Source organism: Platalea leucorodia (assembly GCF_965183815.1).
Source record: "Platalea leucorodia genome assembly, chromosome: 18".
Classification (NCBI taxonomy): domain Eukaryota; kingdom Metazoa; phylum Chordata; class Aves; order Pelecaniformes; family Threskiornithidae; genus Platalea; species Platalea leucorodia.
The window spans coordinates 6869727-7008343 of NC_138840.1; the positions used below are offsets into that span (position 1 = coordinate 6869727).

The window sequence follows — 138617 nt, forward strand, 5'->3', positions numbered from 1 at the left end:
AATTACTTTTGTTACTGCTAAAAAAATAATGAAAAAACAAAAACAAACAAAACAAAAAAAAAAGGAAATATAATTCAAGGCTGTTGATTTTCATCTCTTAAAATTTTAGTGACAAGATCAAATATCAGACCCCTGTTACAGAAGATGGATAACTGACCAGAGCTAGATAAAAACCATACAATTCTCTTCTTTAAAAATAGTTTGGGTTTCCAATGAATTTGTGACCACTGGTCATCAGAAACACACATCTATAGCTTGAGAAAACGGAGATACAGACAGTATCTGATAATGTCCTGTCCTCTAAACAAAACGTGGGAGCTTTTCTCTTCAAAAAGACGCAGTAACAGCCAAGCCTTAAAAAAAGCTCTTTCGATTTCCAACACTATGACTAAATCTCTTTGGGTGGGGTGGGAAAAAAACACACATGGTAATTTTCTACCACAGTTCTGTTGTCAAAAGTAATACTGCATCCTTTGTACAACACTGCACGCGTTGCAAAGGTGGAAAGAGAAAGAGTGCATGTATCTCTCATTTGAAATGACAAGGCCCTCCAGATTTGCCTTATAAAATAACCAAAAACCTAGGAGTAGGGAAAGAGGAGAAAGGAAAGCTGCCTTAAGGGAAAAAAAATTTCCGCGCACCACAGTATTTGCTAGATTATATCAACAGACTGCAGAGCTACTGGGCTAGGTAAGGGATTTTCTGCACATACCCCAGGACAGTCACTCTCCTGTACATACCCCAGAAATGTTCGTCCCGTAACATGATCGCTCTGAAGTTTGACCTACAGCACCTCTTCCACGTCGAAGACTGAAGAGAGCTAGAGTTGGTATTAGCCTGGACCGAGAGCTAGATTCTGGCATCGTGTGACCGTTTAACAGCAGCCAGACAGTTGTCCATTTAGATAGCTTCCCTGGCAGACACGCCAGCGGCTTCTGCCTTCCTAACATTTGATCCCAGTTTCAAAAAAATTATAAAAGCATATGTGTACGTGTATTTATAACGGAAGGTGTCTGTTTGTCTAAATATCACCACTTTCTCTCCTGTCCTCGTGAAGAGCTCTAGGATCTCCACGTGCTCTTTGGCAGCAAGGACTGCCAGCCATCAGGCTGAGAAGTCACGTGAGCCACAGTCTAGCTCTCCATGCCCAACATTGTTATGGTAGATTTTACACAACCATTTTCCTTAAAAATATCTCACAACTTTTTAAAATCCTAAACGGATAAAGGATTTATGCACCACTCAAATAGGTTAGTTCATCTTGAATTTGTTCAGAGGATTTATCGGTGCCACAGGACGTTGTTTCTTGCAGCTTACACAGCTTGCTTCCTTCCAGTTCCAGTTTGTACATCCACTGTGGTTCAAAATATGCCTGTAGGTGACATTATCTCAGCTTATTTGATACACATTTTCCAAAGGCTGGACATATTCACAGTTTGGTGCTTCTGATGTGTATTCAAAGGAAAATACCCCACTTCAGTTAGTCTGATAACTCAATATCAGAGTCCTCTGATTTGACTTTGGCAAGTTCTTCGTGTACCTCCCTCACCATAAGAATACGTGTTAACATGATGTCCAAGGTTCCTGGGTCTATTGGCAATGTGGAATACCACATGGGGCTATTGGGTACACAGGAGCGCTCAGGTTGAAGGTAAAATACATCGCTTCTCTGCTTCACGCTTTCAGAACTGTCAATGTAAAGAAAGGAAGAGCACATTATCGGAAGGCAGCATTAACAGTCCTACTCACGAAAACCTTAAGGAGAAACAGCAAAGAAAATGGAAGTTACACTGAGACGACAACACTGTAATTTAACCAGCGTGATTCAAATATTTTTGTTAGCGACTTGGCTTCCCCTCTTCAACTTAGGAAACAGTTAAGCTGTTTCCAGGTCACTTAGCATTAGTTGCTTATAAAGAAACAAAGAAAATTAGAGTGACTTCTTTACAGATGTGGATCTTCAATCATAGTATCATCCAATTAATGGTACTAGCATCCTGATATGATTGATAGATGCATTTGACATTCACTCTCTGAATGAAACTGGTTCTAGGATTGCAGAATTGCTGCGTACTTTGGCACAGGGAATGTTCAAGAGCTAGCAAAACTAAATCCTAGCTTGCCTGCTCATGGTGCAGAATGGTAAGCCCATCTGCTTGAAAGACTGACCGTCTGACTCTGAGGCAGCTTTCAGGCTCTGGTAGGAAGACACAAAGTCCTCTAGAGCAAGGATCCCTCCTGCCTGACTTCGGAATATTCACATTAAAACAGCGTGCTGGTTTTGGCTGGGCTAGAGCTAATTTTCTTTATAGTAGCTAGTATGGGGCTATGTTTTGGATTTGTGCTGGAAACAGTGTTGATAATACAGAGATGTTTTTGTTGTTGCTGAGCAGTGCTTACACAGAGTCAAGGCCTTTTCTGCCTCTCACCCCACCACTGAGGAGGCTGGGGGTGCACAAGAAGCTGGGAGGGGACACAGCCGGGACAGCTGACCCCAACTGGCCAAAGGGCTGTTCCATACCATACGACGTCATGCTCAGCATACAAAGATGGGGGAAGAAGGAAGGGCGGGACGTTCGGAGTGATGCCGTTTTGTCTTCCCAAGTAACCGTTACGCGTGATGGAGCCCTGCTTTCCTGGGGATGGCTGAACACCTGCCTGCCGACGGGAAGTAGGGAATGAATTCCTTGTTTTGCTTCGCTTGCGTGTGCAGCTTTTGCTTTACTTATTAAACTGTCTTTATCTCACCCCACGAGTTTTCTCACTGTTACTCTTCCAATTCTCTTCCCCATCCCACTGGGGGGGAGCGAGCGAGCGGCTGCGTGGGACTTAGTTGCTGGCTGGGGTTAAACCACAACAAACAGCAAAGTGAATTTTTACTGCTATGTGCACCACTGCAGGGGCTCAGCTATGATATATGATGAGGAGCATGAAAATGGTTTCCCAGCCCAAGGACAGCTAAAAGCTTCTAATGATATGCAAGTGAATACAAGGAAGGTAAGAAGAGGGAGACAAAGAATCAGGACAGCTGCTAGGCATGCCTTTGCCTAAGTAATGAGACTATCTGTAGCATGCTCAGTAGGTGCATTTTTGAGGGTGATTTATTTGAGTTTTAGCTGACACTAATGAGATGCTGTTTCATTTTGCATGTGTATTTTCTTTGAAGAGAGAAGAACATCATATTCCACCTGCTCAATCATCTAACTAAAGTTTATATAGAAGCAGGAGAGACAAAATATCTACGTCCTTGCTATATAGTCTCCTTTCTAACTCCTAAATACAAGTTAATCTCACATTTCAGCAGGCAAAAGCTATCAGCAGTTTTACCTAATTCACACCTTTCCTACCCTCTTTCACAAGGAACATGATGTCAGGGTATTAGTTATAATCTACTGAAAAGAAGGATCCTGTATGGGAATTAGGGGAGATGAGAATGCCATGGTCACTGTAGTAATGCCATGGTCAATGTAGTAATGACCCCATTTACACCCTGTGGATGTGTAAACAGGTGTTTAAAGAATACATCTCTCTCTGTAACGCTACTCTTGACTCAACACCAGTAACAAATACTACCAATCTGCTGAGTCTAACAGCAGCGCTGATGCTGGAAGTCCTATCGGCATGGTTCCATTCATGCTGAGGGACCAGGAACTGGGGAGAGGAGCCCACAGCAGAGGCACAAAAGGTCTGAGCGGGATCCTTGCCCAAATGCGTGCTCTAGTCTACATACAGATCAAAAATCAAGTCACTTACCATTTTGATAAGTAAAATTCATAAAGTCGGACTGGACATCGCAGGGGATTTTCCGTATTTTCAGCCATTTCCACTGCTGTTGGAATCTCCTCATCTTCGCTGCGTTTCCTTTTGCCTACAGATAATTTATCTGGATACACAAAAATGGCATCACAGAAGTTCAGTTAAAAACAGCGCCTTCAAGAATAAGCCCTCGTCACTTAGCCTAGCACCTCGTGATGGGACTTTGCATCACACAGAAACATACTACTTGAACTGGTTATCGTCACATGCAAGTTAACTGGTTTGATCTGCTGGATGGGCAAAAGATTGCGTATGCTACAGGCTGCCCACAGCCCATTCCTTTTCTAGGAAATCAACAAGAACTAGTGTCTAGCAGAAAAATATAGAGGATATAATTTTTCTTAATAAAGCAGAATTCATGTAACACACTGGAACTATTAACTGAAGAAGCCAATAGGATCAAAGATTTCCCTTTTCCAAATACCAAAAAATAACTGCGAACAAAAATCTGTCTGTCTTTGCCTCTGAGGTCAAGAGGACAGTCCCTACTCATGTGAAAGCCCCTAGCTTCATCTATACTGCTGTTCTCCATTTGGGCTGCCTTGTTTGTTCACCGCACAGACCTAGGATAAATCTGGGGATTGAAAGGGCACAATAAGGGTCGGTCTGGACCACAAGAATATGAAGTCCTGAGGAAAAGGACTTCAGAAAAGGCCTTTAACTCATGCCTAAATAAGGCTTAAATAAAATAAAGCTTTATGCAAGCCTAGGATGTTATAAAAGACTATTAAACAAATTTGCAGCCGAATGTGTGGCACCTCTTCTGTAAGTTTTTACTGGATGCCGTGGCTCATGCAGAATTCCTCTTTAAACCCTACTAGAGTGAAAAATTTTGAAAATGTACAGGATAACAGCATTAGTCATAGTTCTGCCTACTGCATAACATATTTTTCTCCCCAGTCCTTTTCAAAAAAAGGAGCAGACAATACAAATATGATTGATTGCCAAAATTCAGATGATCAGAAAGCACTCACTCACCTGGTTCTACCTCTTGTTTTTGAAAGGGTGGGAAAAAACGTAAATATGTCATCTTAGTATTATACTTCAGAGTTCGGGTGCGTCTCATAACATGGGCAAAGGATAGTTTCAGGTGCTCACTGACATTCTTTAGTTGGAAGTATTTGGTGTTGAAGAATAGAAGTGTGTTCAATAAAACGATAGGGGAATATGCACCCAGCTGTTTACATTCCCACAAGTGCTCCTCTTCAATTCTTGAGAACATATAACCTAGAAACAACGGGCAAAGAAACAAGAAGAGGGTTATTTATGCAATTTTAGGGCTGTCCCCCTATTCAGTTACAAATGAACAGCTTTTACAGGCTGTGTCTAATCTAGCAGATTTTCAGAATTTTCCCAAAGCAATGAAAGCATCATACATAAGCAGGGCGGGAAGGCACAAATGAGTAAATTAAGTAGGCAGATTTTGCCAGAGATGCATGTAAGTCCTCTTTCAGCTAACCGTCTTTATTAATGAACTGCATATCAGATCAAATTCAGACCTATCATAAGCAACTGTAATTCCAATAAAACCAAGAACACTGCATGCACGAACATAAGAGGGAGCATGGGGAATCAAGCTGTGGAACAGCATGATCTTCCAATACCTGACGAATGGAGAGAAGGATATAAAGGAAGATTGCAGACACCAGCAGAATCTCACTAAGTTCTAATTTCACTGTACTAAACCACAGTCAGCCAACTGCAAAAATGTATAATTCCTAAGACATGGAGCATGAGTTTAAAATGTACCACCTCTATATGCAAATAGGCCGTTACGATTATCCTAAGTCAGTTAGGAAAAGGAGATATGGGGGCTCATAAGAGATCTGTTGTGAAAAATCCGTATGCAGCAATCTATAAGTAATTGGATTATTTCTGTATTAAATAAAAAGTTTACTTCCTAAATGAAAAGGTAGTCGTGGACCCACGTATGGAGTTGCCACACTCAAGTTTCGCTGAGACCCTGAAAAAGATCTTATAACAACACCGCTGGTGTCCAGCTTTATAAACTGCATGATCATACTTGAAGACCAATTAAAAATATCTGCAGAATTTGGGAACTCTTAATTTGGAAGTGACTGAGGAGAGAACAACTTGGAATTGAGGAGTCAAGACAAGATTCCACTGATTTGCTGATGTGATCCTCAGATTTATCAGAAGTATTTCCAGTACTAATAGGGAAAAACCAGTGCAACTGTACATGGTATTTGCAGTAACTCATCTCCAATACTATATACAATTCTGGCTACCTGTATTTGAAAAAAATTAGCTAAAACTTGAGGGAAGAGAAGAACTAGCATGCTGACTACAGGAATGGGAAGCCTTTCTTTCAAAGGAGTTGAGAGATTGATCAGAGGCAAAGGTATATTTAAGCGTAATCTGTAACTGGTAGAGACAGACATAAAATCCATGATGCCAGTCTACCACAAACAATTACGTGGTGGAGAAAGAGGAGGCTAATGTGAATGCCTCAGATCACATTCTTCTTCATGGCATTGAGAAAATATTAATTTATAATATGGCTTTGTCATGCAGCTACACAAAACAAAATAATTGTCCTACCATTTGGAAGAATTGTAGGTTCCCAGATTTTCAAAAGTTTTGTAAGTTCAATCATAAACCTGGAATAGGGCTCGGTAAAAATGTTATCTATTCTACCATTCTCAAACAGGTACTACAAGAGAAAAAAAAGGAAGACATACAGTTTGTGATTACATAACATTGCAGAGAAGATACAGGACATCAGATTCTTTTCCTCATGTCCCAGTGTCTTATGGTCCAAAACACTTTGTTGAAATCTTCAGTAAGATATCAAATCAAATTTTCTGCAGGGATTGGGACCTCCCCAGTATGAAATGAGAGATCTAGGCAAGAATTATTGTTAATATTCCAAGCTCTAGAGCTGTTTTCTGAAAAATCATCATCCTCTAAGTGTTAGATATTATTGAAAAAAGTGCCTATAAAAACCAGAAGAGTTATTGAGTATTTTTCTATTGAAAAGAACTTCACATGCTAATACCTCCTGACAACAGAGACAGGCCCAGTGCTAGGCTGCTGAAATAGCTCGACTTATAGCATCAATGTAAAAATCCCTTAAATTCTTGTCAAGCAGCAATTAAAAAAAAGAGTTTTCTACAAGTCAGGAGTGTGTATCAATAAATAAGTCAAAATGGAACACACAAAAATTGCTGATACTCCTAGACCTTATCAATGGCACTTCAAATTTTAACTCTTTCTACATTTTTTTGAAGCATAGCCAGGAAAAGAAAATATTAAGATAATTCCATGCCTATTCAAATGACAGGTTTTACATTAGAAGTAGCTTTTGATTCCTTATATCCAAATGACTGTTTCAAGAAAGGAACAAATAGCCTATTCTAAAAATAAAGCCCCTAACAGAAATACACTGAACACTGAGTTTTAAACAGAAGTTAATATTATACTAGGTTTGTACTGCAACTGTTGCAAGGCAGGTAGCAAGGCAGGTAGCAAGGACTTATTACATTACTCTTAGCATTCATTAATTACAATGCTATTATTCCCATTGTATTTTTTCTGTAAATATTGCCAACACAAAAGGTATCTGTCTAGCCACTGAAGGAGCTCAGGCTTTGCTGGGTAACCTCTTCCATGTAAACTTGCATATTAGAAGAGCATTGTGCAACTATTCTATATCTGAAACATTCCATCATAAAGCAAATATTTCTGAGGAGACCCAGGTTTCTGCAAATCTTTCCTATACATGAAAAGGATAAAAAAGATACCAAACCCAAAGATTTGTGTCTAGGTAGAAACATCTAGCCCTCCGTGCCACATTCCTCCCAAGTACAGAAGAAGCCTGTTCACTCTGATTATAAAAAGGTCCAGACAAATTAGTCAAATATGGGATTAAGACAGACTAAGAATAAAGCACAGAAAAGATACACTCTTGCCTCCTCTACAAAAACCAAGCAGCTACTTGGGACTATGGATATAAAGCATAAATAACCAGAGCAAGTTTTGTATGCTCTCAGCAGTATCCTAGTTCTCTGAGTTACCTGCTGAATTCCAAGGCACAAGTATAAGATGCTGTCAGGATCATATTTTTCTCCATTTGGTCTCCGCACCTCTTGAATAAACTGGCACAAGCCAAAACTCAGCTCAGCAAAAGTGCATGAGAGAATGTCCTCCTTGAGTTTCACAGGACGAACTGTGGCAAAGAAAATTATTTGAAAAATTAACTTAATTCAACAGATTAAATCTTCACACATTCTTTACTCTTTCATGGAGGCAGAATTATTAAATCTTCTATCTATCTCATACATGAAGAAGTACCCTGTATGACTAAATTTGTGAACCACTTCCCATCTGTTGGCTAACAATTAAATGAAGATTTGGGCAATAGAAACCAAACCACCAGCACTGTACCAGCCAGTACAAACGCTGCAACTGCGTAATAAGGCGGCAGGTATTTCAAGCTAAGATATTTAAATGTTAGGCATTTTGCTGAACCCAAAGATGTGGCATGGCAATGGCTGCACGCACTCGAGGCTGGCAGCGAAGGGTTGATAAATAGGTTTCACCTCTATGGCTGGACTCAAGGGAATCCTGAGCAAGAGACAGATCTTGAGTATTTCCTAATAGTTCTGGACATGAGTTGAGTGCAGCATGTTCGTCTCCTTAAAGGGAGAAGGAATGAAGAGTTTAAAGGGCCATGGGTGGGATTTGGAAAGGGAAGCAGAGCAAGCAGGGAATCAGTTGATCAGAAGATCTGCAATGAAATTACCAGGCTCGGCTGCTCCACACCTTGCAGAAGTGACTGCTTGGGACTCAGCACGGAACCTTTCTGGGAGGGATGGGGGCAGCCACAATTTGCTGGAACTGACTGTAATATTTACTTCCTTAGCCACAAGAAGAAAACACAGTAACTTATGTGATTACTCTTCTTCTGGGAAACAAAAAACAGCTGTTCTCATGTAATGACAACAAAAATTCCAAATAAGAGAGGAAAAAGCAGATCTCATTCTAACTAGAATTTTTCCCTTTGGGATCTTTCTTATATAAGCCCTACCATGCTTAGTTCTTTACATTGCAGAAGTATTTAATATGGTTCGCTCTCTTCCCCACCATCCTCAAAAAGCTCAGCAATATTCCTAACTTAAATTCTCTGCTTGACTCTGAAAATTTGCCCACGAAACTCTTAGTGCAAGCATGTAAGACAGATTTGAGACCAGGGAAAAAGGGAGTTAGACACTGCCAAATCCCAGGACTGCTGTGCTCTTGTTTAAAAAAAAAAAAAAAAAAATCCATAATTAGAAAAATAAACAAAAGTGACATTTATATTGTCATTATTATCTATCACCCTAGCGAGACACAAGGAACAATTCATGCTTTTTAAAGTTAAGTTTCAGACAGGTTGCAGCACAGAATGGGTAGACTTTTGGAAAATGTCTTTCCAGCTGTGAAGCTTAGAAATAAGGTGTTCAGATTTTAATGTTGCAGCATACAATTTTTTTACAGCCAACAGTTATGCTGACAAACAAATACTTTGTGAATGTGTTAGCTACAGATGAAAAAGATGGGGCCAAGCTGGTGTTGTCAACTTAGAATTATAGCCTGATAATAGCTCAGTAAAGCTCTGCAGCTGCATAAAGCATCTCTTCGATAAATGAAGAATTACTACATGCAAATGAATGCAAAGTGAAGGTTAAAAGACTAACATTTCTAACGTTGAAAAGAAATCTGGTATTTTAGAGCCTGTTTTAATAGGTCACAGATCAATTAAGAATGTAATAGCTATGATTTTTAAATGCATGAAAAGACGTAAGACGGTATTCCATAAAATCTTTTCTCCACTCACGGATATTTTAAAACTCAGTAATATCTAATCCTAATTTTTATTTGAACAACATATCATGCCACGTGCTCTTCAACTAAGTATTTCTGTTTCCACAGAGAGAGAAAAATTTACCTGAAAACTTCAGGTCCCCTTGTTCCTCCTGTGCGTTTTTCCATTGGACCCAGTTTTTCCAGGCGTTTACCCCATACATATACTTTAGGGTCATCCCAGAAACAGAGCACCCTGGGTAGGAGCCCTGCATCAGATTCCGGGGCTCTACAGAAACTACAGACTTCTTCCGTCCCTACAGGCAAAACAAATAAACATCTAATAAGCTCTTCATCTACAGATGCTTAACTTGATCTCACATAAAAAGGCCATTATGCTGACATGATAACAAAATCCTACTCTCATGTCAGAATCTGAGAGGATATATATGTATTTTTAATATGTGGACAAACATTAACCACATTTTACAGAAAAGGTGCAATAAAATACAGTAATTCTCACTGTGACAAATGTGCACAGAAATATATTCCTCTGTAGCTACACAAGAAAAGATTATTCTTTCCTGTACGTTATGACACTACTTAAAAGACATCTCTTTTGGAGTTTTCTGAAACGATATACATTTAAAAAATGTTCTGCACTAAAAAGAGCATTTATTCTACCTAGTTGCAGAGGGTGCATATAGCAGAACAGGAAAAAATAGACAACGCAGTTAAACAGAATTCTCATTTTCACCCTGGAGCAGTATTTTTTTACTTCTGAGAATAAGCATGCACATAACGTTATTACTTCAAATGCAAGGAACTTGTGTTCCAGAAGTACTTTCTTACCCGTCTTTTTGGCTGTGGGAAGCCATCTCTATGTCTCCGCCTTGCTCGTGAACGGGAGTGCAAACCCAGTCCTTTACTGAGAGGGTCAAATGAGTCTGAAGTCAAATCAACACCATTAAGAGTTTAATTATATGATTTAACAGCCCAGGTAGAAATGTCACTCAGATACTATGGAATACCTTACAGTTGGAAATCACACCTGTATATTCAAATAAGGCTTTACCTTTGAGTAACTGGGCAATATATGTACCTTCTGTATAAAGTAAGTAAATTCTCAGAAGAGGAAAAAAGCTCCCCCCAAACAGTGGGTGTACTTATTCAGGCAAACTTATATTCTTCTGCACCACTCACATGGATTATACCTAGGGACACAGAAGTGATAAATTCAAAGGAGTCAAGCAAGACTACCTGCTACTCCTGTTGGGGGTTCTGTAGAATGCTGTCTTTAAAGATAGCAATAATATTTTTAAAATAGTAATTTTTAGTAACGCTGATGTATTACTGCAGCTTTAAATATCCAGTTTTACTAAATGAAAACACATACCCTTCATAAGCAGACTGCTGGTACAATGTTTACTCAGAAAATTGTGCGTACTTATATGCAACAACGCATTTTTCTTCACGTTATACAGACCTGATGGAAAATCTGCCTCCAAGTCCTGTTCCACATCACCTTTGGAGAACTGCTTCAGTTCTGGATCTGGTTCTGGCAGGGCATTTGATCGTAAGGCGTAGTGATTTAACTCATCCTCCCAGCTGTGTGGAGTGGACACCGCTTCGGATTCTAGATCTCCACTGTAAGTGCTACCTTGGTCTGTAATGAGAGTGACCAGATATACCATGTGCTATAGGGAAGGGCAGACACAAAGAGCAGTCTGCAAGAAAAGATACAGCAGGATCAAAATCCATTTGCAAAAAAAAAATCCAACTGACCTTTCTCAAATATCTTGGGGTCCAGGAAGAGCTCATGCTCAGATGTTTGAGATCCTTTAGAAAAAGAAGGAAATCAGTATCTACAAATGACTGACAGCTTACATAACTAACACAAAATACTTCGAACATCAAAAAACTATGTATTAGCTCGTAGTACTAACACACATGATGCGTCTTCTCCTCCACTAGAGTTCTCCTAACAGCTTTCTACCTTGGTCGTGCTGTTATGGGAGAAAGAGAAATGCAGCACTAACCCATGTTTGCTTTTCCAAACGTTTCCTTCCCTCCATGTTTGTTATTTGAGTCATCTGTAGACAAGTAAGATATTTTGTTCATTTCTTTTCAGCTTGTTCCACTTTTATTACATGGGATGATCACCATCCAACACATTCTAACATGCGTCACCCTCCAAGAATCCACCATAAAAAGCTTGATAGGAAAATATTCTTGTAAAACAGCTGCTCTGTCTTCTTGATTTTGACTCCTTCTGCTAATGCATGATGTACTGATCTGGAGATTACTACCTCTAGCAATCTGTTACTGTCAACAAAAGTCAAATCAGCACCTAGGATCAGGGAAAGGGAATGCAAAGACATTTAAACCACTGTCAGTGCTCAGTATCCAACATGGGTTCTATGCTAAGCATAGCTCTACTGAATATTGACTGACCTCTGTGAAATTACAAAAGCTTCAGAAAGGTGCAAGTATAACCAGCACCCGAGATGGGAACTATGGAGGAAGAGTAAATGAATCTTAAAAGAAAACATGGTTTCTAAACAAAGAACAGAATATTGTAAACAGAGACAAAATTATCTCCAAATATACAGTTCAGCTGAATTCCCAGAAGGCCTCCTCATTTTAAAAGAATAAGTCATCAAAATTGCTGAAACATGACATAAGCATTATAGTCCTGTCTAGGGTGGCACTTTACCTGCACAAACACTTTCATTGTGGAAAATACACGTTGGTAAGACAAGAGGACCATTTAACATGCCATGCATACTTGGCAAGCAGCCAATATAGGCCCTGCACCTATTTCTCTGCCTATATTCCATAATGAGAGGACCTCCATTTCACTGCATTTAGTTTCCTTTTTAAAAACATCACATACCACCATGAGAATGTGTTTTTTCTTTCTCCTCATCTTCTGCAATCATTTCTGCCATCTGAAGGAGATCAGCTTCAAATGGATTTGTGGGAATCTTTTCCTTGATATCCTGAATAGTTTCAATGATCTTATCAGCATTATCCAGGGTAGTTGGGAAGAGCATGGGAACTGGTACCTATGGAACACATGGAAAATAGGAGAGCTTGTTCAGGGGTGAAGGGAAACAGCAAATACACAGGGGAGATTCCTCTCATTTAACCTTACATATATTTTAGGACTCCTAAATTTAATTTTAAAATAACTCCAGACTGGACAACTTGGTCATTTCTGCAATAACCCTACAAATTGGTGGGTTTGTGTGATGCTGCTTAACCAAACATAATGTGATACGGAAAGAAATGGCTTCAAGGACTCCAAATAGCACTTGCATGACTAGTCACAAAGCCCAATGACACTGCTCTGTGTCCTGTTCAGAAACAAGACTGTAAGCCAGTTCTCTAGTGAACTGAAGTGTAACTTACGGGTACTGGCATCCCAAGTGGAACCGGTGTGTACTGAGTGTAGAGGTGAAGAGGTACTGGCACAAACACTGGTACAGGAACAGGTACCACAATGATTTGGGGTTGAACTTCTTCTTCTTCTGTCATATCAAAAATAGAACAAAACAAAAATTGTTTAACCATATGACCATCCAGTACACGTCAGAGCGTCCATGATAATTGTTTGGACTTCTGCTTGTAACTCAGTGTGCACAGTACCGCGTCTTGGCTCATAGTCATCTTTAGCATTTAGCATCAACTTTAGCATTGTTGTAACAAGAATTAATGCTACGGTTTGGAAATAAACAGCACTGTGACCATATACGTGAATGCTGGAAGGGAAGAGTGGAATTAAGTATTAAATACATCCAGGTAAATGGTGTGTTACTGCAATTATCTCACAAGTAATTACAAGACCATAAGAAGGTACCATTAAAAAACTAACTACAGTCTTCCCACTTAACTTCACCTTCCTCATTGAGAGGTTTACATCAACACTAGATGCCCTCCTTCTACAGTAACAGTGATGAAAAAAAACACTCCTCAAGGACAGTCTGGACTATGTAATAGCCTTTGAAGGCGGTTCTGTCTCCTCCTGCCCACAGAGGGAGCTTAGAGCAAATACGAATCTAATTAAATGGTCTTAGAAATAGGGACTTAATTTTCAGAGGTTCTTAGCATCTGTAGCTAATAATTGATGGAAAGTGAGAGTTGAAACAATCTTTGAGAAATCATGCCTTTATTAAAATGAGTCTGCTCTTGTGGCTTGTGCTGAGAGCTAAGAACTCACAAATTCTGTCCTGAGGAAAACAAGTTCCCTCCGTAGCCTTTTGCCTGTCGCTTAACCATTGCACTTCATTTTCCACAGTTAAGATGAGCGCAGAATGCTAAAGATGAGTTAAAGCAAATCTCAAGATTCATCACACATGAAGCTTTAAGGATTTCAAAGAACAGCAAATGTTTTACATCTGTAAGGCAAACTGCTACTTGGCAAATACCATATGACAAACTATTTAAGGTTTTAAAATATATTAAAAAAAATATTCTCCGTTACATAAATCATGCATTACTCTCTCAACTGCAATACAGACTTCTATAAAATGGGTAGGAGATTAGATACATACCTGTCTGGCATTCTTTGTTTTGTGTGTGAGGTTTGCACGAGGTGGCCTTAGTCTGTGTGATTGGCTTGCACAATAATGCTTTGTTTTTTAGAAGCCTAGGTGGTTGTGATGGTGGCAGCTTTAGGGCATCTGTCTGAGTACTAGCCTGTTTGGAAAAATACAAATGAGGGCAGAGTCAGTATTGGTTTGAAGGACATCATAAGATTAGTATTTGTTCTCTACTATGGGAGGTTGAACAATTTAAAACTCTCCTTGCTGATAAAAATGATCATTTAAAAACTATTGCAAAAACATCTTGCTAATGTATTTGGTGCTTTCTGGTCTTCACCTCAATTTGTTTTAATCAAGCAATTGGCTTTCTTTTTTGTTGTTAACAGCGCAGTGAACAAATCTGCAAGAATGTTTGGTTTCTGTAGTCAAATAATCTCTATAAACTTTTGACCTTGGAATCATACTGATGGCAAAGATATAAAGAGGAGTTATGTCAAGATACTTTTGATGACTAAAAGCCTGGCTGATACAGATACCCAGAAAATTTAGTAAACTGATGCGAAACCACTGAAAAGAAATACAAGTAAAAAATGAACACAAATGCTGACAGCATCAGTATCACTTCCTGATTACACAGACTATTCGTGCTTGTACTAATTTCAGGTCCTGCTAACTGCAATTTTCAGTCATGCATTCAAATAACAGGATCTATTTCATTAGGGAAAACTCATACTCTCATCCATAAATGACACTTCAGCTAAAAGCAAGGTTGTCAGTCTTCCAGAACCTAAGAGCTACATAATAAAATCTTCATATTTTAAGAGAGTTCCAAGATGTATACCACATACCTCAAAGAGCCCAAGAATAGGAACTCTAGGAGCTATTCACAGATAAGCGGTGACAACGGTTCCCCACAGCTCTGTTACCACACTGCCAGGGAGTGGGGAAGGAAAGCTAAGCTGCAAGCGCTTGGTCATGTCAGCCCCGGCAGCCCACGCTGGTCCCCTTCCTCCCATGCCAGCCCTCTCAACATCACATCCCGCTTCTGCCACAAGCCCCAAGCCACACATGAATTACTTGAGAACTACAGCCATCTCAAGAGCTACAATTTGACAAGCTTTGTCTTAAAACATCTGATCAATCTGCAGTGGACGCAAAAGGACTTCTATACCATAAAACTTCTATCCATTTTAAAAAATGCATCTGCAAGCTGGATGAATTTTAAATCCCAACCACAATCAGGAAAAGCAGTTACAAAATGACGGTGCAAAATTCTTGGATACTTTACTTGTTATTGATACAATCTGGGCGAAAGTGAGAAAAAGAGTCTCTCGTAAAACTTACATCTCCTATTATTTTTGCTGTCACAGTAGGGACTGCACCTGTGAAGAAAAAAAACATACAAGAATAGTCTGTGTACTTATCATCAAGGACCATAACCCATATTCTGCCAAGGTCAAGAAAAAGAATTCCCATTAAACGCCATTCCCTGGTGTATGTACATAAATTTAAGTCATTATTTATACCTAGTTAAAGGAAGGACAAAACTGTAACCATCTGCACTGATGTGAAGCACAATGAAGAAGCGGCTGTGGTCCTCAGTGGAAAAGATCCCCGAGCAAATATCGATGTTCGGGAATAGAGATTTAAAAATACAGGCATCATATTCAGCAGTCTTACCCTGTAAAACATTGTTGGAGTTAACCGTAGGCTGGGCAGCAGGGGTGCTTGCAAGGGACACCACATTTGCTATGACAGGGGTTGAGTCCTTTCTCAAAGAAGGAGGGCCTGATGAGGAAGCTGGTGCCATAGAAAGGTTTGCTGGACAGAGTGAACAGAAGAAAACTAAAATAAGCAGTAAGATAATTTATAAAACAGCATTTCTGAAACAACACCCACCCTCCAGATTTATCGCCAAATGAAAAAGCCTGCTGTTCGAGAAGGGAATGTAGGTGTCAAACTGCAGCGTTTCAGTTTAAATAGGAGCTGGTTCCACAAGCAAACTTAAGCTGTTTCCCAGTCACCGAAACATTTCAGAAGTTCACCATAGTATGAAAGCAGCTTTCACTTTGTAATAGTATGTGTATTACAGCAGCACTCAGGAGACAAGAGGACTGGACGCCTCACTGTGCTCGGTACCGAACATACGTGGTATAGGAGACAGTTGAGATCCTGACAGACAATGAATGAGGTGAATTTTATGAGGCTCTCACATTTAGAGGAATTCTTAGGTTCTTTCCATTTGAAAGCACCATCCATTACCACATTACCATGAATTACCACATTTCATCAAAAAATACTGTTCTGAGGCACTGCATTATCCTGGCAGCCCCCCGTTCAGCGAGATGCCCGGAGCCCAGTTTTGCAAAGGCACTGCACACTTGCCTCCGCTGAAGTTGCAGGCACGCTTCTGGAGAAGCAGGCCCACCATACGTTTTGCTATCCTTACTAACAGCCAAATGTACTGGCAAGACCAGGAACGTCACGTGGTATAGTTACGGCCTGAAAGTATAAAGTTACTTATATATTACTCTTAATCAGGGAAAACAGCTCCCACCCATGTAAGCTGCAGATGCACACAAAGTTGAAGAGCTGAATATGGCTTGGTGCCTATTATAAACTTCCAGTTAATATTCTTTATTGCTTGTTGGGTACCTTACTGTTGCAGTCACCATCACTCAGTGGGAGATTATGCCCCTCTTTAGGATCAGTGCTATTTCTGCCCTTGTTTCGCTTCCTCTTCCTGTCTTTGGGGGCCTTTCTTCCTTTCTTCCCTTTGCATTTCATTCCCTACAGAAACTCACAGTTCCTATTCCTGTGGGCTTCATTCCCACCCTCCTTCCCATTCCATCTGCTAAAATAATAAGCAAGGAAACAGCTACAGCGCACATTAATCTTGCCATTGATACTTTAAGAATCAGCACTTAATGACATAGAAATGGTAACTCTTCGTATGCCTACAGACTACACAGAACTGGCTATTTTAAGTTCATATATGGAAGTCTGTGTTTACAACCATTAAGTCTCCTAATTTCACCACTTGATTTTTTTTTTCTAAAATGAACATTAACATTCTACTGTATCTGGCTATGTCTTATCAAGTACCGGAGACAAGCTAGGTATTTAACATGTCTTCAATAGATGTCAACACATTTCACCCTAATAAAATGGGCCTTTTCTAATGAAAGTGATTGAAAAGTAAGTGCTTTTGTTTCATCTTCTTTAAAATCACAATCTAGGTTTGGTATACGAAGCAATCTCATTTCATACCTGCAGAAGTTTGAAATTGTCTGAAGTAAGAGAGAGATCTAAAACTGAGCCCATTCAATGGCAATGGGCAAACCCCCCAGTAGAGGATGTATCTCAAAAAGTTCACTGAATCGGGTTTCCAAATAAATGTTCATATCACTGTCATGCACACCAAAAGACAATACTATTCCCAGCCTGTTTTACCTGTGTTGTTCGGGGGTGGAGGGTCAGAAACACTTTGTTGATTACAGAACAACAGAATACAAAGCAGATTGCAAAAATGCTTGATCTCCCCTTGCCATTTCATGGACTCACTGAGTTTACCTTGTCTCTTACAACCATCACACTTTGCCATCTAGGAAAACAGGAGTGAGGGAGAAATTAAACACACTTGTAAACAGCAACAAAGAGTATGTGTATAAAAACCTCTTTGCACCCTGCTCAGCAAATATAGTGTAAAGAAACCTGTAAGAGTGCATCATTTTTGCAGTGTAACACAAAGCAGCAGAACATGCGGTGTCAGTCTTCCCACAACCCATATTAGGTTTTCTCTATACAGAAAACTGGTACTCAAAAGTTAAGAAGGATTTACTCATCTCTCACATATATGTAATATATCCTGTGGACACAGAAGTCAACTGTGTAGAACAGGTAGTTCACATAGCTCCTCATGCACAAAGGTTTTGCTAACACGTTTATATTCTAGAGGATGCTATGTGAGAATATTGCTTACCTGGTAAAACAAAACTGTGAATTTAGACATGCACTCCTCTGAGCAAAATTCCTCCATTTTCCCCCCAAAGTGATTCTGGACCAGTTTGGGGGAAGTCTGTAAACAGTAACTGCACATTTTACAGTGGTTTCCCCAGCGCTTAGCCAAGTCATGTTTATAGAGCAGTTTACAACCTAAAAGAAGAGAAAATAGCCAGAAAACAAAAGCATTCTTCAATATCAAAATGACATTTGCTCAGCACTTCTAGCTCTTATATTTCATTATGTCTGTAATAATTTGTTGAAACATACCATTCAAATGTAAAGGGTGAACAAAGTTCTGTGTTTCTAAACCTAAAAAATTGGTTTTCTAACCTAAAACGGTTAGGTTTCTCTTAGGATCACCAATAATTTTAAGGCAAAACACTTCAGACTTGATTTGTCTGAGACACAGTCTTTTCCTTTCTTACCTTCACTACAGAATGGCTTATCTATGCCTGAGAATCGCACTGTCTCCTTGATAATTTTCTCAATTTTGCAGTATTCACACATTGCCATTACACTGCTCCTCTTCTTATATTCATCGCAGCAGGTCTTCCCACAAAACTGGAACATTTTACCCTGCAACACAGCCAGAATGTTTTGGTTTCAATGTTTCACATCCCAGATAATACATTTTAATTGTTAATAAAAACTCAGAAGCGTATTTATGCCCTTGGAAATCAACAACGGACAGCACTGGCGAGTAAGTCTCCCCATTTAGCTTTACTACAAAGACAGCACAATTTTCTGCAGAAAGCCCTCAACAATGTGCTTTGTCCTAGAATTAAAAGGACCATCTCTGGGACCAAGAATCAGGAATGTGCTTATTTAGCCAGGCAATCAATTGGGTTTTTTGGAGTTTTTTTTTCTGTTTTTAAGATCAAAGAGCTAGTATCAGTGTTAATTTTGGTAATGGTTAAATGATACCAAAATCAGTTCCAAATTCCTCCATAGCAGGTCATAGTAAGCAGCAGAGCAGTACTGACAGACCACCGCACATAAGCTACAATTTCTTGGGTTTCTGTTGAGAAATATGAGCTTGAAAAGCCCCAACCTTTCTTACCTTGTAGTCAAGCAGTTCTGGTTTGGTTGCAAACAATCTGTTACAGTGCTGACACCTGAGTTTTACAACAGGGCGGGCAAAAGTGACTTGCTGGGACTGGGCAGCCAGCCTCTGTAGACCAGCTGCAGCTGAGCTGCTCATGGAGCTGGGGGACACAGTCGAGGTGGTGCCACCTGCCGATACCGTTGCCCCCGAGGGAATGCTTACAATGACTTGACCTTGCGACAGAGGTACCACTGAGGAGTTCATTCCTGCAGGCTTGTTGAACAAATTCTGCAGGAAAGCAAATTGAGGAACAGACTTTATTTTACAATATGACATATTTTACCCGACATCCCAGATATTTACACCATCAATTTATTATTCTGTTAATTCAGCTAAGAAGAAATCCTAGATGTCACACCTGAAAAGCTATTACACAACTGTAGCTGCAAAAATTGCGTATGCTCCCATCTGACATAGCCAAGTGATACTGAGGGTTTGCTGAAGTTTTACAGCTGTTGCACTGAACTTGAACACCTGAGGGTGAAACAGAGAAGAAAAAGTGATTTATGCAACATCAAGTTGTATTGCAGATAATTTTGCCCTGTGCATACAAAAACAGAGAATCTGAATGACAAGCCAAGGTACACACAGAAGCCCAAGATGAAGTTTCTACAGATTCAGAAGCAGACGCTGCAGCTGCGGTGCCTGTTGCTTGCCAGATCCTTTAATTAATCTCCCAGTATCCCTAGGATGTCAGTAAGCATTTTTCTATTTTACAAGAAAAATAGCTGAGAGTATGTTTGCCTAGCTCAATGCAACAGTAGGCAGAGGTAACCAAGCTAATCACCCTGGAGAACAAGGGGCAGAATAGTCACAGCGGTGGTATGGCTATGTCCACAGAAATGGATTTGTCTAGCTGAGAAACCCACCAGCTGCACTTGCGAGAGCAGAAAATAGATTAAGGTTTATTATCATGTTTAAAGTCTCTAAACCCAAAGCTGAAATGGCTGTACTGTCACTGTTAGGTTCATCTATGGTAGGAAGTCCTTATGTTCTCATCTCGGCACCTCCCTTTTAAAAAAAAAGCCACTTTTCACCCTCCCCCCCACCCCAAAAGAGCATCAGCCTTAAACTTCAAGACAAATTAAGTTCGGATATGAGCTACAGGAAATTACGCTTCTAAAGAAGTAAAAGGATAAAGTTACCTGCAGAAGTAACCATTTTCACTCTATATGCCGACAAGCAGTTAACAGAGCAAAACAGTTCAGTTTTTCCCAAGTTATTTGTGCTCTCTATCATCTCGGCTGAAGATCTCAAAGATTTACACAGTGTGCAAGGTGTAATTTTAGCTGACTTCTGTGGAAACACGGAAATCGATCATTCATTTGAAACTCAGTATTTTTATTAACCTGGAAATTAATCACTAACATATAAAACACGTGTAAAAGTGGCTGCCAGTACACTTGAAACAGCACTTATTTTACAGCTGTATTATTTATGATGCAGATATACTTATTTGAGTTCTCCAGTATGCTTGCTGTATTCACACTTTGACCACCTGAGACTTGGGCTGTCTCTCATTCAGGGTAAGCGCTACCTTTGCAGGCCAGTTTAAACAGTACCGAGGCTGTCAGGGCGAAGGCCTCCGAGTGCAAACACCACTACGTGTTGTAATAGCATGTACCAAGCACCTTGGATCAGACGACTTCAATATTTTTGCTGAGAAGCAACATTTTGCTTATGATTTTTAATACATCGGCTATGTATGCAAGCAATATTCCCATGTAACAGATGAGAAAAGAAATGGAGAGGAGGAGGTTCCTCTCTCACCCACAAAACCCCAGGAACTATCAGAATGTATTTGGCAATTGAATTGAATGCTGTTTAAAAATCAATAAAAAATAGATAAGTCTTAAAAGCTTTGAACATACTGTATTTTCAGGAAGACTAACATATAGGAGGTTTTGATGTGAGATGCAAAAGCAGCATGAAATCCCTCTCCTTTCCAGCTTATTTAATTTAATTTCCACATTTGTTTCAGAGGACAACCAATGTTGTAAGTAATTTCCTGGATGAAATACTTTTACCAGATTTTTTTTTTTTAATTCATTAGGCCTTTCTTGGCCGAAGTGGCCTGAATAATGGGGCAGCAGAGTCAAGTTACAAAATGAAGTTACACTATCTTATCAGAGGGCAATTTTCCTTAAAGTAACTGCATTAAAATAAGTCAGTCAAAAATAGTTGAGCTATTATAATAAATTAAAGTTCTCTCAACTGCTCAGCTCTTTAAGAGGCTCCACTATAATCATAAATAGAATATTAAGTTTAAAAATTAAACCCAAAATTATCAACTAATTATTGCTTTTCCTCTCCACTTAATTTAAATGCTACAATTTAATAGAGAATACTCAAACAGGGAGCATCTCAAAGGCTGAAAAAAGTCACAGTGGACTGCTGCTGAGTGGTCCCACGGTGTCTTTTCTCACACTGGAATACTCTGGTAGCCGGTTCAGCGGCAAGGGAAACAGAGCCAACGTGTTTGGGCAAAGATTAAGCAGCAAATGGCAAAAGGAGTTACCTTAGACCGAGACAGTAACTGAAATAATATACTAATAAATTCAGCGTTTCTTAAAATCAAAGACATATTTCTAGTATTCTGTCAAAATATACCTGCTTGTATGCTGTCACACATGTCGAACTGCAGAACTTTTTTGACTGTCCCTCTATTTGAAGCATGTGACATTGGCCAGAGCCACTGTAGCAGTATCCTCCGCAATTCTCACAGCAGTTCATGGTCAAGTTGTTAGCTGAGCGGAACTTGGAGAAGCAGGCATCGCTGCAGAGCTTGTGGACAACGTTCTGGTAATTCACTTCGTGTCTAATCTGGAAGAAAAGAAAGAATATATAACAAGAATATAAAGAATATGTATGTTCATCTCTGAGCTAGCACGTTGTCCTGATCTAAAGGAAAATCAAATGAAAAAGAAGTCTGTAATTACCACTGCATTCTTCTGGCACATGCTGCACTTGGTTGAAATGCTGTTAGTATGAATAGTAACAACAGGTTTCCTCTTCAGTTCATATGTAGAAAGACATGACTGGCTACAGAAATCCTTACTGGAGTTTGTATTGTCAAACTGGGCAGTGATTACATCCTTTGGATTTAGAATGTCTCTGTGGAAAAAAGAAAAACAAAGAGATAAAGAATTAATGTTGGTTTCATGTCAACTTGCTGTGCTTTCTTTTTCTGCAGACTAAACATTCTCTAGAAGAGGGTGGATTCATTTAATTTAAAGCTTTTCTTTTTGCTGATCTAAGTATCTGACTTCATGTTTCTTTGCCTATTAGGAAAATAGCTAAGAAGTACAATTCCCAAGTAGATATTTTGTGAAACATTTTGCACATGGACTTAGGAGTGGCCTATAAATACATTAAGCTGTATCATTAAATTTTTTCAAAAGGAACTGGGAAAAGATAACTGTTTTGCACAGTCTTTACTAAAAAAATATTTAGAAAGCAGGATATGTGGAATAATTCTCTTTAACAATGAAAATACCAATCATAATGGGGTAGGGAAAAAAAAGGGAAAAATGAAAGCTCACAATTTCTAATCACCACCTAGTTCAGTTCAAACGGTCTGACTAGTATTGTAACTTTCCACCTCTTATCTCCCATCTACAGTTTTGTTTACTTGTTGCTGGATTTAACAAACTGACCTTTCTCCTTATTTCTTCTCTCTTTTGAAACAGTCATTCACAGAAAAGTTTCAAAGCCCTTAAGTCAAAAACCTAGGAGGAAATATTTATATAATTTTCTTGGTTGGAAGGATGCCTCCTTCTCACTTGTCTTGTCAGAGGTAAACCATTTTTCAACAGAATAAATACAAATTACAGCCAAGACTGCTAAACTTTATTACAAGGCCTTTTCACACTGCGACAGCAAGTGAAAAGAATAATTAATTGAAGTCTCAAGTTTAAGTTCAGCTGACCTTGTAAAACCGAAAGTAATAAATTTGTTGTTGAAGAAATGATGAACAAAGCAGCATTCCTTTTGCAAAGTAACTTTCATAACTAAAAATAATACATATGAATAATTCTGCTCTATAAACAGACTGTAGCACAACCAGTCTGCAAAGTTATTTGCCTCAAGTTATGGTATAGTAATATGACATCTTAAAGAGCTAGTCACAAAGGTCTCCTTTTGCTAATTTGGAGATAATAATACAAATGAAAAAAAAAAAATCAATAATTAAAATGTTTTTAGAGCTGAAGATTCAGGCCTGTGGTTCCAACAGGACCGTGGAAAATGTACATCTTCTTTTCTAAAGAATTTTTTCCAAGTAGGCTCACAAAAGCAAACCTCGCCTTTCCACTCTAGGCCTAGGTAGAAAGTAGCTGATTTAGGTGCTGAAACCCCAACTACCTGAAAAACTCAATTCTTAACAAATTTAATTTCTCTACATCTTATGAAGGTTTAGCACCATGAAATAACAGCAGCAGTGACATATTTTGAAGAGCTAAAACCTACAGACATCTAAGCTCACAGAATGGAGCCAGACTGGAAAGTTAATTTTTTTTTTTAGAATATCAGGAAATATCCTGCCTCAAATATATTAATTTACCCATGTGTTATTTCATTTTACAGGGTTCAGTAAATCTATTTTCATCTAGAAGAAATAATACATAAAATATTTTTTGAAAATGTACTCGTTAGTGGTTTTGAGCGTGCAACAACATTTTAAAACGGCAGGAAAGCGTAGTATCTTTTGAAATACAGTTTTTAGTATTTGGCTCATTTAAATTAAAAAAAAGATAAGATGCACACTTCACAACAGAGGCTTTTAAATCTAGGCGTATGTAAAATCCAATTAACAAAGTGGTACTGAAAGCGGACAGACCAATTAACAAGTAACAGTATTGGCCACGATTTTTTGAAGAAGAGAATTCTGCATTACAGAAGCAGGCATTACAGAAACAGCATGTTGCGTAAAAAGAGAATTGAAGCCTTTCATTATCTGCTTGAATATCAGTTATTACTAGAACAAATTAAAACACTGTCCTACTTTGAGCAGCTTGAGCAGGTTTTCTTGGTAGAAGCTGGTGGGCGAGAAGCTGGAACAGTGTATCCAGTGAGGCACAGTGTGGAGCAGAAGAGCTGGGTAGAGCCTTTCCTCTGGTATGCGGTTTGCCCCTTCTGCAGGATTTTTTTACAGCCAGAACAGGAAACCCGAACAGCTGTGGTTGGAACTGAAGGAAGCATTTTATTCATGCCAGAGGATGCCACAGCAGGCTGGAAACCTGATGACAGCTGTGGAGCTAAAAAAAAAAAAAACCACAGAGAAAACATAGAGTAACTGTTATATATGTACGACACATAATTCACTTCTGTGCGGGGGGCAAGCACAAAGCTTATGACTTCATTTGGGTTGTCGGGGTCTAAGGGAGAATTAAATAGCAGATGAACTCTCCATAAATACGTGCACTGTGCTGGTTTTCTGCATAGTAGATTGTTTCAACTACTCTTAAGACTGAGAATGCACTTTTAACATCCCTTTCACATTCAATTTGCCTCAAAAATACAATTATTTCTTAATCTCTGAATTTCATTGTCTCTAAAACAAACTAGTTCTTTTTCTTCTACTTGGGTCAGACCTAGCAAATGAAATGCAGAATAACCTGTGAGACTATTTGCAAAGGTGATATATTTTACAGGTTTAAATAAAGTTAGTCTTGCCTATTCCTTACCAAGAGGACTGCCACTGACTGAAAATACAGCACTGATTTTCAGCTCCCCTTCCTGAGTTTTTGGCTGTTGGCCGTACTCCTAAAACAAAGGGAAAGGAAAAGGAGAACAAATACACACATGTAATAAAAGGTTAAATGATTTCCATGCTTTCATAATGCTGTATTGAATCTTAAGTCCAGGAAGACAAGGGTAAGTCTCCTAAGCCTGCTCCAAAGGCCAGGTTTGCAGATGTTGCTGTATGAGCACCACACACACAACCTGCGCAGAGGTTCACAGCAAACTACAACCGAGGGTGTCGCGTAGAAATGGAAAAGCACGGCCGCCCGGTGCATTCCCCTTTCCAGCTGTGCTCCGAGACACCTCAGAATTCAGCCAGACAAAGATGAAGAGAAATCTCTGCTTTCCACTCAGGCAAACTTTCCATCTAGAAGTGCTTTGCAGTCCTTGCCCCTACCGTGTGAAACAAGCTTTATCTCCACATTCATAGACGATAACAATGAAACAGAGACTAGGACCTAGATGGTGAGAAGCATTCTGTACTTAACCGCGAGTTAAGTACCTTGGAGGAGCCTTAAGGTGAAGCTTCACAGCAGATCAAAGCTGGCACCGCTAGAGCCAGACCATCACAGTCCCGACTTAGACTGGCTTCAGTGACAGGGAAATAACCTCACACTTTCTACAGGATGAGAAAATCCCTACAGACGGTCGCTTGTGGAATAGCTGACATACTATAAATTACGAGCTTACTCCACAGCAGCTATTCATACTTTGACACCATGCTTCTTGCCTGTGCTCTCCCTAGAAATCTGAACCATAAAGCAGCTTGTAACATTCTACATGTAAATCTTAATAGGCTGAAAAGCATAATCTCTTGGAACTACAGAGATGATAAGATTTAACCTACTTACAGTCATTTGAGAGTAGTGAGGGCATGATGTCATGTTATGACTGAGCTAAATTCACAGTTGCTGTCTGGCTGCAAGGCAAGCCAATTCAAAATCACTAAGCAAAACTAAGCTCTCCCTTTTCAGTGGCAGTGGACTGCTCCCTCATCGTAAGCCATCTCCTAAAATTACACACTAACATCCACATAATATATGCTAAAACTTAACAGTTCTTTTGCTCCTGTGGGAAAATTACAAGTTTCTATACTAGGACAATCGAACTATTTCTCAACAGGTTTCCCAGGAGAACGGGCAATGGTTTTCGTTCATCATGTGAACCATCAGACAGAAACACTCAAGTCTCAAGTAAGAGATGCTTTTAAGCTGTGTATGGGCATGCTATGATGACGGGTTTTAACGCAGCAAGTCTTTTTTAATATTACAATTTAAAAACTAGTGATTTGCAGAAATACAGTTTTTTAAGCATTTTAACTGCAGTTTTATCCTTAGTCAATACTAATAAGAGAAATGGAGGCAAATCCTGACATCAACTGTGCATGATCAAGTGTAGTTTCACAGCAGTGTAACAGTGTTGAAAGCCAAGAACCTTCAGCTCCAACTATCGGTTACAGCAAGAAATGCTTTCGTCTTTCAGGATGCATGAAAAAACCAAAAAACCCCACATTAATTCCAATCTAAAGCAAAACAAAATGGACCTTCATCAGTTCTCCTACTTTTCCAGTATCAGGCAGAGTTGAAAATTACAGGATTTTACTCCAGGAATTAATATTTTGAAGAACATGATATTTGATACTTAAATTCTTCAAATCTTCACTTTTACTTATTAATATGATCTCTGATAACCACAGACATCTTGCATTGCATTCCCCACAAATCCACACAGCAGATGCCATCTTGGGAGGACAAAAGAATAGACAGATTTAACTAACCTACACACGGTTTGACATTATATATGCTTAAAGAAAAATAAACCCAAACAATCTCACGGACACTGAACAATTGAAGGGCAGTGAAATCCGAATAGTTTCAAATACTTAGTTTACTTCTTTATTTTATTAAGACAAGAGTATTATGGGAAAAGAAGAAAAAATGTTGGGAAGACAGGCCCAGAGAGAAGAGGAGGTATAGCAGAAGTACACAGAATGATGCTAGAAAAACTAACGCCTGCACAAGAACACCAGCGCTCTAGTGGCGATGCAAGTGGGATGAATCACCTTGGGAAGTTTTGCACACCTTTAACTGCACGTAAATTTTGGCATGTAACCCAAAAAATAGCAGTGAGGAGACAGGAATTGCAACACAGATCATTTCCCTGGTGTCACACAGCAAACCAGTGGCAAAGAGACCGGTTCGAGCTCAGCAATCCTTGCCCCAGCACCACTCAATCCATAGGTCAGACTTTCTCCATTTTGCAAGTATTGAACTTTTTACCTGTATCGTCATAAAAAATGTCAGTCTCAAATGAGAAAGTCACTTTGACACATGCTTAAATTGACTTCACTGACACGTATGTATTTAAATATTTTGCTAAGGTAAAACCTCTAAGTGTTAATTTAAAGCAAGAACAAACAACGAACCACTGTGCTCGCAAAGATAACCTTTAAGAGGGAAGTACTAGGAATAGCACTGTTTCAACTACACATCTCTAACTGTAACAACCCACAAAATACTCAGTAAAACATGATTTACATTTTATTTCCTAGTGAGACCGAGTTGAGATAAAGTGTCTATGTTGCCACAGATTTCATAATGAAACTTTTACAGCACTTTGCTTTGTCTCTAACTGAAAAGCAAAACATTTTCAGTGACATGGTAACATGACATCAAAAAGTTGGGGGTTTGGGTTTCATGGTAGTGTAAGAGGGAAAAATCCTTCTACTAAACTATGTTCTTCAAGTTAAATTTCGGTCAACAAACCAAATAAATTGCTGAATTTACGTCCAGCTTATGCGGTCAGCTGTCAGACCAAAATGAGAAATGCAATGGGAAACTTACCTCGGAATTATCAGGTTCATCTTTAATTTTGTCTAATAGTCCCTGCTGTGGGGCCATAGCTTTATCATATTCGTCATCCAAAGGCTCCTCCTTAATTCTAATATTTGGTGCAAAGGAATTCCCCAGCTCTTGTCCAATAGATTCCTTACTAGAAAATAGGTAGCTAGACTCCTGAAACAATAATATGAAAAAGAATTCACCCTCCTGCATCTGCCATTAGGAGTTGGGCTGCTACCAAGGGGAGTTTCTGTTGCAGACCAAGAGAAATGGGTCCTGCCACTGGAAGGTGGGAGAAATGCTGGGCAGCAGCTGCTGCCTCTACCTCCCTGCAGCACCCTCTGTCATCCCACCCCCAATCCTTTTCACTCCTCTGGACAAAGCAGAAGCCACCCAGCTCTCTAAGTTGGTTGTCAGTAGGGGCATTCGGCTGTTGGGGCAGTGTCTCCTGTTGATACAGCTGTTCCCTGTCTCATCTGGAAAAAAGGCAGCAGGTCAGATGGATGCATCCAGGTCTAGATTCGGTTCACCAGTCAGTCAGACCATGCTGAACATGAAAGTGGCTATCAAAAGAATCCTCAATCCAAAGAGAGGGTCAGCAAAATTTTACAAAATTATATGCACTGTTTAAGTAGCAAAGATGTCTAAGAGTCAGAAGATCAGTTTTCTTGATACTCAAATTTACACTCAAATACAAAATACGTATTTTGAATTATTCCAGTATATCGCTGCACTTGCAAAAGTGTTTGAAAGATCTATAGCTTACCCTGAAGTTAGTTTCTGGAGTTTGTGGCGCTAACTGCGTCCGTAATGTTTCTTCTACTTGATTATGAACTGAGGAAAACATATACATTAAATATAAATGAATACAGATTCCAACGCATTTCCTTTAAAACTATCTAGAGTCTCATACGGATCCCCAACCCCATAGTCTCACAGCACCTCAGAAGCATTAAACTACTCCCTTCCTCCTCCCTGCAAATAAGACGGTAATCCTTAAAGAGAATTGACATTTTTTATTATTCTATCGGGTCATTATTTTCCCATTCCAGCAAAATGGTTGTAAAATTCTGAGGCGAATTTTTCGTTCAGAATTTTCTCCACCCCAGTGAGTTCCGAACTCTGCCACGTTTTGACATTTAAATCAGAAAATATTTTTCAGAGCAACAACCTTCATCCTTTTCTTTGCAGTTCTGGTCTTTTGCCTCTTCCCCCCTTCTCAGGAAACAGTAGCTTATGCTTTTTTAGCATGTATCTTTTTAAAAATACTGGATTTGTCTGGATACTGGATGCTGCCTATGAGCATTTACTATTGCTGTTTCAATTACTGACTACTCTACTTGAGGCTACGCAGCTTTCAGCCACAATCTTATAACTGTAGGTATTTACAATTTTCTGAAATACATCTTTTGCACAGAAATATTCTTCACTTGATTTCTACCTGAAGGTAAAAGTAAAGAGACATTTTTAACTCTTCTTTATTTTAAAAACATCCGTAATGTTTCTCTATCATTTATGGAACCTGGAAGTGCTGATTTTAAGATGCTGTTACTAAACATACAAAGTTTAAATATCAGAATTGTAAGCTGTGAATCCGAACAAGTAGCCAGGAGGCTCTCGCTAGTTGCCCTACCCTCTCTCCATACAGTCTTCTGAATAAAATTAAATCGCATGTTCCAGCCTGAACTCCTTCATTCACTGTTCTACTGTAACTTTCAGAGCCTGGGAAGTCAAAAACAGGTGTGTGGGCAGCAAGACTACTGGTGACTCTCAGGCTCCCTCAAATGAGGAATGGATTACAGGCATCTCTGGTTCTCTCCATGTTGGCTGGACAAAGTCCAAGACGCAAGGATCTGAGGAAGAAGGAGAGCAGCCTCCCAGGACAAGCAGATCTCAAGTTACTCCCTGGCTGACTTCCTGCAGACACTAACACATTTCTAGCAAACCTTTCCATCATGCTACTGTGAAATGCCTATTGTTTTAAATACATATACATCAATGAAGAATGGGTACTTTGCTCAAAAAAATCTTTCCTGGCCACCAACTTAACCTAAACTTTGTCATCTTTTCTTTTCAGGAGTTCCAAGGTCTATAAAAATCAGTGAGAAAAAACAAAAGGAAGCTTGAATTGTCACCCAGCTTGGTTTAGTAAACCACAACAACAAAGGATATGTTGAGGCCTTGAAACAAGCTGTGGAGGATGAGACCCTCCCCAATGCTGCCAGGTCCTTCTGCAAATCCTAGTCCTAATACAGAGTTTGTTGTATTTCAGGGTTCTTTATAAAATGCTTCCCTACATACAGCTATGCATATTCTTTTCAGCAAGATGATGTTTTTAATAACTAGCCCTATTTCTAATTTCTGTCTAGTTCTTTCTTCCTCTTTGCTGGGTAGCCAGGTCTACGATGTCAACAGTTACCTGCTTTGTCAAGAAAACTGCTTTTCAATCTAGAATCCATATCTTTAGGGATTTTTTCCAACCGTTTTTCACGTTCTTGGAAATGTCCTTCTCTATTCTTGTCCTTTGCTGAAAAAGTCTCTTTGCCATTATCTCTTGTTATGCTAAAATCTTTTCGAATTGATTTAAATACAGGGCCCTGCTCAAATGGTGAAGTGAGATCCTTTTGGATTGCATTCTGAATCTGAATTTCTTTTTCACTGTCCAATTCATGTTCTGTAACTCTCTTGCCCTCTTCCAGATGGTCTTCATCATGAATCGCTGAAGAAAGAGTGTCTTTTGGAGTGAAATTTTGATCATCTTCGTTGTCGCTCCCAACTACAGGTATGCCTGCAAGATCCCCAGAGTTCAGAAAATAATCATCATCATCATCATCCAGCAGTGAGTTTTCAGATCCTGTTCGATTCTGTATTCCGTAAGATATGCTATCGAGGGCAGGTGTTAAGTTGTGGTCAGTGTCCTCAGACATTTCTGCATCCAGAATTTCACCACCTAGGGAGAAAAAAAAACCATCAACAGTCAGAAAATTCACCAACTTTATATGTAACAAAGGACAAGTGTAAGTGGCCTTCACTAATCTGTCTGATGCTGCAATTCCTTGAATATTCTAAGCCTTCTTGGGCCAACATTACTGATAAAACATTGCTGACATAAGAAACAGTTCTGTCCCACTCACCACTCAGTGAAGCAGAAGCTGAACTGAGTAAAACTAACCAAAGAAAGAAATAACATTAACTTCAGTTCATCTCATTTGTAACAATTGTGGAGAAGGCAACTGTCATGGTTTAACCCGGCAGGCAGCTAAACACCACACAGCCTTTCGCTCACTCCCCCCCACAGTGGGATGGGGGAGAGAACTGGGCCGGGGGGGAGTAAGATTCATGGGTTGAGATAAAGACAGTTTAACAGGACAGAAAAGGAAGGGGAAATAATTATAATAGTAATGATAAAAGAATATACAAAATAAGTGATGCACAATGCAACTGCTCACCACCTGCCAAGTGATGCCCAGCCAGTTCCCGAGCAGCGGCCCCCCGGCCAGCTTTCCCCCAGTTTACATACTGGGCATGGCGTCATATGGTATGGAACAGCCCTTTGGCCAGCTGGGGTCAGCTGCCCTGGCTGCGCCCCCTCCCAGCTTCTTGTGCACCCCCAGCCTTCTCAGTCGGTAGAGCATGAGAAGCTGCAAAGTCCTTGACTTAGTGTAAGCACTACTTAGCAACAACTAAAACATCAGTGTGTTATCAACATTATTCTCATATGAAATCCAAAACACAGCACTATACCAGGTACTAGGAAGAAAATTAACTCTATCCCAACCAAAACCAGGACAGCAATGCAGAGAGGGAATGAGTAGCAAGGGCTAGGAGAAGGGCAAGATAGTATTTTTCAGCAGCAATGATACTTCTAAGAAGCATTTTGTGAAACTATGGCCTTATATAAATAAATAAAAATACTTACATTTTTCTGTAATATCAAATACCGCATCAGATTTATCTTCAAACTGTAAAAAGGAAAGCACTATATCATTATCTTGGTCAGCTGCTACGTACTTTGCTAAAAAGTATCTGATCAAAAACAAAATCAACAAGAAGGAACACAATTCCTCCTCCTTCCTTTCTTGCCCCAAGCAGAGTTCTACAAATTAAGACTGTTACACTGCTGAGAAGTCACATTTACCCTAACAAGTTCAGAAGTACACAGAAAAAACACACAATGAAAATTCAGAATTAGCGTTGCTTCCCAGAGAAGGTGGAGGGGAGAGGGGAGGGAAGGGAATGTCAAAATTTTCACTTCTACCTGAGATACTTATACCAGGTCAAGATCATAGATTCTGTCCTCTCTGATGCTCTATGAGCCTTCATTTCCCCTGAACATCATAAATGGAAAAAAATAGCAGCATATACAGCTTCCACTGACGTGGGCTGCACAGATCCAAAGGTTTCATCTCTCTAACAGGGAATGTCCCCTTTCCAGGAACAGTGAAATGTAATGCTTAACCTCCTAACAGTAACGAGACAATGAGCGTCAGTACGAGCGTGACCAAAGGAGCAGCAGATGATGACTCCGAGTGCTGTACAAAACATCCGTTTACATTAAACATTCTCTGACAGACGTTAAAGTTGATGGCATGTTTGAATGCTGTCTGAAGAAGTATGCGCGCTCAGCATAATTAAAGCTTCCTTTAGAATGTCCAGCTCATTAGCATCCTTCCTTTCTGCCTAAAAGATAACAGCAATCTATTTAAGTCATCTCTCCTTTCTCCATATCTCCAGCTCTACGCTTTCTTTGCTGGTAGATCCTGCTCACACTTCAATTCTTAAGCCATCTTAAGGGAAGTAACGGGATTTGATAGCAAAGGGATGATCTCTAATTTCATTTAACTCAAGTCATTTAGTTGATAAATCTGATATTCCACAGGACTGTGATGGGAACTATCAGTTTAGTAGCAGCCAGCTCCGGGAAAGGATGACAACATATTGTCCCAGCGTTCATCTGATGGCAAAACGTCCGTCAGTCTCTTTCCAGTATCACTTGCAGGTCTACAAAGACAAGTTAGCTCCTTCAGTTTATTCTGACACACATGGAATAGTGAGGACCTGTCCAGCATTGTGAGTATCAAGAAAATTTGATACTGCACCAAAACTTTCCAGCTTCTCCGAGCACATAGTTGAGGCTGGAAAAGTGAAATATAGAACCAAAAGAAAAAAAAAAAGTTACACTTTTCCACAAGGCTGATGCAAGTCTACCCGTAGTAATTATCTAGAGGAAAAAAAGAGTAAGGAAACACCTTCTAGTAAGGTTTGCAAGGCCTGAGTTCTGTTACTGCTATAATGATCCTAGGAGAGTCTCCAGAGATGCAAGTTTAATGCTGATCTAGAAGTCCACTTGCAGTCACCTAAGTTTACACTAGCATAAAATTAATCCCCATAAATACTGGATATACTTAGTGCTATCACCAGATGCTGAGGACAAGGATAGCGGTGGTGTACCGTTTTTACAGAAGAACAGAAAAAGGAACTTGTTGCCATTTGATAATAATATCAGAGTATGAAGCCTTGGGAGGCAAAACTAATAGCCTAGGTCCTTTTCTCTACGCTGACCTTCCTTGATCCTTCTCTTGCTTCCCGTCACTAATGCTTTCTTCTCCAAGAAAGTCTCAGACAGTTTGCTGGTAGGGGGAGAGAAGTTTTCAGCTGAGATGAAGCATTAGATCATCCTTTTCTTGAAGCAGGTTTGTATCAAAGTAGTTCTTTCACTCTTTTGAGATCCAGAGTACCTGTGGGAAAATATTCTAGGACCACAATCCTGGTTACCTTATACATCCAAACCCTAGGTATTCCTCCTCCTCTGGTGATAACAAATCCTTTAATAATAGGTGACAAAAACCAGAAATATTGTTCTTAGAAAAAGAATAAATTTTGAAGTCTGGACCTCTCTAACTGTTCCATTCAAAGAAATAACATGCAAATCAGCACAAGGGGCCACCTGCAAGAGACCATTAGGGACTACCATAAATATTTTGGACAAGTTGGAAAACATTTACAATCTACCTGGCAGGAACCCAAGACACTTCCCAACCACACGGTCATCCTAGGAAAAAAAAAAAACCTATTTTGTTTCTTTTCTCTTTCTCTTGTGAGGCTATCAAAATAAGAGATCATCTTGAATATTTTCTTCCGTTAAAAGCTTTTGAGGTACAGAGGAAGATCTGTGTCTGTGGTCAAAAGCTTCCATTGGTAATACTTATAAAACAAGAACTTCAGCATCTGATAATACCAGCAGTCTTACCTAAGCCACCATCTAGTTTCTGATGGTGAAGAGCATCAGAACTCCCACATGGTGTAAATCCAAAGAGGAAACTAGGGAAGTGTTTGTGTGCTTGTGTGGATATATATGTATCTACATACGCATAAATCTCTCTCTCTCTCCCCCCTCAATAAATTACTCATTCCACAACAGTCTCTAACCCGACTATGCCCCGAAATGAGGGCTCATATACCTTTTTTCTGAATTAGCGTGGGGTATTCTCTCAATTATATACACTTCTATTCCCTTCCTGAATCCTATTACAATCTTGTTTAATGCCATCTCAGGAGGAAACTCGGTATAGCAATAGTTACATAAAAATATATCACCTTAATCAGTGATGTAAGTTGGCTTTCACTGGATTATGGTCTTGTATTACACAGAAATGTAAGTAATAATGCCCAACTTACTATTTCTGTATTATTCTATGACATTTCTGCAAGGCAATTCCCTCTCTCACCAGTGCTCATACTTCCTCCTTTGATTAGTTGTCATCACTCTTAATTCTCTTTATTTCTTCTGCTCAGATTTTTTAAGATTTGGTGAGTAGTGGAACAGAAGTACTCTAGAGGCAAACATGAAACTGATTCATCAGATGGCATTTCCTATGGGTCATTTTTAACAGATCTAAAAAGAGGCACCTCAATATCCCAGATTAAGTCCTAGATAACTACGGAATGGAAAGCATCAGGAACAGAAAGTTTTCTGTTAAAATACTCTAGGCTTCAACTCCTCAACACAGTCCTCAAAACGCACTTACAGTTGTAAAACAAAACTCAAGAATATGATATTTTAAAACACCTTCATTCAATCACTTTGGCTAATATTTTTCCAGAGAATAACTTAATGATACTTAGCGCTTTTAAGTAGTGAGCATTCCCTAAGAGTTTAAAACAGAACAGTTTAAGTTTGATATTAGCAAAATCAAATGTTTTAGGATATATCTTTCTTAGTGGCTCTGTCTCATTAGCTAGCATTGTACGCAAAGCAATGCTCTGCCTACTCAGGTTGTAATAAATAAATAAATGAAACAAGAATACAGAAATGGTGACAAAACAATGAGGAATTCCTGGAAGCAATGTGCTTTGCTTTAAAATAATGACTCTTTACAAAAAGACAGTACTGCTTTTACAAAAAAAAATATTCCACTAGGCTATTTTTTGTAATTGTACATTAGACTCTAGGGGAGCAGTGTTACATCCTCAGCACTAACCCGTCTTTGCTTGGAGCGGGTGACAGAAGGACACTGTTTACACTTTAATACAATGTGCTAATTTGAAATAACCAAAAACCTGTTCAATACTTTACTGGCATTCAAAGTTGCCATAGCATCCCTAAATTAAACAATTAATAGATTATTTTTATGCAATATAAACAGAGAAGCTGCCTATGGCTACAACCTTGTTTTGTATGCAAAACAGAATTTCTTTAAAAAAATAAACAAAACAATGTAACAACTTTACATACACAGGCACATATCTTTCTAGCAAGCCTTTTGAAGTTTGATCCTAGGTTTTACTGCATCCATAAGCAAACTGTGGAAAGGAAGCAGATGTTAAGAAAACTGCAATTAAAAATAGTCAGAGACGATTCTCCGTTTCTTGTCTGTACAGCTTCCTTCTCCCTATACACACAGCATAACCCCCCACTTCAGCATTCATTAAACTGATAAGGAAGACATCATTAAAAAAAAAAAAAAAAGTAATTTAAATTGTAATTGCTATTCTTGAACCAGGTGCGGTGAGCTCAGGAAGCATCCCCTGACCTTTTACACATGACACCCCTGGAAGGGATGCCAGGCAGGCAGCCAGCCGCGCCGCACCTCTGCTACGGCAAAACTCCGCAACGCGAGCAGAATTAAGCAGCGGGTCTCTCCCGGAGCTGCTTTCCACCGAAACACAGACAGACCTAACGATTCGTACCTTCGGAGCACCTAGGGAGGGAAGAGCAGAGGGTAACAAAGAGCCAGCCTGCTGCAGATACCTGCTACAGGAAAAGAACCGCTGCGGCAGGAAGAGAACCCGGCGGGGTCAAGCGAGCCATAGAGCTCGGCGTGCGGTGCCGGGCCTGCAGAGCCCCCTAGCCGCCCCGGCTCCGCGCCGGACAACCGCCCACCCCGGCCAACGCGGGGCCAACGCGGGGCCTGGTGCCCCCGGAACCCCTGGGGTTTGCTGGTGGGGGGCCGCGCGTTGCTCTTCATAGGTGAGAATGGGTCCAGAGCCGCGTGTGGGGAGAGGGAGAGCCCCAGCTTGGCAGATTTTGTGAGGTGTGTCCTTGAGGGCAGTTAAGCCATGCTCAAGACTTCAAATGATTATTTTCAATCACTATTCCAGTCTAAGGGTAATTAAATGGATACTATGATGGCTATTTTTAAAGGCAAATCCCAAACAATCATCTATACCTGTAAAAAGACAAAGGTGCGCATTTTTCAGTTTCTTGTGGCTCCTTATCTTCCTGTTCAAGAAACACGTTTTCACCTTGCATCTCACTTACTTTACACATCTTTGATTTTTAAGTTTCAGGAAAGAAGATTTAGGCATGTGCTGCTACCATTTCATTTGTGCATTTTTAGAATTCTGAATGATTCACTAGAAATCATGGGGAGCAGTCCAGCACATAAGTGTATCGCCTCTTTCTATCCCCAGGTTTTTCCAACATTCCTGAGTTTTCTGAATATTCACAGGTCAATTCCAAACAAAGCCCCTGTCAACCTTACGGTTTCCATATCCACCAAACACGCACACACAAGCTGCATACTGTTACCAACCTATATGGGGCCAAGTAGCTGAGTCTGTCAAACACACAGAAAGTTACAGCATGCCTTACTTTTTCTGAATGATCGGCGGTTTTAATCTCTACCTACAAAAACCAAAGGGGGATCCGAGCCCTTCTCCCATCTGCCCACAAAACCATGGATTTGAGAAGGAAGCATCTCCACACAGGAAGGCTTCACCTTGCAATGGTTTTTGCAAAGACACCACAGTTTGATGTGCTGATCTGAAGCCTGCTAGACGTGTGGGCTTTCCAAATTAAGAAACACACAGACACAAAACACACATCAAGCAAACAAACCAAGACATCCACAATAAAGGTTTTCCTTTTAAAAACAAAGAACTTCTCCCCTCAAAACCTCCCCCCGGCTACACACTGAACTTTCCTATTGGTGGTTAAGACACTAAAAACAACTGTTGATGCTCTGATTTTGGTTACGCTAAATCTGTAAGTGAGCCAAAATTAGGAAAATTCCTCTTTCTCACAGCATAAGTCAGAAAAACTAAACTGAAGTTACATGGATGTAAAAATCACCAAAATCAGAGCAGGGTCCATATCATAACAACATACGTTTCTGCTGTGATACTCAGCAAGCAATTATCCCAAACCAAATATTTCAGTCAGTTACATATTTTAGCATCCCACAAGAAAGACAGCATTTTCCAGATTACAAACATATACTTTTGGCCAAAGTTTCCAAAATATAGCTATTTACACATTACGTTCTGCAAAGCATGCAATCCCCTTAACTCAGAAGCTGAGTAGCTCATTAAGAGAGAGCCATCACCATGTCTTTTAAGGGAAAGCCAGCCCATATAATACAACTAAGAAGCAATGAGGGTAACAATCTGGGGTGGAGGACCAGTATTAAAACCTTGGAAAGATCCCTGTACTCAGTGTCTCCCCCAAGAGGGAGACATGTTACCATGTTACTAATTGCTTGCTACTAATTATGTTAATTGCTTGCTACTAATTATGTTACTAACAGGAAAAAAAACCCCAACCCTCTGTAAATTAATCTTTAAAGAAAGTCAAAGATGTATAAAACCTAAGTCGTCTGCTTTTCCTTATAATTTGTCCTCAAATAAGAAGCCTGCAAGATGGCTTTGCATGCAAATCAGGAAAATTTATAAATGTAGCACCTTCTGCTTGTTGATAAACACTGCAGGGATTATCAGCCCTCCTTCACAGAACGGTTTGGATGTTAATAGACCCACACTGGTGAATCATCTCATCTGCCATTAGGTACTGCAAGTCTTTTCCCTTCTCGTAACACTTTGGTGCCAACAACAATTGGGGGTGAAAACTGGAGAGCCTGTATGTATATCCAGTCCTCTCTATTTCACTATTACTGTCCTTAAAGAGGGAAAAACAATCATGTGATCTACTTTATTCTTCGAAGTACCTTCCTAACTCAGGCTTCCTTTTTGCCTGTTCCACTTCTCTTCCACATTCCTGTACAGTTCTACGATTTTCTCCTCTCCTGTCCTTACAAAAATTGGTATTTCTCTCTTTCAGGTGGCTACAATTCCAGTCCCACTTGTAGTTGTTGCCCTGGTTGGCTTCTACTTTTTCTTTTCCTATGAAGAAGTGGTTCTTACAATAGGCAGCTTAGTTGGATGTTCCACGTTCTTTGCAGATATTATAAGTATCCGAGGCTCTTCAGAATGAAATGCCTGAACACCTGTAAAAACAGGCAGAAAAAAACACTAGTACTATGTGATCAGAGCTCTCAGCAAAGCTCCTGTGATTGCTTCATGGAGCGCTCCAGAACTGCCCTGTTACATGAACAAACAAGACTGCACAGAACACCTGCAAGGACATGAACAACTATCACAGCGAGACAGTAAAAAATACCGACCCACATCTGCTTGATTCTTCTGCCTGCAAATAAGTGATGGCGGTGAAGCTTGCCTTACAGAGGCATCCTTCCCCCAATGAAACTTTCTTTAAATGTATTTAACCAATCAATTTGGTAAGCTTCTAGATAGCAGAAATCCCGCCAAAAAAAAAACCACAAAAAAAGTGTTATTTTTTCATAGCGCACTATAACAACTTCTACCAGGCAATATTAAACATAATAAAGACCTGTTAATTAAACTGTATTTCATAAAAGCTTTCTTGAGCAACTAGCACCATTTAATAAAGATTAAATCTTTCCACTTACTTTTTAGACTCTTTTAACAAATATCAAGATTCAAAAAACTACACAAATAAGTTATTCAAAAAATTATAAAAGAAAGCAAGTACACCAAAATTTCTCCTGTAGGAATAACTCAGTACAGTTGTGCTACTTGTGTCTCAGGTTCTTCTCACCTAAATTTACACAACTAAACATTAGTTTATTAGGCTGGTGATCCAGCTTTCCTCTCTTTCCAATGGAAATGAAGAGGTTCTTCCAGCAGCAATTCATCCGGCCCTGGGACTGGGCAGGTGATCTTTCAGAGATTCCCATCTCTTACACTGATGGCAGAAAGAGTCCAGAGAACCTGGGCGGAACTAGACATATAACTATTTTGTGGGTACAGCTTATAGTATAAAGATTGCAAATGGAAAATATTTATTTCTACACTCTCCTTTACACTGCTAAGAAAGTAAAACCAAGAATCTCCTATCATGACTATTTGTCCTGTATTTCTCACCTACAATGCGACGCAGTCTGCGAAGACTGTTTCAGCACAGGCACAGCAGACTGACACACAAAGGCAACTTCACAGCGTTTGTTGGTTCAGAAGAGTCCAGGATTCCTGCACCTTCCTTGTGCTCTCCTGTGCCACCCTCCAGGGGAGTTTGTGCTTTCTGACCACCACCGTGGACAGCAAAAGTCTAAGACATAAAGATTGGGTCTTAAGTAACTGCTAAACCTGATGGCTCTCAGATCCAAGTACTTAGCTAACCCAGGACCAAGACTCAGATTTTTGATACTAGATTCTCCAAGCTCTTAGAAGACTTCAAATATGTTTCTGAATCTGGACCAGCTATCAAAAGGGAAAAGGATCAAATGTAAAATTTAAGTTTTGGTTTTGTTACCAAAAATCTGATGTAATAAACTTTGGTTACAATGATAATTGATTATCATACATTTTTTACTAAAAACTTCAAAGGTACTAGACACAACACACTTTAAAACTACCTAATGTATATGTAAGCCCTTTAATACTTCAAGCTACTTTTAAAATTAAACAGATATACCTAAAGCAGATAGCAAATATGGTAACCAAAACGAAATACATTACCATCATTCTTCAATCAGTATTTACAGAAAGGACAGAATATATCATGCAATTTTTGGATCAGTACCAGCTCGGTAAAGCAAAGTTACAGTCTTACAAACTTTTTATTTCCCTTGAAATTTCTGAGTAGCACTTCCAGAGAGTCAAAGGAAAAGAGTATGGCGATACAGGTCATCTGCTCTAGGGCATGAGGTTAGCACCAAGCTGCAGCCTGCTTGACACTTAAATCAGTCTCCCTTTTCCTGATACGGTTCAAGAGCAGCTCATGAGAGCAGATTTCAATCTCTTTCAAACTCAGCTGTCACGTGGCTTTTCCTTCAGCCTGGTATGAGTTTCTAGAAATAAAGTAACTGCTCCTGGGATCAGCAACATGCAAGGATTAGTTTATCACTGCCTCACACCGGCAGCATTCATGAAACACTCTGCTGGACCTTTCCAATAACAGAGTTCATTTTATCCGCAAGTTATTGTCCCAGATTGACTCTTGCTCACTCTCTTTTTTATGTTTCCATTGGACAACTAATTGAAAAACCCCAACCTTGCAGGTGTACTGTACCCATCTCCCTCTTTTGCCCCTGCTGAAACACAGTTTTTTTCTATTAAAGAACACAAGGCAGAACACAGGCTAAGATGATAGACACTGAGAGCCCACACAATTCTGCTAACATGCCCTTGATGAAATATTCTCTGCTGAAGAAGCCTTATTTTGAGGAATTTAGATGATCGCAGAGAATAAGTGTTACGAGCAAAAGCAGGAGTGAGGCACAAGAGCACTGCTTTTATGCCGTTATGACACTTATAAAATGGATGATGGAAATCATCTGAACAGAGTCAGTCGTTGACAGAAAACCTTGAAGAAAGTTCACTAGATAAAACTTGCTACAAGACTCGTTTAGGGAAAGGCCAATGTGAACTGCAATGTCTGGAAGGAATGATGGCATACAACAGTCATTAAATAAGAGAAAAGTTGAGATAACCTCTTCAAGAACATTGGAAGTGATTTCAGAATTAACTTCCACTATCCTAATCATGCAAGGGACCTTGAAGTGGGCATAAAGAGCTTGCTTAACTTTTCTGTATTTTATACAATGTGAAAAGTCCTAATGTAAAAGACTGAGATCCATTATGCTTATTTTTAGAAGGTGAACTCAAAGATTATGACATCAAAGCATCCTTTGAAAGGTGCACAAGCCTTTGCAGAGAAATGTTTTCATCATCTTTGTACCATTCAAGAGTAGTTCAGTAACAAAACTTTCTAAATGAGATGATCTCTTTCAATTTTTAATTAAAGCCATGCAAAATTAAAAATCTTTTGCAAACAGCTGTTTTATTGATGTAGACACCCAGGTGTTCACCTATTCACACCAAATTAACTTCCAAGAGCCCAAGTGTCAAATTTCAGTAGTTAGCACTGTACAGCCCCAATTGTCCTGTCTAGTTCAATGGGTTGACAGAGTATTGTCATAAATAAATGATCATTCTATTCAAAATATAAGCTGTTCAAGACAGTGATATTACATACAAATTAAAGTTGAAGTGCCACAGATATTTTGATAAACTAAATAAAAAACCATACAAGCAGACACCTTTCAAGTTCATCTTGATATAATTTAATAAGTATGAGAAGTTAAATATGTCGATATATTTTTCTTAGAAAATTAAACAGTTTTGATTTGGGGCAGAAATTAACCTTCTCTAAAATAACAATTTTGCCATAAGAACTTTCCAGATACTACTAAAAATCAAAATTAGACAAACTTCTATGTCAGAACTTACTTTTTTAGTTTGTTACTCATTATCGTGGATTGAGCTAAGACATGGGAACTGCTTATCAACGGATTTTGCAAAATGCCCCTTTCAGTGTATGCGTTTCTGGGATAATATTTGCAGAAGATTTTAATATTGAAAAGAGCAATTCTGAATGCACCAGCATTTGCTAAGTTCCCCTCTGAAGAAATTATTAAATCAGCCTTTATTTTTTCCATACGAAGGAACAGAATTTTTTATAAGAAACGCTCATTACTCCTTTGGCACAGGATTTGGAAGAGTCCATCAACGTGACCTCCTGCAGAATGGGAACTGGACCACTATGAGGAAGAGAAACGGGATATGCAGTTTTCCAAGATGTCATTAATTCTGGCTTTAATGGAAGATACATGAGTGTGCTGTATTTACGGCACACTAATTTCATTCTTCACAGGTTCCATCGGTCATTCAAGCAGCCAGGAAGGATTCACTTCTCCCCACGTTCCTCAAGAACATCCTGGTGTGTAAACTGGGTTTGGGATGGAGAGGGGAGATGAAGAAATTCAGCTCTCAAGACTTTGAAGATTACAGACTGATACAACGCAGTACACTGGTGCTACTATTTATTTTAAAATCTCACAGGAGTCTTTCTGGCACAGTTAAGATTAAGCTCACTGTCAGACCTGGGACCAGGAAAGTATTTGCCTTGAAGCTAGATTGGCAAGTCGTGTTTCCTCTTTCCTCACTAACTCACCTGGGGCAACTGCCACTTTCCTGGATCATCCCTAAATTTTACCAAACAAGTTCTCTGCTTCTGCAGGAACGGAGAATGCTGTCAATGCCAACAGCATGAGAGGCTTTCTGTAATGTACAGGGACACGTGGAGCAATAACTGATGGAGACTTCTGGACTTACCACCTAGTGGATGATTAGCCAACCAATAGAGAAATGATTTTTCCTGAGACCAATGAAGACGATACTAACTTGACGACACTTTTTTGTTATTCCTTAGCAGCTAAGTGGCAAGCTTAAGAAGAAAATAGGCAATCATCTTTTTTTTTTTTTTTTTTTTTGTTGGTAATAGCAGGTAACTTGACAGATAAATTGAGCAAATGAAGGCAATGAGCATGAAGAGACCACTAGATGCCAGGACAGAGACTGTACAACCTTTCTGAGCAACCTGTTCCAATGCTTGACTGTCCTCATGGTGTAAAAGTACTTCCTTACGTGCGCTAACATTTCAATTACTGGGAATGAAGTTTAATTTAAGATTTCTTGTCTTACATGCAGCCACTTCCCTTTAAACTTCTTGCAGACAGCCAAAATCTCGATTCACCAAAGACTTACACATTTATGTCATATTTGTGAGCAATTCCGCAAAATTCTTTGAGTTTGCTCGTAAATAAGTGCAAGTGTCTGAAACACATGGGTCTGAGACAATTCAGTGATGATGTTCATTTCTGTAATTGCAGAGTAGCCAAACAACATCTGTGCAACTCCTCCAATCAGACCCTGGAAGGTCAACTGTTCTGTTTAGCAACAATTAGTTTCACCGCAATCACAAGTTTCATGTTCCCTGAAATAAATTCAGCAAATTCAACTTCTCTCACATATAGGAATGGAAAACTTGAGCTAGTGTTCTTGTCCTTCTCAAGGCTGGAGAATGGGAAAACTTCTTCATCTTCGGGAAAAGGGAACTGGACAGCTCAAAGTCTTGTAGTGGACTATGGACCCTTCCACACAACTTCAAATGTGACTTAACCTCATTTCAGTCAGAAAGCTTTCAGTCAAAAGTTGCCTGCATGCAGGAAAGAGGACGTGACTCGTTGCAAAATTATTTTGAGTATGGCTTAAAAAGTTGTTCTCCCTCAGTTACCTCGCAGGCTACAAGGCGTGGGCCACGAAGAACCTTCCATTTGTTTAAAAGACGAAGTATTTCTTCAAGGAGATGAGTGTGCCCAGTGTACTCACAGACCGAGCCGTGACAATGAAGGACCAAGTCTCAGGATTAGCACGGCTAATGGCACTCACACAATGGTTACGGCCCGAGCACCTAGGAACTGGATGAAACTGCCATCTTGACTCACTATGGTTTGACATGGACAATTGAAATAAATTTGAAAAGAGCAGCAAGAACACTGTGTTTTAAACAAGGAGACAGACGGTGACAATGGATCCTAGTTAGCTGTAAGTTTATTATTTACGTGATGCCGACACGCTTATGAAAACGATGCCTGGAAACTCTCCTTAAGGAGAACTAAGAGAAAACTAAAGGAACCTTGAGGGGCAGCGTGGCTCAAAGGCCAGCGGGGACAGCACCGCTCGCCGGCCTGGAGCCAGCGGGCAGCTGCCGCACATCGGCCGGGGGCCGCCTGTCCCCGCGCTGGAGGGGGCCCCGCAGGCCGGGTCCGGCCGCCCGTCGCCGGGGGAGGCGCCGGCCCCCCGGCCCGGCCCGTCAGGGCCCTGGACAGCGGCGGGAGCCGCGGCGCCTCGCACGCCGCATCCCCGCGGCCGCCGCCGCTCGGCGATGCCCGGCCCCGGCCCCCTCCCGCCCTGACCCCGCCCCCTGACCCCTCCCCTTTGACCTCCCCTCGCCGCCCCCCACTCACCCTGGCGCGGGGGCCGGACCCCTCCTCCTTGGCCTCCGCCATGTTGCGCCCCCCCTCAGCTGTCCCAGCCCGGGGCGAGGGGCCGGGGGTCACTCCCTCTCAGCCTTCCCCCCCCCTTCGGGGGGCGCCGGGGGGAGGCTCCGCGGGGTGCCGGGGCCGGCCCCGCGCCGTGCTGCGGCAGGAGGGGGCTGGGGCGGGGGCCCGGCGGCTCCCTCAGGGCGGCGGGGGGGTCGGACCCGCCAGGCCGCGAGCCCTCTTAAAGCTGCAACGACAAGCCCAGCGCGGGGCCGCAGCGCGCATGCGCCCCGCGCCTGCGCACGGCCGCGCGTCCCCGCCTCCCGGCCCCCCCCCCTCCGGCGCAGGCGCGGTGGGGCCGCCTCAGGGCCAGGCCCGGTGGCGCCCCCAGAGCGGCGGGGGCCGGGGGGGTCAGGACGGGCACCCCCGGGCGGGCCCGGGGCGGGAGGTGCGAGGCTCGCCCCGGGATGCGTCAGGCCCTGTCGGGCTTCGACCGGCCCCATGGCGGCCGCAGGGCCCGTGACCTCGTGGCATGGCCGCCAGGCCCGGTCTGTGGTGGTGACTGGCGGCGGTGACCCGCTGCGGCGCCGTGGGCCTCGCCTCGCCTCACGCTCCGCCAGGCCGAGCCTCTCTGGCGCGTCTGGCTGCGAGGCGGTGCTCCCCTGCATCCCGCTCGCCCCCGGGACACCCCGCCTCGCGTGAGGCTGCCCAGGGGATGGATCCAGTGGTGCGGGGTAGACCAGGATTGTCGCGACTTCCCTTCAGGAACGCTCCAGAAGTTGACACATTGGACTTGCGGCCTTCCTGTTGGAGAGGGTATGTATTTGTTTATTCGACAGCGTGCTCAACACAGTACAAACCGTAATTTAACAAAGTAATTGCGTTCCAAACCCAAAGCAATGGGAGGTTTTAATGTACCTTTCAGCCCAAGTCTGTTCACTTTTAATTTTGTGCTGCCAGGAAGCCTAGAAGCGCTTCCTTCCTGTGCTGAATCTACTGCACAGTGGTTTTGAAGACAGCATGGAGTATTTGCAGGACATTCGGTTTGTTCCCTCTGTTGGACTCAGCCTGAGAACATAGACTGATCTGGTTTTTGTTGTGCCTCTGCTGAATCACTCATGAATGAACCATCATGTAATTTTTTAGTTAACGTAACATTTGTTGGTACAACTGTAAAACAGCCATGTTTTAATGTTGGAATGGATGGTTTATATTTGACCACATTTTTCCTCATCTGGTGTTGATCAAAAGTTCATATAAGGGTTGTTTCTACAGACTCTGAGGACTTAAACCCATGAAGATTTGCATATCTGTTTAACCTGAAATACCTGAGAGGTCACATTTCAGTTGCAAAAATCAGTGTAACCTTTCAAGGTTAAACCCAAAATATTTAATGCTTTGTAATGTTGCCTGTCATTTTCATGCTTTCCAATAATTAAGACACTCAAAACATTAGCAAGACGTAGGCCTATTAAGAAAAAATTTGAAACGATGCGTAAGATACAGATTGTTGCCTTTTTTATTGTGAACAATGTCAAACATTACCAGCACCCACAAGCAGTTGATAAGAACAATGTGTTCCCTTCTCCTTACTACTTAAATAATCAAACTGCTAATTAAAAGTTTGTCTTAAAGAGAACTCTCCGCTTCCTAGTTCTATCTGATTTGCACAATTAAAGGGTGGTATTAAGCAGCAGCTGCATTTCAGTGGTGAACGAAGTGATCCTTATATAAACACTGTCCTTCATCTGGCCTAAAATGCTAGATACATAATACTGGGATTCATTTAGGAAATCCTGTCAAGTCTCTCTTTAGAAATGACTGCATTCCAATGACAGTGAAATAATTAATGTAATAATTTAATAAGTAGTGAATAATGCTTTTCACTTATACAATAATCCTCATCCTCAAGTATAAAATAGTACTAGTTGATGAGTCATTATGTGAAATTTCTTAAAGAATTTGGATTTTTTTTATAACTAAAGATGTTATATGTAAACTGTGAGCTTGATGTGAAATTTAATAATTATTCAAAAAGTACTTTTATCCTTAGAAAGCTGCAGATGAAAAGGATGAATATTTTAATCTTTTTAATGGGCACAAAATATAGTAACGATAAAAGATTTTAATATGACTTAATATTTATATCGGTATTGTTTTTTAAACAGCTAGAAATTCTAATGTAGTCTAAATATAGGGCTGCCACATGTCAAGGTTCCCTCGGACACGTCCACTAGTGCCCTGAGCAGACGGCAGGCCATGTGGATGTTGTGGCACTGTGCCGCTGTGCACACACAGATTTCCCAAAAGCGTGTGTGTGACAGCACAGATCTGCTGTCCATGTGCAGATCATCGGAATACTGAAAATACATATATTTCTGAATGGGATTTTCTAGGAAGGCAGAAAATACAGAGAGAGAGGAAAAAAGAGGCAATAGCCTTCTTAGAATATAAATATTTATAAATTACCTAAACAATTAGTAACAACGTTGAGAAATCCAAGTATTCAGAAGTCAGGAGGAAGACCTGAAAAGATGAGGGTGGTTTATGAATTAAGCTCTTAAGGATAACAAACTTGCTTTTTCTTTTTGTCCTCTGGTTTCTGAGGCATTATAATGCACTGCCTTCACATTTTTAGGCTTAAGTTTAGAAGATGTATGTGTGTGTGGGGAGTTGTTTGTTTGTTTGGTTTAATTAAACCTGTATTTTTATGTAATCACAACTCCAAATGCTCAGGCGTTCAGAATAACCTCAAATACCATGAGACTTCCAGTAACGTCACAAGACTTGACAAAACTGTTATAATTTCTTGGGGCTACATTGTAAATTTCCATAGTATTTTACAAAATGAAAATTTTATATAACTTGTTCAAGCACGCTAATGGGAAAAAACACGTTTATTTCATTGCATGGTTCTCATAAGTAAATTAGGGAGTTGACGGAAATACTTGAACTTTCAACATGCAACTGAAAAGGCTTTCAAACCACTAAACAAAATATTTTGTTAGAAATAGATCCTGTCATTAAAATAGATCCTAATACAACCGTATGCTGTTGAAATCTATGCCTGATGGAGGGTTTGCTTAAGCTGATGCTATGGACAAATAGGAGGGTGACAGTAAGCATGGACCATTTAAAAGTAGTTCAGCCCTGGTGTGTTCTGTAGACATATCTCAGCCCGTTCTCTGAATAGGGCATTTGAACTAGAGCAGGATGTTTTCCAGCTTGTTCAGACCTGACTTACTTTTGACTCTAAATGAACTGTATATGTACTAATGTGGCTAAAAAAGACGCTGTGTAATATGTAGATAATGTGGTGATGACTAGTGCAGAACAGACCTAGATAAATGCCTGGATAAGGCAGGGAAAAGATAAGATTGTTCCACAGTATCATTTTTGAATTGCTTTTTAATTTACCCCTGGAGTGCCCATATTATAATCTGCTGCACAATTCTGCGTGAGACTATTCGTCTTTAAAACAGTGACATTTAAAAAAGAAACCATGAAACTCCTTTCACATGCAGGCTGCAGTTCAATGAACTGGATGAATGATCTTTCCACATACCCACGGGCATGCACAGCTGAATATAGATCACCCAGAAAACCTGCCAGCCGTACATATTGAGATCTGGGCACTCCTTCCTCTGTTCCAGCTCAGGTTCTCTTCAGAGAATTGCAGTTGCAGGTGCTTACAGTACTGCTGCGTGTTTCGGGCCAAACACAAATGGATAACAACGAATAATCTTGTTTCCTTCCCAGTGTGCTCAGTGAGCATCCAAATAGGACAGGCTTTGTAAGGAGGGCTGAGAAATATGGCTGTTGTGTATGTTGTACCTACATTTGGGGCCCAAGGAGAGACTCAGAAGGACAATGTAGGATGTACTGTATAAAAATACGGGACTTTGGAGTTAGCAAAGCGTTCTCTCTCCTGACTTCCAAGATACTGCATTAGGAAAGGTTGAACCAGTGCAGATTAGACCAGTGTAGCTATACTGGCAAGTCACTCCTGTACAAACGTGCTTTGTGCTACTAACAATGTGCTATTGCCAATGGAGTTTCCTGAGCAAAATCCAAAGATTCGTTCAAGTTGTTCTCAATCCCTCTGCAAATTCCACCTTTTGCCAGGACGGTGTTTGGCCTCCAGCGGACACTGTGACACAAGGAGAAGCATCTAGTCCGGACAACAGGCATGAGACTTGTTAAGAGCAGTGTGCCCGTTTGCTTGGCACATGACACCAAGGGTGGAACCAGCACAGCGCCGTGTGGTTGTGGAATGAGATGGCCTGAGAGCAATGAGAAAACTGAGGAAACAGAACTTGGAGAACTGAGGGAACAGGAGAGATGAAGGAAAGGAAGGCTTGGAGTTGAAATGGGGTGCCTTGGGCACTTCTTTGTCCCTGTTGTTGTGGGACACTGAGACTGGATGCGATGAGAGGCCAGTTCTACATCAAGTGTGGAGAGATGCACTACACAGTGCTAATGGGAGCGGGAGCTACAGCCTCCCTAAATCCCAGTCCTCAGCACATCTGGCCTGGGTGCACAGAGAAGACTGTGTTAAAAGCTCAGAGGAGGCTTTATTGGGGAATGAGGTTGAGTCTGGTCTAGGCGAGACAAACTGGAGCCTGGCAGCTTTATTTCCGACTCTCCCTACTGGTCCCTTGAACCTAGAGGCACCTCCCAAGTGGAGCAGTAGTGACAACTGGAGGAGCTGAGCAGCTGGCAGCCTTTTCTGTCCCAGAGATGTGCAGAAGTGCTGAAACCTCTTAGTTTTAGGTGGCCCTATACTGCAGACTCTTCCAAGGCAGGGCTATAATGACATAAGCAAAACCAGTGAATATTTCAGTGGAAAAACAATTGCTAGCGGAGTCTCCTCTCGGTGCCTGAGCAGACTGGGGGGACAGGCAGTCCCAGGGCCAGCAGCGAGGTAGGTTTGTCTCCCAGCTCTGGAGCTGCTCTGGCTTTGTCCCCGGCACCAGGCGCATGGGGTGGCCGGCAGCTGGGCGGGATTTGCATTTCCCTGGCGCTGGTGATGTCAGGGGCCTGCCTCTGTGAGGTCCCCCGGGGCTGCGAGGACAAAGGGGAGCGGGAGGCTTGGAAACAACAAAGATCAAGGAAAGAGAGAAGCCAAGTTTTAAAAACCGACGCATTCAGCGTGCTTAGTCATAGATACACAAACGCAGGAGGGCTGGCAGAGGCCTATTTTCATCCTGAAACTCCCCCTCACGTCCCAGACTTGCTGGGCTGTGTTTGCTGTTGAGATAACATCCCCTTCCCCCACCACCCACAGATTACTGAAGGAGCAGCCGTTGCAAAAGGGGAAAAAAAAAAAAAAAAAGCAGTTGCCTTGCTCTGCCTGCAGGAGAAATGTCAGGAAGTGTCTGATGGTGGGTGGGATGAAAGGAGGAAGCTGAACTCTAAAGAGAATATTCTAGCTCCACTCCTGCAAACAAATGCCCCTCTGTATTTTGCTTGATAAGAACATCCAGGAGCGGGTCTTCCTGCGTGCAGGCAGGATGAGAGCGGAGTAGTCACTTACACATCTCTGAGGGATATGATTTGTACACGCTGCATTATCCAAAGCACTCCAGGAGCTGGAGGGTGAAAAGATGTAAACAGCTAGGAAGAAATACAAGCATCATCAATAATTAATAGCATCTTTTTGTAATGAGAATGATCCAGTATTAATTATGAAGTTAATTTCTATTTGGATGGATTTGTGGGTGTATATGAAATTTGGACCGGGATTTAAGTTCAGTGCAATCATGCTTTTATTCTAATTACAATAATTATAAATCTATTCTGCATCTTCTTTTTAAGTCTAAATAACACAGGCTTTTGTTTCCAAACATGCCAGACATCAGTTTTTGCGCACCAAATATGGCAGTTCTCAGATCCCCCAATTGAACCTGGTTGTAAATACAAAAGAAATTGTTTTCATTCCTTGTCACTGTGCAACCCTGTGGAAATGCGAAACTAAGCCTGGAACACAGATAATGATAAGTACGCTGGATTTTTAAAATCACAGAGTCAACAGTGATGAAGGAGCTTAATTGCATACATCATGAAATATTTAAACAGATAGTGACCAACATGTGCAAATGTGGTATCTAGACTTTTATGCCTAATTCTGTATCATAAACAGCTGATGCTGCTCTGCGTCAGTGACTCTCAATCTTTTTTATTCTGTAGCCTTAAAAATTGTCAGTACGCCATCCACAAGTCACTCTTTCTTGGAGTACTTTTGAAGCTTATTTTTTGTACTGGGTGATCTATTGTGAAAAAGTCTATGGCAGAGGCACAAAACTCGAGGGACAAGAGAACTGGGTTTCTTATTTAACTATAGACCATCAGCTAGATACGTCCTCGAGACACTGATGCAACTAGTCCATGGCAGATTGCAGGTGGAGGTTAGCATAGAGAGCAAGCAGGAAACTCATCTTTGTTGCAGTAGCTATTCTTACACGGTCATTAATTATTTTCCAGCTATATTCGTGCCTTGCTTGTGCTACCAGTGTAGATTTATTGGCACGTTTTTCTAATGGAGATCCAGTCTATAGTAACAGATGTTTTGTACCAGGCTCATAGCAGATTCTTGTGTCAAGGCACAAGACAGGAAATACAAATTTTCTCTTTGCTTTTGTGTCTTCACTTTCGTTTTTTCACCTGCTCTTCTCTCCTTGCTGAAAATCTAAACTCCCACCCCACGTAAACTTCCTTCCTGCGACATAGCCCTGTGCTGCTTTGATCAGCAGTGGAAGAGTTGGTGTTGGCAACAAGCTGTCATCTCCGAGCACCCCGAGTAAGATGGGTGAGATTAGTAAGACCTCAATGAGACGTTGTTTCAGGCTGCTTGCAGGCTTTGCTAGGCATTGTGGTACGATCATGTTTGGAGAGTATTATTTGCCATAATAAGACGCCAAAGGTAATTAAAAAAAAAAAGTTAACTGTTAGAGTTTTGCAAAATCTGAATGTGCTCAAGGTCACAATTTTGCCTAGGATAGGTGTCAGGTTGTCAGACCTACAGTCCGCTGGGAAGTCTATTCAACTGCCTGATGCTACAGCAGTATTAATTTTATCTTCGTCTTCTGAGAGTTACTGAAAAGTGACATGAATAATCTATGGCGTTTGGCCATTTCTGTTGTTTGGAGACCTCCTCTTGATTCTTTATTGTGAGTTACTCAGGAGTGCCCACCTATAATCTCTGGTTGCTGCTTTTTAACATCATCCTGAATTTCGTACTATGACTACATCACTTTTTCCAAATGCAAAATAAAAATGTTTATTTGAATACTTCGACAATTGTCATGTTATGAAAAAAAGGTTTTCTAATTTTCTTATGGTTATCTCCTGTATGTTTCCAATGTTCCCCCTTTTGTGTGAGTTTATGTTTTGGAAATAACAGTGGGTTAAGAAAAATACACAGGGAAGACATTGCCAGTCTTTACATTTTTAAGAAAGTCATGGCAGTCTGATGAAATACAGCATTGTGAGTCTACTCACTTTTTCTGCCCCACTTACATTCTTTGCATAGCCAAGCATTAACCAGAACTGCAGTTCAGAACTGCTGGTATTTTTGCAGAGCTGATGTATCTGTTTTCTGTTGAGCGCTCGTCTTGTCTGTAAGAATGAAGAACAGGATTCTCCTTAACGGCTACCTCCCATTCTTGTCACGTATTTATTGTCAGTGACAAAATTTTAAATTCTCTCAATAGAAGAAATGGAAGCTGTTAACTGTAGGACAGCAGGATAAATTCTAGTTATGCATATGTTATGTATAGATTAATGGCTTTGTTGTACAACTGTGCTGAGTGCTTCTGCAAGCCAGTAAGCATCCTTAACTCCAATTGACTTCATTGGAAACGGAGGGCTCTTGGAGCCTCTTGGAAGACAGACTTGGCATGCTCAAGTGTGCCTTCAGCAGACACGCACAGTGTGCAAGCATCGCTCTGCCCACTGGCAGAACACAGCTACTGCTGAGAGAGGAGAAAACAAGCAGCCAGCGGATGGAAAGAGCAGTTGTTCCAGTGCTCAAGACACCAGATTCCTCTTCTCACCTTTCTATGGATTGTGTGATCTTGGACAAGTCACAGGACTTCCCAATCTCAGAGCTCTCTGTTTTTAAGCCAGGGTATGAAGTTAAACATGTTAAAGATAATGAGATGGTCAGATACAATGGCGGTGGGAACTGCATGAGTATGAGCAATAAGTAGTTGCACTTCTCAGGTTATAATAGCAGCGTGTAACATTTCCTTCTTGGGTTCAATGATTCCATCGATTCTTTTTCAGGCCCACTGCTTGTCTTACCCATCCAGTCTCACCAACCAAGCCCTCCCTCATGAAGACTAGAACACAAAGCAGTGTCAGAAAAACCACTGAGGAGTAAAGCAATGTTCTCGGATCTGCTCAGTAGCGCAAAGTAATTGTAAACAGACTAGAGATTCCCCCTGTGACCTTCCACACCAGCTGCGTTGCCCATCATGGGAAGGGTAGGGAGAAGAGGGAAAGGGAAAAGAGGGGACATGACCGGGAAAATTTCCTGTTGCACTTCCTCACTGGTCTGCTGAATGTTTCTTTCACAGAAAGAAATCTCTTTTGTGACTTGGATGCTAGTTTGGATTTTGACAGAGGACTCAAAACTACTGCTACTTAAGACATTTCAATAACTTAATTTAGTTCAGAGAAACTAGAAATGGAAAATCCTGAACTTTAACCCTTCCAGGCTGTCAGAACACAAGTTTCCAGCAGAACTGCAAACTTACGGTGTCAGTCGTGTTCAGATAGCAGACTTCCCTGCAGATCCAATATTACCTTTTTTGTAGACTCTTGAGCCTGACTCGGATCTCTTTTGTTCCATTAGGAATCAAGATTGTATCCCCTGAAATCAATGATGTTACTGTGCAAAGACAATCAAGCCATCCTTCCCTTCTTTCAGTCTCTAAATTTGCTTGACAATCACTGTAATCTCTTATCTGGCCCTGCATTACTTTCACTCATCTGAGTTAAAAAATGGCCTACAGGCATATTTATCATGGTATACAGGAGAAACCTCTTGGAGAGCAGATTTAATCCATGCTCAAGGAGGGAGTGAAAACAGTGCAGGGGGGAGAGGAGAACTCTCATCATCAAGTGCCACAGGAAAGTTGCCGAGAGCTCTGCTGTGCGGCTGAACAGCCGTTACAGCAGCTATTAGCTGCTCCTTTCATCCTGCCTCTCAGCTTTATGTACCAGATGTTGCTGTAGGCATTTTACTTCCTCCTTTACTCTATAAAAGGTGATGCTGTTATTCATGAAACTGTGTTGAGCCCTGGAATAATGATACCGTTCTGCAGAAATCCCTGTTGTTCCAGGCAGGTTTATCCGAGTGCACCACAGGCTTGACTAGCAGAGCCTGCGGCAGGGTAAGGACGCTAGCCTGCACCTTCTGGGTGCCTCCCTGCCCCGATCTCCCTGTCCACTCCTTCTTTTGCTTCCTGATTTTTAAAATTCCTGAGCGTCTCTAGTTCTGTGACATACTTGGATTTGTGCAAACAGCCATTAAACTGTTTCCTTCTTGGTCAGAAATGCCCAGAGAATGCCCAAGGAATGCAGACGCAGCATCTCCTCGCAACACTTAATTGCTTCTTTAGCGGTGATACACGTTACTGTGATTCATGCGATTTTACTGTTTGTACATGGGACACTTACAGAACCTCATGGGGTAATTATTCTTAATTAGCAGGTTGGACACATGCCGCTCTTTCCTCCTGCAATCTGCAATTAATAATATAGAGATAATGCAGATTTCTTTTGTTTATGTTTATAGAAGGAGGAAATTGTTTAGGGAAAAATTATCTAAATCAACCACCTGCTGAGATCCATGCCTTTCTTACCTGAAGATTACCCTACGCTCGATGGCAGCTGAGACATTCGTAACTTCAGACACCTCAGTGTCAGCCTGATTCCCTCTTTCATATGTTCCTCTAAGGCCTGCTGCAGGTCTCTTTGGTCACGGACTGCTTCTTACCATGGCTTAATTCACTTTTGTAGATCAGTTGTACAGCATGAAAAATTTTCAGTAGTAGCAGCACTGGTGTTATCTTTTAAGTATATATTAATATTTTGGGGGAGGGAAGGGTCTTGAGTTCTGCCTCCTTTTTTGCTTCTCCCAACAGCCCCTATTAAACTAAACTAGGCTATATATGCACTAAACATCCTAGTAACAAGATCAATATGAAGTATGGAGAAATCGGGACCGGTGCTTTTTGACATCTTTGTTGGCGACGTGGACATTGGGACTGAGTGCGCCCTCAGCAAGTTTGCCGATGACACCAAGCTGTGTGGTATGGTCCACACACTGGAGGGAACGGATGCCATCCAGAGGGACCTTGACAGGCTTGAGAGGAGAACCGCATGAAGTTCAGCAAGGCCAAGTGCAAGGTCCTGCACATGGGTCAAGGCAATCCCAAGCACAAATACAGGATGGATGGAGAATGGATTGAGAGCAGCCTTGAGGAGAAGAACTTGGGGGTGTTGGTTGAGAAGTTCAACATGACGCAGCAATGTGCGCTTGCAGCCCAGAAAGCCAACCGTATCTTGGGCTGCATCCAAAGCAGCGTGCCCAGCAGGGCGAAGGAGGGGATTCTCCCCCTCTGCTCCGCTCTCGTGAGACCCCACCTGGAGCCCTGCGTCCAGCTCTGGGGTCCCCAACAGAAGAAGGACATGGACCTGTTGGAGTGGGTCCAGAGGAGGGCCATGAAGATGATCGGAGGGCTGGAGCACCTCTCCTATAAGGACAGGCTGAGAGAGTTGGGGATGTTCAGCCTGGAGAAGAGAAGGCTCTGGGGAGACCTTGTGGCAGCCTTCCTGTACCTGAAGGGGGCCTACAAGAAAGCTGGAGAGGGACTTTTTACAAAGGCATGAAGTGATAGCACAAGGGGTAATGGCTTTAAACTGAAAGAGGGTAGATTTAGATTAGATGTAAGGAAGAAATTCTTCACTCTGAGGGCGGTGAGGCACTGGCACAGGTTGCCCAGAGAAGCTGTGGATGCCCTATCCCTGGAAGTGTCCAAGGCCAGGCTGGATGGGGCTTGGAGCCGCCTGGTCTGGTGGAAGGTGTCCCTGCCCGTGGCAGAGAGGTCCCTTCCGACCCAAACCATCCTATGATTTTGATTCTATGAAATACTACAAAGCCGCTTCAAATGTTATCGCAGTTGTCATAAAGAGTTTCCAGTCTCAGACACAACGTTTATTTACAGTGGAACATACTGGGGAGAACATCTCAAGCTTTCTTCCTCAGTGTTTGTTTTTGTATGAAATGAGCAAGCTGCCTAGTGTGAATATTTACAAAATAGGCGATTGTTGCCAGAGGTCATTTTTATTTCAAGTCCTCATAGCGACATTGATGTTTCTTTGATTTCAAGCCCAGGATAAATACTCATATTGCAGTTACAAAACATGTAATCGTATCCTGAACTCTACTAGATAACATGGAAATTCAAAGCTACTTTGCGGACTTTGGATAAGTTGTACAGATTTTTGCAGGACTGGGAGCAGAATTATACTCTTTATTTCTTTCAAAGGATGCTAAAAATTAGTAGCTCCCTAAAAAACAGTTCACTTACACTTAGCACACAACAAAGGCGAAAACAACCCGTTTATACTCCTGATTTTTTGTCATTTCCTGAACAGACATCACCAGGTGTGACAGCGAGGCAATGCCAGTTGTGTGCAGTAAGAGCCAGTCCCAAATTTCTTCTTCCAGTGCTTTAACCTCTGAGACACCTCGTGGTGGAAACATTTACTGCTCGCAGAGAGGGGCTGACATCTCGGAGAGAATCCATTTTAAAAAACCTTGGAGCTTCCATTCTGCTGCACTTGGAATTGGTCGAAGTCATACAGCCGGTGCGATACTGATTTGGGGAAAAGATCGATCTATAGCAGATTTTTATTTTAAAAATATAAAGCCACAAGGAAATACATTTCATTAAGAATGAAGTCAGCCTTTGACTGCCCAGGGCTTCACAAATATTTATGAGATTGATTGATAATATTTTATCACAGCAATACAACAGTTACAGTTTCTGTGCAAATACAGCAAACACGTGGCTTTTGCTTGGGTTTCACATGGGGTTTGGCTCTTCAGACCTGAAACTGAATGTGAAACATCAGTGGGAGCTTGGGAGCGCGATGGATTGAAACCCGCGTGAGGTGAAAGCATAAAAATGTCATGTTGTTCTAACGTTAGCGTGCCTCCAGTGCAACGCTGCTGAAACCGGTGACATTAAATAGACGGAAAGTACTTTCGGCCCGTTTTCTGTTAGAACATGGAATATAGTCACCATAACTGCTGTGAATTTTTACAGCTGCTTTATTTTTCTACTGACATTGTTCTGAATTTTAAGGAATTGACACCCACTTTCCCGCCAGCGAAGGGGACTGAGCGCAGAGCTGCATCCTGCCTTTACAGGGAGATCGCAAAGTTCCCAGCTGAGTTCATTTTTGGTTCTTGTCTGTCCAGCTTTTCAGGCGAAACGGCCTGAAAGCGACCTCCTACGTTGGAGCTGGGTTTACACTACCATCCTTGAATGAATAAATAGGAATTCTTTTATATCAAATTTGCTTTCAAAGTATAAGCGAAGGCCACTGACCGCGCTAAAAGTAGCCAACTGTATTTATTTGAAAATACATTTATTTGAAGTTTTTCCAGCTGAATCCTGTGGCTGCTCAGCCGGAGGTGCCACAAGGCCCCGTGGCTCTGTTCCCTCTGCGGGCGAGCGGCCTCCCGATAGCTGGTGGCCCCCGGAGCCGCCGGGCCGGGGGCCGCGGCCTGCAGAGCCCGCGGCTGCCGCTCTGCCGGGCCGGCGGGCTGCCGACTGACTGACACCCCAGGCAGCCAATCGCAGGCCGGGCTTCGTTCGTGACTTCGCCTCCCGCCGATCAAACTGCCCAATCAGTACACAGGAGGTTAACGGATCATGCCGTGCTAACGTCGGCGGTCAAATGAGCCAATCGACAGAGGGCAGGCTCTTTACCAATGAGATCAAAGAGTTAGCGGAATAGGGACATGCCATTGGTGGTTCCAGCTATCGGTCACCGCTGCCGCGGCCGGTGGTTAGCTAGCGGGGAGGAGGGGTGGTTTCCGGGGGCGGGGAAACTATATTAGGGGCGGACAAAGGCGGCTGCGAGGCCCTTCAGCTCGCCGCCATTTTGAGCAGCGGGCTCTGAGGAGCAGCAGTCGCGGCCGGACACCTCTCCTCCTCCTCCTCCCTCCACCACCACCACCACCACCATGTCGCGGGATCGGTTCCGTAGCCGTGGCGGCGGTGGAGGCGGCTTCCACCGGCGCGGCGGCGGTGGTGGCCGCGGCGGCCCCAACCACGATTTCCGCTCTCCGCCGCCTGGCATGGGCATGGGCCAGAACCGCGGCCCCATGGGGGGCGGCCCGCAGGGCCCGGGCGGCCCGCCGGGCGGAGGCCCGAAGCCCGAGCCTCCGAAGCCGCCCGCGTCGACCTCTGCTCCGCCTTCTTCGTCCTCTTCAGCCGCCGCCACCACGGCGGGGCCTGCCGGCAGCCAGGCCGGCCCGGGAGCGCCTCCGCCGTCCGCGCTGCCCGCGGGGCAGCCGCCGCAGCAGCAGCCCCCCGTGTCGGCGCCTTCCTCGGCTCCCTCCGGCCCGGGCGGGCAGCCGCAACCCAAGCCGAGCCCCAGCCCTACCCCAGCTGGCGGCCCTAAGAAAGGACAAGGACAGTCGCCCGGCGGTGGGCCTAAGGGACCGGGCGGCCCCCAGCAGGGGCCCGGCGGGCCGCACAAGGGCGGGCCGGGGCACCGCGGCGGGCCGGGCGGAGAGCCGCGGGGCCGCGGGCAGCAGCACCAGGGACAGCAGAGCCTCTCCTCGCAGCAGGGCTCGGGCGGCGGCGGCGGCGGGGAGAAGCTCTCGGACGAGGTGAGTCATGGCCGCCCTCCCCCTCCCGGAGCCACAAGATGGCGGCGGCTGCGGCCGGGCACGGCGGCTCCGCGCGCCCTCGCCGCCATCTTGAGGGGAGGAGCGCGGGGGGCCCGGGAGAGGGAGGGGCGGCGGCGGCGGGGCTCGCAGCCGGCCCCCGGGGCCGCCGGAGCTTAACGTGCGTGTTCCCTAGGTGCCTAGGCAGCTCCCGACTGCAGCCGGAGGGCTCTGTGGCAGCAGGGGTTTGTATTCGCTTGCCGTGCCCTGGAGGTGATCCGGGCTTCCCGGCGGGAGAAGGCGGCGGGGCTGCAGGCAGTGATGGCTCGAACTGGTCTGCTTCTTTGTAGGGATTTAAAGCAAACCTCTCTCTCCTGAGGCGACCCGGGGAGAAGACCTATACTCAGCGTTGCCGCTTGTTTGTTGGGAATTTGCCTGCTGATATAACAGACGAAGACTTTAAAAGACTGTTCGCCAAATATGGGGAGCCAGGAGAGGTTTTTATCAACAAGGGGAAAGGCTTTGGATTCATTAAATTGGTAGGCTTTCGTACTGTACGTCCATCCGTTTAATTCTCACGAAATAGTAATTTACAACTTGGTTTTCTAAAACTGGATCTTAAACTTTCCTCAGGAATCTAGAGCTCTTGCAGAAATTGCGAAGGCAGAACTGGATGATACCCCCATGAGGGGTCGCCAGCTTCGTGTTCGGTTTGCCACACATGCTGCTGCTCTTTCAGTGCGTAATCTTTCGCCCTATGTGTCCAACGAGTTGCTGGAGGAAGCTTTTTCCCAGTTTGGTCCAGTGGAAAGAGCTGTTGTGATTGTAGATGATCGAGGTAGATCAACAGGAAAAGGCATTGTTGAATTTGCATCAAAGCCAGCTGCAAGAAAAGCATTTGAACGGTGTACTGAAGGAGTGTTTTTGTTGACAACGTAAGTATTTTGCTGCTTAGGATTTTTAGCTTTAACCTGAATAAAATTGTCGCCTTGTAGTTTTTCGGAGTGGAGAGTCTTATGGGAAAGTAAAATGAGTATTTTTTTTTGTTCAGCACTCCTAGGCCAGTTATTGTGGAACCATTGGAACAACTGGATGATGAAGATGGTCTTCCAGAAAAGCTTGCTCAGAAGAACCCGATGTATCAAAAGTAGGCACTATCTTTTGGTCTAAAGCGTATGTAGATGATGTAAGTAGCATTGTCCTAGACTCTGAAGGAGATGGAGTAATCTTTCAGAAACAGGCTTTGAATGTTGAGTAGTACTTTCAGTTCTTGTTTTTTTTGGTAGTAGTTTGTTTTTAGGTAATGTAAAATACTTGTTTAGTATATTCATTAAGCATTACACAAGCAATTTTATATATTTTATCACAAAGAAACAGTAAAGCCTAAATAGCAGCCCAGTAACAGATGTTTTTGGTATATGTAGAAACTCTTGAAAATCAGACTTCAACTGTTTGCTCATCCTGTTGTTGAGAACTGTCATCTCACTTAAGGTGTGTCTCATGTTGATGATCCCGTAGGGAATTTACGAACTGATGTTTATGGTATGAAATGATCAATCAAGTAAAATTTTAACTCATTCCATGATTAATAAAAACTAGTTGCCTGTGGATTTGCCTTGCCAAGCTGACCACTGGGCATGTAAGAGTAGATAAGAGTCTTTTCCTAAGTAGCAGTTTTAGGTTAGGATCTGCATGTTAAACCTGTTAGTTCCACAAACGTTGTATTTTCCCAGATCACAAAAGGGAGTGCAGGGGGGGGATCCAGTCAGTCTGGTTCGTATGAAAAAGTGTTCAAAATTACTCGCTTTGATCAAAAACTATAAACAGTTTAGAGGCAGTGTCTTTGAAAGCAGCGTAGATCAGTATAGTGTTCCCAAAATGTTGAAATAATTTACATTGCTAACGTATGGAAAGCTTTTGAACTTTCCTAGTTTTGTTCCATTAGTTACTGAATCTTAGACTCAGATTTCTTTATATGACAAAATAAACTGCTGGCCCTTGGGCATTTTGAAAACTCTTTAAGTTAAAATGAAGATTGTTACTTGCCTTTAACACACAGTGCTTTGCGTGTTAAGTCGGCACTGAAAAAAAATCCATCTCTCCATATGCTGTTGTTTTGAGCAGCTGTACCTACTCGGGCAAAGGCCTGTCTTGTTTGAGGATTTTGCACTTGGCAGTTGCCAGCAGTGGCATGTCTAAGGAAGAAGTTAAGAACAAGATAAACATGCAGTATAACTGTAAGTGGGAAGATTTGCTTGGATGTGATAGTGCAGGAGTCTCTCCATATTTGCTACGGTAGTTGTAGAATTCATTTGTATTAAACGCTGCTGTTCAAGCGTGTAAAATGCTGTACTGCTATCAGCATTCTGTCACAGCAAGTTTCCTGTCACATGGTTGTGAGGTGGTATTTTCAGGGCTCCCTTGATGTTCCCTGATAATTCTGGTGTTCTGCTTGGTCATCTTTTACTGACCTTCAGTTTCCAGGTTTGCCCAGTCTGAATGAGCATCTTCCTTTCCGCAGGGAAAGAGAGACTCCGCCCCGTTTTGCTCAGCCTGGCAGTTTTGAATTTGAATATTCCCAGAGGTGGAAGTCTTTAGATGAAATGGAAAAACAGCAGAGAGAGCAAGTGGCAAAAAACATGAAAGATGCCAAGGACAAACTTGAAAGCGAGATGGAAGATGCTTATCACGAGCATCAGGCAAACCTCTTGCGTCAAGGTAATTGGCTCCGAATTCTATATCATCTTTTTGCTTTAAATGCTAGCTTAAATGTATGGCTGTGTAATGAATAAATTCATGTTTCCTACTGCTAACTTGAGAATTTCGGTCTTAAAGAAGAGCAACTGGTAGTTTTTCAATTTTTATTTCAATGAAGTCTTGTTAAGAATAGTGATGCTCAGAAGGTAGCTGTCTGCCATAATGCAGACGAGGTTGATCTAATTCAAATCTGAGTTTAAATCTGACATGAGTTTGTGAAATAGCTGCTGACAGGCTTCATTTCTGCAGATCTTATGAGGCGTCAGGAAGAACTGAGACGTATGGAAGAACTCCATAATCAAGAAATGCAGAAACGCAAGGAAATTCAACTGAGGTTGGTTTGGCTTTCATGGGATTTTTTAATGTTATGTTTGTGTTCGTGTTTTTTTTTTAAATGACTTATATATGAAAGTTTTTATTTTTCAAGAAACACCATTGCTGCTTCACTTTGTGTATGAGAAATTGAACTGCAGTGTAAGTTTTTCCTTGAGTATTTGAGCATCATAGAGTATCTGGTTTTGCTTAAGTGTAATCATTCAGTGCCTTTTAAATTGATTGTGCAAGTGATGTTGATGAGATGTGTTGAACAATGTACGCTCCTGGGGTTTAACAGTCTGCTTTGGGATGATCAGGCAGGAGGAGGAGCGTCGCAGGCGGGAAGAGGAAATGATGATACGTCAGCGGGAGATGGAAGAACAAATGAGAAGACAGAGGGAAGAGAATTATAGTAGAATGGGTTACATGGATCCAGTAAGTGCAATCGTGATATTTTTTGGATACATTACCATGTTCAGGAAACTTTTTGATGTATTTTCAAGATTGATGTGTTTTGCTTCCTTTAGGTTAGATAATGCGATGTCTTTGTGTGGGTGAGATGGTAGTAGTTGGCTGTACATGTGCTTTGTCTCCTGAAAGGTATGGATTTCAGTAGTTGATTATCCATGCTAAAACTTGTTTCTTCTATGCAGAGGGAGAGAGACATGAGAATGGGTGGTGCCACCACAATGAACATGGGAGGTAAAGAGTTTTTAAATAATTACTCTCTGTGGTTAACTTAGAAATTGTCAGAATATGATTATATATTTCTCTTTCTTAGATCCTTATGCTTCTGCAGCCCAGAAATTCCCACCTCTCGGAGGTGGTGGCGGCATAGGTTATGAAGCTAATCCAGGAGTTGGCCAAGCAGCCATGAGTGGTTCTATGATGGGAAGTGACATGGTAATGTATCCTGTGGTGGCTTTAGTTTAGCACAAGGGAAATGTTGTGGTTGGGAATTGAGTTCTCTACCAGTGTTCCGATGGCTGTGTAAATTTCACTGTTAACTGCTGACTTTCTTGTCAGGTATTTAATACGAAGACTAGTGTGGCAGTATGTAGTACTAGGTTAGTTCTTAACCATTATGGTAGCTTACACAGTCGGAAGTTGTTTGTAAGTAAATTCAAATGTGCTGTTAAGCATATTTGCAATTAACTCTGACTTTATTGGACTTTGGAAATTCTGCGTCACTGTTAGGCTTGGAAGGATTTTTTTATAAATTCTAGAGAATCTGACAAATTTCATAATTAAAGTACATATGTAGTAGTTTTTCTGTAATTTGACATTCTGTGTTTATGGACAAGAGAGATTTTTGTTCTCCTTTCCAATGTGTAATATTGCATTTATTTTGGCCCTTCCAAGCCTAGTTAGGATTGATGCATGTTGGTATGGGTATGCTGTTAATTCAAAAATCTGCGCTCATGTCTACTTAAGCAGCAGATTAACTTAATGGTAAACAGCATATCACTTATTCTGTATGCTGATGTTTGCCATAGAAGAGCAGAAATGCTGTTTTTTAGCTTTAGGCATATTCCAGCGATCCTTGACTGTAGCCATTTTGTGGTTCCTATCTCACAGAGGAATGCTAGCCCGTTCTTGTTTCCCTGTGTTGGGCATGACTATATAGGTAGAGTTTGTTAAAGCTACGGCATATCTCATGTTCCGAGGTATGTTTCCAAACTGTACTATTTTTGGCACACCATATGTGTGAATGGGCTTTGAGCCTGCTTGGTGTTATCACACTGAAGCAATATGGGTGTAGATGAAAGAAATGCTTAATGGGTAGGATGGAAATTATGTTGGTTTAGGTGGCAATATTAGTGTGCTTTCACCCTCCTGAAAGGGTGTACGCTCTGTAGCACAAGCTGAAGTAAATGATTTTTGGGTGGGTTTAGGCCTCTGGCTTAATGTGGTGAGCTACCATAGTAGCTTGTCAGATGTCTTCCATTTTTTGGGGGAACCATATCTTTGGAATGACAACTTTGCAGAGCATCATTGATTCAGTAGACAGTGCCGGTGGCCTTAATGTATCTATATAATCTACTGATATTTAAGCAGTTCCTAAGTTTCCCGTGAACAGTTAGGCAGTCTGTGGTGAATGCTGTGTACATTTTTCTCCTGAAAATCATGGTACAGGTGCATGCTGAACTTGTGTAATACTTGAAAACGTGATATGGTCAAAAGGTGACAGTAAGATGGTTTAACTGCCTTGAGTTTCTTAGGATGGGGATCTCTGCCACGCAGTGCTGTCACAGTTACTGGGCTGCTATCTTTTGAACAGAACTGGAGATAAGCTTAAGCTGCCATGAATTGGGCAGAAAGAACCTAGATAATCTTTCTGAAATTCCTTTCTTGGAAGGATTGAAACTAACTTTCAGAAGTCAAGAACTTGAAGTGTGAATTTTCAGTTGCAGATACCTTTTGTAACAAACAACCCACCATTGTTCTGTTACTCGGTAGTGGAAAACTTGCTTGAAATGAAAGTTTAAAGCTATCTTTGACTTTATAATTTGTCAGTTCTGTAGACTGAATGCTGATCACACCTACTGATACAGTAACAGAATGAAGTACATGCAACTAGAGGTACTAGTAAAAATACCTGAAGTCTCTGCTTTATTGCAGGGTAATTTAGTTTTTACGTCTTGGTGTGAAACCTTTCAATGCTGTGAAGTTGTGAATTTTCCAAGAGCTTGTGGTGAAGGTGGGGTGGGAAGGGAGCTATTGACTGGATGCACACAACCCTTTGTGCATAGTTCTAACTGGAAACACTGAATAAATTGTAGTTCTTTGAACACGTTTTGCATATGATACAGCAGCAGTTCCGGAGTATGTGGGATTTAACAAATGCAAGTCTTTTGATGGAGCAATTGCGTTGGTTAGGTAAATCACTGGTCATTAGCTTTTTTCACATTTTTTTTTTCTTCTTGCAATCCAGTAGTGCTCACAATCAGTTTTGGTTACTGCCTAAGGCCTCTGCAGTTTAGTCAGCAGACCGTAGTCTTAACCCCATCTTGAAAAGCACATGGTCTCTATTGCAGCACATGCTATTAACTGGTGAGTAGGCATTCTGTTTACAATGACATTTTATGAATGTCAGCTCATACTTCAGTGAACTGAAGATTCGTTCTCTGGCTAGGCTTATTTGGAAATGACAGTGATGTAATCTAAGCTTTTACTGCACTAAAGGTGAGAAGTTTGCAAGCTATTTGCATTAACTTGGTTGAAAATTGCTAGAGCTCATTTGGAAAAGTTGTTAATTCACATCTGCACTAATGCTTACATTTCTAGCACTGCAGGGAGGATCTGTTCTTTGTAACAGATGTATGAGAATGCATCAAGTGGGAACATACCTCAAGGCATGTATTACAATAAACTAATTTTTAAATTACCCTTTTTTCCTTTCTATGTTCCCGGTACCTGTGGATCGGCTCAATGGTGATTGTATCGACGAACCTTGACTGCGGAACCTTCTAAAAATATATACTTAACACACATGGACATCAACTACATATAATGAACTGTTAATTCTGTTCCAATAGCGTCCTGAACGCTTTGGGCAGGGAGGTGCGGGGCCCGTGGGTGGCCAGGGTCCTAGAGGAATGGGGCCTGGAACACCAACAGGATATGGTAGAGGGAGAGAAGAATATGAAGGCCCAAACAAAAAGCCCCGATTTTAGATGTGACCTGTAGTTTCATTCCAGTTTGTTTTTGTCTGTCTTGTTTAGACACCAACTTTTTAATTCTTGCATTTTAGTAAGAAAGCTACGTTTTTATGGATGTTAGAAACTTACTGACCTAATATTTGTAAGTGGTCTGTTTGGGCGAGTACAATTTAATTATGTAATGCAGTGTTTCAAAACAAATTTAGCTGTTTTTTTGATGTATAACGTCCCTAATTTGATGGCAGTGTACCTTGTGCCACTGAATTCCCAAAGTGTACCAACTTTTTTTTACTGTGCTTCAAATAAATAGAAAACTAAATGTAGTAACTCTTCTTGCCATTCGTGGTTAAACATGTGAGGCTAAATACCACACCTTCCGCAGTAAACCAAGAGTCTTGAGTAGAGGTCAAACTAGACCAGGGTGTGGAACTGTAGCGAAGAGTGAGATCTCTTCCCGTAATGCCTCTAGCTTACGATTGGGTCAAATAGTAGCCTAACTTTGCAGTAGGTGCAGGTTTTTTGAGCATTAATTGTGCTGCAATAAGGAAGCAAATGGAAATCTTGCAAGTGCTGTAAGATACAATAATTAAAGCTACACTGCAAGCAGTGCAGTATGTAATGAATATCCTATTTTAGCTATGGATAATGGGTGGTGGGATGGTAGCACTTACCACCTTGGCAGTTACTGCTTGGAATCTTTTAAAGACTTTAAGCAGAAGACTAGCAATGGTTATTTTAAAATAAATTCATAGAATGACTTGTATTGGCTGACTTCCTAACTAAAGGATTGTTAATGTGATATTTATATGCTCTTACGCTGTCTGAGATTACAGGATCTGGCCTTGCTCCGTATTGTATACTTGCCTGAAATTGCTTGGCAAAAAGACCAGAAGTGTTACTTAAGTGATTAAGGTTAACTCGCTTATGTCCTCATGCTAATGGAGTGGACTAATTTGCATAGTTCAGAATACAATTACTTGTATTATGGGGACTGCAGGAACTATTCTCAAATCATGTAGCTGGTGGGCAAATCCTAAAAACCTGTATGTAAAATACAGAAATTAGCTTGCTTGCATGATGGTTATCGCTCTTTTATTATTGATGTTTGGAGATAATGCATCAAAAGTAGTATCTGAATCTGGAGTTTAATAGTAAATACTACACAGTACAAATAAACTCCCTTTAAGGTTCTTTTGTAGAAGATCTGATGAATTCGTTAGCTTGCTGTTCATTTTATTAAGCCCCAGAAGAATTTCACAGCATTCTGGACTCATTGATAAGGTAGTTGCTTTGCTTATTACTACATTGTACCAGGTAAGCTGGGAACGTGGCTTCCCAGTGTAAAATAGCTTGGTGTTAATGCAGGATACATCAACCTGCTTGGCACAAAGTAGGTAAACTTAGCTTGGCTGTACCTTCACACAATTCCCCAACTACCGAGCATTCTGTGAGTAGCTTTAATCTTCCAAAGATCTTTCCATTCCTTGTGCTAAGCATTGGCTAATTCTAAATTCTATGTTAAATTTTCTCTGCGGTTAAAACTTTAGTGTCAGATTGCAGTATTTCGGAGTGCAGATGATCCCTCTTGAAGTACTCACTGTAAGTGCTGTTACTCCTTAAATGAAAAAATAGCATGTTGTGAAATGCTGATACCAGGTAACACTGACTTGGAATACTAAGTGCACTAAATAGCGACTCAGCTTGTTTGGTGAACGCTTCTTATTTTCCCAGAAAAGTTTGGGGGTTGATAACATGCTACAACAATGAATTGCTATTCAGGAAATTCCGAATTGGCAGTTCCTAAACTGCGGACCAAGTATTTGGGAGTACTTGTATTGGATACTTAGTTTAAAAATCAGCAGTACCGATGGAATTTGCTTTATTGAAGTAGTAATAAATAATGCATATGTTTTTCTGGAGGGTGTTCGTGGGACACCCGCAAAAGGTGAAGGTGTCTGAGATGGGGAATTCTGAACATAAACATTAAATTAATTTTTTCAGTTTATTTTTCAGATTACATGTCATTCTTTATTAAAGAGATGCTGGTGCATATCCTAAAGTATGTTCTTTTGTAGTTCTGTAACTTGGAAGAGTGAAGGATGCTGATGTCCTTGTACGTTACAGAGGTTGTCTTTTGGTACCCCTGTTTTGTACGTAAGCTACCGTTGCTAGGTATTAAAAATAGCTGAGTTGCAAAACCACGATTAGTAAATATATTGAAAGATTTGGCAGTTTTCAAAACATCTGAAAGCTTGGTTAAATCTAGCTTTGTTGTAGCTGCATAAGCAGAATTTCTAAAACAAGTTCTGCTTTGAGTTGCATGTATTAAACAGGCATACAATTAACTAGCCAACTTCTTTTCAAGACCTTTTAAAGGTGGTGTCTTAAAAGCTGGCAAACATGTCAACTTTAAAATTGATAAAGTTGTTAAATGTGGGAGGCGAGAAAGTTAAGTTCCTTTGATCTGTTCCTATGAGGTTTTGGACTTTTTTCATAAAATCAGATTTTCATAATTGAATCTTTAAAACCATTTAGAAAAGTGCTTCGTTGGTCAGACCTGTTTTTGGATGGTCTGGCTCACATAACATATTTTTGTACTGGACTTGGAGGACATTGGCTGTTGCAATTTAGCTTGCTTTATCAAAATTGAGCCCATTTTGACACCTAGATCTCTAAAAACTGCAGCATGTAGAAACTGGTATCGTTATACATATATCTTCACGCTTTCTCAGAAATGAATACAGAATAATCTTATCTTCTGGTGTAGACACATTACACTAATCATTTATACAGCTGATGAGAAACTGAAACTGCTTTTGAGATTTTGTGGTATTTTTGTGGTAGAAAAATTCTTGGCTTCTCCTTGGCAACCATTTACTGTGGCAGCAGGTTTTTGCTGGAGTTTGAGACTGCAATTTACATTTAAAACTAGTGGCCTGCTACATAACTGCACTTAGCCAGCATTTCTGCAGTTCATAACTGTGAGGAACGTAGTACCACAAATGGCAATGGACATTAGGACCCGGATGTAGTATTCCTGCTTGCTCCAAGATTCTCATTGCCGACTGCGTACAGGTAGGTAACAAGCAATATAATATAACTTGGTGACTTTCTATGTAATCTTATACTGTGGGTATTCTGACATCACACTTCTGACTGTGGAATTACAGTGCAGCACTCTTCATACCTGTATGTTAAGCTTGCATCAAAGCTGCGTGGTTTTCGGTTTTAAGCTTTGTCTTGTTCAGAGTCAATAAGCAACTTTACTGTGATTCTTAGATAAGTATTTTCAGACCCGATTCCTTTGTGCATATGACTCGGCTTGTGTGGATTTTTCTTAGTTCTGATGTAACGAAGATATTCTTAGAATGAGCTCTGTGGGGAAGAGGGAATGTGATCTTAACACTCACTTAACTAGTCAACTAGGTGCTATCAGTGCCTAGAAGAGGACTGTTTAAACTTTCTGTAGTGACAAAATGGCCAATCTGCAGCGCATCCCTTTGTAGAGTCTTGGCTCGGTAGGAAATGCGTTAGTAATCACTGCTCTAGCCTTGTGTGCACTACGTGATAGTCACTTAAAGCTTGCTAATACAGTCAGCTTTGAGACTGATGTGGAATATTTTTGAGGACATACAAATGAGTGCTTGAATGAATATCCCCGTGAGTAGTTTCATAGAGCTTATTGGACATTTCAATGTTGTCTTTATTTTAATCTTTGATTGACAAGCATAATACATTCCTCTGCCTTTAATTGACAGTGGTGAGATTCTGTATTTCTGCCTCGTAGAGTCATCTTGGTAGTGCAATGCTCAATTTCATTTTTCATCAGTCTTGGGGATGTAATTCTAAACTCTTCATTACTAGAAATACTGAATGTAGTGTTTCAGGAGTAACATGCTTACATTTCCAGACATCCAGACATGCTGATCTCCAGCTCTTTTGCATAGCTCTTGAACCTGAATTTCAAAGTCCCTCGTTTCAGCACATGATCTAGCTCTTGTCTGATGTTCAGTTTATTTCAGAGGTGTTGTAACGTGTTTTCCCACTTGTTCTGCAAAGTTCTGCTTTGCATACTTGTTTCTGGTATTATTGTCACATTTGGACCCTTCTGTGTTACCTTCCAGGCAAGACTCTTGCTGGTGAACAGGGGATCTGCTGGACAGCCTTGCCCTCTGCTGTAGCTATCTTTTCATGTTCCATTGAAAGCCTGAAGTAGCAGCTGCACCTTAAGATCATAACAACAGGTCTTTGGTTACACCACAGTGAGTGTAGCCGAACTCTAGCTAGTCAAGCAGTGACACCACTTGTCACAAAGTCAGTTTGGCTTTTCGTAATGGCTTACTCCTACCTGTGACTAAAATTCAGGAGCAAAACTGATGGCAGTATGCGTACTGTCGTGTAGCAAAACTGAATTATTAATCTTTAAACCAGTGCTCAGATCTAACTAGTTTTTCCAGTGTGCTCTGGATACTTGACTTGACCTGCAGGAATGTCGTGGAGGGGTTATTGGCACATCTGCCTTGTTCTACGTACTTGAACTAGCAGGTTTTTGCCATTCTTGGAGCAAGCAATTTGTGACTGAACCATGGGTCTCATACCAGCTCTGACTGTCTGCAGTAATGAAACTCGGTGTGGTAGCTAACTTAAAAGCAAATAGTCATGTCTGCTCTAAGTCAGTCTGTAACAAGTGGGTACAAGAAATGACATTAAAGTGCTTGCATTGTGTTTCATCTTGGTTTTATCTGTGTGTGAAATACACTTTTTCTCAAAAGCTGATCAGATGCTCAGAAGTGTGGTGTCAGAATACATATGCGTACCTGCTAGGCCCTCAGATCCAGATACTGGTGCTGTCAGGAGAGAGCACAGCATAGCGTGTATGGGGGCTTTACTGTAACATTAAGCATACAAAGTGTTGATTTGCTTGCAGTTTTCCCCATAGCTAAACACTGAGGCCTGTGAGTAGTTTTAGGACTTGAGCAGTAATGGGGTTGCATGTCTCTGTTAATCATTGCCAGCTGCAGTGACACGATCAGGAAGGCCAGTGTTTTGTTCCATTCTGTTAAATGAGGCTAAGCATGTTGGAAAGGATGCATAAAAAGTATGCTGTTTTGGGTAATTACTTGGCTTCTTCCACTACTAGCAAGTTTGGAATCAGCTAATGAGCTTCAGATTTTTTTTTTCTCTCCATACCAGCTAGTGGGGCTCTTAAATAGCTGCTTACTGGAAAAGGAAAAAAAGGGAGGATTGGCCTTCTCCCACCTCTGTCATTGCTGCTAGATAATGATTGACACGTTAGGACTTGGCTGTGCAATCCCGCAGTGGTCTGTGAATACCCCATCTCTATAAATGTTGCTTCTGAACACCAGTACTGAAGAGCTAACTGGGGAGGGCTGGGAGGAGTGTGGCTATAAGTGAATCTGGAGTGTTAAAAGGATGCACAAAGATATAGTATCCCTTATGCATGGTGTTTGTTGCTATGGCATAGAAAACAAAACGTGCATACTATACTTCTGCTCCTGAGGGCCATGATAAAACCCAGGTGGTGGGTTTGAGGCTAAACTTGAACTTCGCCCTGCCTGGTCAGATCACATTGTGACCATGGTGTGATTTGCCTCCCAACTAGAGGTGTGCACGGAACCTGGTACCACTACATCCCTAGCTGCTGACCCTTGCAGTTTGCCCTCAACTTAGCTATACAGCAAAAGGGTGGGTCTTCAGAAGGGAAGAATCTGTTGCCGAGAATAAAAGCAGTAGACTGACGATGCTAACCTCTAGTGTCTTCCTTCGGCTGTTTGAAGCACTTCTAGGACTATTGAACCTGAGGGTTGCTAGGAGTCAGGGACATTGCACTCCTTCACGAAGGGGAAGAAAGAGGGCGTTACTACAGGAGACAAACTAGGGTAAAATAGTTGAAGTAGCTTGACAAAATTGTTAATGCCTTCACATAAGGGATAGTATACCTCTGGCTGCAATCAAACTTCATTGTACTCAGACTGGTGATTTACGGTTTGTGCTCAGACAAGGTGCAGTTCTTCAGTCAACTACCTGCATATTCCTTCATCTCTTTACAAGTGTTTAGGCTAGCCTATTTCTGCCCCTTATTCTTCCACTTAATATTTTGGAATAATTTGTAAATTCCCCCTCATAACTAATCAGTCCATGTATCTTAAAACCTTATTTTTAAGTTAGTTTTGAAATGGTCAGAATTTTCTCTGTATTACTATAATAACTTCAGTTGTTATCCTTTAGGTGAAGATGAAAGCTGAGTGAAACCGGAGTGCTCATCCATGGGAAGTAAGCATAACTTCTGGTCTTGTTCTGAATGGGTGAAAAAAGAAAGGCTTCTGGACACTTGCTGTCCAGTAACTAACTTTGAATTGGTGAATGTTGAGAAATCAGTACGAGTGAATACGTGAAATGTGTAGAGTAGAACTTAGTACCTGCTGTCAGGCTGCGGGGTTAAGCACTAGACTTGGGCTTCATACCTTGACAGCAGTGGTTAAAAATACCTTTCTAGATGTGGGTTTGTACAAAAGCTTTCAAAATCACTGTGAGTATAACTTCTGAATGTTTTTCCAGTTCAGGAGCCGAGCATGAGCACATCCAGCGCGATGCCTGCTGACATGTGGAGGGACCAAGATAACAAGCGAACAAGTAAGTAGTTGATGGCCTTGTGATGCTGTAAGAGCTCAGTAGCCTATCACCCTGTCAGGTATTATGGAGTTCCTGCCTGAAATTTGCCCTCGATACAAAATTTCTGAATCTTTCTTTTGTAGAGCCAAGATATAACCATTGTTGGAGGCTTTTCAGCCCTGCAGCATCAAATAAACTCTGTCCTCTGAATGCTATAGGTGGTGAAACAAGACATAACCATTTCTACATTCGGGCTCCACTGAAAGGGGTGTGAATGGGGTGGGTGACTGTCAGTAAGGAAAAAGGGGAACAACAGAGCAGCTGCTTCTCAAATGTTAATCTAACTAAAAGTTGTTAAAAAGCTACTTTTCTGAAATATTTTAATGAACATTGAACTGTCAAAATAACCTGGAAGATGAATTAGCACATGCAAGAGCACAAGTGGGTAGCGATTCAGGGAAATAAACTAACTTGCAGAGCTGGAATTAATGAAATTTTCCCTCTAATTTACCACTTAAACTACAAGGGGGAACTTCAGATATTTAAAATCTTGTGTGAGGAGCAACATGCAGAGTACCTTAACTCAGGAACGATGGGTAAGTAGCAGCTTAGATACACCACAACTGAACCTGTAAGACGTGAAGCCAGTGAGACTCAATTGGTGAACTCCTGTTGAATCGTGTGTGATTTGTCACTGCCGCTCTTGTCTTTTTGGGTAATAAAACACAAAGCCATTTCAAATCTTTGACATTTACAAAGTAGATGAAAATGTGGATGCTGTCTTATTTAATCGCAAGTCTGATGTGAGAACTTAGGATCCTAGGGAACATTCGGCCTGTTGTGACGCACTGGTTCCCTTTCCGTGTCATCATCTGTGATTTCTGCTGCCCTCTTTAATGTTCCTGCTAACTGTGTGCTTTGCACTTGCAGAAGAAGTCCGAATGCAGTGAAGAGGAGCCAGGAACATACAATTTCTAAAAATAAAATATTTTTTTTTATATATATAAATGACTTCTGTTTTATTCCAGAGTGTATTCAATGAATAAGCAATCTGTTCAGCCTCGTGTGGTATGGACGAATTTGAGAAACGCTGCCACAAATGAGGCTGCAGAAGGGGATACAAAGCGCTTGGAGCGCTGGAGCGAGAAGGGCTTGGGTCGTAGGACCCTGCTCTGTAGTGTGACAAGCGCGTGAAAGAGAACCACTCATAACTAGTAAAAACCTGACAAATACGTAATACGGTATTTTTTCCTGCTGGGATTGTGCCATGGACTTACTCTTGCAGATAAAATGCTGCAGTTTTCAGGCTAGCTGTATTCCTGACCAGTGTGCAGCCAGAGGTGCTTCTGCTAAATGGCTAGCCTAATTTTTTATTTTTTTTTATAAATTACACTTGCACTTAAGGCACTTTAAGTATTTCTGGAAGTTTCACCCATTCCTTCCCCCATCCCGAGTCCTGTATACTGCTGTATTTTTAGATCATAGAATTCTAAATGTTCACATGCGCCTGGTTGGTTTTTAACAGTTTTCTTGGTGATGAGTGTGGTAACCAAGCCTGAGATGCCAAAGTTAAGAGTTCTTCGGAAGCCAGAGAAGTGCTGGGTTTAGCTCTTGCAGCACAAATTACCATGGTTCATACTGCTTCAGTTGGTTCTTTGGACAGCTGTACTGTGCGCATATGTAGTTCATGCTGCCATTAAATATAATATTTTGTTGAAATACCAGGTAGTTTAATGTGTTAAAAGCCAGTGGTAGGCTCTGTTCGTACAGCTGCATTGTAAGAAGGTTTTCCTCTACAGTGGTGTGAAGAGTAGTGAACAGTTGGCTGGGAACTGCCTTGCCAGACTGGAAAGATCAAAATAAATTGGATTTAATGTGACGAAGTCATGTGAAATATGTGAGAAGTGCCTGGGTGTCCGGTGGTGCGGGATCAGTGCCTGGCTGGAACAGCTCACCTGTGCTTTACGTCCCAGCTGGGAATATGTTTTGCTTTGGCTTAAATGCTGTTTGTTTCCTTCCCTCTAGGAAAGTTCATTAACAAAACAGAGTAACCTTGGTCAGAACTGCTGTAGCTATGTTTCTGACGTTGACTCTTGTTATTTTATCGCAGTAAGTGTAGATGAGCAGCCTGGGCGCCCGCCTCCGCACCCCAGTTTCGGGCTTGGGTGGAGGGAAGGGACCCTGACAGCAGCGGGTGAGAAGGTCGCTGCTGCAGTAAAAGCTTGTTGCTGCTGCTTTTCACTTTTTCATGCAATCAAGCGATGGGGTGCAGGATAATCTGAGGCATTTCGCTCTGATTTGACTTCTTTATGTTATTCTCTGCATCTTGAAAAGGCTTCAGCGAGAAGAGGTTTTGTCGTTCCTCAATAGCTGCACTGCCGGGGGTGGGTTTCAGTGTCTTTGTCTCCACAGCCGCTGCAGGCTTACGCAGCTTTTTTTCCTCAAATTCTGTTATTTTCCAGTAACTTGTCCCAATTTCTTTTCCACTCTTGCAGCATCAGCTGCTTCCTATGTGAAACTGTTCCAGCCCGAATGCATTCCAGCATTCAAGGTGCTGAACTTCACCTCCTACAACTCCCTTTATAACCAAACCCTGGTTTGCTTTCCGGAGTGTAATGGGATGTGTTTCGGAGGAGAGAGGGGAAAAAAAAAAGCCCCCTGATTTCTCTATTCTCTCATCGCCTGGTAGACAACGAGCACAGAAGTTTTCTCTCATGGCTGGGGGCTGTGCCAGAGCGATTGTCCTCTGGCTGGTAAAGCCGATCGCTTGGTTCTACCAAATGTTTAATTAAGTAGCTCCTGTAATTAAAAAAAAAGAAAAAAATTGGGGGCAAAAAACCCACCTCTGTCCTGGCCGCGAGCGGGCTCCGCTCTGCTGTCGGAGGGAGGAGATGGGATTTTTTAAGCTGAAGGAAGAAGATTTCTGCGGGCGGGTGTCTCCCCGGCTCGCTTCAGCCACCACCGTGGGCGCAGTGACAAATGCTTCCCATGGTAACGCCAGCGCACCAAAGCCACGACCCCGCGTTGTGGGTGCTGAGCTGCCGCAATCCGTTGTTCAGGGCGGGTTTGGGGTCTTTTTATCCTTTTTTCCCCCCCCCAGGGGCTTTCTGAGACGAAAAGGGCCGGAGCCTGCCCAGGCCTGTTGCTGTTTATCATCCCTGGGAGCGGGGAGAAGCTCCAAATCCTCACGAGCGGCTCCTCGGCTGCGCTCGCTGCGGCTCTCCCAGCAGAGCCGGGGAGCGATGCGCTGCCAGGAATAAAAATAGTGCCGCGGTGGCCGCGGCAGCCCCTGCGAGGCCGTGCCGGGGTCGCTGCTGGTCCAGGCCGGCGGCGCCCGCCGGGCCGTGCGGTGCTTCCTGGTGCCCGGGAAGCCGTTCCTGCTCTTTCATGATTTATTGGCATTAAAAAATTATTTCCACTTGAACGGCAATAACGTCAGTGCCCCCGCGGCTCCCCCGGGCCTTGGCTCTCGCCAGTCCAGGGCTGCCTTTTCCAGGAGCCTTGGCACGCGCCGCGAGCGGCGCTGGCGCAGGCGGTGACGCAGGCCCGGGCAGGGCTCGGCAGCCACCTCCTGCACCGCAACCGGGCCTCCCTGGTGCCAGGAGAAAATCCTTGCTGCAGCTGCCTCGGGAAGCAGCTCCCTGCCTGACCCCGCGGGGCTGCGGGCAGGGCTGCCTGCCCCCCTGCCTGTGCCGCTGCCTGCCCCGGCGCCCGCAGCCAGCGGCCCTGCCTGGGTGCTGGCACGGAGCTTGACCCGCTCGCGGCACCCACAAAGCCCCAGCTATGGGTTTGGGGGGGGGTATTAACTTTTTCACATTTTTTTCACCCAGCACTGGTTTGGGGGGGAATGGTGCTGGCCGGGGGGGGGGGGGGGGATCGCAGCCTCGGGGGGGGTGAGGCTGCAGATTTAACCACCCCCTGCCCCAGCAGCACCCCTGGGGGTCCCTGCTCCTGCCTGCCCTGCTGGGGCGGGGCTGCGGGGGCCGGGCAAAGTGCAGGGGCCGGAGCTGAGCCGAGCCGGGCTGAGCCGAGCCGAGCTGGGCTGGGCCGCGCCGCGCCGCCGCTGGCCCCGCCCGCCCGCTCCCCGCCATGGCGGCGGCGTTCACCACCCTCCGCGTCCTGCTCGGCCTCTTCTTCCTGCTGACGGGCGCCGTGAAGCTCACGGAGCTGCTCTCGGCCGACCTGCACCGGCACATGGTGAGCGCGGCCACGGCCACGGCCACGGCTGCGGGGCGCGGGGGGGCGGCTGGGGCTGGGCTGGGGCGGGGGGGCGGGACCGAGCCCCTGGGGTGCAGGGCTGAGCCCCTGGGGGGGCTGAGCAGGTTGGGGTGCTGGGCTGAGCACTCTGGGGTGCTGGGGTGCAGGGCTGAGCCCCTGGGGGGGCTGAGCAGGTTGGGGTGCTGGGCTGAGCACTCTGGGGTGCTGGGGTGCAGGGCTGAGCCCCTGGGGGGGCTGAGCAGGTTGGGGTGCTGGGCTGAGCACTCTGGGGTGCTGGGGTGCAGGGCTGAGCCCCTGGGGGGGCTGAGCAGGTTGGGGTGCTGGGCTGAGCACTCTGGGGTGCTGGGGTGCAGGGCTGAGCCCCTGGGGGGGCTGAGCAGGTTGGGGTGCTGGGCTGAGCACTCTGGGGTGCTGGGGTGCAGGGCTGAGCCCTTGGGGGGGCTGAGCAGGTTGGGGTGCTGGGCTGAGCACTCTGGGGTGCTGGGGTGCAGGGCTGAGCCCCTGGGGGGGCTGAGCAGGTTGGGGTGCTGGGCTGAGCACTCTGGGGTGCTGGGGTGCAGGGCTGAGCCCCTGGGGGGGCTGAGCAGGTTGGGGTGCTGGGCTGAGCACTCTGGGGTGCTGGGGTGCAGGGCTGAGCCCCTGGGGGGGCTGAGCAGGTTGGGGCGCTGGGCTGAGCACTCTGGGGTGCTGGGGTGCAGGGCTGAGCCCCTGGGGGGGCTGAGCAGGTTGGGGCGCTGGGCTGAGCACTCTGGGGTGCTGGGGTGCAGGGCTGAGCCCCTGGGGGGGCTGAGCAGGTTGGGGCGCTGGGCTGAGCAAGCCTGAGCCCCTTGGGGTGCAGGGCTGAGCTCCTTGGGGTGCAGGGCTGAGCAGAGCAGACCCCGCCAGAGGGGCCGTGCCCCCCAGTCCCAGGCTCAGGGCTGCTCCGCTCCCCTCCCGCCCTTCCCAGAAGTCGCAGTTCGTGCAGTTCGCCGAGGTCTTTCCCCTGAAGGAGTTGGGGTTCACACCGGAGCCGGGCCGGTACCTGGAGGTGGTGGGCTGGGTGGAGGTGGTGACCGGGCTGCTGCTGGCGTTTGGGCCCCAGCTCCTGCAGGAGATCAGCAACTTCATCCTCAGCATCATCATGATCGGTGAGAGCGAGCGGGCGCCCGCCGCCCTGCGCGGGGTCTCGGGGGACGCTCGGGGAGGGACCTCTGTTCCCACGCTCTGCTCCTCGCCCAGGTGCCATCTACACGCTGCTGGCGCTGCGGGAGCCCCTGGCCATGTGCGCCCCTGCCACCCTCTGCCTCGGCCTCCTCCTGCTGCTCAACATCCGCGGGCACGCGGCCCCCACCAAGCCCAAGTTCGAGTGACCGGAGGCGGGAAGGACGGACGGCTCGGCCAGCAGGAAGCGATGCCCATACGGTATTTTCGGGGTCGGCATCGCATGGTGTGGGGTAACTTGCCGCTGAGGCATGGTGTGTCCTCTCCTGCCGCTGCCGGGGATCCTGGTGCCGGTTGTCCCCACGCTGTGGGACTCAGACTGGTGCTTTGGGACGGTGGCCGTGGCACTGCCACCGCTCCGGCAGCTCCGTTGCTAAACTTGCACAAGGTGTCCGGCTCTCCCCAGCGTTCGGCCACGCTGGGCGGGGGCTGGCTCTGCTCTCCTGGGGGCTTTTTTTATTTTGGAATAAAGCCTCTTGTTTTTCATGTTTTGCCTCCCCTGTTTATTTCTGGCTCCCGCCACGCTGAGCCGTGGGAGCTGAGGGGACGTCCTGGGGCTGGAGGCCCCGGAGCAGCACCTGGGGACAAGGACTGGGGACAGGCAGGAGCTGGCAGCAGCTGGTGTGGAGGCAGACAGCCGTCGGGGAGAGCCCGCATGGGGCGGGAGCTCCCCGGCCACCCGGAGCCACCCAGCAATGTGCCAGGCCACTTGCTGCACATCCCGGGGGGCCACAGCAGCAACGCGACCCCTGAAGCCCTGTGCCCGGGCAGGCACATGCTTTTTGGGGACAGGGAGCCATCTGCCACCCCGGATGGGCACGGCCAACGTGGTCCAATTGGGGTGAACCCCAAGATCACATTTGAACCCAGTGCATCTCCCAGCAAGGCGGCTGGGATGGCTGTGGGGGGAGACTGGCTGTCTTGGGATGAGCAGAGGGGGTACAACACCCCCGTACGCCCAGCGGGACCTGAACCACCTTGGGGTGGCACCTTTGATGTCCCAAAGTAGCATCCAGAAACTGCAGGACCGTGCAAAGCAGCGAGTTGAATGCTCACAGAGCTTGGGAGGGGGCCCCGGGGTGCTGCTCCCCCTAAATCCAGCTTTGAAGCCAACAGAAGCACTAAGAGCTGGGAGGAGGCAGATTCCAGCTTTGATCCCTTTCGGGGCATCCCCCTTTTTCCCCAGCTGCTGGGTGTGGAAACTTGACCCTCTGCCGCTTTCATCCTGGCGTGGGTGGGAAAAGGGCCCTGGGAAATGGTCCTGGATGGGGCTGGGGGCACGCGGGGGGGCTGGCCGCGCTGGTACCGGCACGGCCAGCCCCCCCGCGTACCCCCAGCCCCGTCAGCCGGCGCAGGGGGTCTTAGCATGGCTCCACGCGGGGAATCCCCCATTACATACACACACAGGTGCTTTCCCCGCTCCGGCTGCCATCCCGCAGGCACTAACCCCCACGGGAGCTCGGGATGGGGAGAGGGGGGATCAGGCAGCCCCTGCCTCCCCCCCCCAGCACTTAAAGCCTCTCCCAGCCCAGCTGGACCAGACGGCGAGGAGCAGCCGGAGGGGACGCAGCCGGTCCGGCCCGGTGGGGTAAGTAACCAGCTCGCCGTGGGTGAGATGGAGCATCCCTTGTGCAAAGAGGGGTGGGGGAAGGAAAAAGAAAGGGGGAACTGTCAAGGGAGCTGGGAGCTTCTCAGGGGGCTGCGTTGGCTCTGCAGAACAACTGAAGCCCACCAGGATGAGCCCTGAATCCCCCACCCTGGCTCAGCAGCTTGTGTCCTCCATGCCTCAGCCCGGTGCTGGGTGCTGCGTGTGCCGAATCTGGCCCTGCCGTGCTGGAAAACACCCGCTGGGTGACTCAGTGCCGTCGGTGAGGTGTGGGCAGGCGGTGATGGGAGGTGAAATAGCTGCAGCCTTGGGATACAGCCATTGCGGCACAACGTGGTTTTCCATGGCCAGGATCGGCAAACAGCGGGGTGGCAAACCTGCCTCGCGCAGGGCTGGGGGGCGCGGGGGGCTGCCGGCCCCATGCTCGTACCCCCTCCCCACGCCGGGGTCTCTCCACTCCAGTGCATGCTGAGCATGCATGAGACTTCCCCATAGGTGGGCTCTGTGGGGAGATTTGGGGTGCTGGGAGCAGGATGGGGCTGGGTGGCCCCAGCAAGCACGCGGCTGCGTGGGAGGCGTTAAGCCCCGCAGCTGCCAGCTGGAGCCGGCGCAGCACCTGCGGGCGCCGCCGGCCGCGGCTCTGCCCCTCGGCCGCGGTGCAGCTGCGCCTGCCGCTCCCCGGGGAGCCCTGGCCGGGCGGCTGACAGCGGCCCCTGGGCTCCCTCACGGCGTGGGGGGACGTGGCTGGGGTTGGGCTGGGAGGGGACCCTGGAGCCCCTCGCCTCCTGCGAGGAGCCGCTGGAGGCTGAGCCCCTCTGGCAGACGACGGCATCCCCGCGTGGGGGCTCTGCCTCCGGTGCCCAGCAGCTACCGCAGGCACCAGCCAGAGAGGTTGTCCTGTCCGGGTCAACGTCCCTTCCCTGTCCCCCGAGGGCTGTGTTCAGGGCCGTGCCACTGACTGTCCCCCCATCTTTGCAGGAGCCTGGGATGAACGGCTCGGCGCTGCTGCCGGCAGGGCAGCCCGGCGAGTGCGTGCCCAGTGACCCGGTGCAGTTCGTGTTGTTGCCCGCTGTCTACTGCCTGGTGTTGTGCGTGGGGCTGCCGAGCAACCTGGTGGCTTTGCTGGTCTTCCTGCAGAGCGGCAAGGTGAGGAAGGCCATCCGCATCTACCTCATCAACCTCACACTGGCTGACATCCTCTTCAACCTCACCCTACCCCTCTGGATCCCCTACTACCTGGCCGGTGGGGACTGGCTGCTCTCGGAGGCCGCCTGCCGCCTGGCCGGGGCCGCCTACTACCTGGCAACCTACAGCGCCGTCACCTTCATGGCGCTCATCAGCTTCAACCGGTACTGCGCGGTGCGGGCAGCGCGGCGGGAGCTGCCGCTGACGGGGCGCCGGGGGGCCGCGCTGGCCTGCGCCCTGGCCTGGCTGCTGGGGCTGGGCTGTGCCGTGCCCACCTTGGCCACCCGGCAGACCTTCCCCGCCCGCGCCGGGGCCACCACCTGCTTCGAGCAGCATGGCCGGCAGCGGGCGTACGCCTATGCCATGGTGGGCTTCTTCGCCGTGGCCTTCCTGGTGGTGCTGGGCACCTACGCCTCCATCGCCCGGGCGCTGTCAGTGCCCACCACCGCCTCGCCAGGCTCCCACCGGCAGCAGGCGCGTGCCATGGTGCTTGGGATGCTGCTGGTCTTCGTGGTCTGCGTGGCCCCCTACCACCTCACGCTGGCCCCCTGGGTGGGCAGCCAGCCCCCCGTGCCGCTCTGCGGGCCCCCTGCCACCCTGGACGTGCTGCACATGCTGAGCGTGGCCCTGCTCAGCCTCAACAGCTGCCTCGACCCCCTCGTCTACTGCTTCTCCATCCGGCGCTTCCGCGCCGACCTGGGACGGACCCTGTGCAAGATTGGCCGGTGCCTCCCGCTCTCCCCGCCGGCCCACACCGGGCCCGTGCCCAGTGCCCGTGCATCCTCTTTTGCCTCCTCATAGCAGGGTGGGCAGCAGGGTCCTGCCCCCAGTTGCCCCAGTGCCACAGTCCCGGCAGGATGGCATCGCTGGCACCAGGCTAGGGATGGGGAGCAGCGTGGGGGGAGCTCTGGCTTCGTGCACCCCCCTTCCCGCCCCCGCTCTGCTCTCTGCGCATCCCCACGTGCTCACGGGCCCACGGTTTCTGTTCACGCACGGATCCTGCCCTCCGCATTCGCAGGCACTGGGGGGGCGGCTCGCCCGGAGGAGGGGCTGAGCTGCTGCGGAGGGAGGCTGAGCCGCAGTGGGACGTGGTGAGACAGGACAGGGAGGGATGCCCAGGGGTTGCTGTCCCCTCCCGGGGGTCTCCATCCCATGGGGACACGCATGATCAAAGACACCCGTGGCATGAGCCTGGCTGCCCCGGGGGGAGCTGTTTGGGGCCCCGCAGCCGGTCCTGTCCTGCAGCGTGCCCGAGCCTCACACCCGCATCCCTCCTACTCTCAGCCAGGATTAAAAATGAATGAGCCAAAGGCTTCCCCAGTCTCTTTGCTGGAGGGCACCTGTGCCGTACACCAAGCAGCACCAGCCGCTCCTGCGCCCCAGGGCAGGGCTGGGCTGGGCGTGGGGCAGCCCCCGGCCCCCCAGCCCTGGCCCCCCAGCCCCAGCCATGGCTCAGCCCTGCTCCTGCAGCCAGAGCCTGCGCCGGGGCGGCTCCTGCGCCGGGGGCTGCTGGGCCCTGCTCCCCCCTGCCCCATCTCCTGCCCTCCCCACGGCTGGGTGGCCATGGTGGGCACAGTGCAGCCCCCAGCCCCGCACCTGCCGCCCACCTTCCCGGCGAGCCCCAGCACACGGCGGGGGCGGCGGAGCCGGCGCAGGGCCGTGGGCGGCTGCGTGGGCGGAAGATGGTGTTTTCCCAGCCCTGGCTCATTCCTGCCGCCACCGCAGCCCCGCTCCCCGGCGCTGCGCGGACAAGAGCGGCTGGTGCTGCGCAGCCACACGGGCTCTGGGGTGCACGGGGCAGGGGGACGATGGTGGGGGCGAGGGGCTGGGGTGCATCAGCTGCCCCCTGACCGGGGGTCTCGCCCCCCAGCACAGGGCTGCTCTCCAGCATGCTCCAACCCACCGGTGCCTGGGAAGGAAGCGTGAGGCGTTGGGCAGGAGGAGATGGGCTGCCCGGGCGACCGCCGGCACAGCATGGGCAGGGTGGCAGCCGGGCACCGGGATGGTTGGGTGCTGCCTGTGCCTGTCAGTGGTGGGTGATTAAAGGCTGCTCGGCTGCCAGCAAAGCTGCGGGGCAAGGCCAGGCCCCGGGGGGGATGAGGCCCCCATGTGCCATGGGAATCGTGCACCATCGTGACTTGGGGAGACCATGGCACAGTTAACCCGGCGCGGGCTCGCAGAACGCCAGGGTGCCCGTGGTGCCTGGGTTCTTTGCTCTGGCTCCATGCAGCCTTGCCCGTGGGCTGGGCTGGACGGAGCTGGTCTCTGTGTGCCGCAGTGCCGTGTCTCAGCAGAGCCGGGATGTGGCCAAGGGTGCCCCTGCTCCACACCTGGCCCTGGCCCAGCTGTCCTCGACCACCCGATTGTTCCCTTTTTGAAGTTCATATTAAATTTTAATCCTTTTATATAACTGCTCAGGGAGGTGGGCAGAGCTCCGCTCCCCGCATGCAGCAGGAGCAGCCGTGCCGGTGGCAATGCAGGGTGCTGCAGGGCCTGGCGAGGGCTGGGGCTCCCCTCCCCGGGGGCAGCAGGACTTTTGGGGGGCTCTCTGGTGGGGGCAGCCCCAGCTCCAGCTCTGGCTCTGCAGGGTGTCCCGGGGAAGGGACTGTTCAGCGGTGGGGATGGCGATGGGGACCACGGGGCTGCTGAGCAGTGCCCTGAGATGGGGGTGGCTCTGCAGAGCCACAGCGCGGGGAGCAGGGCCTGGATCCGGCCTCGCTCTCCCCATGGCGTGCTGCTCTCCTGTGGCCCCATGCCACCCCGGGGAAACACTCGTGTCCTCCACCCTGGCCGTCCCGCTGGGTGACTGGTGGTGTGGCCACTGGGGACAGCCCTGCCCGGTGACACAGCCAGCCTGGCTAACGACCACAGCGCTGGGACGTGGCCACAAACCACCAGGACACGGCTGCTTAAAAACCTGCTCCAGGTTTGGAGCCGGTGTGTCCCCCGGGGCCGTGCCTGGGCCGTGTCCCCCCACGCTTCGGGCAGGGGCTCCCACGCGCGGCGGGCAGCTTCAGGGCCAGCACGGCGCCAGGGCCAGGCCCGTGCCGCGGTGTGGCTCCCGCCGCCGCACGCAGCAAGGCGTTAACCAGGTTATTGTTCCGCTGCACTTCTAACCTGCGTGCGCCATAATTATTATTATTAGCAAATTACACGGTGCGAGGGGCTCGGCGGGCGGCAGCTGGCGGCCCCCGCTCTGCCGGGGGGGAGGCTGGGCCCCCGGGGGCTGTCTCGGTACCCCAGGGCTGTCCCGGTACCCCGGCACTTCCCGGGCAGGCAGCGTGGCCGTGGGCAGGGGTGGGTGACGGGTCCCTGGGCGCCCCCGCCGCCCCGGGGGGATGCCCACGGGTGGGTACCACCTGTCCCGGTGCCAGCCCGGCACCGCGGGGCAGAGCCCACGCTGCGTGCCCCGCCGGCGGCACCTCCCCGGCCCCACGCGTGGGCCCCGCCGCCCCCCCCGCTCCCCTTCCCGTCCCCGCCGGGGGTCCCGGGGCGCCGGGAGGCGGCGGCAGAGCCGCACCGGAGCCATTTTGCGCCGCCGCCCGCTCTGACTCCCGGGGAAAATCCACCGCCGTGTCTTGGCTGCACCGCGGCGGCGGCCCCGCTCCGCTCCGCGCCGCTCCGCGCCCATCCGCGCTGCACTGCGGGGCCGCCGCCACTCGCATGCTGCCGCCCGCCGCGCTCCCACGCGCGGGGCGCCGGCCCGGGCCGCGCCGGGACCAGCCGAGCCGGGACCAGCCGAGCCGGGACCAGCCGAGCCCAACCGAGCCGCTCCGGGACCAACCGGGCCGGGAGCAGCCGGGCCGGGCCGTCGGGGAGCCGCCCGGCAGCGGCCGGAGGATGTAGGCGGCGGGAGGCGGGTAAGAGCGGCGGGGGCGGCGGGCTGCGGGGGGGGGGGGGGGCCGGTGCCGCCGCGGGGCATCGCCGGGCGGGCGGGGGGCCCGGTCCCGGGGGATCCGCGGGGCCCGGGATCGGGGGGGGGGGGGGGGGGCTCTCCCCGACGGCGCGCCGGGGCCGTGCGGGACAGGGCCCGGGAGACGGGACGGGACGGGACGGGACGTGTCGCCCGGGGACCCATCCATCGCCGGCGAGCGGGTGCTGGGGGCGAGCCGGGGGGAGGTGGCAAGATGGCTGGGGGCATCGCACCGGCAGCGCGGCGCTCAGCTCAGCCAGCGCTGATCCGGGTCGGGATCCCCCGGGGGGTGCGGGAGAAGGGGCGCGGGCATCCCCCATCTCCCGGTGCGGGAGGCGTTGGGGAGGGGGCGCTCAGTCTCTCCAGCCTCCCCCCGGCAGGCGACACCAGCCATCCTGGTGCTCTCCTGCTGCGGAGGGCTCGGGCCAGGGCTGGGCAGGCCCAGGACCCCTCCCCAGCCCGGTGGTCTCCCCTCTCGCCAGCCTGCGAGGCAGGGAAGGTTCGTGCTGGGTGCGGGAGCCATGTCCCGGCCGGGCCGGTGCGGGTCCGGGGCTGCCAGCGGGTGCTGGGAGCTGGCACGGAGCACAAGCCGAACGGTGACTCTCACCGCGCATCCAGGCTCCGTGGTACAGCCCAGCCTGGCAGGCAAGCAGAGCTTTCCGGGGCCCGGGTCTGGGTGTCTCTCTCCTCTCATCACCTTCCTTCTCCCGGATGGTTGGGTTGTGTTGGAGGAGCCAGTCCGGTCCCTCCAGCCCGTGCCAAACCTGCAGAGCAAGTTGGCGCTGGGACCGCTCATCTCTCTCCATCCCGTGACATCCAGCCCTGCACATCGCTTCCCTCAGGGGCGCAGGGCCGAGCTGCCCACAGAGGGTCTCTGCCTGTTCCCCGGGCCAGGCACCAAGCCCCGAGCGGGCAGGAGGGGACAGAGCCAGGCTGTTGGGTGCCAGCTGCCCCCATGGGAGTTGGGGCTGGGAGCAGGCAGCCTCCCTTGGTGTAAATCAGGGCAGGATCCGGCCAGCAGTGCAGATTCTCCTTTAGGAAATGGATGTCATTTCCCATCTATCTTGGTTCCTCTCCTCCATGCTTCCACTGTCCTCCCGCACGCGTCCGCGGTTCCCAGCCCTCGAGGACCCCGTCTGCTGGGGGATGGAGCAGGGGGACAGCCACCCGGAGACGGGCACAGCCACACTTGGGAGGCTGGAAGGAGGCACGTCAGCCCTTTCAAAGCATTTATTGAAGCGCTGGCAGGGCCGGGAGGGAAAAATTAGCCATCAAAGTGACCGTGGAGCATCTGAGTTGGAGGGTTCCCTCCTGGCTGCGGGGGTGGCAGGAGCACTGGCGCGGGGCGGCGCAGGCCGGAGCCGTGTTTGGGGCTGCCTTGGGTGTTTTTACCCCACCGAGCCCGGGCACCAGGACCGGCTCTGGGCATCCCTGCTGCGGGGAGCGGGGTGACACAACCATGGCATCCCCATCCAGCCTGGGTGAGTTGGTGCTGAGCCCTCGGTGCCCAAATCTCCCTCCCGAGTGCCAGGACTTGTGCCATGTGGGCTGGAGAAGGCAGTGCAGGCTGGAGGAGCAGCACCCAGCCCTCCTGCCAGGCCTGGCCCCCAGCAGCCTGGGCAGGGTGTGGGGAGGGAGCGGCGGGCAGTGGCGAGCCCAGGCTGGGGGTCCCTGGGGGGGCCCTTCCTTCAGCCTCCCCATCGTGAGCTCAGGGCAGAGCCGTGCTGGGACGTGCGGGACACAGCGCCCGTGCAGGAGGCACGAGGCTGGTGGCTGCACTGGTGTGTAGGTCTCTACGGGTCTGCCCACCCGCGAGGGCAGGATCCGGCCCCACGCTGGGGTCTCCTGCCCAGGTGGTGCTGCTGCGGCTGGGGCTGGGGCTCCAGATCCAGGTTTTGCAGATGCTTGTGCCTCTCCGACAAGCTGATCCGAAACCCTGGATCCCACCCAGCCAGAAATTTGGATCTGGAGCCAAAGGTGACTCTTGGCCCTTACTGCCATCACGGGCAAAGCTAAGATCTGGATCTGAGCGGTGACATGAGGAGCCTGGATCCGGCTCAGGAGCCGAACGTGTGGCTTGTGCTCCTTCTGCCCATCAAATTGGATTTCCTGAAATAGCCTGTTGAAGACCAGAGCCCGGCAGGGACCAAATGACAGGTCACCAGGGGTGTGGAAGCACCACCACGATCCTGGCTGCCTGCTTCAAGACGTTGGCAGCCAGCAATAATAGTAATATACGGTGCCATTGCCGGGAGAGCGCAGCGCCGGAGAGCTAAGAATAGCAGGCGAGACGTGCCGGCAGCCGTGGGACTCGCGGGGAGGGCCGGGGGCCTGGGGCACACGGTTGGATATGTCCTGGGGGACATCCTGGTGATGGGGTGGATGGAGGTGGCTGCCTGCCTTCCTCATGGGGGCAGGACATCCCGCGGTGCAGGTGGCACGGGGCATGGTGGGTGCCAGCGGCAGGCAAAGGGATGGGGAGGTGCAGAGCAGTGCCTGCTGCTGCCAACCCTGCGTAGCGCCCTTCAACGTGGCCTCGGGGCTCTGCCGTCCTGGAGAGCCGGGGGTGAAGCCTGCGCTGCCAAAGTGCTCCATGGCCTCGGGATCGTGGCCGTCTTGATGGCCCATGATGCCCAGTCCCCCTGTAAGCGGCAGCACGGGGGGGGCACCCCAGGATGAAGGAGGGGGCCAGACTCTGAGCACAGCACCCCACGCTCGCCTCCCCTCTGCCAGGGAGGATGGAGCCCCTTCTGCTCCCCCTGCCCTGCCCAGCGCCCTGGGGCCATACGATGTCGGCCCTGGGGGGACAGAGGAGGCACGACCGCCATGGGCACACGAGCCGAGCCGCGGGCAGGCCGGGCTGCTCTCTGCCAGCCGCGGTGGCAGCACGTGGCAGCAGAGCAAGTGCCCATCAGATTAAGGAGAATTAATTTGTACTTTCCCCATTTCCACGGGGCCGGGGGTGCTGTGGGTGCCCGGTGTCCCCCTCCCGTGAGCAGCTGTGCTCCCGCAGCTCCCATGTCAGCACCGCTACAACCTGCCCTCAATCCTAATTAGATTTTCCACGTGTCCCCCCCTCAGCTCACTCCTCCCCAAATGCTGGAGCGGGAAGGAGCCATGACATGGTTTCTAATCAGCTTCTGAATTCAGATTTCTCTTGGCTGTCGTTGGAGAAGGCTTTGCACAGCCTTTGTCTGGTGTTGCCCGAGCAGGGTGCTGCTCTGCGGTTCATCTCGAAGCCACGGATGCAGGCGATGCCGGTGCCCCAGGGAGCAAGTGGCTCAGCGCCGCGCACGGAGGCAGCCAAGAGACCCTACAGAAACACAGCGCTGTTTGGAGCCCGGCACTTGCAGGAGCATCACCAGCACCCACAGACCCTGCCACATGCGGCTGGGTGGGAGCCAAAGCAGGCGGCCTCCTTGCCGCAACCTGGGGCCGGCAGGTGCTGGGGCTGCCGCGCGGTGCGGCGGTGCTGTGCTGGCTGCTCCTGGCAAGCACTGAGCACCGCTGCTGCTGTTTTCCTGGGGCTCATTCTGCGTTGCTCCCAGGGGGCTGGGCAGCTGGTGCGGGAGCTGGGCACCGTGCCCCACGTGCCCGTCCTGGCGCGGCTCCACTGCGGCCGGTGCATTGCTGGGTTTGGCTCCATCCCCGGCACCTGGACCTCGTCGGCAGCAAGTTGTGGCTCTGAGCGAAGCCAGGGGATGCAAACACTTCGCAGCGCTGCCAAGCCCCAATTAATAGCCTGTGAATCATGATGCCATTGGAAGAGCAGATGTTTGCGGCGTGGTTGCCAGTGCTCGGCGTTTCACTGGGGGTCTGTTTGGCCTTAAACCGGCAGCTTCGGGTGGCAGGCGGTGGTAGGAGCCGCGCTGCCTGCCTGGCCCTCTCCCCCGGCGGGGCTGGGAGCCGTTCGGGCTGGGAATTAGCTGAAGTTTGTGGTGGGCAGAGCGGAGCAGCAGAACAGCCTGTCCGTGGGCGTGTGGGGGTGCCGCTTCGGAGCGAGAGGACTGCGAAAGCTGAAGGTACCAAATCCCGGCGTGATGGCCAGTGGGAGACCTGCCGGTGTCCCATCCCTGGCGCTGTGGCCTTGGCCCGGGGCACCTCCTGTCTCCCCAAGGGGCTGGAGGGGCTGTGGTGGGACTGGGCACCCTGTGCCCCTCGGTTTGGGGATGGTGAACTGGTTGTTACTGGGGAAACGCTGCATGTCTTGGATGTGGCTGTTTCTGCTGTGGTGCAGCTTGGCCGCGGTGTCCCCATCCGGCGGGTCGCGGTGAGACCCCATGGCGGTTGATGCACCCCGGGTTGGTGCCGTTGGTGCAGACGAGCCGAGGGACGGTCTCGGTGTTTCATGTCACGACATGAGTCTGCTCTGGGCTCCCCCGGGCCCTCTCTGGGTTGGGGGGAGTTGGGGACAGCCCTGTGCCGGGGGAGCGCGGCAGGTGCCGGCGGGTGCCGGCGGGTGCCAGCGGGTGTCGGGTGTGGGCGTGCGGGGGGCTGGCGGGGGCGAGGGCTGTGCGCGGGTGCCTGCGGGGTGCAGAGGAGCGTGTGGGCGGGGGGGCGTGGGGACGCTGCGGGTGGGAGCAGCGGGGGTGCGGGGTGCACAGCACTGCAGCGGTGCGGGAGCAGCTGGGTGCGCGGGGCCGTCCAGGTGCACAGGGATGCAGCGGTGCGGAGTGGCCGCGCGTCCGTCCGGGCGCGCGGGGCCGCGTGTTCGTCCGTCCGTGCGCGTGGTGATGCAGCGGGGCGGCGCGTGCGGGGCGCTGCGTGGGTGTGCGGGTGCTGCTGGCGTGGGCAGCCCCTTCCCGGGGGTGCGTGGCCGTGCGCGGGTGTGGCCGGAGCGCGCCGGGGAGCGCGCGTGGGTGTGTCCCAAACGCGCGGGGGCGCCGGCTCCGCCACCGCCTCTCGCCGGCTGGAAGGTGCCGGTGTCGGCCCAGGCGCTGGGAGCGTGGCCACCGCCGTCCTGCCGTGGGTGGCCGTGACCCCGGGGACGATCTCTGGCCGGGTCGGTGGCCGCTCGCTGCGCAGCCTGGCCGCGGCATGGGCAGCCCACAGGGATTTCGCAGGAAGAGAGCGAATCCAGCCGCCGTGCCGCTTCCGTCCTCTGGCTTCTGCCGAGCCCAGATGGGCAACTTCATGGCTTAGCGGCGGTGGCAGGGTGAGTGGGGTGGCGGGGGAAGGAGAAGGGGCTGCTGGGTGGGAGGGGAGCAGGCCTGGCTCCATGCAGGGGGGTCCATGCCTCGCAGAGCCCCTCTCCCAGGAGAGTCCCGTGTTCTGCCCAGCAGTGCCAGTGCAGCGGATGCACTGGGTGGGGGGAGCCGAGTCCCCCCAGCCCGGGCAGAGCGGGAGCCCCCCAGGCAGCCCGCAGCCCCGCGGAGCCGCTCCTAACCCTTTCCTGGCCGAGTCCTCTTCCCTGGCAGCCACCTCCTCGTCTCGGTGTGCAGCGTATGGCTCCAGGCCAGCCCTTGCCCAGACAAGCCTCGGCACAGCCTTGAAGCTCTCCCAGCCGGGATGGGGAGCTCCCAGCCCAGAGGTCTCCCCTCCCTTTCCCTGCAGCCCTGCGCTGGGCTTGGGGCTGCGTCTGCTGGGGGCTGCACATGTTGGGGCCGGGGGCTGCATGCACTGGGGTTGTGCACGCTGCTGGTGGCAGCCCGGGCTGTGCCTGAGCTGAGCTCACCCTTGGGGACATGGTGCGCTCAGCCCTGGGGACGCGGTGGGCTCAGTGCGGGCGTTTGCTCAGGATGGGGGAGGTGAGACCCCATTGCTCCAGGCCCAGCTCTGCACGGGGCCACGCTGCGCTGGCTGTCCCCGAGCCGTCCGGCACTGGGGTCCATGGCCGGCTGCGGGGGCGAGGAGGGAGTGGGCTGTGTGCGGGGGAGGCTTTGCTGCATGCTCAGAGCTGGGGGGACATGCTGGCCTTGCCCGAGCCCCCCGTGGGGTGGGTGTTCATTTGTCTGCCCGTTGCGTTCCAGAGAGCAGAGCCGGGAGCAGAGTCCTGGGGCAGCCAGGCCGAGCGTCTCCCGGCAGCGTGGGGCACGGGGCAGGGCTGCAGCTCCGCGTGTGCGAGGGTCGGGGTCCTCTCTGCGGTTTCTGTGTGTTGGCCCATGGATGGAGCCGGGGAGCCCCGGGTCTGCCTGTCTGCCAGACGGCCCCGCTGCCGGGGAGCGGCACAGCCGGTGCCGACATCTGTGCTTCGAGCCCTGCCTGTCTTTGGTTCGCTCCTTGGCACAGTCACGGTGGCAGTCGGGTTCCTCCGTACCTCTCCATGGTTTTCCCCCACCACCTTGCCTCTCCATGAGACGACCCTGTGTTCTCCGGTGTGTTTTCTTGGAGGGGAAACTGAGGCAGGAGGGAGGAAAGTAACAGAACCCTCTCCGGATCCCCATCATCCTCAGGCTCGATCCCACGCCTCACCCTGGCTTGTTTTTCCCTGCCAAGTGATGCCAAGAGCCGGGGGGAAGCAAGGGCATCCCGGGACACAGCTCCCGGCCGTGTCTGCCCGGGGCCCTGGAGCCGCCCGGCTCCTCCTGCCGCCGCCTGGCGCCTCCCTGGCCTGGGGCTGCGAGAGGGGCTGGTGGCGGGGCCGCGGGGCGGCGGTGGTGGCCACGGTGGCTGTGGCAGTGGTGGCCATAGTGGCCATGGCGGTGGTGGCCACAGTGGCCACGGCGGTGGCCGTAGCGGCGGGCGGGCGCTGTCCGCGGTGCTGATCGCCCCACGCTGCGTGACCGGAGGGGAGAAGCGGCGGCGAGTCCCGACCCCTCGGTCCCCCCCGGGGCCGCCGATGGGTGCGCTGGGGCTCGGGGTCCCCCCGCTCCCCTGGGGACCCCCCGCCTGCCCCTGGCCTTTGATGTGCGGCAGCTCCAGACAGGCCTGCGGGCCGGGCAGGCAACCCAGGGCCGTGCCCGCCGCCCCACGCCCCGCCTGCCGGGCTGGGCACGGCTGCCCGCCGCCGGGCGCTGCTGGCCGCCCCGCCGCGCAGGTCGGACCGGGACCGGGCGCCGCGAGTCGGGCTGGGGAGCAGGGTAGAGCAGGGCACCTGGGGACATGGGCCACCAAGGCTCCATCACGCCCTGCCGGGTGCGGGACAGGCCCGAGAGGTGCTGCCAGCTCTGCTCGGTGCACCCAAACGGGCGCAGGGTGGCCGATGCGGCGTGCCCGGGGCAGGACTGCGGGCTGGGGACACTGCGCCCGCCTCGGCCCCCCGGAGCCGTGTCCCCGACCACGGTGCCGGTATCAGTGCTCCCAGAACAAAATGTCAAACCATGCAAATGAGGCTGCGGGAGCGGCTGATTGAAGGGCCCTGCCCCGCCTCGGAATTGCAATCAAATATGCAAATGGCTCCTGAGGAGGCTAGTGAAGGCTATTAATAGCGGGGGATGAGGCTTTGAAAAAGCATGGCATTCTTTGAGAGGATGAGGCTGGGGGCTGAGCTGGCTCTGCCTGTCCCTCTGCCTTGCAAGTGCCAATGCCTCGGACGGGGTGGCGGGTGCTCCCTGCGGGGAGCACATGGACACCAGGTATCGCTTTGGCCACCGTGACCCTTTGCAGGGCGGGTGCTGCCCGTGTGCCTGTGCTCCAGCCTGGCGTTCAGTACAAACGGTGTGTGTCTCCGTGCCGAACAGCTGGGAAACCCCGCGGGGACATTGCATTCGTTGCAAACGCTGGGCTGAGATTTTCCCCTTGGGGAATCTAACCTCAAACAAGCAGGAATTAGGTACCCAGGGGGACCTGGGCGCTGCTGGGGGGATTTACTGTCGCTCAGTCTGGCGGGGGGAGTTTGGCCTAAAGCAGGCATCACCGTTTTGGTGTAGGGAGGGAGGAGAGGGCTGGGGAGGGCTCCTCCTGGCCCCCATCCTTCACCCTCCTCTTTCATCCCCTTCTCTCTCCTGGCTTCCTTCTGTTGCTGTCGAGGCAGAGGACATCCCTCTCCTGCCAGCTCCAGTGCGAGCACGAGGTGGGTTCCCACCGTGGCACTGGTGGGGACCGCGCTGTCCCCGGTGCCCCAGCCGGCGCGGGGGGCTCGGTGTGCTTGGGCCCCTGCCGCAGCCCCTCTGCTCCGTCTTGCGGGTTTTGAGAGCTGGGAACCACCTGACCTTTTTAGAGAATTGTGGAAGTAAGGCTGCAGACAACAGTAACTAATTATTTGAAATCTGAAACTGGAATAATTAGCCCAATTAACAGTCTCAGGTGACATCTTATCCCATCTGATAACGGTCTGAGGAAGAGCGAAATTAATTAACCTGTCAGCCTGACATTTGTAGGTCACCGCCGCTCCTCACACCCGTCCGGGCGGGAGCAGGCGTGGTTCGGGGGTGCCCGTCCTGCTTGGTGCGAGGGGTCTGTGTCTTTTGGGGGTCTCCGTGCAGGGAGGGGGGCTGCGGGTGAACCCAGGTGCCAGCCAAGGGGGATGGATTGGGGGCTGGCGAGTGGGGGGAGAGGGTGCCATGGTCTGAGGCTGGGGTGATGGGCAGGGGGATGGGGCTCGGTGTCCCCCGGGAACGCTACCAGCGCAGGTTCGTTAGTGAGGCGGCAGCTGTAGGCCTTTAAGGTTGCTGTGGAAACGGTGGTGCTCGTTACCGGGAGGAGCCTCACGCTTTCCAGGCAGGGCCCCCCCATCGCTGCGGAAGGGGGACCCCCACCCCGGACACGTGGGACTGCAGAGACCCCCGTGTCCGGGGAGGGACATGGCGAGGGCACGGCTGTGCACACGCAGGCGGGTGGCATTGGGTGTGCAGCTCCCCGCGGGCCAGGCCCCCTCCCTGCCGCTCCAGCACAGACCCCAGCCCCAGCTTGTCCTTGGCGTGGCCGGTGGTGCCGGACGGGGCTGCAGATGCATGCACACGCAGGGACACACGTGCGCACACATGCATCCCTGCACAGTGCAGGGCGCCAGCATGCACGCCAACCTGGGCAGCGCAGCTGTGCCCCCGCAGCCCCTCGGGACCCTGTCCTCGCACCTCCGCCAGCACGTGGCCGTGCACGCTGCCGGCACAGGAGCATCCACATGTGCCCATGTACCCGCCTGCGCCCCAGCCTGGCACCGGGGCCGTGCTGCCATCCTGTCTGCCCTCCCCGGCACGGAGCCCACGGGGTGCAGAGCGTGTCGAGGCAGAGCCCCCGGCTGCAGCCCTGTGGGCGGCTCGGTGAGGCCTCGGTGCTGCTCTCAGCTCTTGGAGTTTTAATGAGGTAAATTGTATAAAAAGCTCCATTTGCCCTAAATGCCCATCCCTGCGTGAAGCTGCTGCGGCGCAGCCCGGGCCCACCCCGGGAGCAGGGCAGGGGGCTGCGGGGCTGGGCACACGCTCCCGGGCTGGGCACGTGGTAGCGGCAGGAGGAGGAGAACGAGGGCGTTTTAGCACATTTGCAATCATTTCCCTCCTCCCCCCCCAAGTTTACAGCTTACCTCAGCGGCTTATCAGCCTCCAATCTCATTAAATCAGGCAAATTGTAGCATCTGATATTTTATGGAGATTAAGGTGTGCGCCCAGACTCTATAATTATCGGCAAAGATGTATTTACAATACCTTGTTGCTAGTAAACAAAAAATAACTTCAGATCAAAGCGCTTTTACAGGGAAATAAATCTGCCGATAGAGCCCCGCTGCGGCGCGCAGCAGGGAGATGTCGGCACTGCCCAGGGCGGGTGGGCATCGCGGGGGGACGCGCGGGGGGCGGTTCGGGGATGTCCCTGGTCCCACGTGGCCGCTGTGGGTCCCATGTGCTGGGGCCACCCATGTGCCCTGTGCCTGGCTCTGCATCGCTGGCATCTCCCCCGGGTGCCCACCCACCCCGGTAGCCATGGCTCCGCCAGGGATTTCCACCCTGGAGACCTCCCTGCGCCCTTGCTGACACAGGGCCGGGATTTATTGGCACAAGCGTGCGAGCGGCGGCAGTAGCGCCTTGCCCCTCGATTTTTCACCGCGGTGGGAGCGCTGCGGATTACCGATGCGGTGACGCTGGTTTATTGCTGCCTGAAGTGGATTTATCTGTGCGGTGGGGCCTGGGCTTGCTGCCGGTGTAAATCACCGCAGCGTGGCTGGCACAAGCCCGAGCATGGTGGCTGCCTCCCGCCGGGCCAGGGTGTTCCAGCCTCCCCGGGGGTTTTCGTGGCCGGGCTCCCCGCGGGACCGTGCGCTGCACACCCCAGCTCAGCTGCCCGGCAGCAGGCATGGCCGTCCCTTCTCCGTCTCCCTCTCCTGCCCACTGAAACAAGAATAAAATGGTGATAATGCTGCAGACGTCCTCTGGAAAGGGCTCTGAGGCAGATGAAAAGCCCTACTTAAGAGTGAGGCCATTATTATTAATAACACAGAGTGAGGCTGTAAATTCAGCCGACACAGCTATTACTGGAAATGAACCTGCTCCCGTGACAGATCCAGGGCTGCCCAGGCGTGGGATGGAGATGGGGACAGGGATGGGGACAGGAGAGCGGGGCTGGACGGCCGTGCAGCTGCTGGCTGGGTTGTGCCTGCAGCCATTGGGGCAGCATGGCCGGCGGGGGCAAAACCTCTTGGCAGACACCAGCTCCGTCTGGGCTCGCTAGGACGATTTCTTGGCTTTTTCTGGGAAGGTCGGAGGTGTGAGGGAGGCGACCCGGAGCATGAGTCTCCCCCAGCAGGAAAGGAGGTGGTTGAGGTTTGCAACAAGGCTGAGGCCTGGCTGAAGCTCAGGACAGGGGTGACGCAGGCTGTGAGGAGCGTGGCAGGGGCTGGCGCCAGGGCTGGGCACGGACAGAGGGGTCGCAGTGCCGCAGCCGGCACGGGGCTGGGCTGGGCAGGACCCGCTGTGACCGTCCTGGCGCAGGCTGACTGTACCCATCTGGGGAGCATCCACGGGGATATTACACCTTGGCAAAGGTTACATTAAAATAAAAATAACCCGGTGCCATTTGTCGCCCGGCGCCTGCAGCCAGGTCAGCAAAAGGCGAAGAGCTGCCGCGGCTCCTGCTCTATCGGGCTAAATTCACGTCTGGTATTGCCATCCCGTGAGCGATGCAGCTGGGGCAGCCCTGGGGCTGGTGGGGTGCGGGTACCCGGGATGGCAGAGCTGGGTGTGGGGCCGGGCAGGGGGTCCTCTGGGGGTGTGGGGTGCTGGGGCTGCGGCCATGGGCTCATGGTGCTGCCTGCACCCGGCTCGGGAGCTTCTGCGGGGGAACGAGCTTTGATATAAATACCTTTTTGCTCAGCACACGACCTACTTTCCAGACAATGCCATTAGCCTCCCGACTCCCTCATTCATCTTCCACCGTCCTCCTCCAGCCCGCCCCAGCGCTGCACGCCTGGCCGTGGTGCAGCGAGGCAGGACGGGCGCCTGGCTCAGGGGCACCATGGAGACCCCTGTGCTGGGGCTCAGGGCCAGCCGGCAGCCCCGTCCCCATGGCTGGCGGGGGGCTCTTGCTGCCTGGTCCTTGCCCCTGCTCTGCCCTTGCGGGGGGTGGCCAGGTCCCCTTTGGGGTTTCTGCACCCTGTCTTGGAGGGTGCTCAGCTCCGTCATCCCTTCCCACTACCCCTAGCCCTGTTCCCTGGCACGGTCCGTGCCCTGGCTGGCAAACAGCCTCGTCCAGGGACAGCCTTGTTGGGGACATCCTCATCGGGGCAGGGGTGAGCGCGGTGAAGCCGGCAGCAGCCAAGTGCCGGCTCTGGGCTGGCCCGTGGGCAGCGTGCGGGGGCCAGGGCCCCTCCTGAGCCCCCCCGGAGCATCCCTGGCACTGGGGCCATGCATGTGGTTCATCCGGGGACGATCCCGTGGGAGCTCCCATGTGGCAGCAGAGGCTGTGCGGCACAGTTGGCAGCCGGTGAGCGGCTGGTGGGATTAGGAGCAGGTTGAGCAGAGGGTGCCTGGTCCCACCGGCCCCCGGTGACAGCCCTGGCATCGGTTTTCCCCTGAGAGCTGGAAACGCTTCCCTGGGAGGCAGGGTGGCCCCTGGGCCCGCCGCTTGCACACCTCCACGTGCAGCTGGGGCCGAGCCCCTGCCTCCCCTGCAGCTAAAATTAAATATTCAATTTGTATTGCTGATAAATCCTGTAAATCTCTTTTATCTCTAAGCTCTTGTAGCAGGAATATTGGTGGTGTAATCTCTGTGGGGGCCCGTCCCGCCGCCCTTTGCAGCTCCCCGGCTCGGACCATGCTCCCCTTTCCCCACGTCTTCCTGTGGGACACTTTGGAGGCTGGTGGCGGAGCGGGACCCTGGTGCCCATGGCAGAGCACCCCGCGGCAGAGCACCCCATGGCACCGACCCTGCCTGTGCTGCCCGCTGCAGGGGCGAGGGCGTGTGCTGTCCCAGCGCTGTGCGTGATGGGGATGCCGGTGCCTGGGTGACTGACGTGGTCTCGACAGAGAGTCCCCCATCCCCGCCGTGGCCCCGGCTCGCCAGCTGCGTACCCCGCCTCGCTCTGCCCCCACGCCGGGCCTACGCTAAGAGCATTGTGCAGAATTATGTATTTAAATATTTAGGTTTTCATCAGCTTTGCAAATTAAGCCCATCCATTAACGCGGCAGTTTGGGTACTCCGCTGGTGAGCTGGGCTGTGCCGTGCCCTGCGCTCGCTGTGCCCATCCCAGCCCTGGCTCCGAGGGGCCCTGGGGGTGGGATGCAGCCTGGGAATGGGGCATGGTGGCCCGGAGCATCCCTCCTGGTGCAGAGGCTCTGCTTCCTCGCCATTCCCAAGTCCTGCTTGCTGGAAACCCTGGCCTGTGCGGCCCTGCTGCAGGAAGAGCCATGGGATGGGACGGTGTTGCAAAAGGAACTGGTTGGGATGGGTGTTATTTGAGGTCGGAGCGGAGGGTGCCACATGCCAGGGAAAGCAGGGCGTGGAGAAACGCCAGCGGCAGGTGAGAGCCCTGGCACAGCTGAGCGCCCGGCAGGAGCGGAGCAGGGGATGGAAGGGCCAGCCCGCCCCGGGGCTTGGTGGGGACAAGCAGGGGACGGCCAGAGATCATCACCACTGCTGTGCTCGGCGCTAACGCTGCGCCGCCTCCAGCTCACCAAAGCAGCTTTGGAGTGATCCCCGGCTTAAGTCATTACACTGTGTGGTCGGGGAGATAAGTGGCTTTTTAAGCCCAGGCAGCACGGCCCGTCCTGCCAACGGAGCGGGCTGCGTGTGGGTGGGGAAGGTGAAATGGCACAGCCCAGGGGAGTGGGTGGGGAAAGGGGGTTCATCCAGCACCCATGGCCCCCAGATGGCTTGGAAAGGGTCCTCCAGTGGGGCAGGTCTAACTCCTAGGGGATGCCCGGAGCCCACCGCCCCTGCTTGTCCCTTCCCTTTGCTGCAGGTGAACATTGGGTGCGCTGGTCTCGCGTTGGCTCTCCATCCCGCCGGGCTCCCCAGGGTCACCTGCAAGCGCTGGAGGGGCACCGGGGGAGTGTGCCGGCTGCTGCCAGCCCCAGGCAGCGTGGGCAGATGTTGAGTGCATCCGTGGGAGGGAAGCTGTCCGTGGGCATAACTGGTGATGGGTGCTCATCCGTGCGGTGCAGCGCCCATGAACCCTGTGCCAGCTGGCGTGAGCTGGGGTCCCCTGGGGCCCTGCCTGGCCTGGGGGTCCCTCCAGGGTGGTCTCCCAACTCAGTCGGCTGCGCTCCTGCTGCTCTGTCCATGGGGTCCCACCTCTAGCAACCGGCTCCCCGTGTGCCATGTCCCGGCTCCCGTGGGCAGGATGAGCATCACTGCGGGGCTGAGAGGGCTGGAGGTGCCTGTGGCTTGGGACAGCTCACCCCTGCCAGCCCTGCCTCTGCCTGTGCCCACCCGGGAACGCTGGCGCAGTCCTTTCCCTGGGCCACCTCTTTCCTTCTTGGCCAACTTCTTTGTGGGCTCTGGCCCCCGGCTCTGGCCGCTCCCTGCTTGTACAGGGCTTTTGAAGAAGTGGCTCTTCTGCCAAGATCCAGGTTTGGTCTCTGCGGGGATGGAGCACCAGGCTCCCTTCTCCACTGGCTTTGCCCTGGCAGCCCCAGGGTGCTCCAGCTCCCTCACATGCCCCAGCACAGGAGCGTGGCTCTTGCCCCAGGGGAATCGGCTCCGGGAACCAGGCTGTCCGGGCTGCGTGTGCTGTGCAGGACTGGGGGTCCCACTCCCCTGCGGCTGTTGGCGGCTGGAGGCACCTGCGTTGCGGCGGGGAGTCCCGGTGCTGGCGGCCGTGCCGGGATCCCTGGCAGCTGGGGCGCGTCATGGCCGTATTTCCTCGCTCTGCTCCAGGAGTAATTGCTCAGATGGGGACTTGGGGCAACTCCCATCCCTCTCCCAGCATGGTAATGAGTCAAGAAGACTCAAAGACAAATGGCTCATTAAGAAGCAGTGCTGCATTGCAGGATTTTTCATCCCACCAACCGCTGCATCAGCAGAGGCAGCACCTCTCGCGCTTGCTCTCCCCAGCCCTGGAGAAGGAGCTGTCAGGCAGCCGGTGCCGGTGCCAAAATTAATCATGTGCTTAATAACCTGCCCCTCCCGTCGAACGGCCTGTTCTCAGCCTCCCCGCGCGCCGAGTGGGGCGGCAGCGCTGGGCTCGAGCCCTGGGGCACCGTGGGTTTGGTGCCCGGGAAGCGCCTGCGCTCGGCGAGGGGGGATGTGCCGGGGCAGGGCTGAGCCGGGGGAGATGCCCCGCGGCATTGGGGTGCCAGGGCCCCCCAGCCCAGCTCCATCAGGGCACCAGCCGGCCGTGCTGGGCAGCACGATGCTGCTGGCCCTTCTCGGCGGCCTCAGTAAACACTTCTTGCTCTGCTCACATTTGCAATTCTTCAGCTGGTATTTGTCCTTCATGACTTTTTAAAAATCTCACCTCATCCCTTATTTACAGTGGCGGCCAGTTGGTTCCTGCCCCTGACAACCCTCTCCGGGCAGTGCCCGCCTGCTCCCCGCTTGGTTTCCTTTCCTGAGCAGATTTGATTTCCTGACTGCGTTGAGCACGTTTGCTGTGATCTTTGCACCCTGCTCACTCCCCGGCCCCGGCCCCTGGCCAGCCCTTACCTACCGGGGTGGCGAACCTCTCCTAATGACACTTCCCTGCCTGACACTGCTAACGAACTGTTGGTGATCTGCTTTCAGCTACTTCAACTTTCAAGAAAATAATGACTCGGTGCAGATTTATGTACTAAATTAGGTGATGTCTTACTAAGCCTCCCTTTTTTTTTCCAGGCTGAGTAAATTTTACTAATACAGCCTAATAAACTAACAGAGCAATTAGCAATGAAATAAAATGTTTGCTATCTACAATCCTCCTCGCTTACAATGAGTTGGGAGAAAGTAAATAGATTAAAAGCATGGTGGAAACAACCTGGCGATATTCCATATTTATTTTCTTCTGATGACCGTAGATCAAATTTGCTCAGCTCCTGAGTGGGAAGACCACTTTATTTTTTTTTTTCCAGGCTCCAGCTTGCGCGTGGCGCTGGGCACTCACACTGCGTGTTTGTTCTCTCCTGCTTTCATCCCCAGCCATAAAGATCCCCAGCAGGACCTGCGCTGGCAAAACCTCGCGCTAATTTGCAAAGCAGAATGGGCCGAGCTCGTGCCTCTGCTGGGCCAGCAGCTGGAAAAAATCCCTTTGCTCACGCTGGAAAGCCGGGGTGGCGGGAGGAGGCTTTGTGGAGCATATGGCTGGATCTGGAGCAAATCAAAGCCAATGGCGAGGAGGCCGCTGGGCCAGCTCTGGCGCCCGCTGGCAGGGAATTGCATAAGAGGATGGGGCTGGGGATGGTTTTGGGGCTAAGCTGGGCGAAACACGTGTCCGTGGCTGCGCGGAGCCATCCCCGTCGCTGCCGGTGCAGGCAGCGCTGCCTACGGGGTGGCCTCGGGGGAGGAGGGAAGGCTGACCTGCTAAAAAAATACATGGGGAGTGGGGTCAGGCTGTTTTTGGGGAGGAATACCCTTGCTCTTCCTCCCCGGGCTTCATCCCCCTCGTGTCGCTCCCCCAGAGCCTGCTTCCCCCTGGGAGACCCAGCGCGGAGGAGCCACCACCGGCCGGGGCCATGAGGACAGCATCCCCCTGAGCGCCGGGCGGTAAGTGCCACCGACGGGCTTCGCTGGGACCCCGGCACACGCTGCCCGCGGCGGGGGCTGCTTGGGAAGGGCAGGGGGCCGGGACCCCCTGGGCAACCTTGGCTCTTGGGATTTGACCTGGAAATCTTGGAAAGCCCAGCTTTGCCCTGTGCCAGGGCATTTTGCTGGGAAGCAGAACTGCCTCTGCCAAGTGCCCCTATGGGAAATTAAGTGGGGGGCGCTGAATTTCGGCGTGGCCCGCAGTGCCAGGGGCTATGGGCCCCTTTCCTCCCTGCGCTGACCCTCGCGGCGGGGAGATGCGGTGGGAGCAGACGTCAGAGGGAAGGTGGCGGTGGGGGAATCGCCGGTGGGAGTTTCTCCAGGCTTTGGATGCAATAAAGGCAAGAAGTGAGTTATTTGTAATGGTAATTATGCTCTTCCAGTTTATCCTAGCACATAATTGTGTGGGCGGTAGGTTCCACTGGTGGTAATTACCCTGGTGTTAAATGGCACAAAATTCAGCCGGGCTGGGTTTTTCCCCTCCTTTTTGAGTCTGCGGTTCGGTGGCACAAATCCCCTCCTTCCCGAGGGCTGCGCAGCGCGAGCAGCCTTCAGCGGGATGCAGCTCCGGCCCTCCGCCGCGGCCGTCTGCCCATGAGCCGCGCTCCAGCCGGCTCCCCCTGCCCCGTGTGGCAGCCTCCTGCCTGCGCTGCCCACCCTGGACCGGGGAGAGGAGCGGGCTCGGTGGCTTCTCCTGCCCTCTGTATGTGGCCATCCCCGCCAGGACATGGGGACGGGGACCCTGGGCCACGCTGCCTGTGCTGAGACCCACAGGATCGCTCCCGACCCCTTCCCCATCCCCGGGGGGACTGGCTGGTCCCTGGCCAGGGCACAGGCGCCTGCGTGGCTTTGGTGAACTGGTACTGGCTGGGACATGGCATCTTTCACCATGGCACGTCCCCATCCTCCACCACAGCGTGTCCCCATCCCCTGCCCCATCCCGCTGCTTTGCCGCTGCCTGCGGCTGTGGGAGAGCTGCGGTGCTGCCTCGCCGGCGCGGCGGCGGGGCCCAGCTTTGTTTAATTCCTGCGCCTGCCGAGCACAAAAGCCCGCGGGCTCGTGGTGACGGGCTGCTCAGCTATTTTGACTCCTTCTTCCCGCCGCAGTGGCAATATTTGGATCAGCTGAGAGCTTCCCTCCCCGAGCAGGAGATAATAGCTCAGCCCGCAGAGGCAGAGCCTGGGCTGGGAGCCCGTCTGACTGTCTGTCCATCCCGCTGCCGATTGCTGGCTCAATCCCGGGGCAGGGGAGGCGGCCCTCTCCCACACTGCTGTGCCCGCTCCTCGTAGCAGCTCTCCCAGGAGGGGAGAGGCATTTCTTTTTGTAACAGGCTGCAGCATCCTTTGGTTAAGATGCAGCAATTAGGGAGCCTCGTTAGAGCAGGAGCGAGATTGTGAGGGCAGGGGGGCGAGGCGCAGGACCGAGCCATCCAGCCTTGAAGCTGGGAAGGAAGGCGGCGGTGAAGGCTTATTAGGGCAGACGCATTCCCCGGGCGCTGCCGCGGCCCCGTCTGCTGCTCGCCGCCAACGCGCGCATCGCTGCCCGCCCCCACACTCCTGGGGGGCCTCCAGCCCCTCTCCCCTCCCGGGGCTCCTCGAGGCGCGTGGGCCCTCCCTCCCCACGCATCCCCGGTCCCCTGGTGTCCCTCGTTTCCAGTCTCCCCGTGTCTGATGGACCCCATGTGCCACAGGGACCGTCCCATGGTCACCTCTCCCTGCAGCCAGTCTCAGAGACGGGCTGCTCACAGCACCCTGCCCAAATATGATAACAAGAGCATTAACGATGCCTGTTAATTAGCTGAGCTACACTGGAGAATAAGTAATTTCCTCATTTACAGTCATACCAAAGGCAGAGCCTTTGAGGGACTGTCAGGAAGACAAATCTCCATGGGTGCACGCAGCTCCGACGTCCCAGCAGCCGTCGTGGGGCTCAGCCTGGCTTGATGCCATCCATCCTCCTGCTTCTGCGCTGGGGATGCCCCACATGCAGCATAGCCATCTCCGCTCCCTGGCCCTCCATCCGTGGGGGCTCGCAGGGCCGTGGGGGCCGGCGGGGCAGCCGGTCGTGGGTCTACACCCGCAGTCGGGCACTGTGGCCGGGGCTGTGTGGGTAGGATGGGCTGGATGGAGACATCAGAGCGCGGCCCCCCCGCGCCCCGCGGCAGCTCATTAACGGCTCTGTGAATCGCAACGGCTGAAAAACTCAGCCAGAACCGTTTCCCTAATGGAGAAACACTTCATAATATTTGGTGTCTGAGAAGAAAACAAGTTTCTGATGATGGCAGCATGTCCTCCCTTGCCGTCTGCAGACCCCGCGCTGCCTGCATTGCTGCCGGTGGTGCCTTCTCCTTCCCGCTCCCCACTTGGTGCTGCCCCCTCCAAGCAGCCGAGCCGGGGTGACCCCGGGTGCCCGGCCCCGGCACCGTGCCCCCCTCACCCCATGGACAGCCGGGTTTCTGGCACTCCAGCCCGGCTTCACAGGGGCTCAGCCGGGGCTGGATCCTGCCCTGGGAGCTTCCCAGCCCACTCAGTTGGTTCCCGCGGGACAGCCCCAACTTTTCACTGGCGGTGGGGTGTGGAGGGGAGCATGACACTGTGCCTGTCACTGTCCCTGCAGATGAGCCCGCAGGGACAACCCTGCAAGATGCCGAGGCTACGGGGTGGGTGCTGACACCATGAAGGGCTACCATGGGGAGTGTAGCCAGGTACAACCCTCCTCCGGCCACCGCTGCCGCTGCATCCCAGAGGACTGCGAGCATCCTGCCAACTACGTCCAGCACGGCCCCGAGGGCCGGCCACCGTACCTCCTCAGTCCCAGCGAGCCGTGTTCTCTGGAGCATCCTTACTGCCCGGTGCGGAGCCCTGGCGCGGCCAGCGAGTGCCCGGGCGGGCCCCTGAGCGAGCCGCCCTCCACCAGCGCCAGCAGCACCTTCCCAAGGATGCACCACGCGCAGCAGCCCTACGACTCCTGCGACGAATGCATGGCGACCGCCCACCCCGCCAGCAAGATCAACCGCCTGCCCCCCACGCTGCTGGACCAGTTCGAGAAGCAGCTGCCGCTGCACCACGACGGCTTCCACACGCTGCAGTACCCACGGGCCGGCGGCGCCGAGCCCCGCAGCGAGAGCCCCAGCCGCATCCGCCACCTCGTCCACTCCGTCCAGAAGCTCTTCGCCAAGTCCCACTCCCTGGAGGCGCCGACCAAGCGGGACTACAACGGTGCCAAGATGGACGGCCGCGGGGACGGCTACCACCACCACCACCATCACCACCACCATCACCACCACCAGTCCCGCCACGGCAAGCGCAGCAAGAGCAAGGACCGCAAGGTGGACTCCCGGCACCGGTCCAAGATGATGGGCTGGTGGAGCTCCGATGACAACCTGGACAGCGACAGCAGCTACATGGTGTCTGGCCGGCACGCCGCCGACCAGGGCACCCAGTACTGTGTGGACGCTCCCGAAAGTGCCTTCAGAGACTTGACCTTGAAGAGTCTAAAGGGCGGCGGGGAAGGAAAATGCCTGGCCTGTGCCGGCATGTCCATGTCTCTGGATGGCCAGACGCTCAAGAGGAGCGCCTGGCACACCATGACCGTCAGCCAGGCCCGCGAAGCCTACCCCAGCGCTGGCGGCACCGAGAAGTCCTTGATGCTTCAGGAAGCAAAGGCCAAAGACCGAGCGTACCAGTACCTGCAGGTGAGGGGCCAGGCAGGGTGAGGGGCTGCCGCCAAGGGACCGCAGCCAGCGATGCCATGGGGCGAGCCGGGGCTGGGACCCTCCATGCCAGCAGCCCAGGGTGCTGTGGGGATGCTCCAGCTCTGCTCCATGTCCCCAGCGCCTGCGCCCTGTCCCCCGGGGTCCCACGCTGGTCCCTGCTGTCCCCTCGCCAGCAGTGCAAAACCCCATCTGCCGCCTCCTGCCCCGTGCCCGCTGGATTTGGGGTCAGACCGGCTCTGGCAGTTTGGGGCTGCCGGTGGCCCCACGCCTGCTCCCTCTCCGCGGCTTTTATCCCGCTTGCGCCTGGCTGGGTGCCACTGCCTGCCTCGTCACCGGGCTCCCTTCTAGGTCACCCCCCTTCCAATTAAAAACTAATTAACTCTTCTCTCCCTTTCCCGGGGGAAGGAGACAGGGACCGGCAATGCTGTGCTGGCTGGGGGTGGGGGGCGGCCAGGGCCCCTCTCTGCCAGCAGCGGGGGCATCACGGCAGGGTGCTGTCCCCACCGCCCTCCCTGTGGGGCCTGGGGGACACCGTCCCCCTGCCACAGCCCGGTAAGGACCCCGTGGTGTTGGCGTCAGCGGTGCGTGGCGGGACTGGCGGCCGCTACGTCAGCCGGGTGGCTGTGCTGGCATGGGTGGGATTTGGCCCAGCCGTGCCTGCCAGGGGGGCTGCGAGGTGGGAGCGGCTGTGCTGCCCCGCATTTTGGGAACAGCCCTGCACGGGGCATGGGGAGCCGTGGCTGTTAGGAGGGATCAGCTCTCCTGGATTCAGGGGCTTTCCCAGGGGGTCAGAGCCCCCAGGGTCTGTCCCTGCAGCTCTGGGGTGCTGTGGGGAGGGCAGGGGACCCATGCCAGCACACGCACCAGCCTTGGGCCGTGCACACATGCTGGATTTGGGCCATGCATGCACGCCAGGCTCGGGCTGGCATGTGCCATGCGGCAGGCACGGGGCTTGGCTCTGCGTCCCGACTTGGCCACTGTGTCCTCCCACGCTTGCCTCCTGCCCCAGGTGCCACAGGACGAGTGGAGAGGGTACCCAGCGGTGGGCAAGGACGGGGAGATCCCCTGCCGGCGGATGCGCAGCGGCAGCTACATCAAGGCCATGGGTGATGAGGACAGCGCCGACTCGGATGCCAGCGCCAAAGTATCGCCCAGGGCGGCCACGCGGCGAGACAGCTACCGCCGCTCCTCCAGCGCCGACCAGGCCAGGACCAAGTAAGGGCTGTCGCCTCCCGGCCCTGTCTCAGCACCGGGGGCGGCAGCGGGGCTGCGGGCTGGGGCTCCCCGGGAGCGGTAGCTGCCCTTGGCGGGCACCGGGGGGGACGTGGCTGCGCTGGGCTTCGGGGTGGGACCCGCTGCTGCAGCTGTGAGCAAAGGCTGGGGAGGAAAAGCACGTTCAAAAGGAGATGACTGGGATGTGACCCAGTCCTGGTGGGTGACAGGCTGGCTCCTCGTCCCCAGCCCTGCTGTGTACCCCCCTGGTGGCCCCGCACCGCTGGGGGACAGGTCCGTACCCCCAGGACAGCCTTTCGGCGCAGTTAGGAGCAGGGATGGCAGTGGCGGCCAGCGGGACCATCGCTGCAGCTGCGTTTCCAAATGCTCTGCTTGAATGTGTTGCTTTTGGTGCGATCCCTTTTATTCCCACTGTCTCTCATTAGGTTTGCAAGTAGGCACTATTCTGATTCATATATCTGTAACTGTCCCAGCTGCTGCACGCCACCGCGAATGCTCCCACGGGGACAGGGCTACGGGCGTTCCTTCACCACCGGCCAGGTAGGGTCCCATGTCACGGGCAGGTTGGGGCAGGGGGGGCGGCGGATGCTCCTCTGAGCATCTCCTGCCCCGCTCGGTCCCAGCTGGCCGCCCCCAGCCTCACTCGCCACTCTCCCCAGATCAACGACGAGCTCAACCACCAGTTCGAGGCCGTCTGCGAGTCGGTTTTTGGCGAGGTGGAGTCGCAGGCTGTGGAGGCGCTGGACCTGCCCGGCTGCTTCCGCATGCGGAGCCACAGCTACCTGCGGGCCATCCAGGCGGGCTGCTCCCAGGACGACGACTGCCTCTCGCTCTTCTCCATGTCGGCCCCCGCCGGGCCGCCCATCACCAGCAGCATCCTGAAGCCCAGCACCTGTGAGTCCCGGGGGGTGGTGGGGGCTCGGCCATGCGAGGGACCCCCGCGTCTCCCCATCTGCTCGCCCGGGCACCTGCCAAGGGCTGCTGCTGCCCCCCCTCCTGCCCCTGGCCCCGTGCACAGGGCATGAGCATCCTGCTCAGGGCATGAGCATCCCGATCAGGGGGCTGCTCTGTGCCCCCAGCACCCATCTGCCATTCCCTCCTTCCCTCCGTTTCTTTCTCCATCTCTGCCCCTTGCTGGGTGCTGCAGCAACTTGGCCACCCTGGGTCTGGGGGTCGTTTCTGATCCTTTTCTGGGGATAAACCAGCCAAACAGCCCCTCTGAGCTCCAGCCCGGATCTCAGCCGGCCGAGGTGCAAACCCTGGGGGACCACGAGCCCCGTGCTGTGGGAGGGGGTGGGCACTGTTCCCCCGGGGCCCCCATTTGCGGCGGGAAATGAGCAAGTATCTGTGTTTTCACGCGCCTTTTCATCCTGCGCCTCTCCCACAACAGCCTTCAGTTACAGAAAAGCTCCACCTCCCATCCCTCCAGGAACCAAAGCCAAACCCCTCATCTCCGTCACGGCGCAGAGCAGCACCGAGTCCACCCATGAGAGCTACCTGCCCGGCGAGGTCGCCCGCAGCCCCGCCTGGTCCAAAGACGCCGCGGCCCGTTGCAACTCAGCCGAGAGCCTGGAGAGCTCCAAGGTGACGGCCGTGGCCCTCAACCTGCCTCCGGTCCAGCCCCGCTCTGCTCCCAAGCCCTCCACGCTCATCATCAAGGCCATCCCTGGCCGGGAGGAGCTGAGGAGCTTGGCTCGGCAACGGAAGTGGCGACCCTCCATCGGCGTCCAGGTGGGCTTCGCGCCTCCCTGCGGTCCGCTGTCTGAGCGGTGTGGGTGATGCTGAGCCCCCGCGCTGCATCTTGGGGCCACTCTCCAGCGCTCTCCTTCTGCCCCTCGGCAGGTCGAGGCCATCTCCGACTCGGACACGGAGAGCCGGAGCCAGAGGGAGTTCCACTCCATCGGGGTGCAGGTGGAGGAGGACAAAAGGTACTGGGCTGGGCTGAGACCTGCCACGCTCGCTGCACTGGGGGATTGGGTCCGCCTGGGGCTCCCTGAGCTGCTCTGCAGCATCTTTTTCCTCTCTCCTCCAGCTGAGACCCCCCAGAGCTCAGCACCATCCCTGTCCTGGGCCAGCTGCCCACACCTGGGGCAGGATCTGGCCTTCCCTTTGCTCTCGCACCTTGCTGCTGCAAAGGGACTGCCCGTGGAAGGGGCTTCCCTGCTCCCACCCTGTACTCGGGTCTCCTTCGCTGGGGCTCAGCCCTGGGGTTTGAACCCAGCCCAGGTGCAGATAAAACCTTTGGGCTTTTCTGCAACAACACATGATGTTTTGGCTGGGGTGGGCGCACTGTGTGCCGGGACCTGCACAGCCCGCAGGAAGGGAGCTCCAGCAACGTGCCCACGCAGCCCCGGTGCATGCTCCTCTCCATCCTCGGTCCATCGCTGGTAGCCATGGAAACGGGCTAAGAGCAGAGGAGATGAGAGACCGGCTGGTTGCGGCTGCTCAGGGCTGTCCCTGTGGCCCCGAATGCTTAGGGGTCCAGACTGGCGTCCCCAGCCCCATCCTGCCTGCGGGCCACCCCTCGCCCTGCCTGTGATGGCGCCCAGCAAGGGGATGGGGCAGCAGGGCTGTCCTCGCTGGCCGTGAGGGTCCCCATGCGCTCTTGCTCTCTCTAGGCGAGCGCGCTTCAAGCGCTCCAACAGCGTGACAGCGGGCGTGCAGGCAGACCTGGAGCTGGAGGGCTTTGCCGGCCTGGCCGTGGCCACCGAGGACAAAGCCCTGCAGTTTGGGCGCCCCTTCCAGCGGCACTCCTCGGAGCCCGAGTCTGGCCGGCAGTACGCGGTGTACAAGACGGTGCACACGCAGGGGCAGTGGGCATACCGGGAGGACTACCAGCTGCAGTACGACACGGTGGAGGTGCCCCGGCGGGATGCCTGGATGGAGCGGGGCTCCCGCAGCCTCCCCGACTCCGGCCGCGCCTCCCCCTGCCACCGCGATGGGGAATGGTTCATCAAACTGCTGCAGGCAGAGGTGGAGAAGATGGAGGGCTGGTGCCAGCAGATGGAGAGGGAGGCTGAGGACTACGACCTGCCGGAGGAGAGTGAGTCGGGGGGATTTGTGGGGTCAGCAGGGACTGGGGGTCCCATGGGTCTGGGGGGCACAGCCACAGTCCTGTAGTGCTTCCACCTTGGGACCACCTTGGAGCATCTCCCCTGCCAAGGCTAAAGGGGTTGGGTGAGGGCAAGAAACACTGGGAAACCCTCTGGGACTAGCGGGGTCCAGAGGTGGGAGGAGACCTCATGCAGGTTGGGGGATCCGAGCTGTCCTGCTGCCCCCGAGGGGGTGCAGGTCCCCGCCGTGCAGGGGAGAGGCTCCGTGCCCCGTGGGAGCGCTGACCGTCTGCTTTCCCCCCCCAGTCCTGGAGAAGATCCGGAGCGCCGTGGGCAGCGCCCAGCTCCTCATGTCCCAGAAGGTGCAGCAGTTTTACCGCCTCTGCCAGCAGAACATGGTGAGTGCCAGGCAGCGGTGCCACGGGGTCAGCCACGGTGGGCAGGGAGTTTCATACCCTTAACCGGTGGAAAAGGGACTTTGTGGGGGTGGGATGGCCGTGTGGCCAGCAGAGCCAATGTCCCACAGGTGGACGTGGCTGACACTCTGTCCCTCTGTCCCTGCAGGATCCCAACGCATTCCCTGTGCCCACCTTCCAAGACCTGGCCGGCTTCTGGGACCTCCTGCAGCTCTCCATCGAGGACGTCAGCATGAAGTTCGCGGAGCTCCAGCAGCTCAAGGCCAATGGGTGGAAGATCGTGGAGCCCAAGGTAAGGGCAAGGCTCTGCTGCTGGCACTTGTCCCCTGTCACCTCTCTGTCCCTCCTCCCCAAGCACTTCTGTGCCCAAACCGCTGCTGCTGGGCTGTCGGCGGTGACTGCTTTTAGCAAACACTTGAAAAATAAAGATCTGGGAAAAATGAGGCTAAAGAAGGGGCTGTTCCCCTGCCGCAGTCTCACAGGCGGCTTGCTGGGTGTTTCTGGTCAGCGCTGCCTGCAAAGGGCCGGGCAGGGTCTCGGCGCAGGCAGGGGCAGCACGCTGTGGGCACCTTCATGCCCATGCAGACAGACAAAGGGATGCTCAGCCCTGCCTCGCAACTCGGTGTCGTGCAGGAAGGGTGTGGGGCTGTCTCGCCGTGGCTTTGGCTTTGCCACCCGCGGCAGCGCCATGCACAGAAGTGCACGTGTCCCGCACGCCCACTGGCTGTGCCGAGCCCACCGGGATGCCCATTCCCTGGAGGTCCTGGCCCCGTGCCTGCCCTGAAGCCCCCGTTGTCTGTGCAGGAGGAGAAGAAGGTGCCTCCCCCGATACCAAAGAAGCCGCCGCGCTCCAAAGTGCACCCGGTGAAGGAGCGCTCCCTGGACTCGGTGGACCGGCAGCGGCAGGAGGCCCGCAAGCGGCTCCTGGCAGCCAAGCGAGCTGCCTCCTTCCGCCAGAGCTCGGCCACCGAGAGTGCGGACAGCATCGAGATCTACATCCCCGAGGCGCAGACCCGGCTGTGACCGCAGCCTCCGCTTTTCTACCCGGACTGGACGGCGTGGCCGTAGCTCACTGTGATGGGGGGCCGCAGGGACACCCTGGGGCAGCTCTTGGCCCCACTCACAGCTTCTCTCTTTTCTATCTTAGACCTTTCGTGGATCCGACGGCGGGTGAACGCAAGCCCGGTTCTGCCCCGTCCCGTTGCCCCCCCTGCCCGCATGCCCCTGCCAGCCTCTCCCGGGGTCCGGGGCTCTCCCTCTCTCTACCCTCCCTGGGGCCGTGTCCCAGCTCTCTGTCCCCTTCCCACCTCCCCAGCCCTTCTGCACCCCCCCCAGCCTGCATCCCAACCGAAAGAGAGGTGACCCTCAGCCCCCGGCCCTGCCGGGCTGGAGGGGAGGGGGCTGCAGGCAGGCCCCCCGCCTCTCTGTACTCAGTGCAATCCCCCAGTGCGCGGCAGGGACGGGCCCCCAGCCCCTGCCCGGCCGGAGCCCCCCCAGCCCCGTTCCCCGGCCCTGCCGGCACAAGGCTTTGGGACGCGGCGGGGACAAGGGGCTCCCCCGCGCTGCCCCCGCCTGCCTCTGGCTCAGGTGCCATGGGGGACCCAGGGCTCCTTCCCCTATATACCTATATAAATATAACCTGAGGAATAAACCAGAAACTACACGTGACCAGCGCTGTGTTCTGGCTGGTGGGACGGACCAGAGCAGCAGAAACCCCCAGTCACGGTGAGCCGCCCCGCTCTTCCCTTGCACGGAGCATCGCGATGCGCTTCTCCCCATCCCGCTCAGCCCTCCTTCCCCATCAGTCTGTCCCTCCGTCCATCTGTCCTTCCCTCCTGCCAGCCTGGAGTCTGGGAGCACCTCTGCAGCATGGCACTAGCCGGGGACGGTGGATACGGTCCCCCCCATGCCTTGCCACCGGTGGGAGCCGCTTCCCTGGTGTGCGAGCGAGGCGGTAGTGGTGGGGAGACCTGCCCGCAGCCCCTTTGCACCCACAGTGCCAGGGACCACAGCGGCTCTGCCCCGGGCCGGGCTCGGTGCCAGTAGGTGGGATGGGAGCGTGGACATGGCTGGCAGCTGTCCCTTGAGTGCGGGGCTGCTAGAGATCACCCCGGGGGGTCACCCCTTCTCCCTGAGCTCCCAGGGCCCTGTGGGGATGGGACACCCCAGGACGGGGCTGTTGTGCACCTGGTGTCCCGCGGGGCCAAGGGACACCCCGGGATGCTGCTGCTCCCAGTTTCCCCGTCGCTGCGCACAGACCCGGGAGCAGGGTGGGGGTCCCCAAAGGTCCCCTCTAGGGCAGAGCAGTGTGGCGGGGCAGGAGGCTGCATCTACCCTGTCCCTGTTCCCATCCCTGGTCCCTCTCCAAGCATCTTGTCCCCCCCGGTGTCCCTTTTGGTGGCAGAAGGGGGGAGGACCCCATCCCTGTCCCCCACCCTGCCACGCCAGCAGCATCACCAGCCACCCCCCAGGCAGGGCCAGTGGGTGCTGGGGTAGCTCCCGAAATCCAGGGCCAAACGTTGCCCAGGGCCCTCGGGCAGGGCAGCGGGGTCAGAGGCAGCTGGGGGGACCCAGCTCGTGCCCCCCATGTAGCAGGGGGGGCCGGGGCCGAGCAGGGGGTCCCTTGCCAGGGTCCCTCGCCGGGGGTCCCTCGCCCCGGGGGTCTGTTGGTGCTAAACACCTCCGGGACGGCAGTGCCCGCTCACCACCCAAAGCCCTTTCCCACCCCGCTCCCCCCCGCACCCCAGGTTTAGGGACGTGCCTGGGAAGGGCCCCCCGGCCCCCGCCCCGGCCAGCGCCGTGCAGTGACCGTGACACGTGGCTCCCTTTTTATTGTAACGAACCGCCGCAATTAATAAAGACGACTTTGGTTACTCCGGGCCAGCGGCCACCTCCCCGTGGGGACGCGGCTGGCGTTGGGCTCGCCTTTCCCCTGTCTGCCGCCCCTTCGTGTCCGTGGGACAGGGGGTGTCCATGGGGTGGGAGAGGGAGTGTCCGTGGGTGGGAGAGGGGCTCTCGCTGGGGCAGGAGCGGATCTCGCTGTGGGGTAGTTGAGGGGGGTGTCTTCAGGTCTCCCTGTGGGTCTCTCCCCGTGGATTTCCCGTGGGTCTCTTCCCGTGGGTCTCCCCATGGCTCTTTCCCTGTGGATCTCCCCGTGGGTCTCCCTGTGGATGTCTCCCTGTGGGTGTCCCCGTGGGTCTCCCTGTGGGCGCCTGCATGGCTCTCCCCACGGCTCTGTCCCTACGAGTCTCTCCCCGTGGCTGTCCCCGTGGGTCTCCCCGTGGGTGTCTCCCCGTGACTCTCCCAGGGGTCTCGCCCCGTGGGTCTCCCCGTGGGTGTCTCCCCGTGACTCTCCCAGGGGTCTCGCCCCGTGGGTCTCCCCGTGGGTGTCTCCCCGTGACTCTCCCAGGGGTCTCGCCCCGTGGGTCTCCCCGTGGGTGTTTCCCCGTGTCTCTCTCCCCGTGGGTCCCCCCGCGGGGCGGCCCCAGCCCGGGCCGCTCCTCCAGCGCCGCCGATCCCGCGCTGTCCGCCAGGGGGCAGCACCGCCCCGCCGGGCCGCGGGGGCGCCTCTCTCGGCCGCGCTCCCGCCCGCCGCCGCTGACCGGAAGGGGCGGAACGGCGGCGGCGGCGGCGGCGGCGGCCGGGCCCAGGTGAGCGGGGCCGCCCGGGGCTCGCTCCGGCTCCGGCTCCGGCTGCGGCTCCGGCTGCGGCTCCGGCTGCGGGGGAGCCCTGCGGGGGGCCGGGCGGGGGTCCCGGCGCGGCCTAGGCGCGTCCTGATTCCCTGGGGTTCAGTGCTGAGGCCCCGCTGCGGCCCGCCCGCTGCGGCCTTGCCCGCCGGAGCCTCGCCTGGGCGCTGCCAGCCCGCAGGCCTCGGGGGCCGGGCCCGGCTTGTGACCACCGCCTTTCGCCCCCTGCCAGGCGCAGCCCCCGGCGCCATGTGGTCCGTGCTCTGGGCCGCCGTGCGCTCCAAGGCCCCGTACGTCACCTTCCCGGTGGCCTTCGTGGTGGGGCTGGTGGGCTACCACCTGGAGTGGTTCCTCCGCGGCGACCCCCCGCCCACGGCCGAGGAGGAGAAGAGCATCTCGGAGCAGCGGGAGGATCGCAAGCTGCAGGAGATCGCGGGCAAGGACCTGACCAAGGTGGTGAGCCTGAAGGACAAGCTGGAGTTCGCCCCTCGGGCCGTGCTGAACAGGAATCGCGCAGAAAAGAGTTAATAAAGTTTTTTGGGCAGATGTGGTGCCCTGGAGCGACTGTCCCCGGGGCTGGGGCTGGCTGCCGGAGGGCTGTGTGCCTGGGGACTCCCCTGTCACCTGCACGTCTTCCACCAGCCTCCCTCCTGCAGCGGGCCGTGCCTGGGCAATACGCGGTGCCCACTGCTGCTCGGCACCCTCCCGGGGCCCTCCGCAGGGTCAGGGTTTGCCCACCCCACAGCTGCACTCCAGACGCAGCACCCAGACCTCCTCTGTGGCAGAGCGGGCGGGGAGCCATGCTTTGGAGGTGGGCCGTGTCTGAAACTCATCGGCTGTCGGTCTGTCCTGGCCCCTGAGCCACGAAACCCTCTCGGCCTGGTTCCAGCCACGTCTCTTTAGGTTTGGTTTCTTCCATGGCATGAAGATAGAAGAAACTTGGACCTGAGTGACATGGTGTCGGGGTCAGGCTAACCGCCTGTGGCAGGAGGACCTGCCATCCTGCGTACAGCTCTCCCGTGGCTCTTTGCGATCCCCGACCACAGCACCACGCTACCACGTTACACCCACGGGAGCCTGAGCAGCGGTGGAGATCTCTGGGGAACCCCTCTCTGCGTCATCCCCAGGCTTCGCAGCGAGGAAGGGGGAGGTGGAAGTCCTGGCCCTGCTTCTGTCATGGAGCTCCGAGCGTGGCGGTGGCTTTGGGCTGGCCTGTAGAGAATGGGGAGATCTCTGCCCTGTACGGGAACAGCCAGAATAAACTTCTGTCAGTCCTTAGGCCTCTGTGTCTTCTGCGTCAGCACCTGGCCCTAACCCTGGCTCAGAGTGTGTGCCTGCTCCCGGTGTTTTCAAGAAGCGACCCTTCTACAATGGGAGAAATGCCAGTGTTGTCCCTGGCCGGGCACCGACCTCGGGGCCTGGCAACAGGGTGGCGGGCAGGAAGGAGGGGGAGGCACCGAAATCCCTGCCCGTGCTGCGGTTGTGCCTCCCTCCCAGCTCCCCCAGCCACGTCATCTGCTTCCCTTCGACCTCCTTATCTAGACAAGAAGGGCTGTGGCCGCGCTGGGTGGGGTCCCAGGGGACGGGGGGGACGGGGGGGTCCTGCTGGCCTGCTGAGCAGGGCGGCGTGTGGCGGGAGAGGCTGGCCGGTGTCCCCTCCAGCCTCGGGCATCACTGGCACAGGAGGACCAAACCCCGGCAAGAGCGGCCTGAGCAGGGCCAGCTGGTAACCGTGCCGCCATGCTCTGCCGGCAGCGTGCCGGGGCCGTAGCCGGGGTTATCGCTGCCTCCCGGCTTGTTTTTTCCCCTGGTGCCTGAGCGAGGCCTCGCTGCTGCCCCGGCCCGGCCTTCCCCTCCCGGGGACGATAAATCTGTCGTGTCTGCTGCGAAGCCCTGAGGTCAGCAGCCAGTTCAGCATTTCACATCATTGCGTCCCGCTTCCTCGGGGCCAGCTCCTGCCCCGCTGACAGCTTTACTGCCGGCGCTGCCCAGCTGTGTTTACCTTCCAACCTGCTGTCCTTGGGCTGGATCGCTGCCCTCCGGCCGGGCTCACGGCCCGGCACTGCCAGGAACTCACAGGTCTTTGCCGTCGCGGTGCGCAAGGGCAGCCGAGGCTGGGTTGGAAGGTGCTGGAGGAGTCTAGGCGCGATGCAAAGGCTGTCCCAGCGCTGCCCCACTGCCGCCTCCTGCACTAGGGCTCACAGCACCTCTCCTGCCGCTGCCCTGGTCCCCCTGGCAGGCTGGCACTGTCCCCTGCGCTGGCCCCTGCCCTTGGCCTCTTGCTTTCCCAGCCTGGCTGCAGGGCGATGCTGGGTGATGGCTATTGCCTATTGTGTGCCAGGGTGGGAAAGGTCCCGTCCCTTCCCCCAGCTGGGACCAGCCGAACCCAGCTCGGAAACGTCTTCCGAAATGCCTTTGTTCACCCTGTGACGGAGCAGCTCCCTTGGCTGTTTATAGCCCATTGATCTGCCTGTTCCCAGGGCCGGCCGGGCACAATCGGGCTTTGTCGGGGCCTCGCTGCCTTGTTTCCTCCCCTGGGCCCACGCGGTGTCCGGCGGGGGGGCTGCTCCGGCCCTCGGGAAGGGCTGAGCCCCGACAGTGGCTGTGCGGGCACCGATGGCACCTGGCCGGGCAGCCCCTGCCCTGCTCCTGCCACAGCTGCCTTGCTGGTCCCGCCGCGTTTCCAGCTGCTTTCCGTGTGTCTGGGGATTCCCGTCCGTCCCCATGGCAGACGCCGGCATTGCTGCGGGGCCGTGGTTCCCTGCAGGCACTGGGGCAGGGGTGAAGCCACTTCCAAGAGACTGGTTGCCTTTCTCCTAAACCCTCAGTGTCGTAAACCCACCCTTCCTCCCATTGAATCCCAACAATGTGCTGCCTGGAAAGCGCCGGCTGGACAAGAATAGGAGCCGGCAAGGACTCGGGGCTGGGTGCGCAGCCACGGTGGCTCACGAAGAGCAAGAGGAAGCTTTGTTGAATAAACCATTACGGCAAAAGACTGGCTTCCCGAGCCTACACACAACTGCTCAAGCACAAGTCCTTGTTCTGGTCTAGCACATTTGTAATCCAGCTGTTCCCAGCACAGCCCAGCCGGATGCTGCAGCGGGAGCGTGGCAAGGAGCCGTGCCAGCAGCGCATCCGGGGCTGTACAAGGGGGAGCCTGTCCCCAGGCAGGGAGTCCCACGCCTGGCCTGGAGGCTGATGCTTTGCAGGAGAGCAAAATGGGCTTGCCTGGCTTTGGGGAAGTCCCTGCGGCCGGGGCTGGCTGCAGCTGCACTGTGCCACAGAGCAGGGATCGAATCTGGCAGCTGCGGAAGTGCTACCTGTCCCTGCCCAGCCCGCGGTGGCCGTGCCCCAGGCTCGGTGGGGAGCGAGCCAGCTGCTGTGCTCTTGGCACGGCTCTGCTGCCTTGCTGCTTCTTTCCTGCCGGCTCCGAGGGCGGCTGCAGCTCCCGGGCTGACCCTCTGCCCTGCCTGGGCCTGGGTTTGCTCCCGGGGGAGTCCATTGCCAACAGCTTGTGAGAGGAGCAGGTGGCGGATTCCGGATGCAGGGAGCGAGCCGGAGCCGTGGTGGGGCCAGGCTGCGCCCCAGCTGCTGTGCAGGCAGGGGTGGGGGAGGGCCCACCGGCTGCTCGGCACGGCTCGGCACAGCTCGGCACACCTGGATGGCCGCAGCGGATGTCCGGTTAGCTCAGAGCAGGGATGCACCGGCTGTGTGGGGCTGGGGATGCTGTGTCCCTGTGCTGGCACAAGCGCTGCTCAGAGCCATCGGTCCTTTCCTCAAGGCCCGGAGCAATGATGCTTTGGGACAGAGAGGAGCAGTGTGGGGTGCTGGAGGGGGGGACCTGGGGCCCACACTCCTGTGTGTCCCATCCTGGAGCAACGCAGTCACCCCAGGGCGCCCAGGACATGCATGCACCCGGGCTGTGCTGGAGAGCAAATGGCGTGTCCCCCCGGTGTGTCCCCCGCAGCCCCTGGGGACGCCCGCTCCCTGCCCCAGCCAGCCAAGGCTGTTTTCCCAGGCTCTAGTTTTGCCCTTTCCCCAAGCGCAGCCGAGTCCTTTCCCAGCCGCCTCATCTCGCCTCTTCCTCCCATGGCCCCATGGCGCAGGTCTGCCCTGCTGGGCCCGATGGCTCCTTTCTGCAGCCGGCAAAAGCCCTGAAATGCTGTGAGAGAGGAGCAGCTCTGCTCTACACTGAGACACATCCCTGAGCCCTGGCCAGGGACAGCTACACTGGGACACATTCTCTTCCCACTCGGCATCGCCTCTACTTGCAACCCCAGCTCAGGGCTGAATCCCCACACCCAGCACCCCAGGGCCACCGTGGCTCCTTGCTTTTAAGCAACATCGACCTCCCCACGCCAAGAAAACCCCCCAGCTATGCGGGCAGCGGCCTCTGCCCTCCTGGTGCTACACCGAGACGATGCCCTGAGTCACTGGCAGGGGCAGGACCCAAACTGGGGTGGGCGTGGGGTGCCGAGCGCTGCGGTCCCATTGCCTCCACGCAAGGAAGCGGCCGGAGGGGAGCGACAATGTCAGGATGCGGGAAGTCGTCGGGGCTATTGAGCGCGTTTCCTCCCGCCCACGGTTCTCACACGGGGCCACATTGTCTGCCATGCCCGCGCGTGGAGGGCTAAATATAACCTCGCGCCGCAGACAGGCCGGGGAGGAAGGGAGCTGTTTGGAGCTTGCTTTTTCTTCATTGTGCACTGTTGGCAGTGGCGCTGATAAGGGCAGGATTGTACTGGGTTTGGTGTTGCCTTGCTGGTGGGTGCTGCAGGCAGGGGTGCCGGGGCTCAGAGTCCGTGCCTGGCCCAGGAGGATGCTCCTGCCTGCGCCTGCTCCTGCAAAGGGGCTGCGGGAAGTGGGGGGCTGTGGGCAGAGCCCTGGGCACGGACGGGACCCCAGCGGGATGAGGGGACCATGCAGTGGCCCTGGCTGGCATCCCCCTGCCCAGCCCTCTACTCTTCCTCCTCTCTCAGCTGCGATTTGGCTCTTGCCATGGCTCTTCCTGCTAGCGCGTCGGATTTAGACACTTGCTATTTTCTGTACACTGGGAAGACTTAAAAATACACTCCTTGGTTCTCAGCCAGCGCCTTGGGCAGAGCCTTGCAGGCGCGACACACTGTAGCAGCTCTCACTACTCCTCTTCCCCAGCCCAGAGCAGGGTAGTGCAGGGGGAGACTGGTCCTAACTAACTGGGAGGAGGGCAGGAACCTCCCTGCAAACCTGTGGCCGTGGAGCAGAGCCACTGGCCCAGGGTCCTGGGGACTGTGGCTGGTGTTAGACCAGCATCCCCAGCAGGAATTGGGGTCCCAGGACTGGCAGAGCCACCGCAAAGCCTTTCCTGACTCAGGGGGTGCTGCAAGCAGCCACCCCCCCACTCCCAGCATCCTCCCGAACTGCTGGCGAGCAGCAGAGGGGGTGCACAGTGGTGCTGGCCATGCACCCAAGGGACACCCCACTCCTGTGCACCCCCAGCCTCAGGCTGTTGGTTGTCAGGTGTGCATCCGTCTGTCCACCTCTCTCCCTCTTCCTTTTGCTCCTTCAGCCACGTCACATCCTTCTCTGGGCACTCACTTTCTTCCAGGAGCTGAGGATGCAGGAGCAGCCCCACGGTGCTGCCTGCGCCCTGCCGAGGGAGGCAGCCTGGCTCCTGTGCCATGGCACAGCACGGGCAAGCAGCTCTTGCTCGCCGAGTTAGTTCTGGGGTCTGCGGCTGCGCCTTGGAAAGTACATCCAGCCTCGGGTTGGGATAAACCCCACAGGGTGCTCAGGTCGGGTACAAAAGCTGCCCTCCCCCAAACCCATGCTGAGGGCAATGCCGGTGTGGGGCTCACGCCCTGAGTGGCCACGGGAGCAGCCCCACGGCGCTCCCACCCCATGGCCGTACCCAGGGAGCTGCTGCTGTCCTGGCTGGGCGGCTGTGGTGGGTCCTGGTGCCTGCTTATCACAGCACATACTTGGGGCTGTGCTTGCTGCCTGTTATCCCAGAGCTGGACCCAGAGCTGGGTCTCAGGGGTGCCCATGGCGAGACCCTCATCGCAGCCCCCAGGCTGCCCGTGCCACCACAGGGCTCAGCATCGTGGTACGGCGCCGGGCGCTGGGGCAGCGAGTGCTGTTCCCAGAAAAAGACCGGAGGGGCCTGTTTACTCAGGAGGGAGCGCGGAGGTGTGAGAAAGGCCGTGCGTGTCTGGCTGGCCGCTATCTGTCCCCGGGCTGTGCCAAAAGGGCTTCACCAGGCCATCCTGCACCCTTATCAGCTGCAAACTTTTATTTGCCTAAGGGCCGCCCGCCCGCCTTCTGGGGGGCTGCTGCCAGCACCGGCCCCCGCTGCCGCCCCCTCCCCGGCCCCGCTGCTCAGGTGAGCCCCTCGCTGTTGTTGTTGGCCTGTGCTGCGGGCAGGTCCCGGTGGCGCGGGGTCACACCGGCCGCCCCAAGCCACCTTGTCACAACACGGGAACAATAGCGGGACCAGAGCCGTGTTTGCGCAGCACCCGCGGCTGGGCACCGTGTCCAGGCAAGGGGGCTCTCAGCCGTCTTGTTTTCCACCTTGCAGGGCTGTTCGGAAAAGCGTGATGCTCCCCCGGTGCCAACAAAAATATCAGCCCAGGAGAGGGGAGGCGAGCGGGGAAGCGCTGCCGGCGGGTAAACACACGGCGCGGCTGCACCGTTACCTTTCACACAGGCGTTTCCTCCCGGCTGAGCGTGCCGGGCTGCTCTCCCCAGAAAGCTGCAGAGCTGCGGGGCTTTGCAGCTCTGCTGATGCCTGGTGAGCCCTGGGCTGGGGTCTCCCATTGGACTGGAATGCCCCAGGGGGTCCCCGCTGGGCAGCAGTGGGAGCAGGGCAGGGGCCGTCCGGAGGAGATCTGCCCCAGCATCATCATGGAGGGCACAGGGGAGGGCTGAGAGCTAGTAGTGTGCACCCCAAACCCCCACCCCAGGGTGGGGTTACCCCCATCATCCCCCGCAGGGAGGGGAGCCAAGGGCAGGCTCGGCCGCCAGCCCAGGCTCTGCACCGAGGGCAGCACAGCCGGGTGCCTCCCTCTCCGCTTCCTCCAGTGGCCGATGGCAGTGATATCGCCCCATATCACCCATATTTCATTTTCTCCAGGGTATTTTTAGTCTGTCCCACCCTCACTGAAGAGGCCCTCGGCAAAGAGCAGGCTCTGCCCTGGGCTGGTTTGGCTGGAGAAACTAAACAACAGCCCCAGCCACATTGTGTGCCTTTATCTGCGGCTCACTTCCACCTATTATGCAGTTGTGAGCAGCTCCACAGCCTCTGTTGGGTTTATCTGCGGCAGAGCCAGGACAGAGATGCTGGCTGCTGGGCCAAGCTCTGCTTTGAGCCACCCAGAGCCTGTGCCGCGATGGCCCTGTGACAGCCCCTGGGCTGAAGCTGGGCTCAAGGGGACAGGAGATGACAGCAGGGAGGGTTGTGCTTTCAGTGGGTGAGTGGCACCCAGCAGCGCAACTGGAGCTCAGAGGTTGCCCACACTCACTCCACCACCCACGGGACAGCAGCTTCCCTCTCCCTTGGCCCCAAACCCTTACCCACCCTCCCCGAGGCAGCGGCGTGAAGCACAGTCACACCAGACATCACCTTTTTCACTCCTCCAACTTTATTGAACAAGATGCAACACTGAGTCTGTCGGGGGAAAAGGAAACAGCACTGAGGGCAGCACCCACATCCCACGCTCGTGTCTCGGTCACGCAGGACCCACAGTCCCTCAGGCACAGCAGGACCTCCCCTTTCATAGCATCAGTGGGCTGGGGAAGTCGGGGCGACTGTTCTCGTGAGAGCTGTTGGTTCTTTGGTGTCCCCCCAGCACCTCAGCCCACAGCAGGAGACGACTAGTGCAAAGTAATAAAACGAATAATCCACCAAACCAGCCGTTGCTAGGCTAATTCCTCCCCAAAAACCACAGGGCTCGAGGACGTGTGGCCCAGGTTGGACACAGCTCCCCAGATCCCCTGCACAACTGCACCTTTAAGGCAGAAAGCTCTGTGCTCAGGCCAGCAGGTTAAAAATAACTTAGAGACACACATCACATGGGAAAGGGCCCGGGGCCAGGAGGCGGGGGGGCTCGCACTCCCGGGGCACCCGAGCGGTGACCCCACAGCCATCGGGATCAGCCGGTCACCGCAGAGCTCCAGCTGCGAGCTGCCGCTGGCTTAAGCCCCCCGTGCCCCATGGGGAAGGGGCAGCTTCTGCAGCAAACCCTGGGCAGGAGCCGCTGGCCCCGCTGGCTCCCTGCCGGGATCACAGGATGAGGATGATGGTGGCCGGGACATGTCAGGCAGCGCTGCCCCAGCCCAGCTCCCCCCAGCCCTCCCAGGCTCAGCCCAGTCCGCACAGAGGCTGGAGGCGAGCGGCTTCCCACGGCTGCACGCCTGGCTCTCATGCTGGCAGGGGCTCCGGCAAGCTCCAGGGTCTGGCTGAGCCGCAGCTCCTGAGGAGCAGCAGCCTCCCGCCATGGCCCCGGGGACAGCCTGTTCCCAGCCACATGGCCCCAGGGATTTCTCCCTTTCCCACGGCGTAGCACGCGGGACACGCCGTCCCGGGGAACTTTCTGCAGTTTCCTTCCTTGCAGGGTCTGTGGGGAAAAGAGGAGAGAGCGGAGGCTCCAGGGCAGCACTCAGCCCCACTCCTGAGCATCACGTCCCAGGGGCAGGCAGGTCTCCGCGGGCACAGCCTCCGGAGGGGGGCCTGTCCATAAGGCACAGCACCAGGCAGGAGGCAGCTGCCTGCCCGCGGCCAGCACCTTTGCAGGCAGGAGGGACTGAGGAAGGTCCCCCCGGCCAGCCGGGGCCAGCCCGGCACTAGACATACTGCTTTTTGGAGGCTGAGCTCCCGGGCCGGCTGCACAGCTTCTCCTCCAGGGCGGGAGCTTCGGCAGCCCTGGGGGCATAGGGGTCCGACAGGGGCCTGTTGCCGCTGCTCAGCGCCAGGTTCTCCTCGTTGTGGAAGTTGGCCCAGTTCTGCTCGCTGGAGAGCTTGTTGTAGGCCTGGTAGGGCGGCGTGTGGCTCTCGGACATGGGCAGGAAGGGGTAGTGCTTGGGCGGGTAGGGACCTGAGACCATGTCGTCGGCAAAGGCATCCCGGCTCGGGCCAGCCGGCACCGACACCTTCTTGATGTTGCTAATCAGGTTCTTGCAGCAGAGGTGGAAAAGCTCCAGGAGGTTCAGGATCAAGGAGATCAGGCCCATCACCAGCATGAAGATGATGAAGATGCTCTTCTCGGTGGGGCGGGAGATGAAGCAGTCCACCTGATGGGGGCAGGGGTCCCTCTTGCACACGTAGCGGGGCACCATGGAGAAGCCATACAGGTACCACTGGCCAACAAGGAAGCCAGCCTCAAAGATGCTCTTGCAAATCACACTGATGATGTACGTCCACATCAGCGCCCCTCGAATCTTGAGCCGCCCGTCCTCCGTCACGTAGATCTTGGACATCTTCTTCTCCACGGCTGCCAGAGCCTGCTCGATCTTCGGGTCCTTGCTGTGGATAGCCCGAAGCTCGCTCTCCTGTTGCTTCAGCTTCTCCTCCCTCCGGGAGAGATAGACAACGTGGCCGAGGTAAATCAGGGTTGGGGTGCTGACAAAGAGGAACTGGAGCACCCAGTAACGGATATGGGAGATGGGGAAGGCTTTATCATAGCAGACGTTGGTGCAGCCTGGCTGCTTCGTATTGCACACGAAATCCGACTGCTCGTCCCCCCACACGGATTCCCCGGCCAAGCCCAGAATGAGGATGCGGAAGATGAAGAGCACGGTGAGCCAGATCTTCCCGATCACGGTCGAGTGCTCCTGGACTTGGTCCAGAAGTTTCTCCAGGAAACCCCAGTCACCCATCTTCTAGGGAGCCTCGTGCCTCTGCCAGCAGAGAGGGGAGGGGATCCAAGTCAATTCTCTGTTTCCATGCTGGAAAGCACAGGACAGACAGGGCTACCCAAACCCAGGCTTTCTCGGGACACGGCTGCTCTGCAGAGGGTCCCAGCAAACCCACTGAGGAGCATCCCACACCCGGGGGAGGGAGCCAGGCAGGATTTCTGAGCCCAGGAGTGCTCCTCCTACACCCCACTGCCCAGTGCAGAAACATGGGGCTGGGGGAGAAGAGGCAGCGCAGGGATTCACCTCCCCCAGCAGCACCCAGCCCACGGCTCTTGGCTGTCCCAGCCTCCCAGGACTCAGCCCACAGCGAAAGGCTCCCTGGCCGGCTGGTTTGGGGCTGCCCTGGGAGGTCAGGGCCACAGCACCCAGAGAGGGGGCACGGCAGGGGCTCACTGGAGCGGCCCAGATTTGCCTCTCCTACAGCCCGCTGCCCCAACTTCACCGAAGGGCAGCGAGCAGCAGGGGCGCGGGAGGGGAAGCGCAAACCCCCGGGGTACAGCAGCCACCCCAATGCGCATTCAGGGCTCACCCCAAACTGAAGGGACAGTCCCTAGCCAGCTCCCTTGCTGTGGGGCGATGGCACCCCAGCCCCTGCGCGCCCCCCCTTGCCCAGGACTTTCCCCGGCCTGGGGACCCCCGAGCCCACTCACCGCACACCCGATGCCGCTCCGGGGACCCCGGGGTGCCTCAGCCTCACCCCCGGCTGCCGGCGAGCCCGGCCCGCATCCCCCCGCGGGAGCTCAGCCCCGCAGCCCGGCTGGGAGAGAGGAAGCGGCCGTAGCCCTGGCTCCTAATTAACCTCTGCCAATTAAGCAGGCAGAGGTGCCAGCTGGGCCGTTAAAGCGACACCAGCCGCGGTGGGGCGAGGGGATGCCCCGAAGCAGACGGCGGGTGCAAGCAGCGAAGGGTGCCCCGAAGCAGACAGCGGGTGCCGGATGCGGGGGTGCCCCCAAGCCCGGTGTCCCCGAGCGGTGCCCGGTGTCCCCGAGCGGTGCCCGCTGCCCCGCGGGAGCCGCAGCCGCCGGGGGTCCCGGGGGCCGCTCACTCACCTCCGCCGCGCCGGGCAGCTCCCGCCTGGCTCGGGCCGCGCTGGGTGTGAGCGGCCGGGCCGGGCCGGGCGGCTCAGGCCGTGCGGGGCCCGGGGGAGCCGGGGGAGGAGCGCGGGCAGGAAACCGGGGGCCGGGGCTTAGCGCCGTGCCGTGCCGCAGGTGTGCGGGGCCGCCCCGTCCCCCTGCCCCCGCCGAGGGGGCGGCCCCGGCGGGGCGGGGCGGGGGCGGGGGTCCGCGGAGCACCGCCCGGCCGGGACCCCCGGGGACGGCCGGGACCCCCGGGGACAGGCGGGGCCGGAGCCGGTGGGGGGCGGCGGGAAGGCCGGGTGTCCCTGCCCGCTCGTCCCTGCCGAGCTGCGGGGACAGCCCGGTGGCCGGCACCGCCCGGCGCCCGGCAGCCCCCGCTGTGGCCGGGGCTCCGCCGCCGGGACAAAGCCGCTGAGTGCCCGGGGTGCCCGGACCCTGCCCACGCGTGGGACCCTCAGCAAGTCACCCCAAAGCCAGTTTTGGTCCCCGCATCGCGGGCGGGGGCACCAGGGGCGGCAGGGCCGGGGAGGTGCCGGCCGCCCCGGCGGGGTGTCCCCGCGGCTGCTCCGTCCCCTCCGCGCCGCGGCCCGGCCGCTGCTGCGGCGCCCGGCGGCTCCCGCCGCGGGTCGGTGCGGCGCGGCGGGCGCTGGGTGGTGCTGGAGCCACACCGGAGCCCGGCGCTGCCCCGGCCCCGCGTCCCCCGCCGGCTCCGGGGCTGAGCTGCGCTGGGGAGCCAGGGGCTGCGACCCGCCAGCGGGTTTTAAGCCGAGCTTTGCTGTCGGGGGGCTCCGACGAGGTCCCTCCCCAGGAGGGGGGACAGCAGGTGGGCAGATGCTGACATTTTATGCACAGGCTTAAGTCCTGCTGGCTTCAGGGGGGCAAAACCCCTGCGTGGGCCCCCCCTCACTGTCCTGCAGTGGCTGCAAAGGGCTGGCACGCTTGGCACGGGCTGCGTGGGGCTAGCCGGGGGCGGCGGGTTTGGGTTTGGGCTAGCAAAACCAGAAACTAGGCCAGTCTGCACACACAACCGGGAGCTGCCGCCTCTCCCGCACTGAGACGTGGCATTTCCTCCTCACAGACAGTGCCGGGGCTGAGCGGAGGGCAGAGCCAGAACAGCGTCATTATATTTAATATAAACGCCGTGCTTCAGGTAACACCCACGTGCCACCCCATGCCATGGCACCAGGATGCTGCAGAGCCCAGTGCCCGTCTCCCAGCCAGCCCGCTGTGAATACCGCTTCCCCCTTCCCACCGCCCCTGGGTTATGTCTGCCGCTATGGCGAGGACCCCCCTTGGCCCCACTCCCTAGTGATGCTCTGCACCCCACCAGCCCTCGACGGGTGGAAAAGATCACCTGCGGGGAGCTGCTCCAAACCCACAAAGGAACCAGAGCTGCCCTCACCCACAGATGTACCAGCTCCCACGTTGCTTTACCCACCAGGAGGTCTGTGCCCAGCACAGGCTTCACCCATCCCAGCCACAGGTCCCCAGTGAGCTGTGCGGGTGTCCCAAAGCAGACCCGTGCTGGTGCCAGAGCCGCTTCCCAGTTGGACACCCTGTGCTGTCCGACCTCCTGGAGCATCTTTCCCAGTGACGCAGGTGAGGCTGTGCTGGGGTGCCCACAGGAGCAGCCCATGCTGGAAGCACTTGCTCCGTGTCTGGCACAGAGACATGTCACACGTCACCCTGCCGGCAGCGTGGGCATCGCCGTCACGGCCTCTCACAGCGGCACGAGCCCCGGCTGCGTCAGCACACACTGCGACATGTTCTTGGGTCTGGGGAAGTGCGAGCGGGCCGAGCAGCGCTGGAAAAGCGGCTGGCCAGAGTGCCAGCAGACCGTCTGTGTAGTGCTGCTTAAGGAGAGATTAAATGGAAATAAATTCTATTTATTGTAATATTTATCAAGGTTTAGTAAATAATTTATGCTGATCCCTCGTTGATTTCCTTGGGGGCCAGCGTTCATTCTGGTGAATTAAAGTTTAACGACGCGTGACAAGCCGGGAGGAGGCGGAACGGGCAGACACTGGGCACGCCGGCCCCGGGGCTCGACCCGTGCCGCCCTGGCTCGGGCGGGAGTGAGGCGCACCCGGCCGCGGACTCCCGGGGAACCTCTGCAAATCCATTTCTTCTGCCCTCACCAGTCCCCCCGATTTACAGTGTGCAGAGCAGATCCCAGCATCTACAAACAACACGACGTTTATTGGCCTTCTGGATCCGTAGCTGATGCTGTGCATGACATGTCTGCCTGGAGCAAGGGGGGATGCAAAGGCACCGAGGGAAGCAGCAGAGTCAGCAAGAGCATTTGGGCAGGACACCAGCATGGTGCTTGCATGAGCAAAGCGGGAAAAGCTGCTCCTGCCCCAGTATTGGCAAACTGGGGACTGTCACTGCGCTGGGTGACACCAGCCCTGACCGGGCACCAACCGATGCATTCGTACCCAGCATGGGAGCAGCAGAGCTGGAGGAGCCAAGTGAAGCTGTTGGGACATGGGAGCCCCCATGCTCCCTCCTGCCCGCCCCAGTCCTGTGTGCCCTCCAAGCTCAACGGCTTCGTCCCTGCAGCTCTCGGCCGGGGTCACTGCCAGGCCGGACAGCGCTGGCCGCTGTGATGGGGCTGGCTGCTCGGCAGAGTCGTGCATGGTGTCTGTGCATCGATGTGGTGTCCAAGCCCTGCGGCACCACCGTGTGCAGCCGGCAGAGTTCCAGGGTTGCCCTTGCCTTACCTGCTTCTGCTCAGGCACCCATGGGCCTCTCTCGGGGGACTTTAGTTTGTTGAGTTTAGTCATTTTTCACACGGGTCAACTCTCGATGGTTCGGGGGCTTGGCAGGCTTGAAAAGCTGCTGGGCAAGGGGAAGGCGAACCAGCTGGGACGGGCAAGCTCACAGCTCCTCTCCTCTGTGGAAAGAACAGATACCCTCAGGGATGCCCACGGGCAGCTGGCACCCACCTGCCACCAAGCATGCCCACGCCGCTGGGACCCCTGGGGACTTGCCCGTGGTCCCAAGCAGGAGAGTTCCCATGGATGTGTCCCCCTCCCCTTTAGAGCCATCAACATGCTGGCTGAAGAGTCTGGTGGTGGCATCACCAGTGGCCGCCTCTGGGGCCAGCCACCCCTGGACACGTCTCCCTCCCTCTTCCCCTCCCAGCACCCCATCAGACAGCAGTCAGGTTGGGAGCTGAGGCCCTCAGGACTGCCACACACCTAGTCTGGGACTTGTTGTCCTTCTCCTCCGTCTTGAGGTGGCACCGGCAGGTGGAGGCCTTGCTGTAGTTGACGGAGCGCTTGGTGGACTTCTTCCACTTCCGCGCACTCCGCACAACCCGCTTGAAGATGAGGTAGAAGATCTCACAGACGGTGAGGACGATGCAGATGGAGGAGGCTCCGACCATGAAATAGGTGAAGACTCTTTTCTCGGTTGGCCGAGCGATGTAGCAGTCTACAATGTTGGGGCAGGGGTCCACATTGGAGCATTTGACCAGCCGTGGCAAGTCAAAGCTGTCCCACATCTTGTGGAGGAGGTAGAGGAACAGGATCTCTATGATAAGCTTGAAGAAGAGGCTGAACAGGTAGGTCCACCACAGCCCACCGTGCTTCTTGCCCGTGTTGCTGTAGAGCTTGGGGCAATTCTCCCCGTTCTTCTCCCGGTTCTTCTTCTCGCGGTCCTCCCGGTAGGCCACATGCATGATGACCAGGAGGGAAGGGCAAGTGACAAAGATGAGCTGCAGGGCCCAGAGGCGGATGTGGGAGATGGGGAAGTAGTGGTCATAGCAGACATTGGTGCAGCCTGGCTGCCGCGTGTTGCAGTCGAAGTCCTTCTGCTCATCTCCCCACACGCGCTCAGCTGCCACCACGTAGACCAGCACGCGGAAGACGAAGACCACGGAGAGCCAGATGCGGCCGAAGGCTGTGGAGTACTTGTTGACCCCACTGAGCAGCGCCTGCAGTGTTTTCCAATCCATGGCAGCCGGCGGAGGCCAGAGTCACCCAACCTGGAGAAACAGCAGCAGAAGTGGTGGGTGAAGAGATGTGATGGGAGACGGCTCATCTCTCATTGCACTTAATCTCATGGACCTGCCAGAATCTCTCCCTCACCACGTTACACTCATTTGGGGTGGGGGCACCATCCCACTCGTGGGCAGTAAAGCCCAGCCCCGCACTCTCCCGGTGACAGTCAGGGGTGACTCAGCCTCTCTGCACTTCCTTCTGATGGAGGATTTGCCGTAAGGCATGAGCCACCCAGCCAAGTCCCGGCCACCGAGTCCCCGGCCTGACTGAGCATGTTGGTGTAAATTGGCAGCTCAGTCCCCTGGAGCGGGCCAGGATCAACAAGGGGAGGCCGTGCCTGGGTGGCAGGCGTGTCAGCAAAGCAAAGGTTTGTGTGGACGCCAGCCCCGTGAGCTGGCAGGTCCCTTGGGGCAGGGACGGGAGGGGACCCCGCAGCGCACTTCCATCCCCGACTGCATCTTCCTTCTGCCCCGCTGCCCACAGGGGCACGTGCTGACGGCTGCCAGGACGGATCCCCAGTGCCCTGCCAGCTCCCTCTTGGCTGTCGAGGTGCTGGCTCCCTGTGGGGCGCAGTACCGGACCACCATGGCTCCCGGTCTGCGCTCCCCAGGCTCATCCTCTTTCCTCCCCAGGGTTTTGTGTGGCTCAGCCACGCTCCCCTGCACGTCCTCCACTAGCACGTTTTGGGGATGGATGGGGACCTTTACCATTAGGGAGATTCCAGGGGATCTCAGGCTTGGTCCCAGCTGGTCCCAGCCTTCCCAGAGCCTCAGTTTCATGGGTAAAGTAGGCTAAACCAGTCGCCGTGCTTTGCTAATGCTGAGAGCCGAAGGGGAAGCGGCTGCTGCAGAGCTGGGATGCCGGGACATGCCAGGGACCGGTTTTCTCTCTCGCAGGTGACGCCCGAGGCAGCCCGAGCATGGGCGAGAGCGGGGCTGCTGAAAGTGAGAGTCCATGCACATCACCAGCACCCAACACCCCGCTCCTGACAGCGCTGCCGGCAGCCCCGAGGCCCTGCGCTGGCCAAACCGGCTCCACGGCTCAGCCTGGGGCTGCCCTGTGCAAGCAGGGTGGTGTGCTAAGCCCGACCCGGAGCTTTACTGCCGTCTGGATTTACAAACCCGAGGTGATTTTTACCCAGAGGTGAGTTGGCAGCTGTTGACTCTGTGCTGTAAAGGCGTCTCCTGTGACAGAGGGCTTCACAGGATAGCAGGCTGGATCCGTCCCTGCGCCGTCGGCTTTTAAGGAGTTGCTTTGAGTAATGCACACTGCCGCTGATGGGAGCACGGGTGGGTTTGCAGTGTGGGGGTGAAGACCACAGCGAAGCACCCTGCAATCCCTGGGTAAGCAGGGAGGGCCGAGGCCTCACATGATGGAGCTGAGCACCAGCAATGCTCAGAGGAGACTTTTTGCAGCCGCTTTGCATTTGCAAGAATTAGTTCGGTTTTGCAAAGAACTGCTGTTTTGTGGCTCTATGCCATAGCAAGGACACACTTGCATGTCCACAGGAACGGTCCAGCTGCACCCGCAGAGCTGCTGCAGGTCTGCAGAGCCGGGTGCTTGCACGGCTCCAGCAGAAGGAATGTGCCGAAGCCCCGCAGGAGCCACGACTGGCCCAGCAGGTTGGGGCCGGGGCCAGGACGCCCGGGGGACCCCGCGTGCATCTGGGGAGGCGGCACCATGGCCGGCAAATGCTTCCAGGGAAACACGTCCCAAATATCGCCAGCCCCAACATTTTATTTCTGCATTTTCTACAAGAGATATTTTGCATAAGAAAAATATGGGTTTTTTTTTTCAGATGAATGCTTTGTTTCTGGCTGCCGACCAGCCTGCCCAGGGAACGCAGGATGGCCCAGGAGCAAACGGGCTGCTCCAATTTCAGGCCAGATCGAAAGCTTCGTTCAACCCCAAATGCTAATTCCTTCAATCCCAGCTACTCAGGTCAATCAGCACCGCGCACTCGCCTTCCCACTCCCGAGGAGCCGCTGCTTGTTGCTGACCCGGCGCCCTCCAGACGTACCTGGAAGAGGCTCAGGCTCCTTCCCCACTCACCGGGGGCCGCGGGGTGGGAAGTGCCCAGCGCGGGGCATGGCTGGGGGCGCGATGGCACACGGGCGGTCAGGGTCCCCTCGTCCGCGGAGGGTCGCGTGGCGTGGCGAGGCGCCCCGGGGCTGTGGGGAAGAAACAGAGCCTGGAGCGCTGCCCGGAGCCCACGGGGCTGCCCAGAGCCCACCCCACAGCAAGCCCCAAATCCGCTGCCACGCTCCCACGCTGCTGGCCCAGGGACGCAGCGAGAAGTGCAGCTGAGCCGAGCGGGGCCGAGCTGAGGTCCCATGCCAGCATGTGCCGAGTGCCAGGGCAGCGCCTCTGCCCAGCCCTGCATACCTCTGCTCGCCACCTCATCTGAAACTGGGAGATCCTCCTGCCCGGCAAACCCGCGGCAGCTAGCCGGGGTGGGGAGCAATCGCAGCGCTCCTGCCCAGCCCTTCGCTTTAAAATTGGGAGAGAGGAGCTGCTGCTTTCCCCCCCTCAGCCGAAAGCTGGTGCCAATGGTGGAGCCCATAGCCCCTGCATGCCCCCAGGGCCAGTGCCCCCTCGCCAGCCTGCCAATTCACCCATGCCCCCATCTCCAGGGCCCCGGGGGCGATGCCACCCAGCACCCACCTACCTGGCACCCACCTGCCCGGCTCAGCCCAGTGCCGGCTCCAGCCACGGACCCACGGCGGGGCGGGAAGTGGAGCGCAAGCTCTGTGCCGAGCCCCGTGCCGGGGTGTGGTGTGCGGTGCTGTGGGAGCCCCGCAGCCCGGCCGGCACTGGCTGGCAGCCAGGCGGAGCAGGGGCAATGCTCCAGGTGTGCTCAGCTCTGCCTGCAGTGCCGGTTTGCCTCCCGTGAAACCCGGCACCCTCGCCAGCCCCCGGCATGCCAGCCCGCTGCGTCACCGCCGGGTCCTGCCCCGCGTGGGTGCAGGGCGTTGGGCCCGAAAGCACCCGGCTCCTGCCTGGGGTGCAAATGCAGCAAAGCAGGGCTGTGCACATTCTCCTGGGGGGGCTCAGCCTCTTTCGGTCCTCAGAGATGGTGGTGGGACAGAGGAGCAGGGCCTGGCATGGCTGTTCCTGCTCCTTGGGGTGCCACATGGTGCCATCCCTCTGCATCACCCCCCAGGGGCACTGCCCCGTGGGCCAGGGACCCTGGCACTGCCTGTGGGGTCCCAGCATGGCACTGTGTGCTGTCGGGGTCCCCACCTTCAGCCACCACAGGCACAGCAGCCCCCGCTGTAACACAGCTCCCACCTGCACCCCATTAGCACCGCAGGGTCCGTCCCCCCACAACCTGCGTGTCTCCAACAGCCCTGTGAGCACCCCGCGCCTCTGCCCCGGCACGCTGGAGGTACCTGCCCAGCCGGTAAAGGGCCAGAGGGAGGTGGCCGGATCCAGACACCTTTCAGAGTGGGGAAGCTCTTTCCTGGCTGTGTCGTCTGCAGCCCTCCTGCGTGCCCAGGTTTTGTCCGCAGCGCTGAGAGCGTGTGGGGAGGGGAAGGGTAGTTTGTTCTGTTCCCAGTAACTGGGTGAGTCTGGCAAACAGCTCCTGTAGAGGTTCTTGTCTGTGCACATGCACACACACGCTCGGGTTGAATAATAAAGGTGGGTCACATCCTGCAGTGAGATCAATGGAACCGGATTCCTCTGCAAGCAACACCAGCGGCTCCTGCCAGGTGATGCTCCATCCCCTGCACGGGTGGCTATGGGCCCTGCAAACCCAGCAGCAAACCCCGGGGCAAGACCTGGGCAGCAGGGGACAGGCACTGGGCTCACACCATCCCCCAGCTACGGGGCAGCCAGCAACCGTTGCTAAGAATCACGAATTTCACAATCATAGCCCACTTTTGAAATTATTTTGCCTTAGTAATAGTTTTGCAACAGCACATCGGTATCTCCAACCTACAGCAACCTGCAGCCACCGCCCTGCCGGCACCAGGGCGTCCCGGACAAGACCTTTCCCAAAGAGCGGCACAGGCCGGGTGGCAGAGCACGGCAGCAAGGATCGCCGCAGCAGGACCCTGCCCTGCCAGCTGCCTCCAGCCCTGTCCTCGTGGGACCCGGGATGGGTCCCTAAGGGGACTCTCCCTCTCCCCAGAGCACCGGTGCCTCCCAGGTGGCTGAGTCAACCTCTCCCTGCCCGGGCAGCCGGCTGCCCCGCTCAGCCTCTCCCCCTGGAGCAGCCCCATTTCATGCCCCTGCAAACGTGGCCTGGGCAGGAATGCGTTTCCATTTGCTCGTGGTTTACCCAGTCTCTCGGCTGCCCCGAGGCTTTCCTGGCATCGCTCTGGCACACCCCGGGGCCGAGCACTCTGTGGCATTTTCCCAGGCGCTCCCTGGCTCGCGGAGCCCCATGCGGCACGGCGCCGGGGCCACCCCTCCCATGGGGACACGTTTAAGAGCCCCGCCGGGTGCTTGATGCTGTGAGAGGTTTGCTCCCCGCACTCGTGGCAGACAAGGAGCCACTCACCCAGCAGCTTTTTGGCTCCAGGAGGTCAAATACAGTGGGAGGGGGGGTTGCCAGGCTGGGGATGTGGCAATGGGAATGGGGGCCCAGGAGACCCAAAGCGAACCCTTATGGGAGTCCGGGGGTGCAGAGCAGGATGAGCCCGGAGGAGGGGGCAGACACAGGCACCCTCATCCCGGACGAGAGCAAAGGGAGGTCTCCAGAGCAGCCGGGAGCCTCCCCTCGCCCAGGAGCTGCCTTTGCATGGTCCTATCGGCAGGATCAGGAATTTGAGCTATGTTGTTGTAGAGAGCCAGCGTGGCAGGAGCTCTGGCAGGAATCTGGGGGCTGTGGCCTTCGACATGAAAAACCCAGGAGAGAGGGGAGATGGCAGTTCTTGCGAAAGCAGCAGTTCCCTGCCCCATGGTAAAACCCTGTAAGGGCCAAGTGAAGAGTGGGGCCGGATCCCCCCAGCAACTTCTCACCTGCAATTTCAGCATTTCAGGAGGGGCCACACGGCCACGGCAAGAAAGTTCAGGTGCCTTTTGGCACAGGCAGAAGATTTCCCCTAAGGCAGTTGGGTGGGGAATGGAAACAGCCCGTGTTTTGCAGTGTTTTGCAGCACTGAGCTGGGTATTTGGGTATCCCAGCAAAGGGCAAGTCCCTGCGCGCCCTTTGCCATCCTTCTGCTGACTGATCCGGTGTGGGCACAGGGACAAGGTGCCAATGCGGTTCGGCAGCCCTCAGCACCGAGGAGCCCTCGGAGGAGCTTCGGGTATGTGCCCAGGGTATATCACCCTGCTGTCACCCTGCTCCGACTCCGTGGGGTGATGGGTGAAAGGCTTCAGTGCCAGATGTGAACACTGAAACCACCCGGTGACTTCCAGTGGCCTGACCTCGGGTTCTCCATAAAGGAAAAAATGGAGCAGGCAGCTGCTAAACCATCAGGAAAAACTCAGAGGCTCTTTAAAAGGATCTTAAATGGGGCATTGCAGGAGGCAGCACTCGGCCGCCTGCCAGGGCTAGGACCCAGCCCTGCTTTTTATCTCCAGCTCGCTGCCTGCCAACAGCATCCCGGCCATCCCGGCTGTCCCAGTCCGGGGCCATGTCCCCGGGGAGGAGACCTCCCCCTCAAGCGCTGGGGCGCGGGAGTCACGGGAGCCTGGGAGCCGGCAGCCGGGGCAGCCGCGCGCTCCGGCACGCTGGATGTAAATTAGAGAGTTTCTCTTCAATTCCCAGCAAACAGGCAGTTTTCCAGCAGGGGAGAAACAAGCCCCACCTGGGAAGGAGAGGCTACCCCTGACCTGCACCACTGCGCACGTGAGCCCCTCCACATCCCTGGCTGGGCTGGAGTTTGCGACGGGTTTGTTTTAAATCCCCCCTTCCCAAAATCCAGGGGACCTTCTGGGTACCCCACAAGCACAAACAATCCCCTGTATGATGATGCAAAATCTGGGAAATATTCAGCTTTTCTTGTGGCATCCTCCAGTTTATTTGCTTTACCACCAACACTGGTCCTGCCTCTTAACCCAGAGCTCTGTCCCAGGAGGTGGCACGGTCTCCAGCCCCCCATTTCTGCAGCACCGGCTGGGGCAACCTCAGCTCCCCTTGGCGCAGAGCACAGAAACACATTAGAAGACAAATGTCCCCGTTTGTCCGGCCAGCCACCGCTGAATCCCAAGCCTGGATGGTGCAAGACACCCGGAGCTTTGCGGAGCGGCTGCAATCCTTGCTCAGAGCAAGATAAAGCAGCACAACAACAAATGGCAACTCGATCATCAGGTCTCTTGCAACGGGCAGCAGCTCCGGCTGCTGCTTTGATGTGCGGAAGCGGGGCAAGTGGGCAGGGTGGTTGCTCTGGGTCTCATCTCTGCAGCAATTAGCGTTTGCAGCTGGGGAACACCTCTGGATTTTGCTAATCGAGGACAGCCTTGATCAACAGCGGCCAACCTTGCTTGAAAACAAACAGACCAGCCCTAGCTCCTTAAATTGGAGGCAATGGTTTGCACACAAAGAACGACTTGTATCCTCTGACATTAAAGGCTTCAGTAAAGAAAATTTTCAGGTGGATAATCTGGCAAGCACAGCAACGAGAGTGAACAGAAGGAAGGCAGAGACCAGAACGGCTTCACTTAAAGGAGATGGAAGAAATCCACCTGTATTTCACCATCTGCCTCTCTTACCCCAAAGGTCTCCAAACTCACCGGTGTCTTTCCAAGGAGCCACCGTGTGCCCAGAGGGTCCTGGGCCAGTGGCAGGGATCCCTGAGGGCTCCTCCACCATCCCCACCCTCATGGGGCGGCCGGGCCAGTCCTGCTCTCCCGTCCGGCAGCGCTGCAGCCCTGCCTGCCCTCGGCATCCCCCCAGCCGTGGCGGTCCCTCTGCCTCCTCCTTCAGCGCAGCCAGGCTGGTCCCTTTCCCCAGGGCGGGCTGTGGGAAGGAGCTCAGCTTTGCCCAGCGAGGGTCTCAGGTGGGAGCTGGGCCATTGGGTCGGACATGCTGCAAAGTGGCAGTAGCTGCAGTGACCTGACACGGAGAACGGCCCCGGTCCGAAAGGACACGGTGACGGCATTCCCCTCCGTGCCGCTTCCCTTGCAGCAGAGCCAGTGAGTGCCGGGGCTGCCGGTGCTTATGGAAAAAATAATAATCGCACCCTCTAAATAAAGCGAAACCGGTAACAGATCGAGCTGCATGTTCAATGTTAATGTTACTTACGAGTGCATTTGCCATGAAATTATTGTTAATTATTCATCCCGGCTAATGCTCAGTTACCGTTGATGGCCTTAGAAATTGCAGTGCCGCCTGAGTCACGGCAGAACGCGACATATTACAGCAATAAACGAGATCATATTCTGCCATTTAATGTTATTGTTTAATCAATGGTTGGGGTGTTTTTCCTCTCCTTTATTTGGCTGTTTTGCTCAGGTGTTTTTCTCTGGCCAGGCAGGAAGAGCCGGCAGCCCACGGCAGGCTCTGCCTGCCCAGCCGGATCCTCACCCCTGCGCTTCGCCGCGGTGGCTGCCGCACCAAACACGTGCTCTCGTCCCCACTCGGCTAATGAGTGCTATTAATGACGATCGCATCGGTCTGCAATGGCCCCAGCACCTGTGGTGCGGCTTATGCAGGGTAAGGGATACAGAGAGGGGTTCCCCGGGGGGCTCAGGGCGCCCGTCCTGGCTGACTCCTCTCCCCCGTCACCCCCAGCACCTCTGAGCTGGTCTGAGTATCTGTGTCATGTTTAAATTGCTCCAGCCTGTACCTGGCAGCCCACGGCCGCAAAGGGCTCTGCCACCTGCGGGTCCCCAGGGACGTTCACGCCTCTGGGTGTGCCTGCCTGTGCCCAGCAGCCCATCTTAAATCAAGAATTTATTTATTTTTTTAAAACCTCAGATTACAGGAAGATAATTAAGCCGTCCTCCTTGCTCGCCTGCATCCGGTGCCCAGCGAACGCAGCAGGAGTTGTGCTGTTGACTTGCTGGGTGCAAGGACAAGCCCTTCCCTGGGCAGCGCAGACCTCCTAACACCCCGTGCATCCCAAAAACCACCCGCCCGGCTGTGGTGCTCCTGCCTCCGGCTGAAGCCATTGCTTGTGCCCAGCTCCAGGGGCTGCTCCAATTTTCAGTGGCTTTTCTCGGGCCAACCTGAGCCTTGTTTGTTCACCACAGCTGGTCCAAATCCAGCCTGGAGCTGCCCGTGGGAGCGATGCCTTTCCAGAGGTGATGCAGCCCTTACTCCCCCCTTGGCAGTGTTGTGCCCCAGGAGCAGGAGAACAACCACTTTGGCCATCACTTCTGAGAGACAGAAATTTTTATTCATTGCAAGGATACCCTCAGGACCAGCTAAGCCAGTCTGGCTGGGACGGGCTCAACCTCCGGGCACCACTGCCGGTTCACAGCCGCCTTGAAGCTGCTTGTCCCTGTTGGCTCTCAGGGACCACACGTGTCCTACAGCACCCGGTTTTACCCCAAATCCAGCAGAACGTGCCTTCCCCAGGATGGGAGAGGCAGCGAGCCCTCAGGCACAGCCCAAGTCCGAGGTGCTGCCACCCCCAGCGCTCCTGCGCGGGGGGCACAGAGGAGGAGGAGGGTGCAGGGCAGGTGAGCGGCTCCTGCTTTCCCCCGGGCAGCTCTAGGGAAGATCCTCCTCCTCCTCTGGCAGCGTGCTGGGGCTGGAGGCCGTGAGGGGGATGGAGGCCGTGGGGGGTTTGTAGTCCGCCCCGTGGAAAACTTGCCCCCCCGTGCCCGCGGGCTCGGCGTGGGAGAGCGCGCAGTCCTGGCTGTGCTGACAGCTCTCCCCACTGCTGGCCAGGACGCACTCGCGGCATCGCTTGCCGATCAGGTAGGCGGCCTCAACGAGGCTCAGCATGACGCAGACGCAGGTGGTGACCACCATGAAGAGGGTGAAGATGTTCTTCTCGGTGGGCCGGGAGATGAAGCAGTCCACCATGTTGGGGCAGGGGGGCAGCTCGCACTTCACCACCCGGGGCAGGGTGTAGTTCCTGTAGAAGCGGTAGAAGATGTAGAGGAAGACCATGTCCACACCAGCCTTGAAGATGAGGCTGAGCAGGTAGGTCCACCACAGCCCCCCCCGCTTCTTGCCGGGGTTGGGATAGATGCGGCGGCAGTCGTCCCCGCCGGCGGCGCGGTGCCTCTGCTCCTTGGCCTCCCGGTAGGCCACGTGCATGATGACCAGGAGGGAAGGACAGGTCACCAGGATGAGCTGCAGGGCCCAGAGGCGGATGTGGGAGACGGGGAAGAAGTGGTCAAAGCAGACATTCCCACAGCCCGGCTGCCGCGTGTTGCAGTCAAAGTCCTTGTGGTCGTCGCTCCAGACCCGCTCGGCTGCCACCACGTAGACCAGCAGGCGGAAGATGAAGACGAGGGAGAGCCAGATACGGCCGAAGGCTGTGGAGTACTTGTTGACCCCGCTGAGGAGCCCTTCGAACACCCCCCAGTTCATGGTCCCCCGATCCCGTTAGCTAGCCTGGGAGAAGAGAGAAGATACAGTGACACCAAAGAAGCAGCAAGAGGTTCCCATCGGAATACGTGCGTGTCCTGAAGCACTGAGCCGTGCTGCTGCCCGGGTGGCCTCAGGGACCATCTCTGGCCTTTGCTCGCACGCAGGGACATGCACCTACATGTGCCCCAGCACTGACCTGGTCTGGGCGCCGTGTCTCCGTGACCACCATCCCCCTCTGCGGTGTCGCAGGGACCTGGCAAAGCTTCCTGGTTCTGCCGCGGCAGAAGCATCCTTCAGCCACCACCACCTACACTCCGTGCCTGGCTCAGCCCTCCGCCGTCCTGTGCCGCCCACCCCATCTCTCGCCCCATTGCCCAGGTATTTGTTATTAATTTTCCTTACGTTGCCAGGCCTGGCCCAGGGAGATGACAAATAGGAGCAGCCAGGGCATGACTCACCCGGCAGCTCTGCAGCTCCACCGCCACGTCCTCTCCCATCGCTGGAATCTGCCATCGCCTCTGCTCCCCAACCCAGGCAGCGCGGGAGGAGCCCTGCGCCGACCCACACCATGCCCACATGCCGGGGAGGCCACGCCAGCACGGCACGGCACAGCACGGCGAGCGGACACCGCGGAGCAGAGGCAACGGGTGAGCTGGGGGTGCTGCACAGCCCCAGGCGATGCTGAGGTGCTGACCCAGGGCTGGGCGGCCACAATAACCAATTTTCATCAGCTCAGACTGATCTCAGCCCGTACCAGCGCCAGGACCTCGAGCAGCTGGTTTGACCCTGGATTGCATCGTGCCAGATAAACACACCCCGTGCGGCATGGGGCTGCAGCTGAGCAGGACTCCTGGGGCTGCGTTTGGCACTGACTCTCCTTAAACATTTTACCCATCAGTAAAATAAGATTACCCCTTGCTGGCAGCGCTTTTGGGGGTGAACACATCCCACTGCTCTGCACAGCCCGGCCTGTGCAACATGCCTTCTCACGGGGCTGGGGCAGCCGTAGATGTTCCCCGAGCACATACCTCCTGCAAGAGCCGGCAGCTCCCGTCTCGCCGGGGCGATCCCTGGGGACACACACGCAAACCCCAGATTTCTCCTTCCCTGTGCACACTTCTGGCAGCAGCCCAGGATGCGCCCATCACCCCGGCATCGGGTCAGGCTCTGCGGTGTGTGGCAGATGCACCTTCCCCAGTCCCAGCGACGCCTTACCAGGGCCGGGGGCAGCAGCAGAGGAGTGTTTTCATGCCGCTTACCTGCGCAGCGTCCCTCTGCTGAGGCCGGCGCTGCTGCCAGTTGGTGCTTGCCCTCTGCAGGAGCGCATCGCCCAGTACGAGAGGCGCCGGCCCCACATGAGTCATCTCTGGGCTCCTGGGAGCGAGGAGGAGATTCCCAGGGGGAAGGCACAGGATTCGAGACAGATCCCCACGTGTCCCGTAGGCTGCCAGATTTCCTGGGGCGAAGGGCTGCCCCGCAGCGCGTGGGGGCCCAATCCTGCTGCCATGCAGGGAAGGGCTGCATCAGCTGCCCCACCGCGGGGAAGAGTGCGTGCGCAGGGTCTCTGCCCCCAGCTGCTGCAGGAATGCCAGGATGCCCAGCACAGCCTGGGGTCCCTCCACCCCCTCCCTGTGCCCGTCTTTGCTTGCTCAGACCTGCAGGGGTGACATGGCCGAAGCCCTGGGAACACCTGCCCAAGGCACCAGGAGCCGCTCACCGCTCAGCCGAACACCTCCCTTTATAATCCCTTTTTACTCAAACTTTGCACCATGGCAACAACTTAAGAAGAGCCTCTATCCCTCCCCACCTTCTGACGAGTGGGTGGCAGTTGATTATTTCACTGGGAATTAATTACCCACTTTTCCTGTGTTCCCCTCACCTGCAAGCTGGCACAAGCCTCTTCCCCATCACCTTCTCCCCGTCGCCAGAGCCCGGCAGCCCTCCCAAGATCAGGCCCCAGCTCAGAGAACCCCCTCTTTGAGGCCTGACCCCCGGCTCGCAGCTCTGGGGTGCAGCAGGGAGCACGGAGCAAGGGTGGGGGTCAGATGGGTGGGGGTCCAAGGAGTGGGTGCTGCTGCGTGGGGTGCGAGAGTTCAGGTATGGCTGGAGTCATTTGAGGAGCAAACACACGTTTCATTTGCAATTCTGCTGGGTTTTAAAAAAAAATG

General features: G+C 52.6%; 9 protein-coding genes across 23 annotated transcripts; 5 read left to right on the forward strand and 4 right to left on the reverse strand.

Annotated features, from left to right (window-relative positions):
- Positions 1 to 589: 589 nt before the first annotated feature.
- Positions 590 to 44675, reverse strand: LOC309598772 (zinc finger MYM-type protein 4). Of its 13 annotated transcripts, XM_082329676.1 has the most exons (31): positions 44489 to 44675; positions 39543 to 39726; positions 38502 to 38584; positions 31780 to 31822; positions 30280 to 30810; positions 28627 to 28694; positions 27864 to 28034; positions 24963 to 25041; positions 24281 to 24533; positions 22218 to 22392; positions 21889 to 22101; positions 20424 to 20574; positions 19637 to 19752; positions 19234 to 19506; positions 18599 to 18749; positions 18151 to 18323; positions 17622 to 17772; positions 15849 to 15989; positions 15513 to 15550; positions 14178 to 14322; positions 13036 to 13154; positions 12518 to 12689; positions 11407 to 11460; positions 11108 to 11287; positions 10474 to 10568; positions 9767 to 9938; positions 7854 to 8005; positions 6379 to 6490; positions 4795 to 5043; positions 3754 to 3883; positions 590 to 1688 (listed from the first exon to the last, which is right to left on the reverse strand). In XM_082329676.1, exons 5-31 carry the CDS (start codon positions 30785 to 30787, stop codon positions 1481 to 1483), a joined length of 4449 nt encoding a protein of 1482 aa, XP_082185802.1. In that variant the 5' UTR covers positions 30788 to 30810; positions 31780 to 31822; positions 38502 to 38584; positions 39543 to 39726; positions 44489 to 44675; the 3' UTR covers positions 590 to 1480. The 13 variants fall into 13 exon arrangements, with proteins under 13 accessions (XP_082185802.1, XP_082185803.1, XP_082185804.1 ...); XM_082329677.1 differs by lacking the exon at positions 39543 to 39726; XM_082329678.1 differs by lacking the exon at positions 38502 to 38584.
- A 12959-nt stretch (positions 44676 to 57634) lies between these two features.
- Positions 57635 to 72793, forward strand: SFPQ (splicing factor proline and glutamine rich). 3 transcript variants are annotated; one of them, XR_014230106.1, is made up of 12 exons: positions 57635 to 58421; positions 58769 to 58957; positions 59052 to 59353; positions 59470 to 59565; positions 60940 to 61136; positions 61425 to 61509; positions 61808 to 61925; positions 62144 to 62192; positions 62272 to 62393; positions 71402 to 71446; positions 71732 to 71806; positions 72716 to 72793. XR_014230106.1 is itself a non-coding variant. In XM_082329509.1 (11 exons), the coding sequence occupies exons 1-10, from the start codon at positions 57771 to 57773 to the stop codon at positions 71420 to 71422; spliced, it is 1830 nt and encodes a 609-aa protein (XP_082185635.1). In that variant the 5' UTR covers positions 57635 to 57770; the 3' UTR covers positions 71423 to 71446; positions 71732 to 72782. The 3 variants fall into 3 exon arrangements, 2 of the variants coding, with proteins under 2 accessions (XP_082185635.1, XP_082185634.1); XM_082329509.1 differs by having other exon boundaries at positions 71732 to 72782; XM_082329508.1 differs by lacking the exons at positions 71402 to 71446; positions 71732 to 71806; positions 72716 to 72793 and adding an exon at positions 65030 to 66343.
- Positions 72794 to 75869: 3076 nt separating this feature from the next.
- Positions 75870 to 77689, forward strand: TMEM35B (transmembrane protein 35B). The gene is made up of 3 exons (XM_082329900.1): positions 75870 to 75982; positions 76950 to 77130; positions 77222 to 77689. Exons 1-3 carry the CDS (start codon positions 75875 to 75877, stop codon positions 77350 to 77352), a joined length of 420 nt encoding a protein of 139 aa, XP_082186026.1. The 5' UTR covers positions 75870 to 75874; the 3' UTR covers positions 77353 to 77689.
- A 2107-nt stretch (positions 77690 to 79796) lies between these two features.
- LOC309598667 (platelet-activating factor receptor-like) lies at positions 79797 to 80795 on the forward strand (the record flags this gene model as incomplete). Its single annotated transcript, XM_082329428.1, has 1 exon — positions 79797 to 80795. The coding sequence occupies one exon, from the start codon at positions 79797 to 79799 to the stop codon at positions 80793 to 80795; it is 999 nt and encodes a 332-aa protein (XP_082185554.1).
- Positions 80796 to 102604: 21809 nt separating this feature from the next.
- DLGAP3 (DLG associated protein 3) lies at positions 102605 to 109370 on the forward strand (the record flags this gene model as incomplete). The annotated part of the gene is made up of 10 exons (XM_082329869.1): positions 102605 to 103624; positions 104655 to 104860; positions 105352 to 105418; positions 105538 to 105772; positions 106269 to 106609; positions 106721 to 106806; positions 107497 to 107921; positions 108238 to 108329; positions 108496 to 108639; positions 109152 to 109370. 10 exons carry the CDS (start codon positions 102605 to 102607, stop codon positions 109368 to 109370), a joined length of 2835 nt encoding a protein of 944 aa, XP_082185995.1.
- Positions 109371 to 111955: 2585 nt separating this feature from the next.
- Positions 111956 to 113299, forward strand: SMIM12 (small integral membrane protein 12). Its single transcript, XM_082329907.1, has 2 exons — positions 111956 to 111997; positions 112266 to 113299. Exon 2 carries the CDS (start codon positions 112283 to 112285, stop codon positions 112559 to 112561), a length of 279 nt encoding a protein of 92 aa, XP_082186033.1. The 5' UTR covers positions 111956 to 111997; positions 112266 to 112282; the 3' UTR covers positions 112562 to 113299.
- A 6343-nt stretch (positions 113300 to 119642) lies between these two features.
- On the reverse strand, positions 119643 to 123030 carry GJA4 (gap junction protein alpha 4). The gene is made up of 2 exons (XM_082329466.1): positions 122974 to 123030; positions 119643 to 121906 (listed from the first exon to the last, which is right to left on the reverse strand). The coding sequence occupies exon 2, from the start codon at positions 121883 to 121885 to the stop codon at positions 120854 to 120856; it is 1032 nt and encodes a 343-aa protein (XP_082185592.1). The 5' UTR covers positions 121886 to 121906; positions 122974 to 123030; the 3' UTR covers positions 119643 to 120853.
- Positions 123031 to 126154: 3124 nt separating this feature from the next.
- On the reverse strand, positions 126155 to 126961 carry GJB3 (gap junction protein beta 3; the record flags this gene model as incomplete). Its single annotated transcript, XM_082329739.1, has 1 exon — positions 126155 to 126961. One exon carries the CDS (start codon positions 126959 to 126961, stop codon positions 126155 to 126157), a length of 807 nt encoding a protein of 268 aa, XP_082185865.1.
- Positions 126962 to 135618: 8657 nt separating this feature from the next.
- Positions 135619 to 136449, reverse strand: LOC309598640 (gap junction beta-5 protein-like; the record flags this gene model as incomplete). Its single annotated transcript, XM_082329393.1, has 1 exon — positions 135619 to 136449. The coding sequence occupies one exon, from the start codon at positions 136447 to 136449 to the stop codon at positions 135619 to 135621; it is 831 nt and encodes a 276-aa protein (XP_082185519.1).
- Between the last annotated feature and the right edge of the window lie 2168 nt (positions 136450 to 138617).

What these genes read in the sequence shown, in the direction of transcription:
- TMEM35B (XM_082329900.1), top strand. Translation starts at nt 75,875, where the DNA reads ATGGCGGCGGCGTTCACCACCCTCCGCGTCCTGCTCGGCCTCTTCTTC. An exon ending in CCGACCTGCACCGGCACATG is followed by an intron (nt 75,983 to 76,949) that starts GTGAGCGCGGCC and finishes CGCCCTTCCCAG; the next exon opens with AAGTCGCAGTTCGTGCAGTT. An exon ending in CCTCAGCATCATCATGATCG is followed by an intron (nt 77,131 to 77,221) that starts GTGAGAGCGAGC and finishes CTCCTCGCCCAG; the next exon opens with GTGCCATCTACACGCTGCTG.
- GJA4 (XM_082329466.1), bottom strand. Translation starts at nt 121,885, where the DNA reads ATGGGTGACTGGGGTTTCCTGGAGAAACTTCTGGACCAAGTCCAGGAG.
- SFPQ (XM_082329508.1), top strand. Translation starts at nt 57,771, where the DNA reads ATGTCGCGGGATCGGTTCCGTAGCCGTGGCGGCGGTGGAGGCGGCTTC. An exon ending in GCTTTGGATTCATTAAATTG is followed by an intron (nt 58,958 to 59,051) that starts GTAGGCTTTCGT and finishes AACTTTCCTCAG; the next exon opens with GAATCTAGAGCTCTTGCAGA. An exon ending in CGCAAGGAAATTCAACTGAG is followed by an intron (nt 61,510 to 61,807) that starts GTTGGTTTGGCT and finishes TGGGATGATCAG; the next exon opens with GCAGGAGGAGGAGCGTCGCA.
- LOC309598772 (XM_082329670.1), bottom strand. Translation starts at nt 44,530, where the DNA reads ATGGCGGAGGCCAAGGAGGAGGGGTCCGGCCCCCGCGCCAGG. An exon ending in CAGAACTGCTTGACTACAAG is followed by an intron (nt 18,750 to 19,233) that starts GTAAGAAAGGTT and finishes GCTGTGTTGCAG; the next exon opens with GGTAAAATGTTCCAGTTTTG. An exon ending in CACTTGGGATGCCAGTACCC is followed by an intron (nt 12,690 to 13,035) that starts GTAAGTTACACT and finishes TGTGTTCCATAG; the next exon opens with GTACCAGTTCCCATGCTCTT.
- SMIM12 (XM_082329907.1), top strand. Translation starts at nt 112,283, where the DNA reads ATGTGGTCCGTGCTCTGGGCCGCCGTGCGCTCCAAGGCCCCGTACGTC.